The sequence below is a fragment of the Zootoca vivipara genome, chromosome 11, assembly GCF_963506605.1.
Source record: "Zootoca vivipara chromosome 11, rZooViv1.1, whole genome shotgun sequence".
Lineage (NCBI taxonomy): Eukaryota > Metazoa > Chordata > Lepidosauria > Squamata > Lacertidae > Zootoca > Zootoca vivipara.
This window is the reverse complement of record NC_083286.1, coordinates 39554751-39698929: the sequence shown is the minus strand read 5'-3', so window position 1 is coordinate 39698929 and position 144179 is coordinate 39554751. Positions and strand designations below refer to the sequence as shown.

The 144179-nt window shown below is 42.3% G+C and overlaps 1 protein-coding gene across 1 annotated transcript; it reads left to right on the top strand.

The window, feature by feature from the left end:
• Positions 1 to 30515: 30515 nt before the first annotated feature.
• On the top strand, positions 30516 to 126589 carry ZSWIM6 (zinc finger SWIM-type containing 6). The gene is made up of 14 exons (XM_035100374.2): positions 30516 to 31253; positions 75095 to 75451; positions 83284 to 83432; positions 85980 to 86130; positions 104848 to 105027; positions 108177 to 108353; positions 108623 to 108769; positions 111193 to 111339; positions 112010 to 112270; positions 114323 to 114458; positions 118043 to 118200; positions 120530 to 120693; positions 123112 to 123193; positions 125708 to 126589. The coding sequence occupies exons 1-14, from the start codon at positions 30533 to 30535 to the stop codon at positions 126568 to 126570; spliced, it is 3693 nt and encodes a 1230-aa protein (XP_034956265.2). The 5' UTR covers positions 30516 to 30532; the 3' UTR covers positions 126571 to 126589.
• Positions 126590 to 144179: the final 17590 nt, after the last annotated feature.

The following is a 144179-nucleotide window of genomic DNA, read 5'->3' as shown; positions in this document are numbered from 1 at the left end:
GTCCTAACATTGAGAAATCAATTACTCAACACAGAAAGTTCCCACAGCATTTGTTTAGTTTCATGACCTGCACAAGACCATGATGCATCAATAAGAAGCAATCCAGACACACCAGAAAAGAGACAATTTTGCTAAATTCACAGCCATCCATTGGTTTTCAGTGTTTTAGTATCCTAACTGGGCCAAACTCACTCCCCTTTCAATGTATCCACCATTTTTGTCTTGAACTATTATATGGTATTATGAATCACAAAACAAATCTATATTTGCTCGTCTAGATGCTTGTAAATTGTTGCACTTATTTCTTCTTCCTCTTCTTCTTTGGCGATCACTCGTAGCCGAGTAAGTTTGTCTTCCATAAACACAGTTTTAACAATGGGTCTGTAAGTGACTGTGGAGGCCAATTCTGGATCCACACATCCTTCCACAGTGGGGACATTGGTTTCCATGCGGGAGTTGATCACGGTGTGGATTTGTCAATCATGCCTTCCTCTTGCACGTTTCTCCCTTGCGTCCTGAGATCGAGTGTCTTCAAAGCCCATGACACCTTTGGTAAAGGCTGTTCTTCAACTGGAGCGGTCGCAGGCCAGTGTTTCCCAGTTGTCAGTGTTTATACTACATTTTTAAAGATTTGCCTTGAGACAGTCTTTAAACCTCTTTTGTTGACCACCAGCATTACGCTTTCCATTTTAAAGTTCGGAATAGAGTAGTTGCTTTGGAAGACGATCGTCAGCTGTACCGTAAACACATGCATGTGGTCAGTGCCCTACTCCTATCTAGCCTATACACCCGTGTGGTGTTATATCTTTCATTGTTACTTTCCTGGCCTGCTTTTTTGGTGTACTCCAGTTGGGTTTTCTTAAAAGACTATATTTCTAAGCATTTCCTGAGAAGGCTGGGTGTGCCTTCCAATATATGGTTCGGCTAGCCAAAATGTTTGAAGTAACTTTGCTCCCCCATATCCTTTGCTCAGTATTATAGCCCTATAGCCTCTCCTTAATCTGAAAAAGTGTTCGCTGTTTTCCTTTTATGCATTTGGGAGTGCTCATGGTGAAATTTTAGTTTATGGAGACACAAGTTAGTATCTGACTCTCTTGTTTTTTAATTCAGTATTTAACCATATTTTTTAACTGCATCAGTCATGTCTCACACAAAGGCTCTGAACAAAGGCTTTGCCCACTTTAAAGAAGCTCCCATTCCTTGCCTCTTGAGATACTTTACCATTTATTATCTTGTTCAGGATTATTGTGTTGATAGGCATGAGCCTATGTCCATTGCAACAGGGAAAATTTTTATATTCTTAAACATGGTGGGTTCGGTAGGAACCCAAGGATTGATTAATGGGATCAGGGTGGGGGTGGGGGTAAAATACAGGGCTGGATTACTGACAACCCCAGACAGTGTGACCTATTTTGACAGGCTGACTATGTGTTACCTCTCCTATTTCTGTCTTGCTTATTATTGCAATCTCAACCATTTCTCACTCTCATAAAATTGGTTTCCCTATTGCTTCGCATATTAATTTCTTCAGTCAGTCAGTCAGTCTTCATTCATTCAAAGAATCTTCCTGGTTCTTTCATTGCTCTGCTTCATAACCCCAGATTAGTCAACTCTTTGACTCTTATTCTCCATCTCTGTATTAGTTACTAAGTATATCATCCGTATATACAGGTATGTGTAATCATGAATCATTCAACAATTTTATATTTCAGGAATGGCTTGTTCGAGCCACACAAAGTTACTTTTGCTTGGTCTTAAGTTATATCTTTTCCCCTGATAAAGTACAACCAGCACCGTTTGGCTACTGAAAAATCCCCTGATATTTGTATCTATTTATCAGTCCTAAAATTATTTGCAACTGTTTTGATGTTCCAGGCCAGGCAAAACAACCAATGTTCTCTATTAATAACATCCAATATTATGCCTATATTCTGCAATGTACTTTGTGATGACATATGAAAAGTCGATCAAATTGTTTAAAAAGTAAAAGGAGCATGTTGGCTCCTTTAGAAATATCTAAAAATCAATACTATTACTGCCAAAATATTACCAAAAGCATTTGTGTGCTCCTGAAATCTTTGTCAGGCTACATTGTAAACAGATTTGGAAGGGGGGTGTTAAATGCATGGCTGGTGTTGAAGCCATACATTACAGTATGTGTAATGCTTAGAAATCCCTGCAGGTTGCATTCATTTACATTTTTATTTTTATTTAAAGCATTTTTACCTGGCTCTTTAGCCAAAATAGGACTCCTAGAGCAGCTTATATAAGGACACCTAGAGCAACAATCAAAACAACCACTGCCTACAAGTTTTACAATTTAAAATATGCAAGAAAAACAGGGAAAATATAAAGGAATTGGAACACAAAGAAAATCAGGCCCCAGTTCTTAAAGTTACATAGTACCTCTTACAATAACCACGTGGAAAGAAAACCATTTCCTACTTCCCATTACTCCCTCTGCTGGAATAAGTTTCAAAGTTTGTGGCTAGCGTTGTCAGAATTCATCCAATATTTTTCTTAAAATAGTTATAATGACAGAAACAGTTTGGATAAGAGCTGAACTGTTTAATAATTAATCACAGAGTCTTGTTTTTGGATGTGGGCAGAGTCATTGTCATCAGTGCCTTTTAAGAAGAGATTATTGAAGCACTTCACAGGCAGCTGTACTTAATGAGAACTAAAACATGGTTCAGAACAAGTTTCTGGAAAGTTCCACATTCTTTCAAATAATAAAATTCCTCTCCTACCAAAGAGAGAGGCAATTGCTTCCAGAGAAGTATAATGTACAAGTACAGGTGAATTAAAGTGCAACCAAAGCAATCACTGATGCACTGTGCATTGAATAGTGTATCATTTACATTAATCAGACCAATTTTCTCATCACTGTGAAGCAGCCTTCAAGGATGATCGAAGTATTTTGACACTCACTTCCGATAGTGGCAAAATGCCATTAATAACAGAAAGTCTTAGAAATAGTATAGCCAGGCACAGAAGAAAGAGATGAGCAGCAAGAATGTATCTGTCTACTCAGCAGGGTATGATTGCAACTAGAGAGTGCATGTTTGAATTAAGAAGCTAATCAAAAACACACAAAAATCCCTATTTTGAAGCAACTGATTGGCATCCGTCATTCCCACTCCAGCAAAACACCCCAATCTAATTCTAAGCATGCCTACTCCAGAATAGGTTCTGCTGGTTATCAGTGACTTCCCCACCCCCTGCCTCTCCAAGGAGGTACGTTTAGGACTACAGCTTAAAGGATCTTCCGCATCCAGAGATGAATGAACAAAGGAAACACCAGTTAATTTCTTGCAGTATTCAGACTAAATATTCTCATATTTTCTTTCACTGGACTGATTAAGCTTTGAGAATCAGGAAAATGCTTGACAATCAGTTTGCTTTGTTCTCTGGTGACTGATGATTCACATAGGCCACCAGAGGGAGTGGCCTTCAAAGCCTGGAATCTGCAGGGGAAATGAAAATCATGTTCCAGGACACCACTATACTTGACCCTCCATTTTCATAATGGCAACTGCAAAAGAGTACAGAGGGCTCCCCAAATTCCTCATACATTTTGTTTCATCAGTGTCTGTTGAATATAAATACCATTTAAAAGAAACAGACTTCCTCATTTTTGCCTATGTCAAATGTTACAGGTATCATTCTAATCACATAATAAGCTTTTTATTTGTCCATGCTGAATTTTCTGTGTTTCCTACACTGTACTGGGTTAAATCAGGAGAAAAGCATAAGGAAGGAGTTGGACCCCACCCCTAGGACAGCAGAGCCATACTGATCTCCTACATGCTTCTATTTTTGTTGTTGTTAAACTAATGATAGACATCTTGTTACAGGTAGGTAGCCGTGTTGGTCTGGGTCGAAGTAAAATAAAAAAATTCCTTCAGTAGCACCTTAAAGACCAACTAAGTTTTTATTTTGGTATGAGCTTTCGTGTGCATGCACACTTCTTCAGATACAGTGAAACCATCTTGAAAGACATCTTTCAGTGAAAGACATCTTGGTTATTGATCTCTTACTGTGAAGTGCTCCAGAAAGACCGCACAAAACTGGGTGATGGGCAACAAAATGTCAAATGAAGTTTAGTTTAAGTAGTCATAAAATGTAGTTTAAGTAGTCATAAAATGGTGCATGCCATGGCAAAAGAATAATTGCTTATTAGGCAAAAGGTGCAGTCCTGGTGGCACAGAAATTATCTGGGGCCCAGTCATCGGTAGGCCAGTTTGTTGTAGGCTATGAACTTACGGTATATGCTCAGCCACCCCAAAGCTTGGCACAGTCTTTCCTTCCAACAGTAACTGAACATTAAGTGAAGGCAGAGAATTGGCACAGGGATTCATGCAGGTAATGTGAAGAAAAAGGAATAACACAATGATTGGGTTTTGTTGCCCATTAACCAACCTCCTCCTCATTATAAAATCTCTCTCTCTCTCTCTCTCTCTCTGAAGGCACTCAAAACCTAAGGGTATTATATACAAATGACATTGCAAGTCTGTCCAGAGTTTATGTTTCATAGCAACCTCTCGCCACATTTAACAATATGTTTTGTTTTATTTTAAGTATAAGCAGAAACTTATACTGAATACAGTAAATCATTTCAAGCAAAAGCCTAACTGCCATTTAAAATGAAGGACAAAAGCTGGCAATGCTTTGACTGATCTGACTAGAGCATCTCGAGCTCAGAGGCTCTCAAATGAAGAATGGGCCCATTACCATGAGATAACACAGTCTGTCAGGATTTTCTCCCCATAGAGAAGCAAGGTTACGGTATGAAGTGCTGAAGTTTTCATATCTAATTTTTAGAAATTGGGAAAAGGCGGCACTGCTCGTACTTTTTAAAGACATGCATGATTTCTCATTAATTTATGTTGTGGTTCTTTGGATTTTTAAATTAAACCCCAAAATAATTCTAAATTTGGTATGAAGAACAAAGCAAACTTAGCAACTGTATTATTCAAGCCAGTCTAGTTTGCCACAATTAAACCCTCTTTTATATAATCTTAGATGCCAAAATCAACAAAAGAAACAATGTTCTTATTCTCTAAGGGCAACTATAGGCCAAGGTATTTTCAAACCCTCCTTTGAAGGCCCATCCATATAATGATGTGCGTAGAAGTACTGCTAAGAGCTATGCATAGACTCTCCTGGCTGAAAGTAAAATGCTGGGAATTTGCCAAAAATACAGCCATGCTTTAAAGGAAACCATTTTAAAACATCTACTTGGGCTTCTTTATATACAGAAAATCTCCTGGTTTTTCATAACACCTCTGTTTATGAGGTTTGGAAAAAGTACAAAAAGATAATGAAAGCTTTATTTCCATAAATATGTTAACTACTAAGGACTTGTTCTTATTGCTGCATGCCAATTTCAAATAGATTTATTTTAAAATTGAGAATATTTCCTCCTCAAAAAACCCACAAAATAAAATATGCTTTCTCTGGCAGAGGGAAGAAAGATTACTAGTACTAATTGCTCTGTCAATAATTGCAATCATTGGTTTCCTTTCCCTGTTTACCTTTTCTCAATATGCAATATGCTAATTAACACTTATTCTCTTTACAATATTTGTCCTTGGCACCAGATAATAACACTATTTTGTGGGCCTAAAAGCAGCAGACAATCCAAGAGTTGCACTCCAACACTGTTTATGACATTTTAAAAAAGATTCCGCTGTGCAGCCATTTGAGGGAGCAGAATATCCTAAGCCTTCCATAATTCTACTTCTCTTTGGTACATAAAATCTCTTCTCTAGAGTTCATAACTTTTCTCTCTTTCAAGCACACTTGCATATGCACTGATTATTCTTTCATCCCACTATATACAAGAGCTCTCACTTGTCATCCCCACCCAGATGAATCACTCTAGTACAAGGCCTGCAGCATGGGTGGCATCTCAGCATCTTGGCCAAGCCTGGCAAACTGGTACACCTGCTCTGCCTCAAGGCTAAGGCAGCAGTGCTGGACAGATCTTCATCTTCTCCTCCCCTTAAATCAAATCCAGTTGAGAAAATGAACAAATTGCTCTTATTGAGGGAGTTAAGGCAAGAGAAACGTTTACACACACATCTATGAAAGCCTGGCTTGAAGAGCACAATAACTTGATGCTGAAGAGTATTGAGCTGAAGAGTATTGCACTGCCCATTTTTATCTACAATCCTAATGTTCTAATAGGCCAGCATTCACAGAGGACACACATAGGATCTCCCTAACTTGTTGAAGGAAGGGATCTATTTCCTTCATGAGCACATATTACCCCATATATATGAGATAAATGAATAGGGCATGTCAGCTCAGGAGTTAGCCAGTGAGTGTCAGGTAGAGTTTTGAGAAGGCAGTTGGAGTCTGTGTTATGTTTTGAACTTCTGAAGCAACAGAAATACTTTGTACTTGTATGTAAATATCTGACAAAATCAAAAGCCTACAAGCTGTACATATATCAACATCCAGAAGTGTGTTACTGAAGCCTTTCTATTCTGCAACTGTAAACTATTTGGACCTTAAGCTGCCTCTATGTTGTGAATGGAATTGGGGGTCAACTTCCATCTTGTGGGTATATCTCACCTTAGATTCCCAGCATGATGTGCCCCTGAAATAATCGTAATTATTGTTTATTAGATTTTTTTTTAGTCACTTGTTACCCAAAGATCTCCAAATGATTTACAGTGACCTACAGAGACTGACCCATGTTACAGAAATCATCTGTAGTACACCAAACATTCTGTTCCTAATTGAATTTTGTGGATATAACTTTCAAACTCTAGATAGTGTCTAAGATGGATTATTGCAGGCATCCCCAAACTGCGGCCCTCCAGATGTTTTGGCCTACAACTCCCATGATCCCTAGCTAACAGGACCAGTGGTCAGGGAAGATGGGAATTGTAGTCCAAAACATCTGGAGGGCCGAAGTTTGGGGATGCCTGGATTATTGCAATGCATTGTACATGGCTTTAGAATACAGTGGTACCTTAGGTTTACGAACTTAATCCATTCCAGAAGTCCGTTCTTAAACCGAAGTGTGCTTTCCCTAATGAGGCCTCCCGCCACCGGTGCCCTTCCACCATTCAGACTGCGTTCTTAGACCGAGGTAAAGACCGAGGTAAACTGGGACACTACATCTGGTTTTGCGGAGTTCGTAAACTGAATTGTTCGTAATCAGGGCTGTTCTTAAACCGAGGTACCACTGTACAGTTGAAAAACTTCAATTAGTGCATAATGTGACAGCCAGACTGTCAGTGAAACCAGCAAATAGTTAATATATAATGATTCTGGAGCACCTGTACTGTCAGCTAGTTTCAAATAAGTATTGTCCCACATCAGCCTGCCAGGACACTGATTGATCACCTGAGATCCTTCTCTTTGTTGCATCTCCAAAAGAAGCCCAGAGGGTGGCCCAGAGAACGGGCCTTCTCTGAAATAGTACCCCAACCTTTGGAACTTTCTCTCCAGGGAGGCATGCTTGGTGCTACCTTTAAGTACCAGGTAAAAACCTCTTTGTTCTCCTTAGTATGTGGTCAGTTTATATTGTTGTTACAATCCATGCTTCAGTGTGTGGTTTTATATTTCTTGTTGCACCGATATTTTGCACTGTTTAATATGTTTTATAATGTTTACAATGAAGGTATTGTAAATCCCTTTGAGACCTTTTTTTTCGTATAAAGCAATATACAAGTGTTTTAAATCAAATCAAACTGCCCTGCTTTGTTATTTTATTGTTTTACAAATCTGTTGGTTTGCAAAGCCCAAGTAAGAAGAATAATCCTACTAATGCCTGAGAAGGATAATGTTAGAACTGTAGATATTATAATCCTCAAGGCAGAGCAACAGAGTAAATAATTTTATATAAATATTTCTGTTTTAAAATTGTTTCCTTCTATATTGGAGGAAGAGAGGATTGCTAGATGTAGATGCCGACAGTTTATTGAAATTTGACAGAAACTGTAATAATCAGCTTCCATTTCTAGTGCCAGCTCTCTCCACATCCAAATCCCTGGGACCCTCTACTGCCAGATCTTATTTGGGCTTCCAGTGCTCCTCAGGTTGTTTGTTTTCTATCACTTTAATGTGGAGGCCTTGGTACACCTTAAGAGGGCTGAGTGCTTCTCCCACCAAAGCTGACAGCCTTTTGGGATATATCACTCCTGCTTCAGGGCACAGGTAGATTGGCAGAAGATGGAAAAATAAGTGGGTTCAAACACACTAGGGTCATAAGTGATGCACTACTACAGATAATGCAAGATTTTTACAAAGGGAAAGCTGAAACCTAATTGTTTCCCTTTAACCCTCATTTTCAAGCTCTTGGAACATGTAGCCCAAAAGTTATTATCATCAGTTTTAAGGACTAAGCAAACTATTTAATTTTCGTGCTTGAAAATTAGTATGAGGATACAGTATAAAGAACATTGAGACAGCAGGAGTAACCATAACAATCTCTAAGCACCCAAGTGTTTCAGTTTCTGTCTGAGCAAATGCTCATTTGACCATCACAATTCACATTGGCTTCTAAAATTAGAAACTAAGTACCATTGGGCGGTGAGAGAGATGACAGTGGTGTGACTTTACAACATGGGTATGTTATCCTAGCTCAGGCATAGGCAAACTCTGGCCCTCCAGATGTTTGGGACTACAATTCCCATCATCCCTAGCTAACAGAATCAGTGGTCTGATAAAGCATCACCCACCCACACTATCTAATCATCCTATGGTCTTCTTTTTTTTAAGGTCTCAAATACTACCCTCTCAGCATTTGCCTCTTTTCTTGCATTAACGTCAACTGATTAAAGTTGAAGGCAAGGGCCAGGTTACTGCTTTGCGTCTGGTTAAGTTCGCAAAAATATACCATTCGCATGATAATAAATGCTGGAAATGTAAAGATGTGGGAGGAACCTTTTACCATATGTGGTGGACGTGCCCTAAAGTAAAAGATTCTGGGGAAAGATTTCTAATGAATTGAAAAAAGTGTTGAAAAACACATTTATTAAAAAACCAGAAGCCTTTTTACTTGATATAGTAGGGGAAGAAATTCCCCAAAAGGATGTTACTTTCTTTCTGTATGCCACAACAGCAGCAAGAACGTTGATAGCCAAGCAATGGAAGACACAAGAGTTACCAACTGTGGAAATGAAGATGATGGACTTTATGGAAATGGCTGAGCTGACCGGGAGACTGCGTGACCAGGGAGAAAAGTCGGTGGAAGAAGATTGGAAGAAATATAAAATATATTTTAAAAAAATATTGCAATGTTTGATATTTTGGATTACGTTTGGAAGTTCTTATAGGCTGTAGGTGTAGAAGTAGTGGTTAGTAAGTAAAAAAAATATAGAAATGATTCAATTAGATAATGTAAGAAAAGTTGTATAGATAAAATATACAATATGTTAATTATGATTTAGAAATTGCTAAAGATGATATACAGTGTAGCCCAGAAATGGGGGACCTGAGGAAGTCACCCTACAATGTTATGAAAAGAGATTTGAATTTCTTGTATTGTTTTTGTTGTAGTGTTTATTTGTTAGTGTTTATTGTGTTGTGTTATGTTTTTATTTGTTTATGCTGTGTTATTATAAAATGAATAAAAAAAATTTGAAGAAAAAAAAATACAGTACTGCTTTGCGGATGGTCTCCACAGCTACCATCTTCTAGACAGCTGCAAATGTAGCTTGGGCCCCTTTTGAAGGCACATTATCTTCTAACAGACACTGCATCTGAGCCCAACCATAACAAGTTCTAACAGTTGTGACACAACCCACCCTGAGGTTGTGTTCAAGCCCCTAACATATTCCTTTTCCCTTTTTCAAAACAAATAAAAATATGAGACTCCAGCTTGAAGTCTTGTGTCCTTTGTAGATAAAAAGATAAAGCTGTTGGGCCAGTAATGAATGGTCTCGCGTATCCTGAGCGTTGCGGAAAAGGCAAGAAAAACACAGATAAACACAGCATCCTGTGTAACCTGAAAACATGAAACAACTCTAAGCAAAAATTCTAAACAAAGGACAACCTTTTTCTTTTCTTTGTTTCTTTTTTAAAAAAATCATTATAAATGGAGGATTGTACCTCAAGTCATAAAATTTGCAATCTGTGAGCTAAAGTAACAGCAACCAAAATTAAAATTGTAACACAAGGTCCAGAGGACATGTAGCCATGGGCACAAAAGTTTTGAACATCTATCTTGTCAAAACTTAAGATACTTCACGGGGACTTACTAAATAGACTTAAGGAATGTTTCCAATAGTAGATCTTCCCTCAAAAGGTACATGAAATGCTGCAGTACTTGCTGATGAAATTAACTTGTAATGAAAGAACCAACAGATTTACTTATAGCAAGAAAATAATCAAAGTCCTCAAATAACGTTTGGGAAGCCAAATCTTTCATAGGCTAACTCTGAAACCTGCTCCATTTATTATTATACAATCAGGATGCACAATCCAATCTAGTATGCAGAACACTACTACAAACCTTCTTAGAATGTTTAATATGGCAGAGTCCTCCACACTATGAAATGAAGGCACAGCACATCACAATAAATTCCCATCCCCTTTCCATAGCAAACCAGGTCTGGAACAAGGACTCTACGCCTTAGATGTGAAGGCTGTTTATGTATCTGAAATCACTGAAGGCACAATGAGTCACGTCCCACTTGATCTCCTATAGCACCTGAGTCATTATCTCAACTGATGGGAGTGCATAAGAGAACTGAACAGACTACAATAACAAAGAGCTACTGCAATGCTCTGTGTGTTGATCTATCTTTAAAAACATTATGGAAGGTACAATTGACCCAAAAAGCCGTTGCCACAATGCTGGTTACAGCAAGTCAGTTTGTTTTACACCACCAACAACAACAAATTGCCAAGGACTGGATTATGTGAAGACCCCACATGCCAATATGTACCGGTACCTATCCAAGCCCACAGACTGGGTTTCAAGATGCTGCTCTCTGGACTGTCATTAGATAAGATCTGATTGGTGGGTACTAGAAATGGTAGAATTTTCTCTCTTACTGTCCTCAGACATGTGGTTAAGTGCTTTTTGTTTCACAAGCCTTTTTATAAGAATTGTTTTACGATCTCTGTACTGGCTGACTCAGATTTACAGATATACTGGTATTGTCAAACATACAGTACCTTTTAACTGCTTTTACTACTGTCTGGTTTGTCTTTCTGCAAGCTGGAAAAATATATACTGTATATTAAAAGATGAGGTATAAATGAACGAATAAATAAAATAACAGGGCAGCCTTTCTTGTATTCTGTCAATCCCTCAACATCTGCAATTCTTCAGTTGCTATCCTGCAGTTGTAGGGGTACTTTGAATTTCAGTCTGTGGCAGTTTCTTACGGAACCAAGACGGGTCTCTGCAAGGTTGCACTCAGTTGGGACAAGTGTCCTTTACCCTGACCCAAACTGAATATATCTCCCAATGACAAAGCCTTCTTCCATAGTGCTATTTAAGATCACTTTAAGCATGGAGGTCAGACTTGACACCAGGTATACCCCCTGAAGACTCTTTCTCTAGTCATTACCTGCCTCATTTCTGAAGGTAGAAAGACTGAAGCAAGTCTCTGAGGAATATCTTAATACACCAGCAAGTTCATGCGGGAGAGGACCTGATCTGAGTCCCAAACTATTTATGGTTTTAAAAGTTAACATCACTCTGAATTGTGTCCAGAAATAGACCACAAACCAATGCAGATTTTAAGATCCGCATAGGTTCCTTTCATCCAATCAGTAATCCACCTTCAGCTGTTTGTCCTTTCTGTATTTTTTTTAAAAAAAATCTTCAGAGGCAGTCCCATGTATAATACAGTCTGAGCTGGATGTTACCAGAGCATGGAAAACTTGCATGGAAGTCTATGTCCAGATGTCAACGGGAGAACCAGCCTCCGCTGGTGAAAGGTAATTCAAGCTACAGAAATAACTAGGCCTCCAAAGATAATATCAGAGCAAATAGTTATTCTATCCTGCAAACGTGATTAATAGTAGTCATGCAACCCCATCTGTAACAGGCTGATCACCACCACCATGGCAGATGTACCACTGATCAGCAGTGTATGGCTTGAGTGTCAGTTTGCTGACCCTCATCTAGTCCTTTACCAGTTCACAGTACTGATTCACCACTCCAATTTGATTAGAGAGAGAAAGTCTGTGTGCTGCCTATCTAGATAAAATTACAGAGATTCTTTGTAACTGAAGAAGAAAGAATCAATTCAGTTACAATCAATTCTTGCTATATCTGGATATTTCACAATACTGGTATACCTTTAGTTTAGCTGTTTTATCTATAGATTTTAGTGTGTTTGCACAACAGGTAATATTCCATATTCTTAGACTTAAAAGAAAAGAAATATTAAACATAGCATTCCATTCTAGCATGAAAGTGGTAGCTTTAACTTACTTAACTGTAAATCACCTTAAATTTTGCATAAATTGGCCTTATGTTCAGAACTCTTATAGACACATTTTCCTATAACAAAATAGCTTAATATATACAAATTGAAATAATTTAGCTAATTGGTTTAAATCTAGAAGCTTTGATCTAGATAGTTGACAGCCTTACAATAAAGGTCTTCTAAATAATTAAAAGTCAGTTGAGATGATACAAACACCATTCATTTCCTATACTGTGAGCAGAAAAGTACAAAATACATTAATGAATAACAGATTTAAATGTCTACTAGAACAGATTTACTAATTTGAACTGGTAAAGTAATTTAGGATTGAGAGCATGGAACATCTTAAGTTTTAAATAGAACATGAAATCAATTGTGGGAATTGTGCGTGTTTTGGGAAGGACATTGTATATTATGTTTGATATGTGATCCATAATTAGAAGAAATTTGTTGAAAGAGGGATGATACCTGTCAATTATCAGCAAGCCAAAAATTCAGCTTACATACATAATTCATCAACATGTCCTTTGTTGTTAAGGTGACTGGTATAGCTCCCTAACAAAATGCTTTATTCATAAGAAAGTATTTAATTCAAACAAAACCTGTTCTATTATATTGATTTAGAAATAAGTACATCCTTCTAAATTTGTTGGGAGAAAACAGCAAAGCCTACATATTTCTGTGTACACACATATCTGTTGTATAAAGAAGCAAACAAAAGCACTATCAGTGCTACCGTAGATATTCATTACAGTCACTAGCTCAGAATTGTTCTACAGTTTAGTCAACTGTAAAATTTTAATAAGGATGACATCCATTTGTTTCCTTATTTCAGCTACTGCACTGCTCTTAAAATGTTTTATCTTTAGCTTATGTAAATTAAACAACATTGACAAATTAACCAGAGAGACAATACATTCAAAAAACAAAGTCTCAAACACAAACTAAGTGAAAAAAATACAAACTTAATATCAACACTAAAAACAATAGTCAATGGAAGGGGAAATCCTGAGGCCTCCAGGTTTTGTTTTGTTTTTAATTAAGATACATACTGTGGTGGGTGGGGAAAATGAGACTCAAACCAAATGGAGGAAAGTATTAATAGAGGCGTAATGGTGTGCTGGTTATGCCTTTTCCTTACTCTGTCATCAGTGCTTTGCATTTTTGCTCATTGCTCTCTCTCTCTCTCTCCACCCCCTCGATCTAGAGCAGGGGTCCTCACCCTATTGCATACCCTCCAACACAATGTGGGGGGAAACCAGGATGCTATCTTCCAGGACTGCACTCCCATATGAGTCATGTGACCTGCGTGAGCCTGCTGCCCCAGAAAAAGCACTTTTTTCATGAGATCACTTTTTCAGGGGTGAGATCATGTCCTGAAATCATGCGAGAACACAGTGCCCAAAACAGCTACCATGCTCTCATGGAGGAAAATGGGATGCCCTGGTTTTTCTGGGGCAATTGAGGGGTATGCTATGGAATCTTATGAACAAGCAAATCTATGTTAGACTTAGTCTGTTGCAGTCACCCAGTTTCTGTGCCCTCCACTCTCCACTGTCCTTGACTAATAAGATTGTAATACAAGCTTGTTGGATGTGACCAATGGCTCATCTAGTCCAGCATCCTGTCCTCACAATGGCTGACCAGATACTTGTGGGAAGCCTGCAAGTTGGGCATGAGTTCCCAGCAGCTGCTATTCAGATGGTGAAGTCAAAAGAAGATTGAGAGGAAGAGTGTCCCTGCCCTCTTTTGGCATTTTGGCATTAACCCCCAACCAGGCAACTCTCCGTTTGTGCTGGGCTTGTGTTCTGAGTCATGGCATTTCTGTGAAATTGTGTGTAATCAGAACACACACTGAAAAAGCCTGAAAACACCCCATTCCGCCCCTGCCCCTTTTTGTGATGTTTTTGGGTCACTTCCAGGTTCAGCGTGATGTGTGTGTGTGTGCAGTTGCGCACATATCGGACACGCCTAAAATGGTCACTGTCTGTACTCTATAAATGTTGCCCATTCTATGTTGGTCGTTTCCATGAATGGAAAGATCTCTTCCATTCACAGAAGCCTAGTAGGATTCAAGCCAAATGCTGGTGTTTCTTTTTCATAAGATGTTGAATGAAATTCTTTAAAATAATAGCCGTCTTCCAATTGAATAAGAATATTACAGTATCAGCCTTAATTACTGTAATGTTTGTCTTACTTTGCTTCTAATTTAGTTGCCATCTAAATCACCAACCCACATTTGTCTCACACATTAATTCCTTTAGAAATTAAAACAAGTAACTTATTTTAAATGAAAGCAGAGATCCTGTCTTTAGTTCAGTCTGTAGGTTCTCCACCCTTAGTAGACAAAAAACTGAATTTAAACATCAGGATATGGCAGCTAAGTTAAACACAAACTAGCACAGCAAGTTATACAAGACATGCTACTACTGATAAAGGCATCTTTTTTATATATACCGAATATAAAAAACCTACACAAGAAAAGAAAGTGAGACATTGAATATTCAGTATGCTTGATATTTGCAAAGTTTACATGCAAAATATTTGAACAATGAACAGATGTTCACATAACTGGCACATGCCTTCTCCCATGTGCCCAGCAGCCTTAATGCTCTCACAGACGGCACACAAGCTGGGCCTCAGATGCAGATCTCAAAAATATGGGCAGCATGATATGGGTGAAGGTGGTCTTTAAGGCTCCAAACCACTTAGGGTATAAAATGTTTAAACCACTACTTTCAATTATCACACTGGCAACCACGGGCAACTGGTGCAGCAGAAATGTCACATGCTCCAGCTGCCTGACCCTCACCAATACCTGAATGGCCTCAGTTTGCACCAGCTGAAGTTTCCAAACTATTTTCAAAGGCATCCCCACAGAGAAAGCATTTGAGCAGTCCAACCTAGATGTGATTAGGTAGCTGCTAGTTACCCAAGACTGCAGAACTGAAAGGAAGCACTCTTTGGCCTCTGCCACCAAATAATGGCAAGTCCAGTGGTCAATAAAGGAAGCAGCTGATCCAACGCTTGTTTCCCTGTTCCTTCTTGATTACTTTTACCCTTTGTATTGCAGCTATTAGATTGCAAAGTTATTGGCATGAGGTGTATTACCTTTTTAATATAGCATAATATAACAGTTTTAATAGGCAATTTATATGTGTTTAATAATTAGTGCATGAATAACTGATGCAAGGTCCATTTGTTCTGGATAGGGTACCAGTTGCTGCTACAAACTAAGCAGGTAAACAGCACTCCTGGCCACACCACCTTCTGAACTTCCTCAGTTAATGCAGACTCCAGAGCTCCCAGACTACAAACTTGGTCCTCAGGGGAACTGCAGCCCTATCTAAGACTTGTTGCAAACCTGATTTCAGAGCAGCAAGTTTTCCCGCCCCAGTACCTTCTTTTTGTCTGGGTCAACCTCATCCACTCAAAAACCTCCATCAGATATCAGTTGTTGTGTTCAATAGCCTGCCTGAGACAAGTAGATGGAAAAGAGGAGTAGAGCAGATCCTTATATGCAAGTTGATGACTCCTATGCCCAACTCAAACAAATGGCCCATGAGGATACTGTGGTCAGTGGTATAAAAAGCCACTGATGAGTGCAGGAGGACAAAGAGGTTGCACTCCTCTCACTCATCAACCAAGGCTGTTTCCATCCCAAAACCAGACCTGAAACTGGGTTGGAATGGATCCAGTGCTACTTGGAATGGAGCAACCAACACCTTGATCAGAAATGGATTAGAAACTGGGCAGTAGTTGTCTCAAACCAATCTAAATTTGTTTACTTTGAACAACAAAGCTTTACTACTGCTTCCTTCAAGACAGAATGGACTACAAGGAAGGCCCCAGAAAAGCTCGGCTGAATAACACAGAACACACACAATGACAGTGGAGAAATAGTAATTTGAGACAATTTCCCAATACAATCAGCACTGGAGTCCACAACACTACCTCTACTAGCTCAAGCTGGGAGACTGTTGGGTTGATTGTCCACCATGCTGCCCAGCAGACCCCAATCCTGTCTCAGATTGTGAGTGTGTGGTACTAGCTGATTGTCAGACAGGATACCTGGTTAGAAAAGTAAAATCCTGACCAAAGTTAATCTACCTCCCAGTCCCTCAAATTGAGGTTGCTGCTGGAGACTTCCAGCGAGGCTAGATGGCAAGCACCATGGCTGCGCCGAGCTAATACGAACATCCAACAAACTACTGTATACCTCCACAACTAAAACCCCTTGTGGCGACAAATCAAACAAATAACTTATTTTAAATGAAAGCAGAGATCCTGTCTTTAGTTCAGTCTGTAGGTTCTCCATCCTTAGTAGACAAAAAACTGAATATAGTCATTCCCTAATACATGCTTGGGTTGTAATGAAATAGTATAAACAAATGATCCATTTGTTTATTATACAGTTCTAAGCAATCCTTGTGTTCAATCCATGGAAGATTGCCTCTTTAGTTAACAGAAATAAAGTACTACTGAAACTCATAAGGTCCTCACATAGAGTCAACTGTTTGTCAAGATGCACTCATAAACAAGATAGCTTCCTTTATCCAAGTGCTTTTCAAGTTAAAGCCCATTATTCAAAAACTGCATTTACACCATTAAATAACTCTTTTCTCACTGGAATAATTTCTGAAGGCCTTCCCTCAACTTTATGTGGCATTTAAGAATGAATAAGCTATAAATAGACAAACATTTCCAAAACATTTCCTGAGGAACTAAAAACCTAAGTCATTCAGCCTCCTGTAATATTCTACTGTTTAATATGTATGCACTGGATTCAAAATAATGGTGATGCTCTCAGAAGAGTCAAAACTTCAGATTTCTTGCATTTATAACAATTTTAGAACTGATATTGAGAGGGAGCATTAATAAAAGTTACAATGAATTAGAAAATGGCAGGTACATAACAGTGGTATAGTCTGGCACATAACACAAAGGCATGGTTTATGTTATCCATAGATTGTTTAACAAACTACAAACAAATCATGATAAATCACAAATGATCAAACCATGGCTTGTTTCACAGAAATTTGGTTTGTTTTGCAGCTGCCCAGTTTCTACTAGGTTGGCATTCATCTATTTAGGCAGTCAGTGGAGCAGTGTGCCTTTGGGGGTGAGGTCAAGCTGTTGGATGGTTGCAGTGCCTGCTCTGGCTGTAGAGACTGATGCAGGAGAGACATGCTTTGTTACAGCTTGGGCAGATGAAGGCGTCTGGTTGTGCTGCTACAAATGCACCATAGCATTTCTTCTCTCTGCACTCCTTCTAGTGGACATTTATCCTCTGGTCACTGCTAATGCAATTGGCCTGGTGCCGAAAGCCAGCTCCTCATAAAGCACATCCTTGGGGTTCCTGCCATCTGCCATTCTGTAGACATGACCAAGCCAGCATCGATGTCACTGAGACAGGAGTGTGAACATGCTGGCAATGTGGGTTTGGGAGAGCACATCTTTGTTTGGAATTCTGTCCTGTCATGTGATGCCCCAAATCCTTCTGATGCAGCGCATGTAGAAGGTGTTGAGGTATCGCTCCTCACAGTGGTAAATTGCCCACAACTCACTTCCATGATCAACACACAAGTCTGGTAGATTTTCATCTTGGTATTGGACATTAGCATCACATTATTCCATACCCTTTTGGAGAGATGAGTCATTGCTGTAGATGCCTTGTCCAGCTCAACAATGATGGAGAGATTACTGGTTATGGTGGAACCCAGGTGGTCACCAGTGCTGCTGACATGGAGTGCTGGCAATGTCCTGCGATGCAAGATGTTGGTCTTCGTCAGGCTGAAGGTAAGGCCAAACTCCCTGCAGGCTTAGACAAAATGGTTGATGAGTTTCTGTATAGATTCCTTGGAGTGTGCTGTCAAGGCTGCATCATCTGCAAATATTTCTTGAATAGAGATACACAACCCCCTGATATCATGAGGGCCTTGGAAGTGCCTTAGTACTGGCAGTGTCTCGACATTCCAGTTCTCTTCATCTTCAAAAAGGGGGGAAAAGAAGATCCAGATAACTACCAACTGTGCCTGTTCCACCTGTGCACATTGTCAAAATGATCCCTGAATCCTGTAGTTACGTACTGTGAGAAGCTCTATTTTTGTATGGAGTAGGACAGGCATCCCCAAACTGCACCCCTCCAGATGTTTTGGCCTACAACTCCCATGATCCCTAGCTAACAGGACCAGTGGTTGGGGAAGATGGGAATTGTAGTCCAAAACATCCGGAGGGCCGAAGTTTGGGAATGCCTGGAGTAGGAAGTTTGTGGTGCCAAGAGACATAGAAGAATTTGAGCAAGGATGCACTTCGGCACATTTGGAGTTCATGCATACCATTCTCTTTCCTATGTATGTATGTATGTATGTATGTATGTATGTATGGCTGGCTTTTACACCCCACCCTGGACTCTCAGAGTGGCTTACAAAAATGAGTCCCTGCCCTCAAGCTCACAATCTAAAAAAATATTAACACATGAAGAAAAACGAGTAGGAGGGAAAGACAAGCTGAAGCCTGAGTTCTTCACCTTAAAGTTCTCATACCTGTTGAATTGCTGGCATTGCTCTGATTGGGAAGTAAAATATGACTAAGGTGGAAAATATGTGATGGCATTTTAGTGATTTGGTGCAAGAAGGTGGACATGGAACTTTGTATGTGGGTATGTGAAGATGACGGTGGTTTTTGACTTAAGTCAATCGGGTGTTGGTAGTCAGGTAGTCAGTGGCAATGGGAAATGGGGACCTGAGTATTGGTGATGGGGGTGGGAAAGATGGGGTGGGACTGGAAGCTAGTAAGTTTTCTGATCATGTTCAGGATTATGATGCTTTTGACCTTCAATTAAAAAACCCTTAAACCTTTCCTTAAAGAAGTAATAAAACTGCTCCTCCATGTTGTCTCCTTTCTCCAAATTTTTACCTTAAAATAACCATGTTCCCAGCTAGAGTTAAGGTAGAGAGCTCCAGTTTCGAGCACAGTACTGATCTTTAAGGAAACAGTACTTTAACAATGAACCATCCCTGTGCTTTGCTTGTTATTTTATTGCCTGCCTATGTCAAAATGGACCATGGACTGCTCAGACTTCGCCTTTTGCCTGACCCTTTATTGTTCATCCTGCTTGCTTATTTGCTTCCCACTTTGGTGTTGCTGCTGACAAGTCCCCTGATTGTTCAGTTGCCCAGTGAGAATGGGACAGCTGAAGGACTTCCAAGTCCTCTGTATGCTGTACACAATCAGTCCAAAGTGCATTGGGTAGTGGAGTCTCTTCATGCAGCCAGTGCTAGGTGAAGCCAAGTTTTCCCCTTCCTTGGATTGCTGTCCATGCATGGTGCCTTTACAGTGTAAAAAAAAGCAAAAAAAAAAAAAAAGCTGAGAAAGGAACTGTTGGAACTATTTTTTGTGAGCATGTGCAAAGTTATTCTAACAGAATACGCACAAAGTAGGTTCTGTGTTAAAAAGGGTCTCTGAGGCTGAGTCATACTTCAGGTTGTTAGTCATGCCAGAAAATGGAGAACTTGGGAATCAAATTATCCATGAGTTGCTAAGTCTTTTCTTCATTGAGTGAAAGCTTATTGAGGGTGTTTTCCTCCAAGAATTATATTTCTGCATCATACAGAGTTTGAACTTTTAAGCTTGCCAGTTTTACTTATGTGAATGCTCATTTTCATTTATTTATTTTCAACAACTGCTGTTTCTTCTCTATTTTTTACATTCAGATATAAATGGTTCCTATAATGTAATAAGGCAAATTGGAGCATCACTGCATACTGTTCATTTAACTGTGCTGCTTTTCTATTCATTCCACTTCAGATATTAGAAGGGAGTCATTTTAAACTTTCTTCTCCTCTGCAACAGCTGTGAAATGTAGCTGTTGTGAGGGAGGGATTGCAGCAGAGGAGAGGGGCACAGAAAATCAGTAACTAAGCATAGTTCTTATTTAAGCAAAGCCCAAGTGGGCTATTTAGTCTTGGGAGTAGTTTCCTTTTGTGTGGCTCTGTAGTTTGGTGAGCATTTATGGCAGAGAAATAAATCATTAATAAATCATCCTATTTTTCTATATAGCAACAAGCCATAGTTAGAACAAGCCAAGGTAAATAAGCCAACAACAAACCATGGCTTACTATCCTGATTGTGCTCTGTTGGGAACAAAGAATTTGTGGTTAAGTGATGGCTGGGTTTGCATGATCAAACAAACCAGGGTTTAGTGTTACATGTAAAGTAGGCTATTTGAAGAGCCTTCAAACATCCCATTCCATTGGATGAGGAGTCTGTCTACCCAGCTATGTTAGGCTGTGTCTGGGTGGGTTCAGACACTGTAGAGTTTCCAACAGTGCCTACCTAAAATGCACACAGGCAGAAGCCACCAGCAGTGGTGGTCTTGTTATGGGAATGTTAATTTTCCTGTTGCCCTTCAGCAGGCATTTTTAAGGGGTCTCCTTAATGGAACATTTATGTGTTGTTTCATAGAAACTGAAAAGTTATTTCCAAGTCATGGTAGACTATTCTGACAGTACACTATTCTGACTGACTGAAATCAACCTAAAACATCATCATCACCACGTGTGAACAGAAAATTGTTACTTTTCTTACCACTTATGTCTGCAAATATGAATGTACAACCCACGTATTTTAGGCAGGCATACAAGATCAGAATTTCTCAATCTTAGGTGCTCAGCAACATGTAATAAACACGATCATGGATAGCAATCCAGATAATTCTACAGTTCTACTTTACTATTTGTGGAACATACATCTAGACACAGCACTCGAAACATAGCTTTATTATTTGTTTCATTATCATTAAGATCATATTCCACCTTACCTACAGGGAGCTCTAATTTTATTCTCAAAATAAATGTCTTCATTTTATCCTCAAAATAATCCTATGAGGTAGGTTAGGCTGACAGATGTGACTTGCCCAAGGTCACCCAGTGAGCTTCATGGCTGAGTGGGGATTTCAACATGGTCTCCTAAATCCTTATTTGACACTGTAACCACTGTAACCACTTCATGCAAGATGAAAGAAGCCTGCTACTGCTACATTATATGTTTTGACTCCTGCTACATAAAACTGATCCATACAGCCAAGGACTTTATAGCAAAGAAAGCAATGCTCTCAGGACATGGAAAACCTGGATTACATATTGCTCCTCTTTCACCACAGTGATAACTCAAATATTTTGTGAAGAGGCTGGTGTTCCTTACTTACTGATACCAAATATTTATCTGCAGCAATTCTTTTCTTTTCTCAAAGACTTTGGATTTTTGAGTCAGCTGTAAAAAGAAACTCAACAGAGAGGCATTGTTTTGGCTGGCAATTTCAAATGTGCCATGTTTAGTAAATATTGCAGAATCAACACATTGGATAACAATAACATAATTTAGTCAAGGTTTTCAGATTCCCCTGGGAATCAGAAAGGCAGCCTCCAATTCAAGAATAGTACCTCCATTTGCACAACTCTGATATGGCCAAGGATTTCCTCAGCAATATATTACATTTGAATAATGAAGAGGAAAAGGGGATTTCATCCAAAATTAATATTTTTCCTTTAAAAAAAACATCCACTAGGACATATACCAGGGGATTTTACTTGATACTTCTTCATTGCAGATGACAAACAGGTAAATTACCTTTGCAGTTGATCTTACCCACTGGAAGCCTGTGGGCCAATTAGAGGCAACGTTTTTGTGTGTGAACAATGAACAAGCTACTTACACAGCACAACTAAATGTAATTACTTACAGCAAAATAAGGATCAGACTGTCTCATAGAAATAAGCCTACAGAAAACTATTTTGACTTGATTTCTAGCTTGCAAATGATGTCAGGCACCTCTGCTCACATTTTACTGACACACCTGAAGCAGAGACACAGCAAGATAATACAAAGGGTCCATGACAGAGAGTTGGAGATTCATGGTTTGATTCTGAGAGTTTAACACTGTAATCCAAGGTTTGGGAATGCCATGGTTGTGATGATGCCAAGGTTGCAGGTTCGATCCCCATATGCATATTCCTGCATTGCAGGGGGTGGACTAGATGATCCTCAGGGTCCCTTCCAACTATACAATTTGATGATTCTATGATCTACCTACCGGATATTGTTGTACTCCCAATTCCCTTCAGCATGAACTAGCATGGTCTCAGGGGTGAAGGGACTTGTAGACCAGCAACATGTGAAGGTCCACAGGTTCCTCATCTATAATTGTGATTCATTCAAAACTGCCACTCAATATAGAAGTTTACTATAGCAGGTGAAAAAATGATAGCAGTGAGGTTTGAGCCAGAGATAAACAGAGCAGAAGGAACTAGATGTTTCACACACTAAATAAATTATAAGAATGCAGATGCAAGCATATCTAACAATCTAACTGAAGGAAATGGCATGCTTATGACTGCCCAAGCATTCTCAACATCTGTTCCCATATAGCTTTCCATTCTGTAAACTGAATGAAAAAGGCAGAAATATTCTGAATAAAATTTAATTGTATAAAGTACATTTCACTATTTTTACCCAAGTTCAGTAACATGAGGCACCAGAAACAGATTGAAAAACTGCTTCGCTGATTACAATTAAAACTAAGACATACTTAGCTATTATTATCTTTGGGCATAATTGTAAGTAGTTGATTTCTTTTTGCAGTGTAGGCAGATAAATGAACTAGGATAATATTTCTTTGGCCTCTTTCCCAATCCCTTCCTCTTAGCATCACAGCTTTAAAATTCTGGTTTTCAAGCTTTGATCACTGCCTCCCAGCCACCCTGGGTTCTGTGCTACCTGGGGAAGGAAGATCTGGTTACAAGGAAAAGTGCTCCTCTCTCTAACCACCTTTTTCTTTTTAAATAACTTGCTTCCATGAGATAAAGGGGAGATTATTTCTACAAGGCTGCTCTGTCAATCAATCCATAACCCTTGTGTCCATCTGAAGCCTCTAAAGATAGCATAGTTTATGGCTTCTAGGTAAAGGTAAAGGGACCCCTGACCATTAGGTCCAGTCGTGACCGATTCTGGGGTTGGGGTGCTCATATCGCGTTATTGGCCGAGGGAGCCGGCGTACAGCTTCCAGGTCATGTGGCCAGCATGACAAAGCTGCTTCTGGCGAACCAGAGCAGCACACGGAAATGCCGTTTACCTTCCCGCTGTAGTGGTACCTATTTATCTACTTGCACTTTGACGTGCTTTCAAACTGCTAGGTTGGCAGGAGCAGGGACCGAGCAACAGGAGCTCACCCCGTCGCGGGGATTCGAACCGCCAACCTTCTGATCAGCAAGCTCTAGGCTCTGTGGTTTAACCGACAGCGCCACCTGCATCCCTTGGCTTCTAGGTATGGAGGTGCTAAAACAAGAAGAGACCACAACAGGAAACAAGAGCTAAAGTTTACTAAGACAAAAACATGGAGTTTTAAGAATTATATATCATATGTAAAAATTACAGAAAATCAGCAAATTACTTTATGAAACAACCGATCAAAGAAAGGTTAAATGCAATCTTCTGTCTCTATCTGTAACCATTCCCTTAAGAGTGAATCTTATGCTTCTTTGTTGTACTCAGTGTTGATGTCTCCCAATTTCGTTCTTGAACTAATTGCCTCTAGGCTGGATATCTGTAGATATCCAGGGGGCAGGTCACAAGCTCCACCAGCAGGCTACCAGAAGTCTTGCAGCCCCTCCCTCCCTTTTCCCCACCTCTGCTCTTTCACCTTTCTGGCTCAAACTTTTTCATCCTTCATGAAGGGGAACAGATTATGCAGATAACAGCAACAAGATAGCATAGTTTATGGCTTCTAGGTAAAGGTAAAGGGACCCCTAACCATTAGGTCCAGTCGTGACCGACTCTGGGGTTGGGGCGCTCATATCGCGTTTAGCTCATCAAATTGTGATTCAGTTCATGACATTGAGCAGGATGATGACGGCCTCAACTGAATGACTCACAGTACCCAGATCCTTCTCCTCCTTCTCCTTTAGTTCTTGTGGAACCCAAGTATTATTTGTTTTGTGAGGAAACTAGGCTGCTACCACTTTTCAGTGTTTCTAGAAATGGTTGACCTGTTCTCAGATGTATAAGCTTATTCATTTATTTGGGTTATTTACTTGGCAAAGAGTGACATGAAGAATTGGATTCAAACCCTTACCCATGGCTAGAATATACTTCTTATTTTTCTTTTCTTTTAAATTTACTATCATGGACTGGATCTAGGAAAGTATGAGCAAAGTTTTACTTGTGTAGGACCTTTCCTCATCCTTTCCACAGCAGTCCTCTGTGCCCACTGAAAAGGCACTTCTAAGGCTCAATGGATCTGCCAAAGCAGCATGGGATGAAGTAAAGGAAGCAAAAGCTTGAAACAGGAATTAGCAGCCATTAGGACCCCCTCCCATTCATGAGCACAAGTGCCCTCCCCTCACAAAGGAATCTGTGGAGCCAGCTCAGTATTTCCTATGGGAAGTGCAACATTACACTTAAAACTGCTTGCTAAAAATTAACCAGAGCAGATGGTTAATACCAGTATTTTTATAGATCCCTTTAAACATTAAAAGTTTTAATTGCAGTCAATTTGCTCACAATACACTGTGGCATAAAGCTTTTCACCTTGGGGTGCCTGTATTTATTTAGGTTGGACCATATGTTGTGAACTTAAATGTAGGTGCAGTGTAATATAAGTACTATCAATTGCAGAATAAGGTAGGCAAAATACACTATGTTGTTTTGACAGCTCACAGCAGCTCAAGAACAATCTGCTGCATAGGTAACACCTGTCACCCTAAATTTTGCCACAGCAGCCAGATTTTCATTCTGATGACATAAAAGCCTTGTTGCCTCTCTAAAGCTACCAAGATCATGAGCCGTTTATTTTCCAGAAGGAATAATTCTTATACTGGGGTATCACATTCCCCTACTATGCCACACTAGAGACTTCATAGCTAAAAACTTGAGCCTCTCTCACTGGTTAATGTTGCAAAGCTTGTCCACAACATACGGTATGTGCTCTATAGATCCAAGAGGGAAGTAGCAATGTGTTACACACAAATCACACACAAATGAACATTAAAGCACAATGTACTTTTCTTTAATAATTAAAGAACCATTTCAGAAAAAGACAATTTGAGATGCAGAAAACAATACTGGGGCACTTAACTCTCATCCATAATTTTCCCACTCCAAATCTCCCCAGTAGCTCCCCCCCCCAAAGTTTCAAATGCATATTTGCCATAGAAAATGTATGTTTGCCTTGTTAGGTCAAACTTGCATTTGATATCCAGTGGAGGGAAAAGTCATTGAGCTGAATGAGACTAGAGTGGAGGAAAGAGTATTAAGCACCCACTACATTTTCCCTGCTTTTAACTGCCCCTTGCCAAAATGGCATTTTAAATTGGCACTGAAGTTCCAATACATGCATCTGTGCATAATGTATTGTTATCTCTAAACCACTTAGCCTGCTAAGAAAAACATAACAGCTTCACAACAGTCCACCAAAATGACCAACTTTCCTTTTTTTACTAGCCTGCCCCTAACTCCACCCTGCATGCCCCAATTGCAGCATTAGTCTTGAAATGGGGTAAGCATCAATGAGAACTGAGGGATTTAAAAAGGCATTGGTTAATGGGTACTGTATTGACTGCAATCCTAAACACATTTATTTAGAAATAAGCCCCATGAATACATCAAGACACTTCCATGGAATAAGAATGGAATCAGAGTTCAATTTATCTTTTATTTCCCATAAATATTGGCAGCAGGGTTTTGCAGTTGAATGTGGACCTATATGTTTCCTTCTACCACTTAATGTGATCTAGCTTGCTTTCCTCAGTCCCAGAAACTATTTTCAGTATTAGGGCTGAGCCTGAGTAACTATAACCAGCTTCCAATATGTAGGTACAGGAAGCTTGCTAATGTACTACTTAAAAACACCACAGCAGGCTTTGTTCCTGTAGGTAGACATGTTGGTCTGACACAATTGAAATAAAGATTTTTTTTTTAAATGGCCAGTAGCACCTTAGAGACCAACTAAGTACTGGAATTTTTTAAAAATAAATTAATTTATTTTGATAGGCTCTGTTTCCTGTAAGAGATAAATAGCTACGGGTCCTTCAAACAAGGAGTCACTAACCTTTCCAAGGACTTGCCTCAGGGCATTCAGAAAGTGAAAATAAGCCTACAGAAATAAACTAGCACAGATAATCAAGTTGGCTCAGACAATTAGGTACAAAATATTTTAAAAAACTATGCTGATTGTATTACAAAGCAGGAAGCTTCAGGTGAAAGTGAAATTACCAGTTACAGTAATTTCAGCATGTGTAATTGGCAGCTTACTCAGCCTAGGTGCAATGAAAGTCCCTGCCCCAAGATAAGTCATTCTGAAGAAGAGCTGCAAAGAACAAACTTTTAATACGACCTGGGACAATTTATACTGCTACCTGACCACCAGTTATTTCTATGCCTGTTAGAAAACAGATATTGGTGAAGTTATTGTGTTAAGATCTACAAATTTCCATTCCAGTTGAGTTCAAAGCAAGATATAAGATTTAAGCTGTACATGAACTTCAGCCAGATTACTCCCTTAAAATGTGTTTTTCTGAGAATACGTTTAAAGTGACCTCTTCCTCATTCTATCAGAAATACTGAACTGCTAGGTTTGAGTGGAAATATTTAAATTATTAATGTTTCCCAACAGAATAATAGAACAAAATGTTATTTCTGAAATATAGACTCTTCTTTTAAAACAGTTGAAAGAAGTACTTAAATCTAAACCTAACAATTCTTTTTTCATTTTTATTCTTAGAGTAGCCTAATTAAGATTCAGTTTTCTTTCAAAATAATATACAAAAACTCAAGGAGATGTGAATAGTCTCCAAAATGTTCTCTTCATATGCCCCACTTACTACATCTGTTTAAATATTATCTGCCAAAACAAAAACATATATGCTATTCTTGCTTCTGCTTCTGTATGGCAGACTTTTCCTCTAAGCAACAGAAGAAGTTATACTGGTATTTGCAACCTATGCTGCTCTAACAGCATTTGAAGCCATAATTCTCATATTTCCAAGTCAGTTAACCAAACTTTGTATAAATACTTTTTAAAATGCTGACTTACAAAGAAAGGTAATGGTATAGTATACTCTGTGACTAATAGTATACATCAAATAAACGTTAATACTACTACTCATACCTTAAAAATTCCTTTCTATTTCCCTCCTACCATCACAGCCCTCATACTGGCATAGGATCATAGCTGGAAGAAACCTCAGAGGTCATCTAGTCCAATCTCCTGCTCAGTGTAGGATCTGTAATGCAGCATGCAACTACAGCATTCATTACACATTACTCTCCAGCATCTGTTTAAATACCTCCAGTGAAGAGCCCATCACCAGTTATTGTCTGTTCCAGGCGTAGGAATGGAGTATGAGTGTGTGTAGCATCCCACTCTAATAGTGTAAAATATATTTTTCTCATGGAATGCAAGCAGGGCTTTCTGCTTAAAGTTGGCTGAGCTCTTCACATTTTGCAGAGAAGCCACAAGAAGATATGCATGTGCAAATGACATGTCAAACAACATTTACCATATTTATCCTTATAGATGTGACTGGGAAAGCAAGTATGGGACAATTTTATAGCAACTGTGCACTACTGAGGTGTGGGGGAGAAGACAAAACTGTCTCAGGCTCATATAGCATAGCTGAGATTTGGCAGCTTTCTGTAAGAAAACTACTGTGCATCTGACCTAATTGTTCAGCAAATAGAGAAAATCTCACTATTTTGTATCTGCATTGTCTGTTTTGTATCTACTCTGATCTTCCACTGGTGAAAAGTGTTTCAGTGGCTCATACCACTTTCACATAACCACCAGGCCAAGTGTTAAAAGTTGCCAATTCTAATCTATTTACAGCAGTGGTGGCCAAACCTGGCTCTCCAGCTGTTTTGGGACTACAATTCCCATCATCCCTGACCACCGGTCCTGTTAGCTATGGATGATGTGAGTTGAAATCCCCAAACAGCTGGAGGGCCAAGTTTGGCCACCACTGATTTACAGGGTCAGCTTGATAACACATGCAAATACTTATAAGCAACTCAACTCTGTATGGAGATGAAAGTTAAGCATCTTTCCAACATGCTTGATGAAGAGTTCTGGAAGTCAGTCTTGTATTTAAGGCTTAAATCTTAAGCAATACCCTGGTAGCCAGAAGTGGCAAGGAACTGTATCAGACAATTAAGTGGGTTGATGGAATCCTCCAAGCTCTTGCTAAAGCAAAGCCCTTTCCACTTCAGTTTTTGGAGGGGAAAAGTGCTGGTTATGGTCTGTAAAATACATTAATTTTTTTGCTTCTAGGGGGGGCAGCTGCCCCCTCCTGCCTACACCCATGCAAACTATCATTTATTCACAGTACCTTTCTGTCTGAGTTGCAGCAGGTCTCCAAGGCAGCTTACAATAAACAAAAAAAACATACAATAAAAAGGCTATTCTTTATTATTATTATTAAGCAGTGATCAGCATCAAAGAGCTACAAGCCTATTCAAGAGTTGGGGCTCTAGTTATATATATATGACCAGTTAGGTGGAGTCAGGACTACACTGTTCAGGGTGCCACTGTGCCTGACCCTACAAACTCAGCTCCAGTAAATTGAGGGAGAGAAGAAAGAAGGGGGTGTGTGGAAACCTAATTTCAGAATTACAAATAAGCATTGCTTTCCTCCTGCTCATGTTCCCTGGGGTGTTAGCCTTTCTGAAATCCTTATGCCCTCAAAACAGGTGTACGTAGGATTAGAGAAGTCGCCAGAATTTATCAATATGTATGAGTGCCGGGAGCTTCAGCCATACCTGCAATCCTGTTGTCAGAGACCGTTCAATCTAAGCAGACAAAACGTGCCCACCTATTTATTTAATAAAATATATATATACCGCCTGATTGCAGAAAAAAAAACTTCAGAGCGGTTTACAAAAAGAATATACTGTAGGATTATTAAATAAGAGGAATCAAAACATTCAAAAACAAATTTTAAGTTTATTTCACAAAATAAACACGGGGAGGCCGCGCAGCGTGAGGGGTAAAGCTTCTTTCCCAAGTAGGGGCCCTGCAAACTTAATCGATTCGACCGCCCCCCCCCCCCCCCAATTAGTCGACCTACCTCAGGGAGGCACTAAAAAGCGTGAAAATCAAAGCGCCTTGCTGGCACCGACAATTTTATTCAGTATAGGTTTAACCCCTCCTTCCATATCAACCCCCCCCCCAAACACACACTTTTTAAAATTAAAAAGCGCAACGTAAATATGTGTTTCCCACTTCCCAGAGTGAGGCTGTCCGACTAACCCATCGCCGCTGCTTTGCTTTTGGTCTTCTTCCCCTCGGACGAGCAGCGAAGAGAGCATGAGGGTGCCTCAAGGGCGCAGTGTCTGTCTGGCCCGAGGGCAGCGACGCGACCGTTAAGAAGCGGCCGGGCGCGTGAGGCGACCCAACCGTCGCTTGCTTGCTGCTACCGTATTTTCCCAGACGCACGAGCCTAACCGCTTTCGCTCCCCTCCTCCTCCCACCTTTAGCTTTTGTTTATCCCGCCTCCATCTCAATGACTTTTCCTGCTGAGCTCAGAGAAAGGACGACCGGGTGGAGGAGCCGCGCGGCGGCCACACCCCTCACCCGCCTTCCCTTCCTTAAATGGTGCCACAGAGGGGTCCGGCGGGCACCGCCCCCTTTTCCCACCGCAAGCAACGCGCGCAAGGCGGGCTGGCATTGGGTGCCGACGCGTCAGAAGGCCGGCCCCCCTCCTCCATGCGGCGGAGACAAGACCGAGTTTGTGTGCGCGCGCGCCCGATTCCGTCCCTTCCCCGAACTGCCCTCGGCTCTCCCCTCCCCGGCCCTGCCCTCCCACGTTTGAACGACGCCGCCTTCCCGTCACAGCTGACGCGTCGAGCACACGGCCGCCGGGCCCGTTCTATTTATGTTTGTGGCCTCTGGCTTTTGCATAACCCCACCCCTCCCCGCCCCTTTCTCCGAGGGCCGGGCGGATGGGAGCCGCCCACCTTTGCCCATATATGGATCTGAGGGGCGGGGTCTCGCGCTCCGGCAGCCTCTCGCAGCGCTCCTGGTGCCGTTTATAGAGTACAGCCACTTCCGCTGTCTGTTTAGAAGCGGCGCGATCATGGCGGAGCGCGGTCAGCTCCCTCCCCCCGCCAAGCGCCTCTGTTGCAGACCTGGCTACGGCGTCGGGTGCAGGCCGGGCCAGCGAGCCGGCGTCGGCGTCGAAGGCGGCCTGGGCGGCGTCGGCGTCGGGTCGCTCTGCATAGCGGGGCCTTCGTCGGCCGCGGTAGCTGCCGCCTCGTCGGCCGCTGCCGCTTTCCCCCCTGCCCTGGCCGCCGCCTATGCCGCACTGGGGGTGCTGCCGTTGGGCAAGACGCAGAGCCCGGAGTCGCTGCTGGACATCGCGGCGCGGCGGGTGGCGGAGAAGTGGCCGTTCCAGCGGGTAGAGGAGCGCTTCGAGCGCATCCCGGAGCCCGTGCAGCGCCGCATCGTCTACTGGTCCTTCCCCCGCAGCGAGAGAGAGATCTGCATGTACTCCTCCTTCAACACCGGCGCCGCTGCCGAGGACGCCGCCGCCAGTAACGCCGCAGCCGCCGCGCCCGGCGGGGGATCTAACGCCGTCGGGTCCACGGGCACCGCTGGGGGCACCGCCTCGGCCGCGACCGCCGCATCCAACAACAGCGGGGGAGGAGGCGCAGGAGGAGGCGGCGGAGGCGGAGGCGGCAGCACCGCGCCCGGCGGCGGAGGAGCAGCGGACGCCGCTGGCGACGAGAACCGGCTGCCCTTCCGCAGGGGCATTGCTCTGCTCGACGGCGGCTGCGTCGACAACGTCCTGCAAGTCGGTGAGTCACTCGGTCGTTGGGGGGCAGGGTGGGGTGGGACCGACGGGAAGGGCGAGGGCTTGTTTCCTCTCTCTTTTCCACTCCCCTCCTTTCCAGTCACTGGGTTTTGGGTCACGGTCTCTCCTCCTCCCACATTCTCCAAACATGAACCCCCCCATCCACCTGTGCAGTCATGCCATCCTCCCTCCCTCCCCGTCTGATACTCCCAAGCTCTTTCTCCCATCGGACCTGCCTCCCCTAGTTAAAGACACATTTTTCTTTTTCTAGACCTTAAACTTATCCTTCCTGCTCGCCTCTCTAACCTAGCACTCTAACAGTCTAAGTCCATCCCCGCAGCTTCCTTTCCCTGGCACACACGTCGCTAACCTTAGCTAGCCTTTTCTCTTTCTCTCCCTTTAAGTCGTCTACTGTTAAGCTGTCCTGTTTAATCGTTATTCCGCTTTTGCCTCCAGGCAGCCTCCTCACCCCCGCAGGATTTCCTTGGACTCCCCCCCCTCCCCACAAGGAAAAAACATGCCCAGGATTATCCCAGAACATTATAATCCTGCACTAGTAACTCGTCCCCTCCCTCGCTGCCCCCTCCTTCCAGCTTCTGCTGTCTGTGTGATCAAAATACCCTGTAAGAGAGATGCTGCTGTCCGTTTTATTTCTCTTTTCCCTTGTCCCCCCCCCCAACCTCGACCCCGAAGCATCAGGGAGTGTGAAATGGAAGTGAATCAGCAGAGGGAGCCCCCAGGGAAAGGGGGGGGGAAGGGAACAGGAATACCTTCTTATCGCTAAACAAAGACATTTCTAGGACAGTGGCAATTGAGGAGATGCAATCTCCCACTGGCTTTGCACAGACTTCTTGGATGCTCATGTGGACAGTCTGCATGTCCCTGTCCTCCTAGATTTTGTTATTGGTGGCACTGGGGATAGGTCATTGGGTCGTAAAGCTGTCAGATTGCTGATGAAACTGGGACTGAAAGGAGGTCTGTCTGTGATGAAAGGGGGGGGGGAGAGAGCTGGCTGGCTGCCTAGGGGGACTGCTGTGCAGGAAGGCAGAACCATCTTCAAATGCTGCCAAATAGCTTCAGGATATAGCAGGGTTTTTCCGTCTCCTTTTCTTGATGGGAGGAAATGCTGATTTTTCTATGAAATAATCCTCTTTCCCCCTGTTTATACTGATCCTGATTCTCCGTGGTGGAGAGTTTCCATTCATTGCATTTAACTCCTCCCTCCTTTGAATCAAAGGGCACTGGAGGTGGTTCTGCTTCACCATTCCATCCATCTCGAGTGGGAGGGTGGCAAGGGATTACTTCCATCATGAAAGGGGGGTGCTGGGTTTCCATGCCTGGCTTTACCCGTTTCTCCTTTCTGGCTCCAAAGTCTCTGCTTGGAGAAACAGGCAGATGTGTGGTTTATTTCCCTTTTAAAACTTCCTGCTCAGGGTGAGGTTCTCAGTGGAGCTGAATCTTTTCGTTGCGTTTTTAAAGAGGGTGATGTTTTGGCTGCACATCACCAATGCCTTCAGGAAATTCCCCTTGGAGGGAGGACCTGGCACCTCGCTCATTTTCATGTTTGTGTCCTTTTCAGCTTTCTCTCTATGTTGGTGTGTTGCTCAATGAAAAGGGGGAACCAAACAAAAGAGTCTCTTTCATTGCTTTTCACTGCCTGCAAAACAGCAAGGATCTGACAAAGGGGAAGGAGATCTGGAGATTTTAAAGCTGCACAGCTCAGTTTTTCATCTGCTCAGTTTTGCTCAGCTTCCTCTCTCAAGAAATTTAAATTCCAGCTGCGTGGTGTGTGTGTTTTTTTGGGGGGGGGGCGGTGTTTCTTCACCCTTTGCCTGCTGGCTTTTGAACATGGATGGAGTGTCTTTTTTTCTTTTTTAAGTGTGCTGAAACCCGCAAAGCTGAACATCATAGTTCCTCCTCCACAAGACCACCTTTTACTGGTGATGTTTAAAGATGTGGACATGTCTAGCAATTCAAATTTTAATGTAGTCATGCCTGTGGACGAGTGTGTGGTGCCAGTCTCTTTTTCCCTGCAAATGCTTTTGCTTTGGGCACTCCTCTAAGTTCTAATTAACATTCCTCGAGACTTCTGGTTCTGTCTTTTTAGTAGGGGTTTGAGGCGTCTCTCTTTTTCCTGGTGGCACCACCAGAGCTGCGTCTCTTCTGGTTTGGCTGGCATTGCCAAGAGCTTGTTTTTGCCTCTGCTTGACTCCACTTGCAAGGGATGAGGAATGACAGGAGTGCACATAAGGGAGGGTTTTTTTGGCTGGTTACATTTAAGCTAGGAATTCACTGTGAAAATAAAGCCAAGGGGTGATAAATAAAAGATGCAATCTTCTCCAGGAGACAGACACCCAGCGTGGGCTTAGCTTTTGCTTGCTTTCAGCACTTAGAAGAGGCCTCCTTGAGAACTCCTGAAGGGAGGGGGGAAATAACTTGTGCTGCTTCAAAAAGGGGAGGGCCTTTGAGTGATGTTGGCAAAGGTCAATGTGAACGGAGGAAAATATGCATAAATAGAACTTGTGTCCTCTGCTGCTTGTGGAACACTTAAGTAAAAATTAGTAAGTGCTTCACACACTGGACACACACTTGCATTTCTTCCTGACATGATCCTTTTGGAAGCCATCCAGGCTATTAATGTACAGTATGGAAAAATTGCATTTCACAGCAATGTTAAAATGTGACTCTATATGGAGTGTGGTGAGCGATGAGCATAACAGATGATGAAGTTTTCCAAATCTCAAATATTTTCCTACAGCAAATGTTGGGCTCATTAAGATTTGTGTAAAAAGGTTTTTACACAGCGCAGAAACAGCCAGTGAATAAGCTTCTGAGATAGGTAGGACATTGTGAGGTTTCCTCCTCCCATGTTGCACTAGATTTTTATGAATGGATTTGAGATAATTGGCTTTGTGAACTGACTTCATAATGCACTGTTAGCATTTTATGTCGTAGCCTCCTTTGCTTTTGTTGAAAGTTCCTCTGGGGACTGATTGGTTGAAAGGTGGGGTAAGTATATCACTGTGCAATGAGTGGCCTTGCGGATTTCAGCAATCATCTTTTTGTAATCTCCAGACTTCGTGTCTATAGTGTGCATTTTATCCACACATTTCAAATTCAATAAAAGCATTCTGAAATGTTGCAAAATGGTATGGTCTGGGCCAGCTATCTATGAATGCCGACTTGCATCCTATTGATAATGAAGAACTTAGATTTGCTGGCTCTGCTTGTGTAAGCCATTCAACCTCTTCCATGCTATATCTTCTGAAATCTGTGAATGCACCGCGGTGAATATAGGAAACCACCTTAATACCATTTTGGAGCATTGATCCATTTAACTGTATACGATGATGTACATCGTTTCAGACATATGTCTTTACCCAGCTGTGTACCTGCAGATGCTAGGGATTGAACCTGAATGTTTCATATTGCTGACATGTAAGCCCTATTTCAAGTACTGTAGTTGTGTAAGCCTGCATATGTTATTCTAAATGTCTGTACAAAACCTTTTTTGGGGAAAACCTCATGCCAAAACAATTGGTCATGGTGAAATAGTTTTACATGTGTTCGCCACTTGGTCCAGTTTAAGAGGTTAGAATTAGGTATAACACAGAGAACCAATTACATTTGTTGATTATTACATCAGATTTCACACTCTGAACTCATAAATCCCTTCTAAATTCTTTCTCGAACAATAAATTGTTGTCAAACCTACGTCGTCAGAATTTCTCAAAGCTATAAAGACCAGTGCTTTAGACAGTTTGCCACTATATAAAGGAAATACACAAATACTATAACATTCTGCCTCACTTCTTCTTGAATATAGAGCACTGAAAGCCATGTCCATATGGGAATACGCTATTACTTACTATTATTAATACATACTGTACATACATCTTTTGTAACCATGGTTGCATATTGTATTAGCTGAAAGCAGCAACTGGGTATTGTTTTTGTTTTTTAATCTCTTAGCATTAATTTTCAGGAAGAAAAAAACAAATACTCATTTATCAGAAACACGGATTTGGTAAATAAGCATCCTTCAGCGGGAAAAAATTTGGTTAGTTTCTGTAAAAGAATTACAGCAGCAATTTTAAGTGACCTAACATTCATATTGACTTTTAGTGGTCATACATTAAAGTGCAGGTCTAGTATCAGCAGAATTGTGCAGCTTTGCAGCAATTACAATTGTTCATGGGGAGAGGGGTGTGATGTTTCTGCTAGTCATATCGAATAATAGGGAATTTGCCATTCCCTAGTAAAGATCCAGTCCATGTGGAACATCCATCAATTTACAAACGGAACAAATGGTTGTTTTTCCTTTCTGATCTGTTTCCCATGAATATGAATACTTTGAAATGCATTAATGGATGGGTCATCCATCAGGATTTATTTAGAACACCAAGCAGTTATCTGCATTTGTGGACCTTTGAGCAGCTTCACATATGTGTGGGATAGCAGGTCTTAATATTTCTGATGCATGCATGCATGTTTGGTATTTGTATTTTGGAATTTTAACAACAACAACAACAGCAATAATAGCAATAATTAATAAAATTGTATTTTCAGTGTTTAAGCTCTGCTATCAGTAATTCTTTTCAGACTGTCACTACAATTGCATTGTGTCTTGCATTTCTATCTTTGTTATTTCAGTTCATGACTATTTACCTTTGCTCCTCAGCATTTATTTATTTCTGTGCTGGATTTCTTGCTTCTACAGGACTGTAGGCTATGTCATGTCAGCCCCAGCTGTAGCTCTGCTATTGGAGCTATGCCACAATTGCATCATGGTTTACTGGAGACCTGCATGTTTCTGAAACTGTCAGAATGAAGTGTGGCTAGAGCTTACAGCAGGGCAGGTTCTGCGGGAGCATTTCCCAGGCACCTTTCCACTCCCTCCCTGAGCCTTGCCTTTCTCCATGTGTCTCCTGCCTGTGCTCTAAATACCAGTCCCCCTACTTTAAAGCTGAGAAAACAACTCAATTTGTTTTTATAAGGGATTGGCATAATTATTCTTTCTGCCTGTGTTCTGATCTCAGGGGTGAGGAATAATTCCACTTCCAATAAGACCTTATATAATCCCCCCCATTTTTTTTGTTATGTTGTCATCATAGTAAATTACTTGACATGCTTTAGGTTTTATAAGCAAACGCTTCCACTCTGCACATGTTCCTGAAGTTTATGCTTATAATTTCTAAACCAGTCTGAGTTCGAGTCAGTGAAACCGAGGGTCAGTTTTCACATAAGCCTATGAACTGAGAACTGCATGTTCTGGTTGGCATTAACAGTTCTGCTTGCTACAGTCATATGGAGGGTAGGGTTCTGCAGTGCCACTGCTTGCCTTCTCACACCGAGGTGATGGGGCAGTGAGTCTATTGCTTCTCTGTTGTTGCCTGGAGATGCAAGCAGTGCTGTAGCAGTGCTACGAGGGCTGAAACAGAGCTCTCTGACTCTTCCAGCTGTCAGTCTAACAGAAGGCTCATTTACACCTGGGGCTAGTTCTCAAGGTTCCTGTGTGAACCCGCCCTAAATTTTCTTAAATCCCAACACCTAGTCTTAACTGGCTTGTTAATCAGGTTGCTGATTAAGTTTTGTAGCATGTAACTGTTCCTGAACTCTGACCCAGTTGTGGCATTGGCAGATGCTGCTGATAATTCCTATCTGTTGAATGTCCATAAAGGAACTATTGAAACTAAGATGGCTATATGGTGGGCTGGTAAAGGTAAAAGTAAAGGGGGTCCTGACCATCAGGTCCAGTCGTGTCCGACTCTGGGGTTGCGGCGCTCATCTCGCTCTATAGGCCGAGGGAGCCAGTGTTTGTCCGCAGACAGCTTCCGGGTCATGTGGCCAGCATGACAAAGCTGCTTCTGGCGAACCAGAGCAGCGCACGGAAACGCCGTTTACCTTCCCACCGGAGCGGTCCCTATTTATCTACTTGCACTTTGATGTGCTTTCGAACTGCTAGGTTGGCAGGAGCTGGGACCAAGCAACGGGAGCTCACCCCGTTGCAGGGATTTGAACCGCCGACCTTCTGATCAGCAGCCCTAGACTCTGTGGTTTAACCGGTGGGCTGGTACTAGGAGTCAAAAGGTAGTTGAAACAAGAACGAATTAACTTTGCATAAAAGTGAGGTAATAACAATGTTCCATGCAATTTCAGCTGTCTGCCTGGTGACTGTGTACCTGGTGCATATTTTTGGCACTAAGTAGCACCTGCATAAAAACCCCACCCTGAACATCGATGAAATCAGCAGACTGCTGATGATGGGTAACCCACTTTACATTGCACAACTTAAAATGCTTCTAGGGGGTGGGCTGGTTAGAATTTCACCTGCCAGTTAATCCAGTTTTCATGCCAAGAACAACTTGGGTGTTGGAGCGATGCAACACTTGTGTTGTGCTGGCACATAGCCGAGGGAAGTGGGTGTACTTACCCCTCTAATTTTCTGGATCTGATCTGGAAGGGGGAAACTTGGCAACTTGAGATGCATATCAAATGGATAGGAATGCTAACCCAATCCATCTTTAGCATAGTACCTGATTTAGAATGCCCATGCGTGACAATAGTTTTTGATTAAATGCAATCAGCATGCAAATATCAAAGTTCCCTCCTCTTATTGTTGTTACTGCTACAGTTGTTTATATCCTGCCTTTCAGGTTAGAAATCTATTGTGATCAATGCCCACTAAAAATGTTTTCAATTGGTAGTCTCAATATGCAACAAGTCTTCAGGATCTATCCCACAGTGGAGCTGGGTAGTAGGTGCCCCTGTGGCAGGAGGAATCAGTGTGGCTCTGAATGTCTTCTTCGCCTGCCTCCTTTGCTTTCCTGGGATCTTTCCCGTAAGACAGCTGCTGGTGGTTGGTCCTGTGGGTGAAAGGCAGTCCAGATGGAGCAGGCTGTGTTGACTTCTAAGAACTGTAGATACCTTTGACACTAGGGAGTGGCAAAGGTATCTACAGTTCCACACCAGGCATCAGATGTTACAGCTGCTACCCTGAAACTCTGGGCCTTGTAGGAAAATAGGGCCAGCCTGGGAATGAATGCCAAATTGAGCAAATGATTAGTCTCTCACAGGGCAGGGCTTTCTCACCCAGGTTTTGCTGGTGGTGGCAGAAGCAAGAGTCCTTCTCTGTCCAACCAGTTTCAAAAAAAGATATTGGCATTCTACAATCTTCTCTCTGTGAAATCTAATGTTTTGCAACCACACTTATTGTCGACTATTCCTGCAAAGCTGATTTGATGGGCATGTGGGCAGGCAGTTTGATATCACACATTGCTCCTCCTTTTTTTGGCACTTAATCTTGAATATATCAAGGATCAGACCTTTAACCCTTGGTGAGGATTTGCTTTTGTATGGAAATAATTTCCCTTACCTCCCCTTGCTCTTGTGAAATGGGTCCCTGTAGTGTGTAATTGGTTTATAAAAGCTTGTTTACTAAGACTGTACTTCTTGCCTCCTGGTGTTAGGGCTGCCAGCTAAACTGATGCTTTCCCCTAAAAGCAAGATGAATTCACTTTTGAAGAAGCCACAAGTGCAGTATGAATGAACATTAGTTATTTAAATCTATAAAGTATATTAGAGAACCTTGGAATGATACGCATCACCACACCTGGAAAAGGACGGCTTAAGGCTTTTTGTGGTTTTTTTTTTTTTTTTTTTTTTAGAGTATTGCTTTCTTGTTGGAAGCAAGCTCATTTGACAGCTTTGAAATTGCTGGAAGTTGTGTATGGGCAATGGCTGAGAAGGTCTGACATTAATTGGAAAGATGCTGTAGAACCTGTCAGTAAGTTTAAATTCTTGCTACTGGAGTTAGCAATGATTGGATACATTGGAAGTTCATTTACTGAATTAATGTGTTGAAGAGCCAGGTGATCTACCTCTTGTCTTGCTTTAACAGCCTGTCTGTTTTTATAAGTCATCTTCTGTTAATTGGTGTCAGATTAATAACGGATTTTATGGAAGACATGGTGGGGGTGGGGGAAATAGCACACAGACGCAGAGCCACACACATCCTGTTGTACATTCCCTTTTCCTTTGGCCACAATCTCCTTTTGTTTCAGTGATCCTAGAGATGGATAATGTCAGGTTTGCTTGGATCCATGTTAGAACAGCTGGGTTTTAGACGCTATCTAGTTTCTTGCACTTAAATGCAATGCTTGCTGGTGTGCCATAAGGGTAGATTATTGCCATTTTTTGTAGTGTCATGCCCAGTAGGGTTATTAGAGTCTTAAATACTTAACTGCTACATATAATCCATGGTTCAGTTTATACCACCCAAATGATGCTGGGTTACGAGACGTTGGACTGGTTATACAGTACAACATGTAGCTTGTCTTGCTATTTGTTAAAACATGTTCCAACCACAGCATCTTCCCCTGGGATGGAGATTTGATCAGTGGCATTTACTCCCTTTCCTATGGATTGGTGGCTTTGGGGCCTCAGGGGCTCTGGCAGAATAGGTCCTTATAGGTTAACTAACCTTTAATTAGTTAAAAAAAGAACACAGCTTCTGTTAGTCCCTTAACCCAACTTCATGCTGAGCTAAACTGTTCCTCTTTTCTTATTCTGTAGTGTTTTTTACTGTAAGTATACTGTATTTGGGGTGTTGCTTGCATTGGCTTCAATCTCTGCGGGCCTTTCCTTTACTATTTAGGCCAGAGAACTTGTTAACAGCAGTAGCCCTTTCCTTGATCTAAGATAATTGCTTGAAACCCCCCCCCCTTTAATGTAGCCTTTGTTTTGAAAGATGGTTATCTGTCCTTGAGGGCAATTTTCTGACGGACTACAAATTGATGTGGCTTTCTCGGAAGGCCCTGACAATATCAGGTTCAGCAGGGATCTAAGAAGTCCATGCTGGAGCTGGAGATGCAAACAGTATCTATTCCAATGTCACTCAAGAGTTTCAAATGCTCAGTCATAGCTTTTCCACTGCTTGCACTTTAGGGAAGGCAGCAATGGTGTCAGTGTGCTACATTATAAACGTACTAGGCAACATATCTGTATTGTCTATAAATATTTCTTCCTGGGAAACACCCCTGCCGCCCGGAAATGCCACTGACGCTGCAGTATGGCTTAGGTAAATGATTACTTATATAAAATGTAGCCATGTAAGTGTTTCACCATTTGTTGTCAGCAGAAGCCCTTCCCCCAAGAGGCAAGGTCTTGTTCCTGGCCAAGTCTCTGGAATGAAGCGGGAGTTCAAAGGGAAACCTCTTGCTCCTCTCTCCAGCTCTTAAGCTTGGAGTGCAGGCTTTAGAAAACAACAGAAGTGGAGCCTGGGCAGATGTCCATCCTCCTTTTGCCCTGCTGGATGCTTGCAGGATCAAGGCAGGCCCCACTTGCTCTCTGTAGCTCGGAGCTCAAAATGGGAAGCGGGGAATTCTTACGGGCTCTGCAGTTGTGCTCAGCATGTACACCATCCAGCCAATTTTTGTGCACCGGGCTAGTAAAATACCCCATCACTTTTTTCATAAGCAGATGGCCAGGGAAAGGTCAAGAAAATGTCAGTATGTTGGCACAAACCATATAATGTTGTTTGTTGACATTCCTTTAACAGAGGACAGCTTTCTTGCAGGGTTTTTTTTTTAATAACTGGACTAGAAAAATCCCTCAAATACCATTAACATTAGTTTTCGGTTGTAAGACATTTTTCTGGGACAGTTTATAATATTTTCAAAACATTTTTACTTTAAAAAGATGTTTTTACTTTCAATTGCAAACAATAAAAACTCATAGTTTACTACATTGACTGTGACTGGTCAGGTCCCCCCCCCTTTCACAACCTAAATAAAACACTATTTTTTATCATCAAAAGAAATAAAAACTATGTGGCATGGGGTTCATATTTAACTTACAGTATTTTCAGTTAATTCACTTGATAAAGTGTTGCAGAAGGAGTTTTGCGATCTTTCGTATTTAGTATTTGGTGACTTCTTGGTTTATGCTTTTGCAAATGTTAGAGATTTGGGTACACCAGCAAATTTCTGCTTGTACTATGAATTCTTAACTATTTGGATGTTGCACTGAGGTTAAGCACTATGTGATTGCTTTCCCCCCTTCTGTTGGCAGTAGGTAGTGCCCTGATTTGGTTAGAGTGGTTGAGGAGTGTGGCAAAATTATCTTGGTATGCTCTGATGTTGGAAATGCCTGAAAGAAGTGTCCAAGCTCAAACTATCCAAAGTTGAATGATTCATTCTTCTGGAATTGATTTCTAAATAGGATATTATAACAATTTAACCCTTAAAATTACACATGACACAATCCAATCAAATTGGGCGCTTTAAAGTCCCATTCCTCTCAATGTAAGGGTCAAGCACATGCTTAAATCTTCCCATGTATTATTAGCAAGAGTTAAATACTTAACTTTGGCTGGACGGTGCCCAGAGAGAACACTGTCCATATGGTGTGTGGGTGTATAACTGTACTCAGATCTGCCATGTGGATGTTCCTGTCACTTGTTTTTAACTATTGCAGTAGGTGGGTTTTAACCATGAAACAACACCTTTCTGAATTGGTATCAGTACATTGTTAATGGTTTTATGCTGCTGGTTCACGGTGACTAGAAGAATGCAGATGGAAAAGGCTGTGCAAAAAATGCAAGTAACTAGACTTTCAGCAATTGACATCTTTGCTGTGCTGGTGTTGTTTATCTGGAAGCAAACAAACCTACCAATCCCACAACAGCTTCTTCTTGTGTCTTAGGCTGAAAACTCTCCATTATTCAGTTTCTTGTAGAAAAATTGTTCTAACCTATTGCCTATGAAATGTTGTTTTTGTTTTTAAGCTTCAGTTTTACCAAGAAAAATGGTTACCTTCTGCCAACAAACCAAAGATGCTGTGAAATGATTTACCCTTAATTAATGCATAGCTAGGCAATGCGCTGTAAATCCTGAAAGAGACACTGGTCCAGTTTGCATGTACCACTAAGCCAAACCATATCTGCAAGCGAGAGAATGCATTGGTTGCAAGAATAAAGATTATGGTTGCTGCCCTCCTCTCTGTGTCCTGCTGCATTACATCCAAACCCAGGTTCATAGAATCCTAGAACTGTAGAGTTGGAAGGTGCCACCAGGGTCATCTGGTCCAACCCTTCAATGCAGGAATCTTTTCCCCAACATGGGACCCAAACCCACGACCCTGAGATTAAAAGTCTCAAGGTCTACTGACTGAGCATGTTAATTTGCTTTTGGCCACTTGTGACCTAGTGAAGATGCCTGGGCGCCAGGATGGCACCTGACATCACTTTCTGGAAGTGCATGCCTAGAGATAATTGGCTCTGGACTGTATTCCCACGTTAATGCCCTGTCCTGTAGAATTCTATCAGTTGTATTTTATCTCCACAAGCAGAATGAATTTCTGGAAGCAAAATGCATTTTCTGTGTAGCCTGAGGAGGAGCAGTCACCATTAAGAAAAAGAGGCCAGAATACGCCAATATATATGTGGACTTTCCCTGGATCAAGTGGCTTTTTTTTCTGAACTAGCCAGATGTTTAACTGAGAATCAGTCACAGTCCACCATTTGAAAAATAAGAATTTAGACTGTCTTGCCCCCAAATGGCAACTCAACATTCTGTTTTGGTCTAAGGAGCCATTTATATGTATCTGAATTTCTAACACAGACCCAAAGGGTTGTAGGATTGGGCCAGGCTCTTTGCAACTTAACACACATTGCTCATATGGCAAGGCCTGGCTGACAGGAGGTAATGTTCATAATGCAAGTTCACAAACACAGACTTAAGAGCCCTCAGTGTTCTCACAAAGCTAGTAGCATACTCCCGATGTCTGTACTTTGTTGCTTTCTGAATGCTCAAGCTCCCCCCCACCTCCCAAATCTGTCTCAGACTCCCGTTTGGAATTTTTGCTGGCTGCTGCGCTGTGGATAATTTCAGGTCTGACTCATTTTATTGAACACTTTAAATTGTTGCTCTTCCCCCCCATGATAACAGTGGAGTTTCTTGAACAAAATGTGTTTCTCACTTGAGTCAGCATGAAAGGATTTTCTATTAAACCAGTCAGCTGTTTACTTGAGAGCAGCTGACAAAATTTCCTCGTTTTAGGCTCAAAGGGTAAAATGAGCTGGTCCTTTAGGCAGGTTTGGATAAATTCCAGGCTTCTAGAAACTTGAGCCTAGTGTCTGGGGGCTGGAAACATTTTTCTTTCCTCTTCTTTTCTCCCCCTTTGCTTTCTCTGTAGACCAAAGGTCTGTTCTGTAAAGAGAACTGGTGGTCTGCTGAATAATTATAGCAGAGTAATGCTGGGAAATAGATAGCTATTTCAGTATAGTGATGCTAAAGTGTTAAGAACGGCACAAATGAACTTTAACTTAGAGCTGGCTGACTAAAGAGGCTGGCAGGTCCGTTTCAGTTACAACGGTGGTAATTAATGTATTCATGACTGGCTGAACAAGGGACTCTTACAGCTTAGATATGGGATAACCAATGTATTGCCCTCTGGAAACCAGTGTTAGAAACTCAGAGATATAAACTAGGTGCCAGGTGGCACCTTAAACCTAGGTTACAGTTGCCGCAATGGAATGTTTATTTATCAGGGGTTTGGACTAGATGACACTAATGGTTTTTAACTGGGAAGTAGTTAGATATGTCACGCTTTAACCAGCCGAGTTATCAGTGGTCTGTGTTGCACTCATTCATTTAGTGAGTAGGATTTGTTCCACTTAAATATATTGTTGGATTAGTATTTCAGGTTTTGACTGTTGCTGTTTGATTTTATCCAGAAATCTCCATGTAGTGGCAGTTGGACCCTCACCAGCAGCAAAATGCACCTGGCATTGGGAATTTCAACACTGCTAGAAACTGTTTGGCTTCAACTCCCATCTGCCTCAGCTGGCGTGGCAAGTGGTTAAGGGTGATGGGGAGTGTAGTCCAGCAATGTCTGCAAGGCACCATGTTGGGTGCTTCAATGTGCTGTTACTTCTTTGTAGACGTTGTACAAATTCCATATACCTCTAAACCATTTGAGGTCCTGTGTGACAGTCTCTTCCTCATTCTCTGCAGGCTGTGACACTGACATTTTGGGTTTTTTTGGTCTCACACTGCCAGCAGCAGCAAAATGGCCAAGCCATCTTGCCTCATTCATTCCCCTTCTGGTACTTTTGCACCCGAGATTAAATAGTGGCCAGTTGCTTAACACCATCAGTTCCTCATAACCCTGCTGTTCACCCCTTACCTTCCCCAACACACAACACATGGTGGCTGCTTGGGTGTGTGTGTGGGGGGGGAGACCACCTTTGCTATTAGATATTTTGTGGTGGAACTGAGAAGAAGGAAGGTGGGCAGATGGATTGTGTTGAAATGTCACCAAGTAGAAAGCAGCACTTACTATGCTGAACTGAAACACCGAAGCATTTCTTGTGGGTTCACCTCAGCACTTTGCTCAAGCTGGTTCTCACACTCTCGAATACTGTCTCCTTGCAATTGGGGCATGAGCACTTGTCTTTTGAAGTGAACATGAAGTCCATAGAATACCAAATATTGCCTGCTAACATTTTGAATCCAATATGTGCTGCCTTTCAGTGTTAGCATTTCTTAGTGCATATTACACAGCAGAGGTGTTTGTGGATATCTTGGAGCTGAGTTATTTGCACTGCTCTTGCATACGATTATATAATTTCTGTTCTTCTATACCCACAGCATTAGACAATAAGAGCTTTTTTTGTTCCACTAATTTTTTGTGGTTCGTTTATGGCCCACGACCTTCAGTAAGTGATCTTGGTATGCAATATTTTCTTTCTACCATTCTATCTTGTGAATGATGTCTCCAAAACCCACAGTGGTGGCAGAGTTCAGTTTACAGGATTCCAGCTCATCAGTAATGAGTGGTGAGTTTTGATGTCCTACTTGACAAACAAATGCCTTATTTTCTTCTCTTGGATCACATCTATCAAATTCTGTTACTATTTTCTTTAGGAGAGTTAATATTGGTAAATGGTCTCCTTAGTAGGAAATGAGGCATTGGAAGCAATGATCTTTATGTTGTAGAAAAGGAGAACCCAAACATAATAATGAAATGTCTAGTTTCAAATCCTCTGTAATTTGTTCCTGCTTGTCAAATACTTATGCTGTTAACAGTAATATCAAATTTTAAAGGAATGTACTATTTAAGGTAGGTTGTTTTAAATAAGATAGGCAATACTCTTGACAGCTTAATTCTCTGAATAAGGCTAAAGCTCAGAAGAATGCAGAACAACATGATGGGAACATTGTAAGCATCCAAAACAAGTACAAACTTTTTTGTTTGAAATAACAAATAGCAGTGATGAAACTCTACTGTAACTGAATACATTAGTCAAGCTTGGCAAAGCCAGAGTTTCTTCTGGAGGAGTTATAAAAGACTTTCTAGACAACTTACCATTTATATTTTGCACTACGTTGTTGAGAGTAGGAACCAAGACTTCAATCATATTGGATGTTACGCTTTTTAAAGGTTTGGTATTTACAAGCAGAACATCAATGATGTTGGCTATAGCACACTTTGAGCTGATAGAAATAGTTAAGTATGGAATACTGATTCCAGCTCAGAACATACTGTGTGGAATCAACAATAAAACTTGATCAAAGGTTGTATCTTATAGATGAGGCAAAAAGATTATTGACTCTGGCATTGCTCTGCCATCCAGGCAACCAAAATAATGATTTCAAATGTTATGCATATACTTATGTTAAAGTTCAAATTGTTCTACTTCTCCCATATAGAATGACTGCAAAACTTCCTAGCTTAGCTTTAAGCTTAATGTTTAGAGTTGGTCATCAGGCTGACCTGATGATGACCCAGTGTGGTTGGAGCTGGAATATATGAAAGATTCGTGAAAGCCCTTGGTTGAGGATTCCTACTTAAATTGCTGTCCTTGTTGAAAAATCCTGTAATAGATAAACAGCCATGGCTCTCTCCCACAGCACCCCCCAGAAAACAAGCACTGAAACTGGTCAGGCATTTTGTTTTTTAAAAAAAGATGCCATCCCTTTTTAGGGAATAGTTAGCTGTTCAGCAAATTGCCATAGCTGCTATCCTCTGTGGCCTCAAGGCATTCCAAAAGGAGATAGTCTCCCCTTCCCTGTCATATGATGTGCTGAAAAGGTATTTAGAATCCCCCAAGATGCTCCATGATCCTTAAATGTGTAAGCTCCAGCCTAGTGAAGGACAATTGTTTAAATTTATTGACTTTAGTACTGTACCCGTTCCAGAAAAAAATATATTATTGCTCTCTATAGCGTAAGCCAGTTGTGCAGTGTACAGATTCTAAAGTGTAGGAGCTGGGAAACTTTCTGAAATTACAAGGGAATTTTTATTTTTATTTAAAACAGAGTGTGTTTGTCTGTGCACGGGAGCTGCTGGCTTTTAAAACTCACAAAGCAAAGTTTGACCTGCAGGCACCAAGTCAGACTTGCCAATTGGAAAGCATGAATTTTTCAAGGACGGGAACAGAGATCAGTTGTAGAAGGGAAAATGCACCTGAAGCAACTGCATTGAATCAAATGGCAAGACTAAAGTTTCAGATTCCTAGGTGGCAGCTGGGATTTTTCTGTGTGTAAGCCGACTAATAAACCTGTCCTTGTTGATGTTGTCGGCTGATTTGCTTGCCGTTCTATTTAAATATGTGTATAGGTGATGGCTGGCATGGGATTAGTATGCGAAGATTTTATTGTGTTAGGTTTAAATGTTAGAAAACCAGGCAAGATAGTACACTCTGCTTAGTGTGTGTGTGTGTAAAAGAATGCCTTTGATGCTGTATGGTGGAAAGACAGGATATAAATATTGGTAATCGGCAAAGTTCCTTTGTGAACACTGAGTAGCCGGTAAATATTTGAGCTTTCAAGGGTAGGAAGGAATCTTACTGCCCCAAAGAAGAGCAGTACTTCTTTAGGATCAGCATCTTGTGCAAAGTGACTTAGCTTCCCTATGCATTTGGAGCATAATCCATCAGGAAGCTTCCCCACAAATGCCTTAACAAGAACACAGTTGCTGCTTCTATTAATTTTAATGGGCTGGGCATAGATTTTCCTGGTGGGTTGTACTTCATGGGGGAAACTCTATCCTGCTTCTTCTGCCTTTAATAGCACCCAAAACCTGCTTCCACAATAGGAAAACTTGAACAGCAAGAAATGCAATATTTCCTATGGGAAGTAGAACTTCTGCTTTTCACAAGTATAGGTTGATGCTCAACAATTTAATTTCCCGGATAGGAGTTCTGTTAATCATGGCTTAGAACTAAACCCTTGCTTAAATGTATGTAAGCAGATACGTTCGGAAAGGTGTAGCTTCTAATTTCACGTGTGAGAAATAAAACTCTGGAATCTTGTACCAGATAGCTTGTTTAAACATTTTTTAAAAACGCAATTCTTCATTAGACTTGTAGTTCTGCAGGATGGGTGTCGCCTAAAATTTTAGGGAGTCCTAAAATTAGTTGGTGCGACTTTTACTTGGGGAGAATGGAATGATGGCTCGCATTGGTGCTGTTACAGAGGACGGGGCATAGTCAGGAGTCCAGAGATCTTGTTCGCAGAGAGCTTGTTACATTAGCTGAGCTGATAAGGTCTGACCAAGTATGAACTGCAACTATTCAGCCTAGTTTAGATTGCTGTATCAGGCAAGTTTAAGAGCCAAGCTTTGTTGTACTAGTAAACTTTAAGGTCATAAGATCAACTCAATCCTGAAGAGTAGACGATCACACTGCTTTGCTCAGAATGCTAAACATTGATTTATTAAACTATGGCTTACTATTATGGGTGAAGCCTGCCCAGTGGCTCAACTATTTTGTTTATTGCCAGCAGGAATTGTTTACTGAAATCATGGTTTGTTGTTGGCTTCCAAACCTTGGTTTTCATTATGACTTTGTGTTATATATGAACCCACTGCCCTTCTGCAGTGGTGGTTTATTTGACCACCCCAATCTGAAACAAAAGCATTAGGAAAGCAAAACAATCAGTTGAAGCTATGGTTTGCTGGATCATCTGTGGGACAATTTGTAGCTAATCAGGAGCTGCCATTACTTTGCATTGGATCTCTGACCTGGAAAGTCATTTCACAAGCAAAATAAACAGGTGTGCTGATTAAATTTCTTCACATTTTTGTTGATAAGCATCACTAAATTTGTGTCTAGATACATGTAGAGCACTTTAGTTCCCTTAGAAATTAAAAAGTAAATGAAGAAATGTGCTTAGAAGGCTGTGGTGAGGCCACTGAAGGATGCAGACAAGCAGGAAACTTTGAAGTTGGTTTCATAAGTTATGGTATTATTATTTTTCCTATAAGCTGTTTGGCATCTACGTAGCACTTAATAAGGTAGCTTTCTATCCCTAATATTGCTTAAGCATACCCTTTAGCAATTCTGTTGCATTTCCTTAATGCATTTGGTTCATTTAATGGCAGTGTTTGTCTTTTATGTAAGGTTGCAAATGAAGTCTTACTGGGAGTTTCTGATTGCACCACATGAAAAGTATTGTATTGCTCTTTCACAGACTTAGCCTACCTGGTGCCTTTCAGATCTCTTGGCCAGACATAGGTCAGAAAGAAGGAAAGTTGGGACACAGAACACACCGTATATACTGCAAGTGGCACAACTCATTGGGGCATAAGACCTTCAATTTACCTGAGCTAATGGTTTTTAACTGGGAAGTAGTTAGATATGTCACGCTTTAACCAGCCGAGTTATCAGTGGTCTGTGTTGCACTCATTCATTTAGTGCAGGCATCCCCAAACTGCGGCCCTCCAGATGTTTTGGCCTACAACTCCCATGATCCCTAGCCAACAGGACCAGTGGTCGGGGAAGATGGGAATTGTAGTCCAAAACATCTGGAGGGCCGAAGCTTGGGGATCCCTGATTTAGTGGGATGAGTAGGATTTGTTCCACTTAAATATATTGTTGGATTAGTATTTCAGGTTTTGTCTGTTGCTGTTTGATTTTATTGTTGTTGATTGATTTATTCTTTTACAGAGGAAGTTGTTTTGAGGCACTTGAGTGCAAAAACATGTCTGATAAATACTATCAGTAATGATAATTGCTGCTGTTTTCAAGTTCCTGGATCAGGTCTATAGCCCATATAGTGTGTGGCTACATTCGGATGTAAAGCTGTGCAATAACTATAGTTGGGCAAACTAGGTTGCCTGTGCATGTTGAGCACCACTCCCTTGCTCTTCCTTCCCCCCACTGGGGAAATTCACCAAGCAAATTGTGATCAGGAAGACACAATTTCTTCTTGGCTTCCTGATTGCGCTTTGTTTGGGCAAAGCAAATGCTGTCTTGGATGCAACAAAGGTTGGTTTTCCCACTGGGAAGGGAGGAGCAATGGAGGAATGTTCAGGTTAACACTAGCAACCTAATTTGCCAGGGCAGAGTTGCATCTGCACATGGTCGCGGTCCGTCCGTCCCCCCCCCCCCAAAAGATCACGGTCACTGTCCCAAATGCATCACAAAACAGTAGTTTGTGTACGTGTATAGTGCTTAGAACAAACTGAGGCTGTTCTATACAGCTAAGAATAGGGCAAACAGGTATGTATTCTCCAACCCCAACCCCCAACCCATTTTCTGACATTATGCCACCAGCTACAAAGATGAATTTCTTCTATTCTTTTTTCCCCAACCCAGTTACAATATTATTAATCTTTGTGACATGATGAATTGGGAGAAACTGCTCCCCCCTATACATGCACCAGCAGTCTGTTTCCATATTTATGCTGTGCTACATAAACAGCTCATACACAGTCGTATAGAACTGACTGGCTGAGATAAATCCCAGCTTAATCTTAAAACCTATATGACCTAACTTAAGCTTACTGTGGATTTCTGCATTTAAGTTCTAAGTATTAGTGATTAAGCAAAGGCAAGTCGTTCAGTATCTGGCAGATTTCTCTGTCCCAGTCTAACACTCCGGATGGTTGTAAATAAAATGGGTAATCTCATGTCTGGACAGGAAAGTTTGGATAGAAATGTGAATAAGTAAAATATTTTCTTGAGGCCTGTCCAATTGAATAAAGGTAAAGGGACCCCTGACCATTAGGTCCAGTCGTGACCGACTCTGGGGTTGCGCGCTCATCTCGCATTATTGGCCGAGGGAGCCGGCGTATAGCTTCCAGGTCATGTAGCCAGCATGACAAAGCCGCTCCTGGCAAACCAGAGCAGCACATGGAAACGCCGTTTACCTTCCCGCTGTAGCGGTTCCTATTTATCTGCTTGCATTTTGACGTGCTTTCGAACTGCTAGGTTGGCAGGAGCTGGGACCAAGCAACGGGAGCTCACCCCGTTGCAGGGATTCGAACCGCCGACCTTCTGATCAGCAAGCCCTAGGCTCAGTGGTTTAACCACAGCGCCACCTGGGTCCCTGTCCAATTGAATAAATGCCTTCAAATGCTTTTATATGAAAATATAAAATCTTCGCATCCTAAAACTATTTTGAAAATCTCCAGAAGACTTGATGTTTCTCCCCCCCCCACTCCAAAACAAATATATCTAGGAATCAGGTTAGGTAAAATATTTTACCTTGTATAACCTTTATAGGCTACACCTGGGGAGTCATATAGCTTATAACCTTTATAGGCTACACCTGGAAGGCAGTCATATCAAATAGCAATCTAATGGTGTCTTATTGATTTTTTTTTTTTAGGTGTATACCTGACAGTACGGGTTGGTTTTTGATTGCAAAGTAGAATTATTCTGTATGCAAATAGGATCAAATAGGATCTTTCAGGCAAACCACATTGTTTTCAGAATGAGTCTTTGTGTTCCCTCCTTTCTGCCCTTCCCCCCATGCACTTTGCAGCAAGGAATTTGTTGATTGGTCTGCAGGTCAAGGTTGTTTGGGGCGTTTGCTTGCATTTGTGCTGCAGAAGGCATTTTTTTTTTTGCTTCAAGTACTACCTGTGGAAAGCTTTTGATTTTAAAATATTTCTATTCTGCCTTTCCAAGGCTCAAGGCAACTGACAAATCCAGAAACAATTCACAGTGAAAAATCAGCTTTGGCGCGGGGGGGGGGGGGATTAATATATAGCAGATTTCTAACATGCCATTGGCTCACAAAGTGCTGCATGGCTTGGATTCGGACAAGGATGTTGAGATTTGAAAATATTTAGATATGTTCATTGGGAGAATGCACTTGATTAGCTAACTTTTTTTTTTGTACAACAGAATGGCAAGGACTCTAAATATTTGGAAGTCATTCATCCAAGTAGCTGGCCCAGATTCAAGTAACCTAGCATGATAGGAGGAAGCCAGTGCAAGAGCTCTCAGTAGCACAATGGGTCTTTCCACCCTTTCCCCATGTGCTCCCCCAAAATCCACACTGCAGGGTCAGGACGACTCTTAGGAGGGAAGAGAGGCAGGATCATTCCATCTGGCCCGCAGAAATGCTTCTGCTGATGAAGAGCAAGATGTTGAATTCTTTCTATAATTATGCAAATGGTTAGTTAAATAGCAAAGTCAGTCAAGTAATCTATAATCCTGTAGTGTAGAAGGTTTATTTTGCTTACTGGAAAGTGCTTGAAGAATTGAATTCTTGTAGTATTTGCGGGGAAATGGGTCTGTTTAATGCTAGACTATTCAGAGCCATTTATCTGAATGTGTTTTCCCAACAGATAGCATAACCATAACATACATCTATTATTCCCCAAGATTCAGTATATTCAACACATAATATGTACCAGGCAGAGTTACAGTCCCCATAGCAAGCATAACTTTCAGATCTTGACTTGTGTTCTCCGATTTAAACAGAATTAGGGCAGTACTTTCACATTTAAGACGGAGTGGGAAATAGGAATAGTTTCCCAGCAAATCTGCTTACTCCAACACAGCAAATTCAAGTGTCATATTTAGACCTATTGGTGGTGGTGGTGGTGGAGGAGGAGGGGATAGAGGACTATTTTTATACTTTGCTTCTGCGGTCAATATTTGTGATAAACCTTGTGTGAATTAAGACTGTTACCTTTCCAACCACATACATATAGAACTGTCCATGTAATGAGTTGACAAAATATTGAGGCCCCCTCCCCGATTCTTGGCCATTATGCATCACTTGTGCTGCTGAGATGGATCACGGCAAAAACAAAAACAATATCGCAATCACAACAAATCACAAACTAGTGGTGTTAAATTGAGCTCTTTCTCTGTTTAAAATGACGCTGAGATGGAAAACTGAATTAAACCGGGCAAGCAGCAGCAAGGTCGACTGGCACTTAAATGCTGAGAAGGGACCATGCGAATGGGTAGTGGGAGAAAGTTCTGGCGATGAGGTGCTACAGCTCCAGTGCCCATTGAATGTATGTGATTAAGAGGAATCCTGGATGTGAAATGGGGTGGTGGTGGATTCCCTCAGCCCCCAAACAAGTTATATTGCCGCCTCAATTTCCTATACCCCAAAAGGCTTGAGCTGGCTTCCAGCCAGGGGAGGGGCAAACACTACCTCTCTCCCCTTACAGCGAGGTCAGCAGAGTCTGGTTTCCTTTCCCTTTCCCTTACTTTTAAAACTGTAGCAGGAAAGCACGTAACATGTACATTTGGGGGCTTGTTGAGAAGTACATGGTCACTGCCCCGAGAAGGTTAATTCATTAGCAACAGGGAGTAAAAGTATAAAGGAAGAATAAAATCTGGTGGTGGTGATAATAACAACAGCACTGTTTGAATGTCATTTTTTAAAGTTTGGAGTACATTCAAACAACTGAGCAAGGGAAATCATTATCAGCCCCCATAATCCACATTAGCAGTGGGCCAACATGCATGCAGCTACCATTGGCCCTTTATGATGTCCAGGAAGAGGCCATTTCCCATAGGGAATAGTTTCTAATCTAAATTGGCTGAGTCACACATTTACCAGCAAACTGCCTAGGAAGGTGAGCATTCGTCATCTCACTTGGGATGGAAAGGAGACGTGAAGAGGAGCTGGAAATTTAATGGATATTCCACTTCCTTGAAAGACAGTTACGGAAGTTTTCCTGTCCATATTAATATTTAAACTTGATTGTTAGTCACCTGGACTGCCCCATCTTAGATGACTAACAATTTTAATAAAAAGATGACATCCTTTATTAAGTTTATTTAACAAAATTTATGTACTGCTTGATTGTACTTGTTTGGACTGTGAGACTGCCCCTCCGCCCCTTGCCAGTTGTCTCCATTGCAGTATGAAATTAGTTTCACTGTTTTCTGGAATGTGGTGCGAACGATTGAATGTGACTGTCTGAAAGCTCTTCACCGAACAGCCTTGCCTTAATGTAAAGTTATTTTCTTGACAGTGTTGCTTTATAATTATTTCCTTGGTTTTGCAGGCGCTTTGCAGTAAATGATTTCATATTTAAGCTCACATATTCAATGTTGCTGTTGTTTTAAGTTGTACCACACAGAAGTGCTTTAACTTTGGCAGGATTATGCCCTGGGAGCCTTCAATAGCACACTCTCTCTTCAAAGGAGCAAAGAGTTAAGCATGTGCTTTAATCTTCCCTTTTCCAAATCCCCAGGGGAGCACCCCCTCTATTGTTCTCTCCTGTGAATAAAGCCCTTGACATTTTATTTAGGTTAGGTGAGGAGAGGGTTAAAGGTGGAATGGCTGAGGCATTATGCAAGCTGTTAAGCAAAAAGGAAGTGCATTACAAAATGCTGAGCTCAGTAGTCTGGCTTCCAGCCAAACCTTGCTTTCTTCACTACAGCTGAGGGCTTTCTAAGCTTCCCACCAGTGGGTTTATCTGAACTGTTTAGGAATGCTGCCTCAGCCGCCAGCTGACGTCAGCACAGGCAGTTCAGCTGAGGGCCAGGCCAGACTGACAGTGTGGATGGGAGGGGCCCTGTGTAGGCTGGCTGGCTGGCGCTCTCTCTCTGTGTGTAAATATATGTGTGTGTGTGTGTGGTGTGTGCGCACGCACCCCCCCCCTCCACACACACATAGAGCATGGCAGGAAGAGTGAGGCTGCAGTTTCCTCTGCTGTAGCTGAACTCGGAACGTTGACGTCTTGCTTTCTTTATGACTTTTCTATGGAAACTTCATATTAATCTAGCGCTCCCAGCCTTCTCCTCCCTCCGAAACACGGTTTATTGGCTTGCTTGCCTTGATCTATCTGCGCGCTGGCTTATTTTTCTTGACATATCTCTGGAAAATGAGGCCATTAGAGCATTGATTTCAAGTGCGGCTCTTCAGGGGCTCTGCGAGGGTGGAGAAAGCAGGGGGCGAAGATGAGATTCCTTCACAACTAGGCGCTGTGGTGACAAGAAGGTTATTGCAGAGGTGTTTGTGCGTGTGCAGGGCAGATAGGAACTGTTTGTTCTGCTTGAGTTTTGGGGTATTCGCCTTTTTCGTTGGAACGTACTATGCCAATTTTGTATTCTCTCCCACCCACAACGTGGCTCTTGCAAATGTTAAAGACAGACAGCAGCCTACGCTAGGGCTTTGGCTGAGCTTTTTGCTAAAGCAGCCTTCCAAAAGTGTCTCTTTATAAAATGTATTTTGGCCATAGAAACAGAAACCTCCTTGCTATCGAGAGTTAATCTCCTTTGTCGCTTCTAATTTGATTAGTAGAATGTTATGTAGCTGAAATCTATGGTACAAATGAGACGTTTATATAGAAGCTACTTCAAAATCGGAATCCGTTTCACTGCTGAAACAAAGTTTGCTTTGCTTGCCGATTTTCAAACATGAATAGTTAATCAAGCTCCTTTCATCTTCATGACCCAGATTTGTGTGCATGCTCCATTGCACAACTTTTGAGAAGGAAAGGACAGCTGATGGGAAAATAAGGATGTGCAAGTACACTCTATGTCCATACGGTGGTAACATGAATTGCAGAGGTTGGCTATAAAAGGTATGGTTTAATCATTCAGCAGTCGCATTCATAGGTTTAGAGGAATTTTGTGAGACTTCAGTGGCTTCTGCAGTCTAAAAGGTAGCCCGGCTGCTCCGCGTGTTTCACTGCAGCATTAAAAAAATGGGAACATCAGCTGCATTTAGAATGAAAAGCCCTGTGCCTGGCCAGCACAACTCATGACCTGCCGAGCCAAATGTTGTCCACCAGTTGTTTTGTATTCCCAGTTACGTGCAACCAGCAGACTGGAAGTTGGCAAACTGGAAATCGTTGTGAGGACTGTGAAGCAGGCAAACCCATATGGTAGATATTTTGTATATGAAAGTACCTGGGAACTACATTGCCAGGAAACAGAAATCTATTCTGTAGGCAGGAGGGGAAGTCAGGGAGGAAAGATTCCAGTCCCTGAATTCTTGTATAAATTGTCCTGGGAATACCAACTGGCCGTCAAAATTCTAGATGTACATTTTGGAAATTAAAAGTCTTTCCCGGTCTGCATCTGTGTTGGACTTGCCTTCAAGATGTTTTTCAGATGCCATTTTAGTTGTCTTTAATATGTCACTTGTTTGCTGCCCTGGGCTTCTTTGGGAGGAAGTGGGGATATAAATTTAATTAATAGTAAAATTCCTGCTCATGAGAAGCAGTGTCCTTTTTTTTTTGATCCATGTAAATGTTTAAATACATAAATGTGTAAAGCAGTTGGGAAAGAAGTTGAAGGTACTTGGTTCTCAACTTTATACCTCATCAGAGAGACTGTCCCAAGGAATCCACTTCCCTTTTTATTATGTGGTTCTTCCAAAAATGACGTTTCATAAAAGAGGAACTATCCTACTCTGGTGAAGTTCATTCCAATAAGCTGCTCAGCAGAACAAAAAGAAGTTGGACAACCAAAACCTCTTCGAGAATTAAAGCTTAGAATATAACTTTACTCAATTAAATAAGGAGCCAACTTACAGTAATGTCCACAAATCTGGAAAGCTTTAAAAATAGGACCACCTTTTCTAAGGCCTTTAACTAAATGGACTTGTTTTATGAAACACAATTTTAATTTTGCCTATAGCAGTGGTCTTGACTGCTCTCCCATTTCCTGTGTCTCTCTAGCAGTATTGGGTCTTTCTGGAATGCATATTGCTCCAGCTGCTAACAAGATGACAGACTTCAAATTCTTTTCCTGGTTTTTTAAAGGGCCTTGTATGTCTAGGGAAGTTGCTTCGTGTGGTATCAAGTATCTTGCCTACCACACAAAGTTTCTTTGTCATAGCAAGTGAAGCTCAATGATCTTTCAGGCTGTTGAGGAAACAGGTGCCTCTTTTTTCTTTAAGCAGGGGAAAACACATTGCCCCAAGGGGGAAAAAAAACCTTGTGCAGGAATCCTGAAGAACAGAACATCTCTGTTAGGCCCATTAAAGTGTGCGGATAAGAAAAGAATACTGATCTTAACAAATGTTCATGTGTTGGTAAAGGAGAGGAGCACAGCTGTCTTCAGAAACTCAAGCTAGCAGAACATTTTGTGCCAGACTTGGTAATATTGAGGTCTTTCTGCTAATATAGGGGAGCACGAACCCTTTTGCATAGTCAATTTGCCCAAGGCAAGCTTCTGAAAGTAAGGCAAGATGATATTGTTCGCCCTGTACTGTCAGCACTATTTAGCCTGTGGGGAAAAGAAATGAAGGTGTAGAACTCATACGATAGGTACAAGGAGGAGGGAACACTGTTTCCTATGTTGTGCTGATACTTGGAAACCTGCCTTCAGGCTCAATCAAGGTGCTTATTAGAAGCAGTTTAACACTCATTGCTCCCTGGAGAAACCATGCATTTTTCAGGAGATCCACCTCTTGCCTTGAGAACCACTATATTAGAGCTAGAGCTGGAGAAAGTGTCTGGGTGGAAATTGTAAGAGAGAGAAAGAAAGAGAAGGTCAAGGCGATACACAGAAATAAACAATTAAACCTTAAGGCCATATTACCAAAGCAATAAATGAGCCAAGAGGCATGGGAATGATGGGTTCTTGCCAACACAGGAAATAGATGGAAACACGCTGAAATGTTTGATATAACCACACGCCTTGGTAGCCTGATGTAATGCTTTCATTTCTCTAAGAGGGTCAGATGGCAAACCTCGTGGAACCAGTTTTGTAGACATTAAGGATCCAGAGATACCCAGTATTAGATTTCTGTGTATGCTGTAGCTCATAAAGTAATGAGATCTTCCTGTGCAACCACTGCATGCTGTTCCCAGTACAAAGTTAAGACTAGAGAATCCTCTTAAGCTCTTGTTGTGGGGAATAATGAGCCATCTTAGAGAAAGACGGCCACATCTCATCATCTCTACCACACACGAGGGTTAAGAGTTTCCCCCCTATATCCCCACCAGCATGTAAGTGAGACCAGAGCACAGATGTGGCAGTAGAGTCAGAGTGGCTAAGGTACCTTTTGTCTTACCAATTTCAAGAACGATCCCCACACTGCAGCCAGGACAGATTTGAGAAGAAGGTGTTATTTCAAATTAGTGACCCTTGGTAAACAGGGGCAGATTTGGACCCCCAGAAGAAGTTTTCAAACCGCAAAGCATCCCTGTCATCAGAGATACCAGCATGTTATAAATAGAAGAAGTTAGCCTTATGGTTTCAGGTGTCCATTAACACATAGCCACTTGAAATTAGTCTAAGCTTGTGTGGCTCGCGGAGTGACATGAGGGTTGGTTGCAATGTAGTGAATTTGATGTAACTGAAGCCAGGAAGATCTAGTCCTTTGAAGCTGTTCTGACAGTGGAGTAATAGTGATGGGGTGGCCTTTGACATAGTGTTTTCTAAATCATCCGTGTATTTCAGGATTATTTTTTTTGGGGGGGGGAATCCACTCATAATCCAGAACAAGGGATGATTAAGAAAAGAGGAAATGGTGGGAGTTTCCTCCAAAAGCCTTCCACAATTGTTGTGCATACACAAACACAATGTGAAGCCAAACATTCTGGCCTAAGCTGGGATATACACAACCGGTGTGACCCCACGAGCAGCCCCTTTCCTTCCACTTCACTTTCCCCTTTGCCGCAGCAGCGGCAAATCAAGCCAGAATTTAGCACTTCACCACAGTCCCCCACTACATGGGAACTGAGAAGATGTGGTTAATGGTTTCAAGATAAGCCATGCTATTAAGCTCACTGTAAATCATGGCTTCGTATCTTGTCTTGTTCTTATTTAATAATTCAAATATTTTGAAGTCTTTTTTCCAGATTGTAGGCTTCCCTGGTTTCTAAGCCTAAACCGTAGTTTCTGGGTTCATATGTAACACACACACACACACACACACACACACACACACACACACAAAGGGGGCGGGTGAGGGTTCGTGCCACTTGTGTACACTATCGCCTAATATTTCTCTCGTTTGTGCTAGGGTACAGGGACAGTAAAAAAAAAGAACACTAGAATTGTTGTTGTTGTTTAGTCGTTTAGTCGTGTCCGACTCTTCGTGACCCCATGGACCATAGCACGCCAGGCACTCCTGTCTTGCACTGCCTCCCGCAGTTTGGTCAAACTCATGTTCGTAGCTTCGAGAACACTGTCCAACCATCTCGTCCTCTGTCGTCCCCTTCTCCTAGTGCCCTCCATCTTTCCCAACATCAGGGTCTTTTCCAAGGATTCTTCTCTTCTCATGAGGTGGCCAAAGTATTGGAGCCTCAGCTTCACGATCTGTCCTTCCAGGGAGCACTCAGGGCTGATTTCCTTAAGAATGGATAGGTTTGATCTTCTAGCAGTCCATGGGACTCTCAAGAGTCTCCTCCAGCACCATAATTCAAAAGCATCAATTCTTCGACGATCAGCCTTCTTTATGGTCCAGCTCTCACTTCCATACATCACTACTGGGAAAACCATAGCTTTAACTATACGGACCTTTGTCGGCAAAGTGATGTCTCTGCTTTTTAAGATGCTGTCTAGGTTTGTCATTGCTTTTCTCCCAAGAAGCAGGCGTCTTTTAATTTCGTGACTGCTGTCACCATCTGCAGTGATCAAGGAGCCCAAGAAAGTAAAATCTCTCACTGCCTCCATTTCTTCCCCTTCTATTTGCCAGGAGGTGATGGGACCAGTGGCCATGATCTTGGTTTTTTTGATGTTGAGCTTCAGACCATATTTTGCGCTCTCCTCTTTCACCCTCATTAAAAGGTTCTTTAATTCCTCCTCGCTTTCTGCCATCAAGGTTGTGTCATCTGCATATCTGAGGTTGTTGATATTTCTTCCGGCAATCTTAATTCCGGCTTGGGATTCATCTAGTCCAGCCTTTCGCATGATGAATTCTGCATATAAGTTAAATAAGCAGGGAGACAATATACAACCTTGTCGTACTCCTTTCCCAATTTTGAACCAATCAGTTGTTCCATATCCAGTTCTAACTGTAGCTTCTTGTCCCACATAGAGATTTCTCAGGAGACAGATGAGGTGATCAGGCACTCCCATTTCTTTAAGAACTTGCCATAGTTTGCTGTGGTCGACACAGTCGAAGGCTTTTGCATAGTCAATGAAGCAGAAGTAGACGTTTTTCTGGAACTCTCTAGCTTTCTCCATAATCCAGCGCATGTTTGCTATTTGGTCTCTGGTTCCTCTGCCCTTTCGAAATCCAGCTTGCACTTCTGGGAGTTCTCGGTCCACATACTGCCTAAGCCTGCCTTGTAGAATTTTAAGCATAACCTTGCTAGCGTGTGAAATGAGCGCAATTGTGCGGTAGTTGGAGCATTCTTTGGCACTGCCCTTCTTTGGAATTGGGATGTAGACTGATCTTCTCCAATCCTCTGGCCATTGCTGAGTTTTCCAAACTTGCTGGCATATTGGGTGTAGCACCTTAACAGCATCATCTTTTAAAATTTTAAATAGTTCAGCTGGAATATCATCACTTCCACTGGCCTTGTTATTAGCAGTGCTTTCTAAGGCCCATTTGACTTCACTCTCCAAGATGTCTGGCTCAAGGTCAGCAACCACACTACCTGGGGTGTACGAGACCTCCATATCTTTCTGGTATAATTCCTCTGTGTATTCCTGCCACCTCTTCTTGATGTCTTCTGCTTCTGTTAGGTCCTTACCACTTTTGTCCTTGATTATGGTAATCTTTGTACGAAATGTTCCTTTCATATCTCCAATTTTCTTGAACAGATCTCTGGTTTTCCCCATTCTATTGTTTTCCTCTATTTCTTTGCATTGCTCATTTAAGAAGACCCTCTTGTCTCTCCTTGCTGTTTTTTGGAAATCTGCATTCAGTTTCCTGTATCTTTCCCTATCTCCCTTGCATTTTGCTTGCCTCCTCTCCTCCGCTATTTGTAAGGCCTCGTTGGATAGCCATTTTGCTTTCTTGCATTTCCTTTTCCTTGGGATGGTTTTCGTTGCTGCCTCCTGTATAATGTTACGAGCCTCCATCCATAGTTCTTCAGGCACTCTGTCCACCAAATCTAAATCCTTAAACCTGTTCCTCACTTCCACTGTGTATTCATAAGGGATTTGATTCAGATTGTATCTTACTGGCCCAGTGCTTTTTCCTACTTTCTTCACTTTAAGCTGGAATTTTGCTATAAGAAGCTGATGATCTGAGTTACAGTCAGCTCCAGGTCTTGTTTTTGCTGACTGTATAGAGCTTCTCCATCTTTGGCTGCAGAGAATATAATCAATCTGATTTCGATGCTGCCCATTTGGTGATATCCATGTGTAGAGTCGTCTCTTGTGTTGTTGGAAGAGAGTGTTTGTGATGACCAGCTTGTTCTCTTGACAGAACTCTATTAGCCTTTGCCCTGCTTCATTTTGAACTCCAAGGCCAAACTTGCCAGTTGTTCCTTTTATCTCTTGATTCCCTACTTTAGCATTCCAATCCCCTGTAATGAGAAGAACATCCTTCTTTGGTGTCATTTCTAGAAGTTGTTGTAGGTCTTCATAGAATTGGTCAATTTCACTTTCTTCAGCACCGGTAGTTGGTGCATAAACTTGGATTACTGTGATGTTAAAAGGTCTGCCTTGGATTCGTATCGAGATCATTCTGTCATTTTTGAGATTGCATCCCATTACAGCTTTTGCCACTCTTTTGTTGACTATGAGGGCCACTCCATTTCTGCTACAGGATTCTTGCCCACAGTAGTAGATATGATAGTCACCCGAACTGAATTCGCCCATTCCCTTCCATTTTAGTTCACTGATGCCCAGGATGTCGATATTTATTCTTGTCATCTCATTTTTGACCACATCCAGCTTACCTCCACTCATGGTTCTTACATTCCAGGTTCCTATGCAATATTTTTCTTTACAGCATCGGACTTTCCTTTCGCTTCCAGGCATATCCGCAACTGAGCATCCTTTCGGCTTTGGCCCAGCCGCTTCATCAGCTCTGAATCTACTTGTACTTGTCCTCCGCTCTTCCTCAGTAGCATGTTGGACGCCTTCCGACCTGAGGGGCTCATCTTCCAGCGTCATAACTTTTATATGCCTGTTGTCTTTGTCCATGGAGTTTTCTTGGCAGGGATACTGGAGTGGCTTGCCAGTTCCTTCTCCAGGTGGATCACGTTTAGTCAAAACTCTCCACTATGACCTGTCCAACTTGGGTGGCCCTGCATGGCATAGCTCATAGCTTCTCCGAGTTATTCAAGCCCCTTCGCCACGACAAGGCATTGATCCATGAAGGGGTTCAATGGATCATGAAGGGGTTCAATGAACACTAGAATATGCTCCTGCTATTTTTGCCTTCCCCAAACCTCAGTCTGTGCTTGCCAGAGGACTTGTGGGTGGGGGAAGAAGTGGCTAAGAAAAGAGAGTAGCAGTTTTCATGCTAAATCTCATGCTAAATATTGTAGTTGAACCCCCTTTGGCAAGTATAGAGGACTCTTGGGAGAGGGAGTTCTCTCTTGCTTGTGGTGAGGTTTGAACAAGCAAGAAATTTCAAGAGAGAGTGCAGATGGAAATCCGAGCATCTGAGCATCTTTTTCACAAAGGGCACATAACTTGAAGACTCTGAGCAGGGACATTCAGGCTTCGAAAAAGTGACAAGAATGGTTTAAACTAAAAGGTGTCCTAATATAATTCCACCTTCCCATTCTCTGGCTGGTTTATGCAGGACAGTTTTGCTATGTTTCTGTAATTTGCCCTTCCTAGTAAACTTCATAAAGTGTATGTCCTTTATTGAAATATGGAGTAACGTAATAGGATCTGGAAGAAAAACATCAATTTGGGTAGAGCTGTCTTGATCATCGGTGTTCTGCCAAGCACTGTTTGGTTATAATATCTTCATTTTGTTTGAAACCTTATAATCTGTTAGCAGAGCCATAGCTACGGTGGTGGTGGTGGTAGCCAGGATTTTTTTCCTGGATGAAGCCTCCAGAGGGGCACCATTGAGGCTCCCAGCTTGTGTGTATGCAAATGTGCATGGGTGGGTGTGCCAAACGGGGTCTTTGACCCGGGTGAAATAAAGCCTGGCACCCCTGCCTGTTAGTCTCTGGCTTAGTCATGTTGCCAGACAAGCTTCTGCATAATGACAAGCCGGCACCTTGCCAGGCCAGTGGTTTCACATTGGCAGATTGCCATGGTGGACCCTTAAAGCACCTTTATTCTTAAAACATTGAAACCCACATGGTGCTTTCTGTCCAAGGGTCTTAGCTGAGTAGATGGTGTTGAAAAGCAAATTTTCCACAAGGAGAATTTGTCAGCTTTCATCTCCTTGTATTGTGGCAGGAAGTGAAAGAGCAATCTGCTTTGAAATACCTCTGAGGGTAAATGGAAATCCATGCAGATAGGGCAATACCATATTGATGATCCTTAGTGTTACTGGGAAATATGGTAACAATATCACATCCTTGACTGACAATACATCTCAGCAGGAAATAGACTGCACCTTTGATGTAAAAGAGCCACACCAATAAATTAGAGGTGACTTATGGAGGAGCTTGCAGTTGTTACCTGATCCCCATTTGAGCAACCTTTGCTATAAAACAACCCTGTCTCCCACGTTTTCTTCCCAGTGGTTTTGCAAGCGAGACGTAGCTATTTCTGATGAGTACACAGAAGAACAAATCTTGGTAACAGGTTCCGTTTGGATTAATTTATGCACCAGATTAATTTATGCTGTGTCTTTCCCGGTAGCAAGTGGAGATGGGTATACTGAAGGCACCATTTTCTTTCCTAACAAATGCAAATACTTGTTGGTTTTGGAAATCGAAAGAAATGTACTGAATTGCAAATGCCTGTGCAGGGTGTTCTTTGCCTGCACAGAGAGTTCTGTACACATTACGAATTAAGCCAGAAGCTTCGCAAATGAGAATTGGTCCATGTTCATTGTCTATATCGCTGTGGAATGCTCATCCTCGAGCTTTTTTTTTTTTTAAGAGGAATTGTAAACTTGGGTGTTGCCACACTAGTTTGTTGCAAAAGGCGCTATGTGTGTCCGGCAGGTATCAAGCAGATAGCTTTGTTCATTACCCATCCCACTAGGGAGCTGATTGCTGTATGTTTGGTGTCAAGTACGGTACTTGAATTGGGGAGGGGACATTTAACTTGGATGGAAAGTTTAAATAAGTGATTATGGGGAAAATCCTGTAGTAGAAAAAGTTGGTATTTTAAAGGTAATGTTAAGTTTGCCAGCTCTGAATTTGAGATACCTTACCTTACTAGTGTCCGGGACGCAGGTGGCGCTGTGGGTTAGACCACAGAGCCTAGGGCTTGCCGATTGGAAGGTCAGCAGTTCGAATCCCCGTGACGGGGTGAGCTCCCATTGCTCGGTCCCTGCTCCTGCCCACCTAGCAGTTCGAAAGCACACCAAAAGTGCAAGTAGATACATAGGTACCGCTTTGGCGGGAAGGTAAACGGCATTTCCGTGCGCTGCTCTGGTTCGCCAGAAGCATCTTAGTCATGCTGGCCACATGACCCAGAAGCTCCCTCAGCCAATAAAGTGAGATGAGCGCCGCAACCCCCAGAGTCAGTCACGACTGGACCTAATAGTCAGGGGTCCCTTTACCTTTACCTTTTACTACCGGTAGTATAATTAGAATCCCTTTACCTAAAACCCCTAGTCTTCAGCTGGCAAGTTTTGACCCTGAATCAAGTCACATCCTGATCTAAAATTGGTTGTGTCAGTGGTTGCCATCCTTGTTTATGTTTTTAAGAAAAGATCGGGAGTCAGAGCAGACATAGGAGAATGGAAATCTGCTGTGTAAATTGAGTGGGTTCTGTTGTGGGTTGGGTGGAGCCCGAGTCTGTGATAGTTGGCTTTAGAAGACTTGCAGAAATTCTGAAGGTTGGTAGGGGCAGTATCGAGTAGCTCTTCAACTAAATTGCTTAAAAGTTTAGGGTTTGTAGGGATTCCACACAGAATCTGGTGTGGTACTAACTTTAAAGGGTCAGGAAACTTTATTAATGTTGTGTATGAACTATTGAAGAGTTCTCCAGTGGTGATGAAACAGTGATTTTCCTTCTACACTGTTCCATGATGTTGACATCACTTCAGCCAACTGGCTTAAAACCTGTTTAAAAATGAGGTTTAATTAAGATATAGTTGGCTTCTGCTGACATGGACATAAAATCAATGCTTAGTTTGCTTGAGGAAAGACTATTTTCCTTTTGGTTCTTGGCTACGTCAGATTAAAAAAAAAAAGATTAGGAATTCAGAAAGCAGAACCAAATAGCCATTTTTAAAATTCATGTCCTCCAAATGTTAATTTGATGCTTTGAGGCATAAATGACCTTTCTAGCCAGCTCAAACTTGTCAAACAAAGCAGCGATAGAAACAAGCTGCTGTTTGTTCTAATACAACAGCCTGCTTCTCTGAGAGAATTTCAAGGCAATGTTGCCTCCCCCTTCTCAACAACATTAAATGAAACTTTGGCTGGTGCAGTGCTTGGAGTTTGGGAAAAGAAATGTTGACTGTATATGCATCATTGGTTGGATGGTGATGAAATCTGGACAAACTGAACAAATTGAGCCATGGAGTCCAACTTTAGAAGTACTAAAGGCTTGAATAGTGCACCAATCCATGTCCACCCAAGCTGGCGTTTTTATGTGCAGCTATCTTTTAAATGGATAACAAAACAAGCCTTTTCAAAACTGTGTTTAAGGCAGGGCAAAATGATTTATTTTCAGGACTTGAGTTACACCAACAACTCACTTTGTTTATGGCCATTGTGTCCAAGAAGTAAGCTTTGCCACAGAACGCTCAGGGTGCTGTTACTGACACACAGGGGCAAGTGATAAGTGAGTTTCTCCTGATAAAAGAATTTGCAGGATCCGTTTTGCCAGGTTGGTGGTAAAGTAAGGTACCGTATATGTCTGAGGTCTACGTAGAACCTGAACAACTTCCTTTCTTTTATCATAGCAGAAGCATCTCTTAAAAGCATGTGTTGATGTGATGCCTCAAGGCAATATTGATTCCCCCCCCTTCCCTGTAAAACACTTAAAGGATAGCAACATCTTCAAGAACACAGCCAAGTACCAAAGCCCAGTAGCAAAATACTTATACGTGACCAAAGAATTGATAGGGAAGCAAGAAGGGATTGCATGGGGTAGGAAATGTGTTTGTTCTTGTTAACACGAGCATCTGATTAATGCTAAGCATCAAAATAGAGTTATGAATTTTAGGTGCCTCAAGAGAAATGTTTTTTTTTAAAAATCTTTTATTTCTGGTGGTGGTGTATTGTACAGAACCTAAAGGGCTATGCTGGAAGGACCATACCAACGCAATAGTAGGAGGGCCATACAAACTAGTAGAGCAATTACTTTGCCTGAAGATGGTCTTTGACTCAATCTTAGGCATCTTCAGGTAGGCTTCAAATGACTTTCTTCTGAAATGCTGGGAAACTGCTGTCGGTGAGTGCAGACAGTCCTGAGCTAAGTGGACCGATGGTCTGATTTGATATAAGGTAGCTTCTTTCTCTAATATTGCTTAGTCTTTTTTCAGTACTGTATATGGAATGATTACTCAAATAGAATGTGCACTTGGCTTCACAGTCAGACAGGAGAACGCAGGGTTAAAACTGGCTAGGATTTATTTATGTTTTCACTAAGTTGACCTGGAGATAATGGTGGCGGTATCCCATGCTATGCGCAGAAATAATAAAAATAAAATAAAATCCTGTTCCTTGGAGGGTAAATGTTGAAGAGCAGGCTGGAACAGAACACTTTTTCTTAATACAAGTGTACTGTGTTCATAAATCTTTGGGGGTTTGGAGAGGAGGGAGGAGAGCATTCAGTCACATAACTATCAACAATCTGAGCTGATACAGTCCAGGAATAGTTTTACCATTTGACATACTGTCTGTGTAGCCAGCCTCTTAGTTCCTGGAAGGAGGGCTGGAACAAGCCAGGATGCTTGGTTGCCCATGCATTTAAAACTGACGTTTTATTTTTAACACAACTTTCTAGCCTTGTTTGAATCATTTTGCGTCAAGGCACTTCCACATTAAAGGCTTGCACTTACGGGCAGTGTGGATGAAAAAGTGATGTTGGATGTGACCCTATAGAATGGGCTTTAGATAATATAAGCAAGTGTTATTCAAAATAATAGCATATTTCTTTGGTGTAATTTCCTCTGTATGCCAGCTAGCATATGGAGATCAGTGTGCCATTTCAAAGAATGTATAGATCAGCTGCTGTATGACCTCTTGGTTTCTTTTAACTGCAAGGTTGTTTTTTTGAAAAATAAAAAAATGAAGGAACAATAAGGATCACACAAGATGAAGCTAATTTTTTCATGTACAGTTTTCTAGAATTCACCATGAAATTGCTTCAGCTTCTGTATCTGACAAAGCTGTATGTCTCCAAACCTGTTTTTCTGATTTCATGTAGAACTGGTATAGTTGCTTTATCTTTGACAGGGAGTTCAAATACAAGCTTCTGTAAGGACTCAATTACCCACAATTATAAATTCAAGCACACACAATTTTATTTATTGCATCTAGTGCACCTTTCTAGAATTGAAGCAATTCTATCAATTGCATATGTTTTAGATATCTGCATAAATAGTAATCATCTACATTAGTTAGAGGAAAAGAGTAAAACTATTTTAATAGTTTCTAAGAACCCAATATTCAAGTTGACTAAATTGAACCTTATTAAAATTGTCAAAGATATCACAGGGGATTGACTATGATTGCAGTCAAAATTGAAAAAGCTCTTTAGCAATGCTATTTTTAATACTTATTTTGCTTACTCTTAAGGCACATGGTTCACTACGAATGGTAATAGATTCCCTTTTATCTTATTTTGATCCAGTACCAGGTAAACATGTTAGGAAGCTTGGGAATAAAAAGAATTTAGGAGCGAGGTCCAATTGTGGCAGCCCACTGACACAACAGCCAATCTGCTTGCAGGAGTCCCAAATCCAGTGGATGGACTGGGCCAGTGGAAGTGTGTGCAGTGTTAACCTGTTGTATACTTCTGCTTGCACTTTCACTTGCACAATGAAAATCACCTGTGCAAGCACGCCAGCTCTCCTACTTCTTGCACTAAACATTATGTTTGACCTATCCCTTGATAATTAGTTTTCATTAAAACTGTGTAGATGTTGTATGCCTTGATACAACAATAGTCAAAGACTCCAATAGTATTTGCAAAATCACAAACATGGAATTTTAGAGCTAGGAGGGAGGGACTCATAGGGTCATCTACTCTAACTTCCTGCAGTGCAGGAACTGCAACGTATTTTGTTGGATCTGGAGTTGGGATTCCGTATACGGACAACAGTAATCCACCAGAAGCTTCTGTTGGAGGAATAGGAGAGACTTATTTTTAGCGATTCCCTCCCCCATCACCCCCTGTAGTCCTCTGCAGCAACTTTTTGAGGGGTGTGGGGCCCCTGGCAAAATCAGTGAAAATCGCCTTCCCTTTTCTCATGTACGGTAAGTGTAATTCTGCTGAGCACAAGTGTAACATTTTATGGTCCCCCTCCCAATTCAGTATAAACTGAAAACTCTTCAGACTAGGAGTGTTAGCCATTTAAAATGTTGGGTATAGCTGCTGCAGAAAAGTCAGTGTAGCTGCTGCTTTGGTAAACAGCTCTGTAACTAGATGCAGTAATGTTTGACATTAAATGATCTGGGCTTAGAATTATCCAATTGGAATACATTGTGCTTTATGGCTTTGAGCACCTTAAATTTAGTACACAGTACATGCGTTCAAATTATCACTGTAATAGCTTGAAAGAACAAATACACCATTGTACAGAATGCAAATAATGCTTATTAAGCTTGCAGTTGATTCTTTCTGATAGATGAACCAAATTGCTGTCGGGCTGTATTTACTTGCACACAAACAGATGTGATTTTGTTCAAAATCAAGATAATTACTCCAGGCGTAGTTGTGTGTGTGTGTGTGTGTGTGTGTGTGTGCGTGCACATGTATAGAGTAAGCAACTGTTAGGGCTGTATTTTTAATCATTCTGGCTTAATTAACAGACTTGCATGTTGCTCTTTTGAAGGAGGCAGGCAGCCTTACTAGTTTCACCAGCATAAAGCACTGGTACAACTGGTGAACTAGTTATTCCAGTTTGTGGTCTGGGAATTGTAGCTATCGTTTAATAACACCTGAACATGCCTTATCTGGAAATTCCTTGCCAGCTCTTTGCCTACTCAAAACAGTTGTGGTATATAGCTGAGGGCTGAATTGGTCATCACATGCCCTCCCCATCTCCAGAAAAAGGGGCATTGGGAGAGGTTGATGAAGTAGAGAACTGGGCGGGTATCTGTGCTTCAGGCTTTCCGAGCTGTAAAGATGTGTTTGTAATAGACTGAGCACATTTTCCCCTGCCAGTTCTACACATCACTCTTTCCCCACTCCATCAGCTGCTTTGCATGGGGTGATTTACCAATCATTTCTGGGGTTTAATCCTGCTTCAGTTTCCTACCAACATGATGCAGGCAGGAAAGAAACCAATAATACAAAAATGTGTTCTCTAGGTTTTAGACTCTCTCTCTCTCTCTCTCTTTCTCTCTATATATCAGTAAAAGCATTGGTGCTTTCATTCACTTGGTGGTTACAGAGTTCTTTTGCCTTGCAGTTGGGCAATTGGTTTGTTACATCGCCTTAAGCTTTTGTACTGGGTTTTTCATATGGTCCTTGTGTAACAGTTCTGTGTTTGTCGTGCATTTGAAATGAGCAATGGCTGGCTCTATAAGGTGCTTTTAAAAAAAAAAATGCAAAAGATACTACGGGTAATACAGTGGTACCTTGGTTTGCGAACAGCCTAGTTTACGACCATTTTGGATTCCGACCAATTCAAACCCGGAAGTGCGTGTCCTGGTTTGCGAACTTTTTTTGGATTATGACCCGTGTTTTTTTATTTTTTATTACGAACAATTTTTTTGGTTTACGAACAATTTTTTTTTGGATTACAACCCTTTTTTTGTGGCCCCATTGGCGGAAGCACGCCTTGGGTTACGACCTGCTTTGGTTTACGAACGGACCTCCGGAACAAATTATGGTCTCAAACCAAGGTACCACTGTATTAGTGTATAAGCAATTGTGAGCCAAACCTTTAAAGGACACTAGTTATTCACTTTGGGGACATAACAGGTATGTTACAAACAATGCTATGAAATGGAGGCCTCAAAGGGAATAATTTTGAGCAATGTTACTTAGGAGTTCATGATATCCGAACAAGCAGGCAATGAACAGCATATAATCTACACGTTGTGCGGCAGCTTTAAATATACATATTAGGAAAGAAGCAGATGCTTTCGTTGTGAAATTGACATGTAAAATAGCAGTCTTCCTCAGCAGGGTGCAGCTCTATCTGTGACTCCTTCACATGTAATGAATAGCTAATTTATGCTGTATAGTCCACAAGAGACTGGAGGGAGATGAGGCCGTTGGGTGAGTGTTCTGGCAACAAAAGTCAGCAGGATGTGCTGGGATGTGCTTTAATGGAAGCAAATCCAATGATACTTTTGGGTGGGTGTGTAAGGGAGAGTTAATTTATAAAGAGGGTTGCTCATCTGTTACTTTGTGTTAAATTCCATTTATTGCTACAAATGGACAGGCAGACATTTGTTCATGTTGCAATAGGAGGAACTAGCAGGCATTGGTTTCTGAATAATTGGGAAGGGGGGCTGAGGAGATCTGCTGAGGAATTTGCACTGGAGAATAGACCAGTTTTCTCTCTCCTCATATAGTGACAACTGCAGGCTGCTGTCCAATCACTATCACATAAATGCCCATCTGTTGAGGAGACCTCAAATTTCCAAGAAGTATATGAGCAGAGATACATTAAACCTCTCCCCTCTTTCTGTGAAAATAGTTTGTGAATAACTAGATACCTGATCCGCTAACCATGGTTAAAACCTAAATTATGTAATAATAGCATGAAATTTGTAGACTCAAATATAAGCATTTCAACACACTCCCCTTCTTAGAGGGTAAAGTAGTTTTTACAGCATCTGTTGTGATTTTGCAACCAAATGGTGATTTTGGAAGAAGAAAACAGAGGAAGTGTTTTGAGGCTCTTGTTTCTTATCAGAAAAGACAGCTTTCTACTACATAAACAGGAAAGACAAGATAAAGTATTGTAATAACCTAAACCTACAAATCTTTGTTGGACTGTGGCCTCATTCTCACTGAGGTGGCAAACCTATGTCTGGGCTATATGATGCAAGGCTGCAGGTAGGAGCTCACATGACAAAATGCTCCTTATGAAATTCGTTACATGAATATAGTTCTTCAGAAGTCACAAGTGTTGCCTTCACTTTGTGTCTGTAGGCTTTGATTGGAGTAAAGTAAAGCTCAAGGTGCTGTAGGGAGAGTGATATTATTTTGGAACAAACATTAATTCCTCTGCATGGAGACAAATCTTTAGAATTGCTTTACCGTAGCTGAAAAGTATTGAACAGGAAGTAATATTTGGCTCTTCTTGGGAGAATAGAAACAAAAGGTGTAAGTTTTAAAAGTGAAATGAAGGGTTAAAAGAATGGGTTATTTTAGGTTTGTTTTAACATGTGATTGACGTAGTGAGGTGGCTGAACATTTCTCTCTACATCATACTCTGTCTGTCTTTTTGCCTCTAAACTGATACTATGGGTGGTTTATGTGTGGAGCTGAGAACTCTGTGACTTGGTTTGGCAAGTTCCTGCCAGTAAAGTTTTTAGTTTTACCTATTGGAAACAACACACCCCTCTGAGGAGCTCAGTGGGTGTAGTGCTGTGGCAAGACAGAGAACATTTGAATTAGTGTGATGTCCTCATTTATAGAATCATAGAATTGTAGAGGTGGAAGGGACCCTGAGGATCATCTAGTCCAACACCCTGCAACGCAGGAATCTCAGTTAAAGCATCATGGAATTGCACTGAGCTGTGTATATTTGTGTCTTGAGATCTACAGATCCTTATGGGGAAGGGCTGTAGCTCAGTGGTAGAGCATCTGCTTTGCATGCAGAAGGTCCCTTGTTGAATCCTCTGCATCTCCTGGTGGGACTGAGTATTTTCCCCATCAGGCAGTGTAGACAATACTGAGCTGGAACAACCAATGTTCTGACCAACGTTTAGTCATCCAGTACAGGTTTAATGTTGAAGGGAGATGAGCCAGATTCTTGCTGTGCATACTACAGTGGTACCTCGGGTTACAAACACTTCAGGTTACAGACTCCATTAACCTGGAAGTAGTACCTCGGGTTAAGAACTTTACCTCAGGATGAGAACAGAAATCGCGTGCTGGCAGCGCAGTGGCAGCGTGAGGCCCCATTAGCTAAAGTGGTACCTCAGGTTAAGAATGGTTTCAGGTTAAGAATGGACCTCTGGAACGAATTAAGTTTGTAACCAGAGGTACCACTACTGGCTTTTTAGCTGATGGCTAAGCTTGTGGGATATAGCAGCTACTTGACATGAAAATTGATCAGGTGGAAGTTGAGAATAACAGATGAGTGCAGGGTACTAGCAAAACGTTATGGAGTTCTGTCAAAAACATTATCACTTGGTTTTGTATCCTGAACTTGGTTAAAGATGCAACTGGTGATAACGAGAACAGAAAGTTCTGTCTCAAACAAATCTTACTTTAACCTCGGACTTTATCACTTGTTTCCTCTGTGACTGATGTCTAGCCGTTACCATGCTTGGTCCTAGTTTGTCGGCCCTTGTGCCCCTTCAGAGAGAGCCTAGTTTAGGGTTGCCTGACCACAATGTTAGGCACTTGACTGGGTGCCTTGGTATTTCCAGGCAGCTGGAATTTTGAGGTTGGTGTTGTGTGACTGTCCCAGGACCTCATCTCCGAAGTGTTTGCTGCTGCGGTTTTCTGTGGCCTTTTATTGCTGTCTTGACTGGAAACTATACGAAGTTACAGTAAAAAGTAAAATTATACCGAAGAAAGAAGGATAACATCCAGAAGAGAGAAAAACCACCATATGAAAATTGCCAACAGCATGTATAGCAAGTCTCAAGTTGGCTAAATGTGTTTGTGTTCCTTTTTCTCTTGCGTAATCATTTCAGTACTAGAGCTGCTTCGTAGTTGCTACAAGCCATACTCGAATCAAGAGAGGCCACAGGTGTTCTTTGGGTTTGTATGAACCCTGTACCGTACCTGTGTTTCAGTACTGTATAGAGCAATGCAATATCCTCACAGTTAGAGAGGAGGAGCTGTGGGATGCTTCCACTGGTAGAAAAGAAACACTATCACCACTGATTTCTCCTTGCCCATCCTCTTCCCTCCCTGAAAATCTCCGGACGGGAGGGCTGTGCATGCTTCAGGGGAAAGGGTTAATCTGCACAAATCACCTCCACCTGAAAGAGTCTCTGCTGGATCAAAGACCCTTCTGTGAACAGAAGGAGCCCCTCCTTTTGTGGAGGGAAACTCAGCATCATAGAATCATAGAATTGTAGAGTTGGAAGGGACCACGGGGGTCATCTAGTCCAAATGCCTGCAATGCAGGAATCTTTTGCCCAACTTGGGGCTTGAATCCACAACCCTGAGATTAAGAGTCTCATGTTCTACCAAGCCACTGAGTTGATATCAAAACTTTGCATTACTGTACTGTATATGCTTTTTTTAAAAAAATAGTGAGTACATTCCAATGGGGTGGGGTGGGGGACCTGATTCCCTAAACATCATTGCTGGGTAAGGCTTCTGTTTCCCCCCCTGTGAAGACAGCCTCTCACTGACTTTTCATACCATTGACCATGGTATCCTCCTGGACCAACTCTGAGGAGTAAGAATTGGGGGCACTGTCTTACAGTGGTTCTGATCCTCCCTTCAGGGCCGAGTCCAGAGGCCAGTAGCATTGGAGGGTGTTTTTGCTCCCCTGGTGGCTACATTATGGGGCGCTATATTTAATATCTCTATGAAGCCACTGGGTGTTTTGGGGCAATGTGCCATCAGTATGCTGATGACACTCAGTTTTACTTTTTCCATAACATCTTTTTAGTGATACTGTTTTCTCTTATTTGTAAATCAATTGGAGGGTTTTTTATATACTTTCAAGCAGTATATACATTTTATGAATAAATAAAATTAACTGAATGTCTTTTATGGTCAGGAAGAGATTACTAGTTGAAAATTATGTGGGAAATGGATTGGATTCCTATGGGCAGGTAGAAGAACCAGTGTCACACCAAAAGGAATTCATGAATCATAGCTCAGTGCTTTATTTCTCTTCCCTTTCCATTTTGGTCTTGCCTTTCACTTCATTAACATTCATTTGCTTAACAAGACACACCCGGAGTTACTCACATCAATCTTTAGTTTCACAGTGCTTTGGACATGCAAAATTGATACCCTTTATTTAATCTTTGATACCACTTATCTAATCATTGGTACAAGAGTCGTGTTGGTACTATGACTGGTTTTATTTGAAATAGCTTTTAATACATAACTACAGGCCAGGACAAATCTACAGTCGACCTTTGTGTACAGAGGACATTTCTAAAGTGGATTAAATGTGCAGTAAAAGTGCACTGTAGATCGTTTCCTGGGTTGTATTACTTTGCATTGCAGGCAAGGTATCACATATTTAAATGCTTTCCCCACAACTAAGTCTATATGATAAATTTAGCACAGCACAGAAGGGTAGGATACCCTTTCCTACCTCGCATGCAAGTTTTCTGAGTGCAAGGGATCCTCTTCTGCATGGGGGATGCAGCTTTCCTCAGTGACATATACTGTACACGCTCACAAAAGTGCTTTGCCATGGTTATGATGGTATACCTTGGCTGCTTCTTCTTCTTCTTCTTCTTCTTCTTCTTCTTCTTCTTCTTCTTCTTCTTCTTCTTCTTCTTCTTCTTCTTCTTCTTCTTCCTCCTCCTCCTCCTCCTCCTCCTCCTCTTCTCCAAAGTCTGTGCTGAAGTTGAAGTAGGCATATGTGGTACTTGAAGGCCTATGTTAAAGTTCGTGTAGGCCTATTAGGAGTAAATGTTATAGCAAAAGGATGTTCTGCTAGCTGCACCCTCCTATTTTGGCTGCATACACATTTACACGAGGGAAAATATGTATATGCATAATATGCATTCTTAAGAGCACTGCATAACTAAGATTAAGTGTTTGTGGTATTTCTAGGTCTGAACACATGGGTAAACTCACCAGTGATCTAGAAATGGTTGTTTCTTCTTGTGAAGGTGTATTCTCAATATCAGGCTGTGAAACAAATACAGATGAACAGTATAGAATTAACTCTACTGAGTAACCCCTACAGAACCACTGAATATTGTTTTGACATTCATGTGAACTCTTTCTTCTTAAACCGGTTGAGTTCTGCCAGATTCCACTGATGGAAGGTTCTAACTAGTGTTTGCTGTCTGTGGAGCTGGAAAATGTACTGCCATGAGAGTTCTAAAGTAATGGAGGCTTAGCGCACTGGCCTGTTCAGTCTGTTTCCTGTTTTTTTCTGTAGTCATTTTCTACCACAATGACCACTTTGTGTGTGCAAAGCTATTTATATGCACACTGTTCCTTTGGGTGACTTTTAGTGGCTGCTGCCGACGACCACAGTTGCTGTCTAAGACTGTCTCTATTTAAAACTTCATTCTACTTGTTGGTGAACTACAGTTACTTTTCTCACTTAAAATGGCAATCATAGACACTTGACTGAATTGTCCTTTTTTATTCTTTTCTTCTTCAATGAACAGGTTTCCACCTGAGTGGCACAGTGACGGAGCCTGCAATGCAATCGGAGCCAGAAACTGTTTGCAATGTAGCTATCAGCTTTGATCGTTGCAAGATTACCTCAGTGACCTGTAGCTGTGGAAACAAAGACATATTTTACTGTGCCCACGTCGTGGCACTTTCTTTGTACCGGATTCGCAAGCCAGATCAGGTCAAACTGCATCTTCCCATTTCAGAGACTCTCTTTCAAATGAACAGAGACCAACTACAAAAGTTTGTACAGTATTTGATCACAGTGCACCATACAGAAGTTTTGCCAACTGCTCAGAAATTAGCAGATGAAATCCTTTCTCAGAATTCAGAGATCAATCAAGTTCATGGTGAGTTAGCTTCCTGTACAGCGTACAGGCTTACTGATATTCTTCTGTCTGTGGTGATGTACTGGACTTTCTTACATGCAGTCACCTGCGAGTAGAGTTACAGCAATAAAGGACACATTTCACCTTGGACTACTTTAGGCAATGCAGTGAAAGACTGACTGAAAACAGCTAGTAAGGAACGTTACACATACTTTTTGGAAGGATGATCATAATAGGCCCAGCTAATACTGGGAGAGAATATAATACGTTCAATTGCTTGAGGTCCAAGCAGATATGGAACAGGACAAAACAAAGGGTGGAGAACAATGCTTGACCCAACCATGTTCCAAAGGTTGCAGATGATTGCGACTTCATATGGTTTTATAGGCATCCTATGATACGTTTTTGAGCAACTATAGTGTAAAAAAAAAAACCTAACAGTGGCAGTTAGCCACATAAATAACACAGGAAGGATAGAAGGTTTTATTTATTTTATTTGTATACCAGATTTTAGGGACCCAGGTGGCGCTGTGGTTAAACCACTGAGCCTAGGGCTTGCTGATCAGAAGGTCGGCGGTTCGAATCCCTGTGACGGGGTGAGCTCCCGTTGCTTCGTCCCAGCTCCTGCCAACCTAGCAGTTCGAAAGCACATCAAAATGCAAGTAGATACATAGGAACCGCTACAGCAGGAAGGTAAATGGCGTTTCCATGTGCTGCTCTGGTTTGCCAGAAGCGGCTTTGTCATGCTGGCCACATGACCTGGAAGCTGTACGTCGGCTCCCTCTGCCAATAATGCGAGATGAGCGCGCAACCCCAGAGTCGGTCACGACTGGACCCAATGGTCAGGGGTCCCTTTACCTTTACCTTTATACCAGATTTTAGGCATGGTATAGCATGGAACAAATACACACACAAAAAAACCCTCCTCAATCAAGACAGCAAATGAAACTTTAAAGCAGATGAAAAGTTGCAGAATTAAATCGGTGAAATCTGTTAAAATGCCTGAGTAAAGAAACAGAGTGTTCAGTAGCTAAATGTTAGACTGCTGGACTCGTTGAACTATTTTCAGGGATACCAGGGTCCACAACATCACACACGCGAGGCTGAGAAAACACAGGGGTTTAGCCTAAATCTGCGTCTTCACCTTAGGAATGTCTTATCAATAAGCAACATAACAAAGAAATAAGTTCACAGTGATGACTGTGTAAACACAGCCTTAGAAGTTTTCTTGTACCAGGACTGTCCAAAAAAAAAAGGACCTTTTGATTCACTCTGTTTTACTTGGAGCTAGAGCTAATATACCTAGAAGAAAATATGGCTCAGCAATGGATAGCACAGGGTTGTTCAGCACCAGTATCTCCCATTGTTCCCTATAAATTAGCAGCTCATGGGTCAAGGAGTATGCAATGCATAGGGTAGCGTAGGGATTTGAACATGAGCCTTGTGTATCACTTGCTTTTTACACCCAAAAAGTTGGTGGTTGGTGGTGTGCGATGGATGGGTACTTGAATGACAACACCTGTTTAGGGTACCAGGATGGATGAGACAGCTGTTTTGGCATATTTTTAAGGGTTATGTTAAAGTAGGGTTTATATGGTGGAGAATTGTCATCCGTGGGAAGGAAGGATCCTTTGGGGCGCAGTAGCCGTGGTGCTAAAGGAATTTGGAGTGGCAATATATGGAAAGGAGTCCTGTTGGGGTTGAAAAGTGAGGCGTATTTCGTAGAAGCTAACTGGATGCTATTTGCCAAGGCAAGGAATTTATTTTTAAAATGTTTATGTTGCTCCAGGCATCTGTGAGGTGGGGAAGTTGGCTTTTCAACCATCTTGAGTTCTGACTCCTCTCACCCAGCAACCCATCCCCCACCCATTTAAGCATCTCCCATTTTAATTATTCTGTATATATGAATATGTCCTATAAAGGGTGTGTAGAAAATGGTGTTGTTTACATGGTACACATGAATAGCCTGCCCCATGGAGCAATGAGCTGCTACCATAGAAAGGCAGTTTCAAGTGGTGTCCCACCGCCATACGCTCCTGAGATGGCTTTCAGTCTCTTAATGTTTACAGAGAGGTTCTGAAGATTTTACGGAAGAAACAAGTTTTGAATGTGTTCTAGAGCTGTGTCTAGATATGTTGAACCTCTTCTATCTCCATATGTGTCATTCTTTTAGTTTTTATAACTAAGCTTGACAAAAGCTAGTCAGTACTGAAGTAAAAAAGTATGAGGAAAAGTCTGTTTCAGCCTTTAATACAGTAAGCTGTACTGTCTTGATTGTGATCCCATCCCTCTTATGAAAGCTACATAATGGTTGACTTGTGGCTGTAGATTTTCTTAGTGAACTTTGTCCCCCAAAAGGTATACAGAACTTGTTCGGTTGCAGCTGTTGGAATTATTTGAACATCAGTCATGAATGTCAGTCATGCAGCTGATAAGATGGCTACACTGACCAGAGCTGTTCCGATACTGTGCATTAGCTCCTTTGCAGAAAAGGATTGAAACAATGCAGTCCTACCTGTGAACCTGGATTTTACAGCACAGCTTGGCCACATTCAAATTGGTAGCTCAGGCAAATAATTCTCTGGTTGTGGCATTTTAAAAATGAAAACAACACTGGTCAAACTAGCCCTGGGAAGACTTCTTTTTAATTAGGGTTTTTTCTTACAATTTATCTTTAGAATGCCACCAGGATGCTTTCAACTGTCTTAATTGTTCTATCATAAACTTTGTCCTGGGACATTTATAGAATACTGACTAGACAAACTCAGCACATCTTTATTTTCTTGCTGAAAAGGTTGTGTGGTATTTGCAGCTCTGATTACCCAATTCTTTCCCTCCCTTGCCCTACTCTGGTAGTTATCAGAAAGGTACAACTCCATAAGGGATAAGCTTGCTTTGATACCATGCCCATTCGGTTATGCAGTCACCAGCTGCTCATGTTCATGATACCGGTATCAACCATGTTAATGTTAGGTGCTGGAAATGTCCACAGGGTCACACCACCACAGTTTTGGATCCCTCAGCCTCAAAGTAAGCAGGGCAGCCTTTCCCAACCTGTCTTGAATGGAGCTGATGGAACTGTACTACAAAACATCTGGAGGGCATGAGATTGTGGAGGTCTGAGCTGGTGCTAAGGAGTTAACAGTTTCAGGCACCAACTTGAGTTCAGAATGAGACATTCCGGATGGCCTTGGCCTGAGAGAATGTGTGTTGTTCAAGATACTTCATAGGTAAGTTGAAGTAGTTGAAATAGTCTTTGAAACTGTGGAATATGGTCTTGAAAAAAATGACTAGCTAGCAAAAGGTAGGCAAAAATAATAAGAAAAAAATTGTTGTTGTTATTTTAATGGCTGAATCTCATATACATGTTATGGGGCATTCTAATTTGACTAGGTGAATCACCACAACTTCACTGGAAGGCATTTTAGAGCCAGTGTATTACAGCACCCAAGACTAAATTTTATAAAACTGGTTTTGATTCATTGCTACACTTTGATTAGCTATCATTTCTGTACACTACCTTGTGAAGGCAATGTACATTGAAAGTTGGGTTTAAAAATAATAATAAAAACAAATTAAATACTGTACATGAAATGCATTGTGAATTAGGAAGTTAAATCTCATTAACTCACTAGTTTGGCTTTAGGCAAGTCACCCCAGTAAGCTTGAAAACCAACTCCTCAACACAGTGTTCAGCTTTATAAAAACATACACAGGACATATTGAAGACACGAGTCTAGAAGCTAGAAGATCAGCAAGGGTGTGGAGGAATAATTGGTGTTTTCCATAATATGTCACATATTATGACTGACTGTCTCCAGGGCAGAAGTCATGGGTGTGTGCTTGGTGCACTGAGCTGTTAGCTCTTGGGGAATATTTGTTTGTTCCTTTGAGGCTAAGATGGCAAAGCTGAGAAAATAAGAGAAGTATGTAGATGAAACCTTTAAGGATGTTGACAGCATCTCAACTATCTCTGGCTTCCTGGAGGCATCTGGGCTGGCCATGGTTTGACTCAGAATGCTAGCTTAGCTGGATCCTTGATGTAAAATAGTAGAAATTGTATCATATTTCCCCCTTAACCCCCCCCCCCATCTATAATATGGTTCAAATCACTTCACATGTGTTATTTCTCTGAACACTTAGTGTTTGTTTGTTTACCTAGAACAAGTTTTGTGAATGAGCCTTCAGCCTGGTGTTTTCAATACAGGATAGAGTACTGTGATAGATTTGGGAGGAACCTCTGAGGCCATCTTGCAACATACTTGTGAACATACAATGTTTTTTTCTAGAAAAACCAGTTTCCAGTACAAAGATTTCTAAACAAACCAATGGCATCTTTATATATTGCCTATCTTCCACACACTGGTTCCATACACTTGCAAGTTACTGCAGCATAATCTCAGACAACATTCTGAAGATGCATGATGCGGTTCCCTGCCCAAAGCCAAGCGGTTCTTGGTTCCTGGCCAGGTGAGTGTGTTCTATGGGAGATGTATGGAAGCCACATGGGCCAATATGAGCCCCTTGGAAGGTGGTATAGGAAACCATCACAACAATTTAATATCTTTGGTATTGTGCCAACATGATGGTTGCCATATCTAGTCCTATAGTTCTAAGAATTTAATGACAACTGTGCAAGAGCACAGCTTGCTGTCATGTACATATTTTTCTGTTGTTTATCCACGCTTGTACTGGAGCAATTACTTGTTTTCAACTGTTTGCAAAGTAGTATCAGTCTCTGGTGTTATAGTGCCTTGTTACCATGGCTTTCCTTAAAGAAATGTTTTTGGACAACTTTCAATTTACATCAAGTATATACTGATGGCATGCATTGAAAATGTCTTAAAATGCCACACAAGGGGAGAGAATTTTTAAACAAGTTTGTTTATGCCTTTAGATGTGCTTGTTTGATTCTGAAGGCAGTTACAGTGGTACCTCTACTTACGAATAACTCTCCTTACGAATGTTTCTACTTACAAATGGAGCTCCGTCCGCCATCTTGGATGCGGTTTAGATAGGATTTTTTCTACTTACAAATTTTTAGATAGGGTTGTTTCGACTTACGAATTTTTTCTCCCAATGCATTCCTATGGGATTCGACTTACAATTTTTTCCGACTTACAAATGTGCGTTCGGAACGCATTAAATTCGTAAGTAGAGGTACCACTGTAATTGGGAACACTTTATATAAAGCCTTAAGCAGGAATTGTTACCGTGTTTGAAATGGGTGCTGACTACATTGTTTGGAGAAAGCCTAGTTTCATTTTCATATATGAAGAGGGTCAAGAACTGTCTTGAAGTCTCAAGTGTTTGGTCCTCATAGTGTTTCTGGTGACATCTGGCCTTTGAAGCTCTTCAGTGAGTTTCGAAGTGAGTGCAACAGTTGTCTGCCAAATTAAGACAAATATGTTGTGCAAATGGTTGGAACACTGTGCTTAAAATATCCAGGTTATTGTTTTATTTTTAAAAAGATGGTACTAGTAGCTTACACTTGAATGTGGCTTTTGTCCTGCGATGTAGAGAGTGTTGTTTGGACTAAGGTCAGAGGGATCCAGGTTCAAATCCCCACTTGGCCATAACACTCATTGGGTGGCCTTGGGCCATTCTCAGCCTCTTGTAGGTTGGTTGTGAGGATACATGAGGAAGAACAACGCATAGTGTTTTGATTACAGTATTATAGATTTACACTAAAAAAGACAATAAAACATAAGCGTAAAATCAAAAACAGAATAAAATTAGCAGCGGGATAAATCCAGGTTTAAAACCAGGAAAGAACAAGAACAGTACAAAAGGTTGAAAAAATTGAGATTGAAAAGGGGGAAGGTCCTTAGGGAAAGGGGGACTATAAATATGGCTACATAAAATGTTGGTGAGAGGTGTATCCATATAAATGGTGTGTCCAATGTCAGATCAATACTATGAAAGGCTCTTTGTACAAAAGTGTGCTTAATGAGGGTGATTACTGGCTGTGAAAAGACCCTTTAACTTGCAAATCTATTTTAACTAAGAAAAGAGACTATGCATGTTTTCTTTGGCTTTTTCAGTGTTTGTCAGTATCCCAGCTGTTAATCCACATCAAGCATAACAAACATAAGGTGAAACAAAATAAAAAAAATCCTTGCAGTAGCACCTTAGAGACCAAGTTTGTCATTGGTATGAGCTTTCATGTGCATGCACACTTCTTCAGATACACTGAAACAGAAGTCACCAGACCCTTATATACAGTGAGAGGGTGGAGAGGGGTATTACTCAGAAGGGTGGTTGGAATGGGTGATTTGCTGATAGGTGTGGTAAACCTGTTGAGGACTGTTAACGACTGCAATTGGTCATACATGAAAAAGCAAGGGGAGAGATGGCTAAAAATATCTTTATCATGTACAGTGGTGCCTCGCTTAACGAATGCCCTGCTTAACGAAATTTCCGCTTAACGAAAGGTTTTTTCGAGCGGAGGTTGCATCGCTTAACAAATGGTTTTTCCCCTGGCCGCTACTCGCTAGACGAATTTTGTCCCTTATTTTCCCCAGCACAGAGCGCAACTTCGGAGGCCTCTGAAGTTGCGTTCCGTGTCGGGGGAGGCGGGCGAGAGGCGGCGGTGGGAGAAGGTCTTCCCCCGCCCCCGCCTCTGGCCCCGCACCCCCAGCATGGAGCGCAACTTCGGAGACCTCCGAAGTTGCGCTCCATGTCGGGGGAGGCAGGCAAGGCGGTGTCTGGGAGAAGAGTGTTTCTCCCCCCGCCGCCTTGCACACAGCCGCATCGGACAGGGCTTCGGAGACCTTCTCCGAAGCCCCTTTGCATGCCGCTGCCAGTCCCCCAAAGCCTATAGGAATGCATTGATTAAGTTTCAATGCATTCCTATGAGAAACTGGGACTCGCTAGACGAAAAATTCGTTACACAAATTGACCCGTGGAACGAATTAATTTCATCTAGCGAGGCACCACTGTATGAGATAAGAATCCAATGTCTCTATTCAGACCAGGTCTCTCCATGGTTTTAAGTTTGGTAATAAGTTGCAATTCAGCAACTTCTCTTTCCAGTCTATTTCTGAAATTCTTTTGTAATAAGACAGCTACTTTGAGATCTTGTATTTAATGTCCTGGGAGATTGAAGTGTTCTCCTACTGGTTTCTATCAGGCAATCACCCATTCCCACCACCCTTCTGAGTAATACCCCTCTCCACCCTCTCACTGTATATAAAGGTCTGGTGACTTCTGTTTCAGTGTATCTGAAGAAGTGTGCATGCACACGAAAGCTCACACCAACGACAAACTTAGTTGGTCTCTAAGGTGCTACTGGAAGGATTTTTTTATTTTGTTTCGACCACGTCAGACCAACACAGCTACCTACCTGTAACTAAACATAAGGTGGTGATCTTATACAGAGTCATACCACTGGCTCTCTAAGATCTCGAGCATAGATCTTTCTTAGACTTGAAAGACTTTTAAGCTGAGATTCTGGAGGTTGAACCTGCAAAGCATGTACTCAAGCAGTGACCCTGTGCAGTTGTTCTATATCAGGCTGTTGCACGTGTTCACCTTTTTAAAACATTGGCTCTGTGTTCTGAGGTTGCAGGCAGTCAGGCAGGCTGATTTTCGTTTTCTTTTAAACACACCTCCCCAGTCACTTGGTGTGTTAAAAGTCACTATGCCTGCCTACAGTGGCCTGATTGTATAGAGCCAGTAGCTAGAATTCAGCACACATGACTGCAACCACAACAGAGATTATAATAAGGAACCATTCATAACTTCACCATATTTTGAGTGGGAACAGCTTGATCCCCATGCACCAATAATACCACTCCCCCCCTTCTCTCTGTGTGTATCTATCTTATATAATTTTTCTATTGTGGTTGTAGGTGCTCCTGATCCAACAGCTGGTGCTAGCATAGATGATGAAAACTGCTGGCATCTGGATGAAGAGCAAGTCCAGGAACAGGTTAAACTCTTCCTCTCCCAGGGTGGATATCATGGATCAGGGAAGCAGCTCAATTTGCTTTTTGCAAAGGTAGGTAGGAAGGAATATTTGTGGCTGTCATGAATGCTCCATCCACACACCGCCTGTTTTCAAGTAGGCCCTGAATTGGCTTGCTTCTTCCTTAAAGATGTCCCTGTTTGCTTATTGGAACACTGTTTGGTATTACTACTAAGTGGTCTCCTGTGGAGGAGTGCAAGTCAATGTGACTTAAAATCAGTTGTTTTTCCGGCTGCCAGTGGTTTTGGTGTCAGTATATGTAAATCCCCCAACTGCTTATTGGGGAATGCAAGGGCTTTCAAAAATAAACCCAACTCTCTTTGTTGCTAGGAAAATGTGGCTGTGATGTGTTTTTAAGGACTCAAAGAAAGACCTGCAGTGTACCCCACAAATATATTTTTTAGAAGCTTGCAACTTTGAAGCCTGACTCATGACTTTCCACATGTTTTGAGCTTGCCCTGAAGAATTAGTACATTCAAGTGAGAACTTTTAGTATGAAAGCAGAATAATTTACGAGACTGTTTTTTGTTTTGTTTTTTTGTTCTGGGTGTTTGAGGTAGTTGGTGTTGAAAACGATAGTCCAGGCCAGCCCATGCTAGCTCTGACTCTCCAGGTAATGGGAAGGTTTTGAGCTGGGCTAAGTAAGATGGGAGTTCCCCCCCCCCCCAGGTCACTGTGTTGCCAACAGCTCTCTTGCTTAAGTATGACAGCTGCAGGGATGAGTCTTTAGTGGCCATCTTAACAGACATTTGCATGCTGTTCCATGCTTTTATTGACAGGTTTATACAGGAACATCATATTTTTTTCTGCACTAAGGTTTAGAAATGTGGCACAAGAAGAAACTAATGGTAGAAAATTGGAACACTTGTCATCTGCTTGAAAGGCTGGCATAGTTGACTCAGTCCAGACTGGGATGTTGAAGTCAGGAGTCAAGAGCCAAGTAGGAACCTGAAATTAAAGTCAATTCTTTGCATGGAACTGGGGCAGAGGCAGTTAAAGTTGCAGGTTGCTGGTGTTAGAATAATGTAATGTCAAGACAAGGCAGAGTGGAGGCAGCAGACCTGTCCCAGATCAGTGTGTGCCTTGCAGCTGAAACGGCACCAGTCATACTGACTGAACAGACTGACAGAAACTTGCAAAGACATCTATTTCTCCTTCAACCCAGTACAGTATTTGAAATGGATGTTAAAATATACAGAACCCAAAGGACAAATGTGGGAGGAGAGGGTAGGGAGTATAATTTTGGGCTTTAAAAACAAAACAAAACAAAACAAAACAAAACAAAACACACAAGTGTGTTCTTTTCCCAGTATGTCATAAGGAAATTTGGGACACTGATGCACTTAAGCTGTAAGAGGACAAGATGTGCCAATTATGTGTCTCAAAGAATGATTCTTCCAATGCATGGTACCTTTGAAATGGTATGAAAAAGCACAGATTTCCTTTGAATATTATGAGGATTAATTTCCTGTAATTTTTCATATTAAAATATGTATTGCGGTCCAAACCAGGAATGGTTGAGGGAATTGGATATGTTTAGCCTGGAAAAGAGGAGACTGAGAGGAGAGATGATAGTCATCTTCAACTATCTAAAGGGCTGTCACATGAGGTTGGCTGGCCATCTGTTATTGATGCTTCAATTGAGATTCCTTCATTGTAGCGGGTTGGATTAGATGACTCTTGGGATCCCTTCCAACTCTGCAATTCTATTATTCTATGTACATTTGCTCATACATTACTATCTGGGTAGCATAATTGCACAAAGAAAAATTAATTGGTATGTGAATATCAGCATTAATGTTCATACTTTAATGTGAGTTTTTTGGTATTCTACACATTCATCAGTGCAGCTTATTATTACCATCTATCTACTCCCATGTGAATTAATTCCGTATTTGATGTGATGGTGGCGGCTCATAATATTGTATTCCTCCCACATTTGGCATATTTTGTTCATTTCCGGTAATGTTAGGTATGCTGCTATCATGTTAAAAACAAATTCATTTGCCTGTCATTGGCCTTCTTTTTGTATAATTTGAGAGTCAAAACTTTGAATCTAGAGCAGGCATCCCCAATCTGCGGCCCTCCAGATGTTTTGGCCTACAACTCCCATGATCCCTAGCTAAGAGGACCAGTGGTCAGGGATGATGGGAATTGTAGTCCAAAACATCTGGAGGGTCAAAGTTTGGGGATGCCTGATCTAGAGGATGATCACATTGAAAACCCCATAAGAGAACACAGTTCCCCATATTTCAGTGTGAGATATAAGAAAGTGGCTCCTTGATATTTTCAACACTCGAAGTTGCCTTTTATATTTGGCTTCTTTCCAGTGCATTGCATAATTCTAAGGTGGATTACAACTTTCCCTCTGAGTTAGTACAAACCAACAGTATCTGCTGTTCCAAAACTAAACTCATACTTCCAGTGACCTTTATCACCATTAGTTCTCCATTTTACTGTTTGTGATTTGCTTCCCAATTTCTTTTTTCTTCCTTTTTTCATTTTCAGAGGGTAGCATGTTTTGTTTTGGGCACCTAACCTATGATTTTGTTTCTGTCGCTTTGATATTTTCTATCCTAGGTTCGAGAGATGTTAAAGATGAGAGATTCGAACGGTGCTCGGATGTTGACACTGATAACGGAACAGTTCATGGCTGACCCTCGCCTGTCACTCTGGAGGCAACAGGGAACTGCAATGACAGACAAGTATAGGCAGCTCTGGGATGAACTAGGTAAAAGCAACTCTCTAGCAGATTTTGAAGTGAAGGAAACACTGCATGTTAAGAGCTGGTGGCTCTTGTTAAAGGAGCCTGGAATAATTGCCAACCTTTGGGAAATATGGCAGCCTGGGCACTGTTTTCATGGGCAAAAGTGGTGCATTTTTGCTAAACCCAAGGACATTCAGCCAAAAATAGCTACTACATGACATGTTTAATAGTAAGAGCTGGAATATAAACACTTCCTAGGTAATAAGTAATCCATTGTATTAACAAAAGCTAGGTTGGCGGGCTATTAATAGTAAATGTTTACCTTTGTGCTTAGGTCTGCCTATCTCTCAATTCTGAAATGTCTATGAAAGGACATACTGCTTCAGTGATCAGTTTTCGTTTGGTGCGGGAAATTGTGTGGCCCTCTGTTTAAGCTTGACAGATGGTATAGTCTACACCCGGGTCCCTGAGTTCACAGTTTAGTCAAGCGGGTATGTTTACATGGGCTGTTTAATATAATGTGGCTCATTTTTGTGCCATGCTTAGGTTTGAGGGGTAGTAGGAAGGCAGGGGGGATGAAAACGCCGTTAAGTGATCTGGGTGGCGGTGGTTCATTTTCCAAATTAGACCACTTGCTCAGCACCTTAATCAAACTCTCTCTGGCCTTGTGTATTTAAGAGCTGCTGAGTTTGCACAAACGATCTTTGGAATGAAGAGTATAGTAGTACTTGATGGCTTCAGCTGGTAATAGCAGCTGAACTTCATATTGAAGTTTGTCCCAGGACAAGTATGATCGTCTGCTTGAAAATCAAAAGAATGCAAAGCTGGGAATCTGCCTGTATTTATTTATTTATTTAAAAAAAGAAGGGCCAATATGCTGTGAGTATCTTAATCTACCTTAATGGAAACTGGAACTAAAATAACTGCCACGGTTGTAATTCACACCTAGTGTTATTTTGGTGCGTCATGTATTTTGGAGGAGGGGTGCCATATTTTTTACATTGCTCGGTATGAAATAAATATAACACTGAAAGGTCCAGAGGTGCAAATTGCAAGCTGCAGCTATTTCAGTTTATCTTCCGCGTAGACAAGCAATCAGTAAGGGAATCCTTGCGACGCATTCCATCAGCATTCTTCTGGACGAATGCTGGGCGAACTATATTTAATAATGACCCTGTGCATGTTACAGGGATCTGGCTGCCTGAGAAGGGAGAGTTGTTTAGACCTGGTAGCTGACAGCTGGATATTCTCAGTTGTGGGGTAGTTACCGGTAGTGGAGGGAGAGGGTTGCTGTTGCTGTGGTCTGTAAGGGTCCAATCTCCTTTCTGCAATCCATTTTGCATGTTCACACTTGAAGCTGAAAATGTGGTATTGAGGACTCACAGACTGGGACTCTTTGGGGGCTTCAAGCATCACTGTGGGGTCTCCTTTGCAAGCCTTGCCCAGGATTTCATAGCCAACCATGACTGTGTCCCCTGTGTGGATGTTGTGTTCTGTAATAGACAAGATAAGGAGAATCCATGTGTGAGGAAGCCTCTAATGCCTTTGTTTAGAACAGATTACTTACCTTGCTAAGGTTAGAGCATATATCCCTGTAACCTCCTCAGTGTTAGTGGACTTTCAAAGGCAAATTGATCTGGATGGTTTTATGCTAGCCCCAGGAGATAATTCAGCAAACTCTGCAAACTGTTCTTTTGAAGCTCTTTGAATAGTGGACTCAGGGAGTTTACATAGTGGCTCTTCTTTCCGGAGCCCACACATGTACAGGGAAATGAGGGCAAAGAGTCATCTCTTAGAGTACAAATGTGCAAACTGCTTTGAGGGTTTGTTTGTTTGGTTTTACAATCAAGCAGTGTGTAAATCTTATGAAATAAAATCAGTAAGTACTGGATAAATGGCCAGTCTCGACTGAACATGGATTGGAGCCAGTTTGAAGGCTTGGGCTATGACAGTGATATTTCTCTGCCCTCACTGAGAGCACGTTCCAAAAATGTCTGCTGGAGATTGCACGGATACAGAGTGGTGAAGGCATTGCTCCAGTATAATGTGCGTTTTTATGGGGCTTTAGAACCTTCAGTGGTGGGCTGGGAACAGTTTTGCAGAGTGCTTTGTAGATCAAATAACTCAAATCATTCGTTCTTGCATTCCACTTTAGTAGCAGGAGTTGGAGCAGAAATGTCCAGATTTATTGGATGAATTTCAGTTGTTGACGCCTCATGATGTGGATCAAGTGTTTGGAGCTGTTGACATTACGGCTTGCTCATTTGACCCATGCCCATCCTGCCTAATGTAAGTTTGGCAGGAAGAGGGTATTGGATTCTGTGTTGGTTAATATGAGCCCTTCACTACTGCTTTGAAGGAGGCGGCAGCGCAATCTATCAAAGAAATGTCTTCTCGCAAACTTATTTTTGGTGAATATGGCTATAAGCAGGCATATTTGGATGAAACTGATAAATCTAAATCCATTTCAAACCTAGTTTCCGGATAGAAATGACTCTGATCGCCCTGAACAGACCACACTTGTAGAATAGTAGGGAATCCTGTTGGATTCTCTTGGTGGTTTCCAGTGCCGTCAACCACGCTGCCCTTCTGGACTGCTTGTGTAGGTTAGGAGTAGAGTATACCATTCTGCAGTGGCTCCACTTCTGCCAAGTAGGACTGTTTCAGTTTGTGCTGGGAGCACTGCTCCAGTTGTGTTGTGGACTTCCATCTTACCTCTAGTGTTAGTTAATAACTACATGAGGTCACTTGGGGTGTGGAGCTCTGTCCAGTAGCAGACGATAGCCAGCTATATTTCTCCTTCCTTCTGTGTGGGAGAATTGCCTGTGGCTGGTAAAGGCCTGGATATGAGTACGGCAAAGCTCAGTTGGACAATCTGTATATTAATTTAATATAATCATGCCCAAAATCATCTCTCATATCTGTAAATGCAATCCTCAAAATAGTTGTCCAGATACACACCCCTCAATATAGTTGTTCCATTATTGTGTGGTTTACATTCTCATCTGAAAACAAAGGTTGTGCCAGGGTCAGTTGAAGTGTCTGCCCTAGTGATAAAGGTTGACCAGGTGGTCAGTGCATTTCTTCTTTTCCCAAAGCTTCTTCCCTTGGGGGTTCCCCAGCTGGTTCCTCCCACCATTCCTCTGCATCCAACCAGTCCATGACTTCTATCAGGGTGGCCACTGGGGCTTGGGGGATGTCAGGATCCAGCCCACTGGCCAGCTCCAGTTTTCCCACAGCAGTCCTTGACACTCAGCTGAGTAACGCATACTTAATCAAAGCCTAAGCAACCACAGTGTTAATAATTTAGTATAGGGCTAGTCCTCCCATAAAATTGCCTGCCACCCCTGAATTTGAAACTGTCAATTCAAACCCATGCAGTAAGTGCATGCAGGAGGGGGAAGCCTGTTTCAGTTACTAAGGTGGCGGAGTGCACTGATCCCACATACCTCAAGGGCTGAAGTGAACCCCCAGCTGGAAATCCCACTAAACGTTGCTAATAGCAACCCAGAGATAAGGAGAAGAGCAAGTGGCAAATGAAGTATCCATCCAATGTTAACTAATTCTTTGTTGGCCCAGTTTGGAAGCAAGTCAGATTTGGAAAAGCTTTTTTTTAAAAAAAAATATTATTATTTGGTTTTTCAGATTAAGAATTTAGTCATATGTCAAACATACAACATAAAAAACAAGATTCCAAGGAATCTCTTGGACTTCTCCCCTTCCCCTGGTTAATAATTTCCTCTTGCATCTTTTATGATAATCCCAATTTCTTACATCTCCATTGTGTCCAAAGTTCGCCATTAAGCTACAATCAGATTTGGAAAAGCTTTTGGCCTCAAAAGCACAAACTTTCCTTAAATTCAGTGGGAAGTTTGCAGAAGTTTGTTTGTTTGTTTTGCTGATTATATAGATAGATAGATAGATAGATAGATAGATAGATAGAGAGAGAGAGAGAGAGAGAGAGAGAGCATCAATTATATTTTAGTTATCCTGTTTGTGAGCCATTGCAATGGAAAGGCTCATCTGAGAAGGTTTACTTATCCGCTCTTGCACAAGGACATGTGCATTCCATTAAAAGTTACTCTTCCAGGCTGTACCTCAGTTCAATTTAGCTGCCACCAGTTCCTAGATGTTAGACTATCTGGCTTCAAAGTGACAGCTGCCCTCAGAAGAGTTCCTGAGGAGGGCTTCTCCTTGGAAAAGATCTGATTACTCTGGGCACTTCTAAAGCCTTCCCACCCTTCTCCCTGAACCCACTACATATATCACCCTCCAGCTTTTTAAAACAAAGGTTTTCGTTGTGATGAGTACAGATTGCTAAAACTGTCAATGCTCTTTGTTGTCTTCCAGACAGCAAAAAGGAAAGTTTACATCTATATCCAGGCTCATTTCACAGGCCAGACCTAGTGTCTTAACTACATATTTGAGAAGTGCATCTTCAACTGACAGATGGAAATAAATTCCTCTCAATCCCACAGATTCGGCTAATTCCCCCCCCCAAAAAAAAATCCGGAGAAAGCCACCTTTTAATGAGGATGCTTTTTAGAAAGAGGGGTTTCCTTTCTAGAACTTTTCTGGAAGGCTGAGCTAACCTAAGATGCTAATTGAGATCCAGCCAACACTAGCTAGAATCCCAAATTCAGGTGGGAAGCAGACAGTACTTCCTTTGAATACTACACTTCACTTAGTATGCTAATAGTGACTACAAAGGACTTCCCCAGTTAGGATCCTTTCTTAGGCCCCAAAGGTCTAGCTGACAGGATGGCCCATTAAGATAAGGGAAAGTCTCCTTGTTTTGCAAGAGATGTTCATTTACATTTGAAAGATGCATCAAGCAAGTGAAAACTAACCAAGGGGAAGTGGTGGTGATTATTTTGAAATCCACATTTTCTAGAATTGACACCACACATTTACACAATAATAGACTGTGTTATGGGTCAGCTTTCCCTTACAAAGCAAACATTTGACCGCATCTGTAATTACAAATACAGTAAGTTCACACCTAAGATTCAACTAGGATTGATTCAGAGTTTTAACAGTAGGTTTACTAACTGTTTGCAGGATTTTGCCTGGTGTATGTAGTCACTGTGCCAACTAAATATTTTTAAGACCACCCTGTGACTGAACATGGTTTTGGAAAGCAGTTTATATAACTATCCTTATACTGGAGCAAGCAGACGGAAGCTCATATTTGCCAACCTGTCAGTTGGCAAGAAGCCAAAATATCAAGAAGTGATAACTCTTTTTATACTTGGTCTATTCTGAATCACTCTTTCCCCAAAAGTGGGGGAATTAGGGGTGGTGTGCATGGTTCTTATTTTCTAGTGCCTGTTCCAGACTGTTAGCTGGTCAATCTATCCCCTTCCCGGGGAGGGTGGGGGGAGTATGGGACCTTATCCTCTTTCAGTGCATCTCTGGAGCTTGAAATTTGCAACAACTCTAATAGTCATTTGTCAGAAAATTAGGACCGAGCAGTTTTTGGGCTGACCAAATGAAAAACATTTTGTTTACTTGGGGGTTGGGAGAGATTTGACTTTGCACCCCTGCGTACGGATCACATTGCTGCAAGGCTGTGCTTTGGAATTAAATGCTGAGGACTGTCAGATGCTAGGCACAGAGAAGAGGCTGAGTTTTGTCAGCAAATGGGATCTGCAAGTTAATTGGTGTTTTCTGCAGGCTCCTGGCTGTGATATGAAATTGGAAGCCCTTTAGCCACATGGAAAATACAGGGCCTGAATACAAATGTCACAAGTTGCCATTGAGATCTGCTGAGAGACAAAAGCGCTCCCCACTTGAACGCTGCACTATTACCGATCATTTAAATATTGGGTTGGTTTTTTTACATTTTTAAACTAAAAGCCCCATTTGCCATTTAATGGCAATTTAAATGTCCTCTTAGCAAAAGCTAAGTGACAAATTAAATGAAAAAAGGTGTCCAGATTTTTTTTAAAAAATGTTGTAACGCAAAACAATCTTTTATTGCTTCTCATGTGCCACGAATAAATCATTATACTTGTCAACCCTAAACCAAGCCATAATTGGCGGAGCTACTGTTATCAAAGTGGGGCTGCTCTTGTGACAGCTTAATAAAGCTGAAACTGTTAAATTAAATCTCTGATGCTTTATCTGATGAGAGCAGTCAAGCAGAAGAATCTGTAAGAGGAATATCTATGCTTGGTGGAGTGATGGAGCCCGACAACTTGTCAACACTTAGATTACAGGATCAGATATTTACGGTATGTGTGTGTGTGATCTCTGATTTTCATTATCTCTCCTAGCCTTCCTCTTATTTTAAGAGTGAGGAAACATCACACAAGTATTGTATTTCAAAACAAACATTTTATTATTCTCCCCCTCCTCTTGGACATGTGTATCAACAAGAAAAGCTGTAAAAAAATAAAAGTATGGATCCAGAATCAAATGGCTGTTGTAATGAATGACTGAGAGATGTTCAGAGCATGCCTATGCTTATCTGAGGCAGAAATGGATTATAAACTGGTATGTGAAAGATTCTTAGCTTTCGTTTGCCAATATTCGACTTGGTTGAGTTTTGGCCTTTTACGCTACAAAATAACCACAGTTTCCCCAAGTTTCACAAGTAGTTTATTTTATTTTTACTGCTCAGCAGTGCTCTCAAATCAGTGTTCCATCAGATTGGCATTCTCCTTGCAGCAATTGCTCATTGATTTCCCCCGTTAAATATAGGAGACATTGCTGATATCCTGTGGGAGTTGCTGCCTCAGTTCTTCAGTTCTCTTGGAGTTCCTGCAGAAAGAAACACTTTCCTAAAATGTTTCTGTATATGCTGGAAGCTGCCCAGAGTGACTAGGGCAGCCGAGTCAGATCGGCGGGGTACAAATAATAAAATTATTGTTTATTATTATTATTATTATTTTATTATTATTATATTGGTAAAAGTTAATATTGTTAGATGTATTTTGTCAAGCCTCGTGCAGTCACCCCTCTCATTTCACATGGGAGCTGTAATGGTGTTGTTGCGGCTACAGACGCCCAAGTCCGTGCTTGTCTTTAATGGTTTATTGTGCAAAGTATTTACAGTGCATAAATAACAGAAAACATGACCTCCTAGTCACTCGCAGAATCCGGGAGTGGACGTTTCCTGTTGCATGACCAGCATAAGAGCTTGGGCACCCCAAAACGCCTCCTCCCGACCTTACGTTTAGTGGCGCGCCTTAATTCAGGCGCCGGAAGGGGCTGCCTGTTCCCCTCCACCTCTTGGTCAAGGCGGCGCAAGGGCTCTCCCACAGCACTGAGCCTTGCCTCCTCCATCCCGCTAACTTCCTCATTCCTCCCACCTGACCCACTGCTGCTGCTTTCACTGGGCGAAGTGCTGGCCAGCAGGATGGGTGGGGTGGAGTTCCCTGTAGGAAGGTCCCCTGACAGAAGCAGTCCAAAAGCTTTCACTTCTAAACTAGTGACCACAGTTTGCATCCAAACTTGGAATTATGGTATATTGTGATCCTGGTTTTACTCCCCATGGTTATGCTCAGATTCAAAACTGTGGTGTGTTCTGATGAAGAACTGCCATTCAAAAGCAAAGGCCTTCAGTCTGTTCCTCTCACACATGAGGGAGCAGGAGAGGGGATGAGTGCACAAGCCTAAGGCTGGCCACATTACATTCACATGAGGGGAAACGGGGGGGGGGGTGTTCCAGTAAAGTCTGAAGCAAGCCAACACCTGCTTCAGAGGAAGACACAAATATTACTGAAAACCTTGGAGCAACTTGTCAGTACCCATGTCTGCCTTGGGAAGGTAACATGTTGCAATTGATTAAACCTAAATGAGTGGTGGGAACATTGTTGTACGTACTTGCACACATAGCATGTGAAATAGGCCTCCAGCACATGTGTCTTGTCTAGCAAGACTTAAGCTGATTCCTTACCAGGTGGTATTTTGTTATATGCAGGTTCATATTTTAAGCATGCTGTATAGCTTGGTATTCCAAACCAGAGCACATCGTAAGTGGTGGTGTTAGCGGTACTAAATGCATATTATGAAAACTTAAAGATGAGGTTAAAAGAGTTCAAAGGACTGAGAGCATCAAACTGTACCGCACAATCAAACTTTCGGAGCACCTCTCATATATATTTGTGTACTTAAATGGCATTTAATTGCTCTTCCAAAATAGTCCCCATTTAATCTTGGCAAGTGGGAGAAATTATTCAGAATGATTTTCTTTTTTTAACCTAACCCTCTCATATTGGCAAGAAAATAAGGAGAAAATTTCCCAAAACCACAGGGTCAGGGCAGGGCAGGTTGTGCTGTTAATGAGCCCCACTCCCTTTAACAATCTTTATCTATACCGTTTTCTTGCAGATTTATGGGAGAAGTAGGAATAATCTGAACCTTAAAACCATAAAACTTCTAAAATAAACGCCCTAAGGCATCTTAAAGCCCTTAAAAACCCTTCAAAGCAGAAAGTAAAAACAAAAGCTTTACCAAGCATAGAACAAGGCTACCGTTCACGTCGCCATCTTTTTCGATCTCTTTTTAACCTAACCAGTTTACTGTACAAGGCTTGGAAATAAACACACAGCACTTTTCTCTGGTTATACTGATGCAAAGCAATAGAAACTGAAACTTCATAGCATCTACTTACTCTGCACCATAAACACCTGAAGACTTTCCACACCTAATTTAAATGCTTTAGGAAGTTGTTACAGGGGGGTTGTGTGTGCAATATGTATTTTGGCTCTTTTCATTAAAGTATTTAGGGTACATGTGTTGTGACTGCACCATGGATTTAGATACATGTGGCTGCACCACATTTAGAATTCGCACGCTACCTAAAAATGTGTAGAGGTCTTCGAAGGAACCTTGCTGAAGCTAGGTAGGTCTGGTCAGGACCTAGAGTGGAAACATACTGGAAATTCTTTTCTACCCCTTTAAGTTCCTTAGCTCAGCCAGAGTCCTTCCTTGCTCCACATTTCCATTTCAGAGGGGTGTTTCGCTGGTTGTCACCGGTGATACCAACAGCAGTAGCTTCCACCTTCCTTCAGTTTGGACAGGTACTCCACAAAATGAGAGCTCTCCTGCCAGTGGGCCCAGGTGGAGATGCACCTCTGTCTCCTTAGCACCACAAACTGGGGATTTGGATTGCTGTGCGTGAGTTTGCTGTAGCCTTCACCTAGCACTAGTAATTTTAGGAGTGTGACCTTCTGGGCAGGACTTAGATGGCAATAATATTGACTTGATTTGGAAAACAGCTTCACCTGGAGCATCACATCCCTAGGTTTGCCACATCAGTTGCCAAGTGATCAGAGCAGTTCTATAAGTATACCCTGCACTAGAAATATAAGTGTGGCATGTTGCGTTTGGTGGATGTGAGCATGGAGACAGGAATTTGTATTCAGTCCATGTTATATAGAGATGTGGGGTTATTGGCAGAGCTGTGCCTAAAATACTCTAACTGGCCCCCTTTCTCTGTTGACATCGAAACCAACCTTGAGATGTACCGTAAATCCTTCTTTGAATAGAAGCAAAGCTTTAAGGAAGTCTCTGTGCTGTGTTCCTTTGTTACACCCACCCTACACCACCATGTACAGAATGTAGCTTGCAGAAGGGCCATAATTCCCCCTTGCCATCAGTGCTGCAGGTAATCTATTGCATTAATCAGCCAGCTAGTGTGAAATGCATGGGGAGTGATTATACTATCATGCACAATACAATCAGCATGAAGCACTTGTCAAGACCAATACATCAAAGTTTAATTCAGTAATAGAATGAATTAGAGCAAAATGAAGTATCCTGTACTCCAAGAACCAAAGCAACCATTGCAGGTTCTTCACTGAGTTCTCTGTCAGAAAACCAGATTCCACTGAGGGTGCGTGTTTATGAATAAAAATAGCCACCACCTCAATAGCGCATGTTCAAATTCACAAGATTTACCATGGAAAGTGAAGCGGAGACATGCTGACTGTGTATTCTTTGTTCATGATGGCACTGGTTTAATTAGATTGTTCTCTAGTGGGGCCTGTAACTTCTGGTAGACATTGGATTGAATGGACAGAGCTTATTTTGATAGCAATTGGGGGCACTTGCATGGTGATTCAAAAGCCTTCCTCATCTTCTAGTGAAACTGTGATAACTGTGATAACAGCATGCATCTTGTTTGTTTGGTAATACTTTCTCAGTCTGAAATATATAAATCTGATCCGTTTCAACTGCAACACTGCCAGTATCCTAGCCATTAAGAAACCAGTGTCACAAACTTGCTTACTTCTTCATTCACCCCACTCCATCCCAGTTCTTTGTCAGAGCAATGGTGTGGTATTACCATTTGGGTGCAGTGAAGACATGATTCTCCTAACCAGTTTGAAATCAAGGGTTGACACTGTCTTGTAAGCCTTTGTTATAGTTAATCCTGGTGAGTTTCATTGAAGACATAACACTGTCAAGAGAGGAAAGTTAGTATTGCATAGTGAAATATTAGCATAAAACCTATTTGCATATCCCAGAAATATGTAGGCTCACGTGTTTTCATTGGATATACTTATCATCAAAAGCTTCTGATGTGTGGCAGTGTATTGTTTAATGCACAACACAAGTATTGCATATATGGACTCTTGATTCTTGTACAGTGGTACCTCGGTTTATGAACACAATTGGTTCCGGAAGTCTGTTCATAAACTGAAGTGTTCATAAACTGAAGCGAACTTTCCCATTGAAAGTAATGGAAAGTGGATTAATCCGTTCCAGACGGGTCCACAGAGTACTCAACCTGAAGCGTACTTAACCCGAAGTATGAGTGTAATTGGTTCCGGAAGTCTGTTCATAAACTGAAGCATTCATAAACTGAAGCGAACTTTCCCATTGAAAGTAATGGAAAGTGAATTAATCCGTTCCAGACGGGTCCACAGAGTACTCAACCTGAAGCGTACTTAACCCGAAGTATGAGTGTAATTGGTTCCGGAAGTCTGTTCATAAACTGAAGCATTCATAAACTGAAGCGAACTTTCCCATTGAAAGTAATGGAAAGTGAATTAATCCATTCCAGATGGGTCCGCGGCGTTCATAAACTGAAAATTCGTAAACCGAAAATTCGTAAACCGAGGTGTTCATAAACCGAGGTTCCACTGTACTTATTTTATAAGGGAAGTCTGGTATCTGGGATGTTCTGTACCCTACAGATCCTTAAGCAGTGAATAATTGGTTAATCTTCCAAGTGCTTCAACACTTTGTTTTTGCCCCGTGTTATATGTGAGAAAGTGAAGCTTCTGTGTGGGCCCTCCCTATTTAGTTCAGAGAAGATAACCTCTCTAACCCTATTGTTGGCTTCCCCAGGAAAAGATGGAACATGTGGGAAGGTGAAGTGAGACCATACCATTGGCCATTTGACATCCTGAGCACAGAGAGACACCTGCAAAGGGGTGCATGCTTGCCTACAACTCCACACATGTAGGCATTTCATGCAATTGGGACCGCAGACTGCATGGGTTCTCCACTTATGTAAGCCAGTCACATATGCAAAGAGGGCAGGCAACAAAGAAGCAGCAGCAGCGAACTATGTGCGTTTGGAGAGAATTGCTGCTGAAAATATGTCCCCAATGAAGGATTTGTTCCAAAACATGTTGGGCCAGAAACAAATATCACTTCAAGCACCTGGTATTTTTTCCACTTCTTTGCCTGCTGTTAATGCTTTTTTTACAGTTTTATGGTTGGTTTTCTGCTCCTGCTTTCAGATTTTTTTCCCCTATGGGAGGAAGCAGAGCCAGCATTATACCTGCTGCCCCTTCCAGTGTCTTGCCTCCGTGTGAAGAAAGTCTGAATAGGGCTTATAACCATACCTGCCAAGTCCTGGCCTGCAGAATCTGGGACCGGCAGCCGTGTGACACCGGAAGTTACGTAGACGCAACTTCCGGTGTCGCTTTGCCCATCTATGGGCACAAAAAATGGCCCGCGGAGGCAACAGAAGTCGCATCTACGCATGTCCGGAAGTGCGTAGACACAACTTCCGGTGTCGCTTTGCCCATCTATGGGCACAAAAAAATGCCCCGCACCGGCAATGGAAGTTGCACCTACGCATGCCCGGAAGTGCGTAGACGCAACTTCCGGGGTCGCTTTGCCCATCTATGGGCACCGAAAATGGCCGCCGTCAACACCGGGAGTTGCGTCTACGCACTTCCAAACATGCATAGACGTGACTTCCGGCGCCAACCATTTTCGGTGCCCATAGATGGGCAAAGCAGAAAAAAAAAGGCTGCTGGCAGGAGCAGAATAAGGGAGAATAACGGGAGATGAACTGATACACGGGACCGCCGGGAAACGGTACGAAAAAATGGGGGTTTCCTGGGGAAAACGGGGTACTTGGCAGCTATGCTTATAACCGGTAGTTAAACAAGATCTAAGTTTATGGGTCTGGTAATCTGGTTGGCTGAACTCTTGTTGCAAATAGCTGAGAGTATATTTCAGGCCTCCACAAATGTGAAGCCTAACACAGCCACTTACAGTGACCTTCAAGGTGCTTGACAGCCACTCTCCCTTATGTTTTCATTGTTCCAGGCAGGCAGCAAATCCTGGACTTATTGAGTCTCTGTTGAGCCACCATGCAGCTGATGGGCTGGATTTGGCATGGTGGATCACAAGATGCACAGGCCTAGTAGATTTTCATTCTGTATCTGGAAGTTTTTAATGTTTGACCTTTTATTATGTTTTCATATGTGCTGGAAGCCACCCAGAGTGGCTGGGGAAACTGAGCCTGATGGGCGGGATATAAATAAGAAAATTATTATTAATCTTGAGAAGATTTGCACTCCCTCTCACAGGTGCTCCTGTGGGTCTGGTTCAGTATAAGGCAGCTTCCTGTATTCCTCCCAAAACAAACTTTTCTGCTTCAAGAAAAACTAAAGTCTGACTTGACTGAATTATGCAATCTAAATGATCATACTATCAAGAAACTCCTGTGGAGTATGTGTGAGTAATTTAAGCACTGCCGCTCAGACCATTGGAAACTTTATTTAGCTTCCTGTTGGGATTCTGAGATTTCACCAGCCATTGTCCACTAGGGTTGTCAGACATACTTTTGCAACCATAAGAGCTAGGCATTTAAAAATAAACAGCAAGCCGATTTTTCCACCCAATGTTTTCTGTGCTTTTTCTACTTTTGTGTTGAAATCACAGGATGCACGTTGACTAGCTCATGTTCCATGCTGCACAGCAATAACGCTTCTCCCTGCCCAACGATTTATAAACCAACCTTCTTGGTACTTGCGGATTGGAGTAGCTGTGCCAGTGTTAGAAACTGAGGTATGAAAGCTAGAAGCTGAATGGCGCCTTAAACCTAGGTTATGGGTGCAACAACGTGTGTGTCTAGGCACACTTTTCTAATAACAAGAGTACAAAGTTGAAAATGAATTAACTACAGCTGAAATATTAGGTACATTTTTCACATGGTCTAGTCCTTCCCCTGCCCACCCCCCCCCTAAAATTCTTAAGAGGGTCTCTTCTCCAGTCTTCAGAGAGTAGCTGGAAGTAGGGAGGCAGAAAAAACTCCTCCTTTCCTTCCACTCTGTAGTTTTAATCTGAAATCTTAGGTGTAGTACTGCGCCCAGAGCTCAGAAACTGCTCACACTAATGAAATTCCCTGTCGCAAAATGTGCATAGAATAATGGAGGTTTCAAACACTGAGCTGTGCCAAGGTTATATCATTACTGCCCAGTGATTTAACCATGCTGTGCTCTCCTTAATGCCCCTTTGCTACCTTTTTCAAAATACATCTGTTATAGCAGGAGGTTTTTTTTAAACTACTTAATTTTATATGGTATTTTATCTGCTGTCTGGCATTGGTTTGTTTGTTATTAAGCATGTGTTTTCGTCTTGGACTCTTGATATGAATGCCATTTTGATTCTACATAGTTGATGTCCTTGGCTGCCCTTGGATGGAAAGACAGGGCATCCATTTACAAAAATGTCATTTCACTCTCACACTCTCTCCCCCCTTTTTTAACAATTGAAGTTTCACCAGATTTGTAGGAAGCAAGTATTAATCTCAAATGAGCAATTGTCTGTGTGCTTCCTTAGTGCCTTATGAGGCTGCTGCATGCTGAGAAGAATTTAGTAGCGCCTACCGTTAGTATAACGTAGCACTTTAATAATGCCACCTTGTATTTATTAGGTTAAATACTGATATAAGAAGAAACTTCAGTCTCTCATCTCGTTCTTCTTTTTACCTGATGGATGATAAAACACTGCCTGAAAGGTCTTTGTAATGTCTGTGTTGGAACTAGAGGTCTGATACGGCGGAGCCACCTCTTATTCAGGTCAAGAGGGTGATTGTGGAACTAGAACTGACAATACCTCACTAAGATGTGACAGTTTTAATACTCTTTCCCTTGTGTGAAATTAATACCAAATTGCAGTCGCAGCATGATGCGTCTTCCAATTATCTTCAGGGAAATATGAAATTTACATATTGGTTTATGTGTGTTCGCCTCTCTGCTGGGGAAATTTCATAGTAGGTTGAGTTGCATTGCTGGTAAGGGGCAAAATCTAGACATCCACCTTCAAAGACCTTGTATCTCCAAATTCATACCTGGTACAAGATTCTGGTCTTCTGATTTTACTGTAACGGGTCTGGCAGTTTTGAAATTGAGAACAGCTTTGAAAAGGGGGGGGGAATTTGGAGGAACACGCTCAACTAATACGTTGGTACCTTATGTTACCTAAAGTTGATGTTTTTCCTTCAAATTTGTGGTTGTATGTGAGTGGAGAGGGCGAGGTTTTGTGTAACAAACTGTTCACCAAGTTGCATGTTTTGTGGTTCATGTTTATATAGAAAATAATAAACTTTTTTAAAAAAAACAAACCAAAGGAGCAGTTGGAGACTGGACTAAGATCCTGTCAAATTCCCAGCAAAATCAGAAATTAGTCAATTGGAGGGGGGGGGGAGAAGGGGAGAGACACCCTCACTGGAAATGACTGCGGCATTGGGGCTGAGTGCCAATTATCATTAGTACATGGAAGCTATGAGCTGTTTGTGCTTTCTCCCCACTATTGCAATGCTGTTATCAGGTGCCCACCAGCTCCCAAGGACTGAATGATTTTTAAATTGGTAGAATGCACTATTATAGCCAGATTTCAAAAGAACTACTTCAAACTTAATATGTCTCTTTGGACTGGCTACTGTGAACAAAGTAGGTTTCGATGTTTCTGAATTCCTCTGTGTAGTTTATACAGATGAAACTCGGAAAATTAGAATATCGTCGAAAAGTGCATTTATTTCAGTAATGCAACTTAATGTTTTTTTATTTTTATTTTTACAGATGCTTTCTTTTGGGTATTCCACACTAATAAAACAAATAGTTTCAATAATACAAAAATAAACATCACTATTACATTTCATTAATTACATTCCATTTATAATTTACCCGCCTAACGACAAATAATTACAATTACAACAAATAAAGTCTTGACATATCTTGCTTTCCATGTCATGCATCTATCTCATATATTGGTTTCACCTTTTAAGTTGAATTTCTGAAATAAATGCACTTTTTACAAATATTCTAATTTTCCGAGTTTCACCTGTATGTTAATCCCATGCTTTACTTCTGGGTAGTTCCTGATTTGGCATCCTAGTGAGTCTGGCAAGGCCTCTTAGAATCATGGAGGGTGTTTAAAAATGATTTAATACACCATGTCTTGGACAAATGGTGCTCAGAGGTTCAAGTCTACTAAGAAGCAGGGAATCTCCCTGCTTGGTAAAAATCTAAGCCAGGCGCAGACAAACTCCGGCCCTCCAGATGTTTGGGACCACAGTTCCCACCATCCATGACCACTGGTCCTGTTAGCTAGGGATGATGGGAATTGTAGTCCCAAACATCTAGAGGGCCAGGATTTGCCTATGCTTGATCTAAGCTTAACACATGTTGTGGGAAGCACAAGGTGTACATTTTGTAACCTAAAGCATATAAAGAAGGATGTTACAAGCTGCTAGCATCCCTTCACAATGTTGAGAATATACTGTACAACCTCCCTTTGGACCTGAATTGCTTTTGAGGATCAGCATAATATAGCAACCTTTGTTGCAGACACACATTTGCATTCTTCGTTAGTCACATTTGGCTGCTGCATCTCCCTCTCTGAAAGGCTGTCATTCATTTTTAGCAAATTCTGCAGGTCTTCGAAGTGTGTAAAAACTCTTCCTTGATGAACAAATGAAGTGTTGCTAAATAGTACTTGTAGATGTCTTCACTCTGCTTGTCAGGAGTCTGCAACAGCAATAAGACAGCTGATTTTAAAAGCAGTACCTTTATATTTTAAAATGTTCTGGCAGTTCGTGATTTATTCATGCCTCTCCTGGCATGCAGTGTGAGGGACGTAGCTTCTTCATTGGTTCAGAGTTAAATGTCAGCAGAAAATTAGATCTGTAAATTCTTACGAAGGAGAGTTTCTCGTGCTTAATTGCAGGAATAATTACGAAGCCTTTTTCTATTCTTGGAAAGAAAGGGCAACCGCGACTGCTAAAAGTAAAAATGGAATTGGGAATCCTCCTCTCATGTCATAAAGAAGAGTAGCCCAGCTTGTGGTGCTAAAGCAGAATAAAGATAAGGATGGAAAAGATTGATTCCACAACAAAATGTTAGTGTGCAGTGCTTCGGTTCCCCTTCTGCTCTCCTGTCCCTGCTAGTATGCTTAGTCCTCTTGGAGGTCTGATGGGTTTCCCCCTTCATTTGGGGCCTTTTTTTACTTTTGGCACAGGAAAATAGAAACCGTGTTACTCAGTGTTTTCCCAGGTACATTGCAGTCTGGGATTTCATCCTTGTCTACAGGCAATTCTTAGTGTGAACCATCAAATGACCTACCCAAACAATGAGATGACTTATTCAGTACAGTGGTGCCTCGCTAGATGAAATTAATTCGTTCCATGGGTCTTTTCTTATAGCGAAAAATTCGTCTAGCGAATCCCATAGGAATGCATTGAATTTTTTTTTGCCCATAGGAACGCATTAATTGAATTTCAATGCATTCCTATGGGAAACCGCGATTCGCTAGACAAATTTTTCGTAAAACGCATTCGTCTAGCGAGGCAAGCTCCGCTCAAAAAATCCTTTCGTTAAGCGGAAATTTCGTTAAGCAGGGCATTCGTTAAGCGAGGCACCACTGTATATATATATATATAGAGAGAGAGAGAGAGAGAGAGCCTGTTTCCTCCCTCCTCCCTTTCAAACCATGTGATTCCATTGCCCCTCCCAAGTGGTTGAAAGCTGTTCCCCACTCAAGATGTGTTGGGGAATTTGCTGAATCCAAGGGCAGGTCTTCAGTGTCCTTGTCGGTGTCAACCTGCCCACTCAGTTTCCAGCCATCCCTGTGCTGAACATCATTTCAGGGGGGAATTTTTTGCTTGAATGCGAGTAGAACGCCTTTTCTGATTGGAGATGCTGGTTCATCATGACCTCCAGTCATGCTGAGGAGGGTTCTACTCACATTAAAGGGGACATAAGTAGAAATCCCTGTTCCGATGCTGAACGTAAGGAAGGGGATTGAGCAGGTGGGGCAAGGCTTGCAGGTGTACTCCCTCCCCACCCCCACCCCCCAACAAATTCAGCTTCATATGTTCAGGCAAACACCTGAACGCTTTGTCTCACAACCTCCTGGGTCACTGAGTTATTATGGCAGTTCCCTCAGTTCAAGAAGTGAAGTTACAGGGAACCAAGAAGAGGGCCTTCTCGGTAGTGGTGCCCACCCCATGGAATGCCCTCCATTCAGATGTCAAGGAGATAAAGAAATATGCAACTTTTAGAAGACACCTGAAGGCAGCCCAGTATAGGGAAAATCTTTCATGTTTGATGTTTTATTATGCTTTTATATTTGTTGGAAGCTGCCCAGAGTGTCTGGGGCAACCCAGTCAGATGGGTGGGGTAGAAATAACATCATCATCATCATCACCATCACCATCATCTGTTTATTTATCTATTTATTTATTATATTTATGAGGCTGGTTTCAAGGTTTATCTCCCTTAGGGTTACCTCATGTCTGCTAATAACTTCTTTCTGGGTGGCGTAGTTTTGGCTATGCAAGTGCGGGCAGCAGAGGGTTTGGATTTGCATTAGCATATAGATTAAATTGTTTCAGCGAGTCTACCCAGGAACTCAGTTTTAGCATGTACTTTTATTTTGAATAATTGTTTGAAAATTGCAGATTTTATTTGTACATTTAAAATATTGGGTTAACTTGTTTTTATTTATTTTTTAACCTGTGTGTGTGTGTGTGTGTGTGTGTGTGTGTGTGTGTGTAAGTAAGTAAGTAAGTAAGTAAGTAAATTAAATTTTTAGATTGTTCTTGATGAATTACTTAGAGGTCTTCTGTTGAGTAAGCAGTGTTTAATTTTTGTTAATGAATATAAATGAACAGGTTTAAGTTGATATTTGTGTAGGTTGGAAACTTAGTATTGTCATGCTTCCCGAATATATACATTTTAAATTTTATGCGGGAAGTTGACTTGCTTTTCATCAAGTCTCTAGAGAGAGATTGCTGTTTTTTGTGTCCCCCCCCCCAAAAAAATTACGTTTCAATGTGAGTTTGTTAGTTTTCTTACAATTATTTCTGTCATGTTGCCTTTAAGCGACTGGAACAGCACCGTGCATGTGCTTGTGACATTGAAGCAGCAGATTGGCTAATGTGATTTTGCAGCATAACTTTGGCATCCATATAAAGCTTGCTGTGCTTTCCATAAAATTTAAGGTAACTAGCCCCACTGCATTTTCTGTGTCACTTAATAGGTGCTCTTTGGATGTGCATAGTCTTAAATCCTCATTGCAAGGTGGAACAAAAGGCCAGTTGGCTGAAACAGCTGAAGAAATGGAACAGTGTTGATGTTTGTCCCTGGGAAGATGGGAACCATGGAAATGACCTGCCCAGTCTAACCAATGCTTTGCCTCAGGGTGCAAATGCAATCCAAGGTGAGCCCTGACTTAATTTACTCTCTGAGACACATGAAATGCAATTTAGACTCTCTGCCTGGACCATCATGCTTGTTTGTCTAGCAGCAACCTTAGTCCATCGTTCATGGCTGAGGATTGTGGTGCCACTGCTGGTGGGAAAAACAAGTCTACAAGCTCCATGTAGACTTGCTGGGCAACTTACGGGCTGCATGTTTATTTTTATTTTGATAAAGTTTTATTAACAGTTTTCACATTGCAATAAAAGACAAACTAATCACACAAAAATAATAAAAAGAAAAGGAATAAAAGAACAGAGAAAAGACAGAAGAGATAAGAACAGAATCCTCTCTCACAGATATATTTTTTAACTTTTTGTCACATACAGAAAAGGGTATATCCTCCCAGTAACAGGAGGATCAGCTCCCAGGTAGCTGACCCTACTGCCCTCATTTGTCTCCACTAGGGTGGGTGACATCTCCCAGGGAGAGGTGAATCATTGAAATCTTCCTAATGGAATATTAATTCAGCCAGCCAATCTCCCAGTGAAAGGTTTGTGGCATCTTTCACCTCCCAGAAAAGAGGGCATATTCTAGCCTTCTCAAGCTGCGCTGTAGCTGCTGTCAAAAAGGTCCTTGAAGGTGAGAGGGATCTAGGAGCAAAGCACAGCTTTTTCCTAGATAATGTGAAGGGCTTAGATATCCTAAATTTGAATATTTCCTTTGCATCACTCCACCCCCATCGTTCTGCCCAGACACTGAGGTCCAGTACCAAGGGCCTTCTGGAGGTTCCCTCGTTGCGAGAAGCCAAGTTGTAGGGAACCGGGCAGGGGGCCTTCTCGGTGGTGGCGCCCGCCCTGTGGAACGCCCTCCCATCAGATGTCAAAGAGAGAAACAGCTACCAGATTTTTAGAAGACATCTGAAGGCAGCCCTGTTTAGGGAGGCTTTTAATGTTTAATAGATTATTTTATTTCATTTTTCTGTTGGAAGCCGCCCAGATGGGCGGGGTATAAATAATAAATTATTATTATTATTACATTTGTAGACTCACAATGCTGACATGTTGCAGGAAAGGGCAGCGCTCAAACACACACACCTCTCCAAACCACCCCAAAACTTAACTGTCCAACTCCCCAAATGCAACCATCTCACCAACTGGAACACTCCAGCTCTGGAAGTCTCCGAAACATCAAAAGCGCTGAAATAGCTGATCTGGAGAGGAGGCAAAAGGAGGATGCCCCATGGCCGTGCCATAGTTTAAACAGCAAGTGGCCACGCCCCCGGCTGTGCTAAGACATGGCTGGGAGTCCCAATGACACAAGCAGCATCCCTCCACCCTCCCAGGGTCACGGGGAGGTCCTGGGTGCCCTTCCGCAACACCACCCCCCCGGGGAAGGGGAAGCGGACTTGGGTCCTGTCGTAGGTTCCAATCCAAATCTCTTTTGTTTCTTCTGTATGGACCTATACTCTTTAAGTGCAAGTTCTCATTTCAATGTCTTCTACTAGAGCCATGTGTTGACACATAACTTGTTGACTGCTTGCATCTGTTGCTCTCCATTACCACATGCGAGAGCATCTTCCTAGTTTTGTGAGTGCTTCTGGGAGAGATTTGCTCTGCCGCAATCTTTGCTGCTGGCATGATTTATTTTTATTTAGAATAAATTAGCTTCCCGTTCAGCATGAACACAATGCTTGGAGATGCATTGGGTAGGAGCTGCATGCACTTGTGGTGGGGTTGTAGTAGCACAGCAGTGTGTGTCTCCTGGCAACCCAATACCTCCAAGGGCCACATTACGTGAGAGCATTCAGTGCTCTTCCTATAACAAGAAGTAACTTGCTATAACATGTTTCTTCTCAGGTCTTTCATACAGAGTTCCATCTACCTTGCTGACTCTACCTCCCATGTGACAACCCCCCCCCCCCAAGCAGGCATTACACAAGGATGTCTTTTCTAAAACATTGGCAGGGGCCGCAGCATGTTACACAACTGTATGGAACTCTGTTTCTGATCAGCTGATCCCATGTGGAATTACAGTTGATACCATTGTTTGCTTTTTGCTAATCTCTGTGTGTGTTTGTATGGAGATTAAATGCATTAATAAAATGGCACACATGCACACACCCTTTTTTCTGTGCCTGTGTCTCATCAGAATTGTTGTAGAACCCTGCATATGTTCCATACACACAACCAGTGTAATATTTTTTTCTAAGTGAACATATATATGTAAAAGTATGAGAGCAATTTTTATTATATTGGTTGCAATGCGCGCGCGCACACACACACACACACACACACACACACACACTATGCAGCCAAGGTTTCAAGTGTCTCCTCTTCTGCTTCGAAGCATAGGTAAAGGTAAAGGTACCCCTGACCATTAGGTCCAGTCGTGACCGACTCTGGGGTTGCGCGCTCATCTCGCATTATTGGCCGAGGGAGCCGGTGTATAGCTTCCAGGTCATGTGGCCAGCATGACAAAGCCGCTTCTGGCAAACCAGAGCAGCACATGGAAACGCCGTTTACCTTCCCGCTGTAGTGGTTCCTATTTATCTACTTGCATTTTGACATGCTTTCGAACTGCTAGGTGGGCAGGAGCTGGGACCGAGCAACGGGACCTCACCCCCGTCACAGGGATTCGAACCGTTGACCTTCTGATCAGCAAGCCCTAGGCTCAGTGGTTTAACCCACAGTGCCACCTGGGTCTCTGCTTCGAAGCATAGTGCAGGTTTTTCTCCATTTTTATGGCTCAAAGTGGTTCTGTTGAATCCACTGTTTAATTTTGCAACATACAATAGAAAGCAGTGTATCTAAGCCCCATTTCTGTCAATTCAGAGTTGTATTTCCATGGTGTACATACTGTATTGACAAACCACCCAGGAATTTCCTAGGCATTTCTGTAATTGTTTCTGCCACGTGCCCAAACGTTCAATATACTTAAAACAGTGTTAGGACAGGATGAGTTTGGGCCACCTCCGGTGCGTATTAACTTTAATAGAATCCCGTGTGCTTGTTTTGAAAAAGAAATAGATTGTGGTAGGGTAAACCTGAAACTCTGCCTGTTAGGAAGCATGTATGGATTGTATTGGAGGAGGAGAGAGTGGGGTGTGAGTTGGGTGTTACCCATATGGAGGCATGAAACTGATTCTGTTTGAACTCGTGGGCCTGACAGATTCATCAAACAGGTCTCACCGGACGGTGTTCACTCGAGCCATTGAGGCGTGCGATCTCCATTGGCAGGACAGCCACTTGCAGCACATTATCAGAAGTGACCTGTACACCAACTACTGTTACCATGATGATGCTGAAAACTCACTCTTTGACTCTCACGGGTGGCCCCTCTGGCATGGTAAGTGGCTCAACCGGAAAGACGTTTCCATGAGTTGACGCTTTGTTCCGTTTCCATGGCCCTGTTTTTGGGGACGGGGAGAGGGATGAAAGGTCTGGCAATAGCCACAGAGCTTCCCTCCAAACAGTCTTTTGTTCCCTTCCCCTTTTAAAGTTTTCTTAGATTCTTCAACAACAACAAAAACCCTTCTGAATGCTTCCCCAGGGTGGGGGTTGCTGCAGACGCGGATGCGCTCTTTAATAATGCTTTCCCCCTTTCTCTCTGTTCAGAACATGTGCCTACAGCCTGTGCGAGGGTGGATGCACTAAGATCTCATGGCTACCCAAGAGAAGCGCTGCGGCTAGCAATAGCTATTGTCAATACACTAAGGAGGCAGCAGCAGAAACAGCAGGAAATGTTCCGGTTCCAGAAGAAAGGTAAATGTGGGCAAGACGATGGCAAAAGGTTGCAGCCTGGGGAGAGGAAGGCTGGAATGGGGCCAAGTGCAAGGAATTGCTGCTTGGAGGTAAAAGACTGTGGCTGTTCAGTGGTTGACTGTAGCTGGCGATGGGAGGTGGTTCATTGCCAAGGGCTCCATAGGGCTATGGCAGTGTTTGCACCTCTCTGTAAAAGAGCCATAATGCTGGCTTAGAGCTTTTAGGTTCTTCCTACTCCCACCGACACCCCATCTTTTGAATACCTAAATTCAAAGCAAGGAATGCTGTAGACATATATTTGTAAAGCAAGCAACCAAGATGGTCTCTAAAGCGGCAGAATAATTTGGACCGTACTGTTTTCTACTCCTAACCTTGGACTCTGATGATGAATGTGGGGTGGCTGATTTGTAAATGTGTGAAAAAGATGTGTTCATTTAACTAGTGCATTGTTGGATGGGTCTAGTCATTATTCATAGAAGTAAGGGTTGCTGTCAAACAGCAAACTATTGCTTGGTTGCTGGATCCAGGAATTAGAAGGGGGTTCAGGCATACAGCACCCTCCCCCCAGTTCCTAACACTATGAAGGCCCAGGAAATAATGAAAAGTGGGGGGGGGGTTGTTTCTCTGAAGTTGCCTTTTGTTTTTTTCCTGAAACATTGAAATTACCTTGAACTCCTGACACGGACAGTAGCATTTGGCATGTGTCCAAGTAACCTTTCAGTCAATTTCACTTACAAAAGTTAGTGTTTGATTTGCCCCAAAGTGCAAAGGAAGTGCACATGGGTGGGGAAAGTGTACATACAATTGCAGTCCGGAATTTATTCTTTTGGGGTAGTGAGGTCATTGGAAAGGAATTTGGGTGTGTATCTTAACTGCTTATACATCTGTAGTTCAGTAACTTGTTCTTTGTAGTAAATTGTGTTTACCTGGTAGTAGTTGGAGAACATAATAAAGTACTGTATACACAAATAGGGTTTTGCACAAGGATTACACAGGAGCTGCCTGCACTGGACAGCTTATTCTAGACACCCTACTCTTGCTTCCACTCATCTCTCTGAGGCCAAATACAGGCGCTGTAGTTGATCACCCATCCTTATTGGAAAATGGGAGGTGCAGGTTCTTCAGAAGCTGCATGGTGTTAGAATGGACAAAAGGAGTGTACGAAAGCCTCTCTGATGGAAAGGGCACCTGAAGGATCTCCTGCATCCTGACGAAGCATGTGCCTTTCAGCTCTACAGAGAACAGCAATAATTATTATTATTATTATTATTATTATTATTATTATTTATACCCCGCCCATCTGGCTGGATTTCCCCAGCCACTCTGAGCGGCTTCCAACAGAATATTAAAATACAATAATCTATTAAACATGAAAAGCTTCCCTAAATAGGGCTGCCTTCAGATGTTTTCTAAAAGTCTGGTAGTTGTTTTTCTCTTTGACATCTGGTGGGAGGGCGTTCCACACGGCGGGTGCCACTACCGAGAAGGCCCTCTGTCTGGTTCCCTGTAACTTGGCTTCTCGCAGTGAGGGAACCACCAGAAGGCCCTCGGCGCTGGACCTTAGTGTCCGGGCTGAACGATGGGGGTGGAGATGCTCCTTCAGGTATACTGGACCAAGGCCGTTTAGGGCTTTAGAGGTCAACACCAACACTAGTTTTGGGCTTCTTCTTTGCCCAGCATCTCTACTTGGCAGTAAGCCCTCTACTAACCAGCCCGTGGGCCTCAGCATAGGTGCCCCTATGGACCCTGGACCCTGTCGACAGGGGATCTGTTACCTTTTACATTTTGCAAATAAGGCAAATCTAGCTGACTTGAAAGGTAGATCTTTTAAGAGTTGTCATGCGACACATGCCTGGGTTGTTGTTTTTCCCAGTTCCACAGGATTAGTTTAGTCAAAATAGTGCTCCTTGTTTTTCTCAGCAAGGAAACTAAAATAGATATCTCTTCTGTGCATACCACAAGTGTGCTTCCTGTTTATAAATCCTTCAGCAGTGACTCTAAAGAGAGTTTGGATAGCTTATAATCAAGGAGTCTTGCATAGACTGTAGGGTAGGCAGTGGTGATCTATGGCTTGCTATGATAGGTAGTGAGAAATTACGTTGTTCTAATTGATGCATAGTAGAACTGGTATTCTGTGTTAAGCAAAGCTGTGTTCGGTCAGTATTATTCTGCAGTTGGCATTGATGCATCTCCCTGAATGAAAAACTGCCCTGGGCCTTCTGTATAATGTGCTCTGTTATAAGATACAGTATTTGGGTTCAAAATCCAGTTTATTTGTGGTCACTGATGCTGCATATGCTGTTGCTAGCTACAGTTTCCATGTCTGAAAAATCAGAATGATGAGGGGGGAAATGCAAGCTCTTTTGCCTACTAAAAGCACTGTATGATCACTAAGGCTGCATGCATTTATTTTTCTAATGTAGAACTTCTCCACAAAGGCGTTACCTCTATAACAAACCTGGAAGGCTGGGTTGGGCACCCATTGGACCCAATTGGCACCCTTTTCAGCAGCCTTATGGAGGCCTGCAGGGTTGATGATGAGAGCTTCCATGTGTTCTCAGACTTCACAGGTAAAATTTGATCATGGGTCAACTTGACGTATTTTTAAGCATGCTGTGGTTTTAACTTTGCTTTAGACCTATTATTTGCAACCATGCTTGCAAAACACCATAACTTAAACATTTGCTGAACAGGGGTGTTGACAGTGCTTAAGAGGGAGGGATGTAGTTTGCAGGTGTGCAGACAAAATAGTAATCTTGCCCTACTGTCGGAATATATGAAGCTGCCTTCTACCAAGGCAGACCATTGGTCTATCTAGCCTACTGTTTGCCCTGACTGGCATCAGCTCCAAGGGCAAAGGTCTTTTCCAGCAGCTACATCCTGATCCTTTAAAATAGGAGATGCCAGAGCTTGAACTTTGGACATTCTGCCTGCAAAGCAAGTGCCTTATTACTGCTAGTAATATTGGCATTGGCATTATTTACAATGCTTTTGCTTAGTGCTTTCAAGTGTACCTGACATGTGTGCACAACCCTATGAGGTGGTCAGTGCTGTCGGCCATATTGTAGATAGGGGGTACTCAGGCTAAGAGAGTGGCATGCCCAGGGCTACCTTGTGAGGGTGGCTGTCTTTGTGAAAATTTGCGGGAGGCTTGCAAACGATGCAGGAGGACAGGCACAAATAAGGCATGTAACCGCAAGTAAACTATGGAGTGACTTGATGTTTTTTTCCCCCCTCCAGAGAATATGGGCCAGTACAAATCTTTGGAGTACTATCACCTGCCTGCCCACAAATTCTTAGAAGAAGGAGAATCTTATTTGACGCTGGCTGTGGAAGTGGCATTGATAGGACTGGGGCAGCAGCGAATAATGCCTGATGGCTTGTATGCACAAGAGAAAGTTTGTCGGAATGAGGAACAGTTAATTTCCAAGCTGCAGGAAATCGAACTGGATGACACGCTGGTGAAGATTTTCCAAAAGCAAGCAGTCTTCCTATTAGAAGGTAGTTGACTATTGATGCTAACCACTTCTTTCAGCAGTTTCTAATAAAAAGACCAGGTACTCCTCTGGGAGCTGGCTTATCTGGTAATTATCAGGTTCTTAGGAATCTAATGGTTGCTTATAGATCTTCCATCACACACCCAACGCCACCCCCATACTATACTTAAACATCGCATTGATGTGGAATTGGAAGGGTCTTGTCTATGTATTATCTGAATTAAAAGTATCCCCCCCCCTCCCAGTTAGTTTAGGCTAGCATGTAAGGAAACTGAAGTTCATAATGACACTACCATTTTCTAGCGAAACATTGTAAATGTGTGAAATTACACTTGCCCTGGACACTCATTCCACTGGCCCACTTTAGATTGCTTATGAGGAATTTCATACTGTGAGCTTGGTGGGGATGGAAAGTAGCTTTGCATGTAAAAGTATGGTTTTTGTCCTACGTCAGAAATCACACTCTGATACTTGTGCCTGAAACTTTGCAACAGAGAAGATTTCTTGCAGTGTCACACTGTAAATCATTAAAACACAAGGGAAAGAAATACAGTACAGTGATGTGTTTTCTTCGTCCTTTAGAGAAAGTGTATTGCTTACAAGACATGCACACGATAATCCAAAACATTGCTTAGATAAAGCAAGAGAAGAGGGCTGGTCTTATGCTGGATTGGCAGAGGCTACCTGCCAATCATGATGCCCAGAACATCTTTCTTAGCAGTGCAGTTCAGCCAAGGCCCATGCTCGGGACAAGCAAACTTCCTATTTGGAGGTTGCAATCTTAATGTAATTAACAGCTAAAGAATGTAAGAAGAAGAAGAAACTGGCACTATGGGCACTTTGTGGGTGGGTGGGTCTGTTTAAAAGTAGTGATAAGTAGTGAAAGTTGTAGATGCCATTGTTTTGGCCCTTCTGGAAAAATGAGAGAAAACCTTATGGGTTTTCTGTTGGCGTCAAAATGATGTTATATATTAGCATTAGGTAATCTTTAAAGAACAAGTGTGTGCCTTTTTAAAAGCATTTCCCCCCCAGCATTACTTTGGAGCCTTTTGTCAGTTTTTGTTGTTTTTGTTGGGGGAGTTTCCTTAAAGGATGGATTCATCTAATTTCAGCTTGATTTGAGCGGGTGCTTCCAATTCTCCACACTTCAGTGTTTTCATAGAATGTAGTTCTTAAGCTGACAACCTCCGCTTCCCTTTTTAAGTATAGGAAGCTGCCTTCTTCTGAATCAGGCAGTAGTGTCCAGCTAAGTTCACTGACTTGGCAGCTGCTCTCCAAGGTTCCCCAGAGTTTCTCAGATTAAACCTGGGACCTTTTCCATGCAGAGTTTGTGCTTTGCCATTGAACTATGGCTGCCTCCCTCCTTTTAGCAAGAGGTGCAGCCACTTGCCCCAGTGCTACAGCCCCCATACCTTAGTAGCAAATAACTTAGGGCCTGAGGAAAGGTCAGAAACCTTTTGCGATGTTATGCGCACCTGCCCACCACATGCAAGTGTGTGAGCACATGCGCACACTCCTGTCCACTCCCTGCTTAGACAATAAGCTCACCTATGTCGCATTTGACTACATCCAAGGGTAGTGAGGGTGGTGATTCAGATACCTTGGCTTGACGTGCATGGTAGAAATGCTTCTTAGTCAGTGAACTCCCTGCATTTTTGCCACTTTAAACTGCATGAGCAATTTTCATAACAAGTCAGCTTAACATTTTAAAAAAACATGGAAGAGCTTCTATACCAATGAATGAAAAGCAAACAAATGAAGTATTCTGGGCTCTTTGAATCCAAGAAGGAAAGCTATAGCCTAGCCAGGCCACCTTATTTGCTTCAATAAGATATATTTATCACCACCATTTTCTTTTAGTACTGCACATTTCTTAGAGGACCCCTCACCAGAGAGCTTATTTCTCTTCACTGTGAGTGCTTTTTTTTGGCAAGGATTATTACAATATTTCTAGATAACTTTTAGCACTTTCGATTTTATGTACAATCAAACTACAGCACTATTTATAAGACTTTCTGTTTTTTTTTCTCCCTTTCCCACATCCCTTCCCTCATAGCTGGACCCTATAGCGGTCTAGGTGAAATCATCCATCGAGAGAGTGTTCCAATGCACACATTTGCCAAGTATCTTTTCACCTCTCTCCTACCTCATGATGCTGAACTAGCATACAAAACTGCACTGAGAGCAATGCGGTACGTGTCTTTAAACCTCATTTAGAAAAGAAGCAAAAACCCGGTCAACGGTATGAGCTCCCTTCATCCATAAAGTCATGAGGGAAGGCCTTGCTCCACACACCTGTTCTTTTCGGGGGTAAAAAGGATGGTGACAAGGAGCAATACCTTTTCTGTAGTGGCGCCCTGTGTTGTGGAACGCCCATCTCTAAAGGGGCTCACCAGGTAAGCTCCTTTGACTTTTAAGAAGGCTGGCAAACAACTTCCTCCTTTAAGGAGAGCGATCCTGATAGAGGATGTACACAATGTGTTTGATTTATCTCTGTGTTTGTAGTACGTTGTTGAAGCCTATACTTTCAATGCAAGTGTTTCTGCACTTGTCTTAGATATAGTTTTTGAGTAACCCTGGAGACCTGTTTGGCTATAGGATGGGAAATCTAATGAGTGAGTGAATGAATGAGAACCGCCAGACTGATTTTAGGAACAGGTGGGTTTGAACACAGGTTAGCACGTTGCATAGCATGAGTTAATTTGAAAATGTTCTCTAACTTCTATGATTCCAGGTTTTAGTAGTTTTTTAACCTTCTGATACAAGCAGTTCAGTTGCTTTAATCCGCTGCTCCAAAAATGAAATTCCCAGCAGTTAAAATTCAGGAGAGAACCCTGATTTTCATCTTTCTTAAAAAAGATATCTACTGTGCTTGACACCAAAAATCCTCAGTCCTGGGCTTTGTGATGTTGTAATAAATAGCACTGGGGCGAATTGCCATGGTAGATCTTCACTTTTTCAAGTATGAGCAGCGGTCTTGCAAACACAGACTGACTTGGGAAACAATGGCAAAGTTTCCTCCTTGCAGCTCTCTGCATTCTGTGGAAACCTCTCTGAAGTGCTCAGTTGCGTTTATCATTGTTGGTAGTAAATCCCAGGGCTGTAATCTGTTTAGTCTGTCCTTCAGGGCTGCTTAATGGGCAACCCTTCCTGTTCTCTCAGAGCTGGTGAGGGTGGGGCAAGGAGAGGATAATGTTCATGTTAAGTCTACGCTGCTGCATGGTCAGTCCAGTTCTTTTGTCTGTTTCATTACCAGCCGTCCTTGGGCACTCCTGGATAGAAAATTGGAATTAAATGAGGTGTGTCACAGCATTAAAATAGCTGATAGTCTCCTTTTTGCTTTCAGTTCTAGGGCGTTAGGTCTGCCCCAAGGGAGTGTTGAACTTACTCCTTGGGGTGGCTGTGAGTTCATATATCTCAAAGGAAGCCCTTTGGGAACACAACTGTGACACACACCAAGAGCAGGGTAGAATTGGGACCCATCTGGTCTACCAAAGAGAGACTCTTCTGTTTGACCCATGAAATTTTCTATTAGAGCTAAGGCATCTTGAGACAGTAACACAGTCTGTAATATGAACAAAGTATGCTACAACTCTGGAATATGTCCATTGCATGGTTGGGGCAGAGTACAGTCGTATCTTGGTTCCCAAATGCCTTGCGACTCGAATGTTTTGGCTCCCGAACACCGCAAACCCGGAAGTGAGTGTTTGCAAACGTTCTTTGGAAGCCGAACATCCAGTGGGGCTTCTGCGGCTTCCGATTAAGTGCAGGAAGCTCCTGCAGCCAATTAGAAGCTGCGCCTTGGTTGTCAAATGTTTTTGGAAGTCAAATGGACTTCTGGAACGGGTTCTGTTTGACAACCAAGGTACGACTGTACTCTGCATTTCAAGAATCTTAATTTTTTCAAAAACTGAAAATTAAATATCATATGAATTGGATTCTGCACCAAGAGAAGCAAGCACTATGAAAACATATACACATGGTGCAAATAAATCAAGACTTGCATAATTTCTCTTTCATTTTGTATTATATGTTTTGTAGTTTTAAAAACTATTACACATAAATTTTTCTGCTTATGATTGTTATCAAGAGAGAGGAATAGCACTAGACGCTTTGTAAACTAGGCTGCATTGGAGGCAAAGCTGTGCACATAACGGCGTCCTCTGCTCAAGGGAGGGCTGCTTTGCACCTCAGGCTATAAAGTTATGCAATAAAAGGTGGAAGAAATCTAAAGACAGCCGCCTTCTTGTGCAAAATCTGGTGGAGCTTCTTGCACAAGTAGAAGCAGGAAAATGGCTGTAGAATCCGTGGAACCACGTAAAACTATGAGTGATGCCAACATCTGTAGAAGCCAGAGGGCACCATTTAACTGTGAAGCAGTAGTAGTGATACTAATTCTTCAGAGGGCCATTCCCACTGATGATCCCACAGACACATGCTCACACAGAATTCTGCTTTTTGACATTCCATTTCCCACTGTCCTTCAGTACTTCTGCTCTGAATCATCATGGTAGGGAGTTCATGCAAAGAACAAAAACAAAAAAAAAGCCAGCTATTTTCATTCAAGTAAATTACAGTGCAGACCCTTCTAATAATAGGTCTGTAGTAGGAAGAGAAATAACTTATCAGCTTAGGGCAACTATTTCTGTTAAAACTATTGTAACCTTTCCCAACCACTATGTGTAGGTTTGCTTCATATTCACTTCTTTGCATTATGTTAGGCAGGGGGTTTTTCTTTGCAAGAGAAACTGTTGTCACCAGAATGGCTTCTAAAATGATGTTCACTAGTTTGCAGATAGTTAAATGGCTGTCTGCTAAATTGGAAGACACCAAACCATGACCAGAATGTCCTATTTTTCCCACTAAAAAAATGGAAGGTGAGGAAAGTCATATCAGGAGAAAAAAAATGTCCTGTCCCCCCACCATTTTTGAAACTTAGTTTTGAATCACAGATGCTAAAAATCCAAACCATGGAGAATTTCTTATTTAAGTTCGTTTTCTTAATTAGGAGAAACGGGCTCCTCCCTGCCTTCAAAGGCTGAGTTTGCATCACACCATAATCCATAGCTAGGGTTTGTTCTTGTTTGAGTGAAACAAACTATGATCCCTGGGATTGTGGCTTGTTGCTTTCACTAGGGAAGGAGCAAAGCAGGAACAATTTCTGCATTCACAGTAAACCATTAACTATGGTTAGTGCAGGCATCCCCAAACTGCGGCCCTCCAGTTGTTTTGGCCTACAACTCCCATGATCCCTAGCTAATAGGACCAGTGGTCAGGGATGAGGGGAATTGTAGTCCAAAACATCTGGAGGGCTGAAGTTTGGTGATGCCTGGTTTAGTGGGACAAGCAAGGCCATTTTGTTGAGACATAACACCAAACCACAGTTTGTCCTTATGATAACAAGCTTTGAGCTCACATGTTCTCCTTCGCACGCAAGAGGAGGGGATCAAAAGCTTTTGCCTTTGAACTACCCACAGATCTGTGTGATAGCTGAACTGAAGGGAACTGGCTTTGTTTCAACTTTACAAACAACAGTTGCCACAAGGAACTGCACTACCTTCAAAGACAGGAGCTTTCAACCTCCTCCTGCTGTGTATGTGCATGTGTATGGAGGAGGAGAGGCACAGCGTATGAGCCTGAAGCTCGATGCAGGCTTAATCTTGTAATGAGAAACTAACCAGACCTTTGTCTACATATTGCAGCATTTCTGTAGAAGGCACAACTTTTCTCATGACTATAATTTAATTATCCACGTATGTGTGTTTCCTGTTTACAGATTACTAGTATTGGAATCCACAGCTCCATCAGGAGATATGTCTCGTCCACATCACATTGCATCAGTCGTTCCAAATCGGTACCCCCGTTGGTTCACTCTAAGTCACATTGAATCTCAGCAGTGTGAGTTGGCATCAACTATGCTAACTGCAGCCAAAGGTACAGTGCTGGCAATTAAGCAGATATCTATTTTTAGTTGACTATATACATGAGTTTATATTGGTCTTGTTCACCAATGTGGTGCTAATGGGTATATATAATGTCTGCATAGGCCTTTCCTGCTGCTCCCAGGGTTTCTTCTCTCTGCTCAAATTAGACTCGAAAGGAGCATTCTGTGGCAGACTATAAAACAAGTTGTGTTGTACCTCGGTTTAAGTACGCTTCGGTTTGAGTACTTTCAGTTTAAGTACTCCACGGACCCGTCTGGAACGGATTAATCCACTTTCCATTACTTTCAATGGGAAAGTTCACTTCAGGTTAAGTACGCTTCAGGTTAAGTACAGACTTCCGGAAGGTACTTAACTTCCGGAACTCGGTACTTAAACTGAGGTATCGCTGTACTTGGTTGCAGTGTGTCTGTGGTGCCCACAATGGTTTTTCCAAAAAGCTGGACAACCCCTTATTACATGAATGAGCTCCCCTTTCCCTTTTCGTCCTCCAGTGAGTTGGAAGCGGGGAGATTGGAAGAATATACAGTCATACCTCAGTTTAAGTACACTTCAGTTTGAGTACTTTCAGTTTAAATACTCCATGGACCCGTCTGGAGCGGATTCATCCACTTTCCATTACTTTCAATGGGAAAGTTCGCTTCAGGTTAAGTACAGACTTCTGGAACCAATTGTGTACTTAAACCAAGGTACCACTGTACTTGATTGCAGTGTGTCTGTCGTGCCCACAATGGTTTTTCCAAAAAGTTGGACAGCCCCTTATTACATGAATGAGCTCTCCTTTCCCTTCTCGTCCTCCAGTGAGTTGGAAGCAGGGAGATTGGAAGCGTCCACTTCCCTGTTTAACGAACCCACGGTGGATCATTGTATCCAAACTCTGACAAAGTGTGGTTAATCTTAAGCAAGCTTTAGAGAAACAAGCTAGTCTCAAAACCATGATTTATGAAATTGATGTGTTTCCTTTCATATAGTTAAGACTAACCAAGTAACGACAGTTTAGGGTTCAAATGTAACACTCAACAGCAGTTAATTGTGTATGGAAGCAAAAGCTTTTGATCTCTTGGCTCTGCTGAAGCAGAAGAGTGAGGAAGAGGAAGTGTAGCACATATATCCACATTGAGCCAGGCTAAGTAGCCAAAGCAGTACTAAATAAAATGTACACAAGCACATCACTTGCTGTCCATGTGGCATGTCCAGCTCACATGTGTGGCAGATTTATTTTGGTACATAGATGAATTCATATAGAAATGGAAAACATGGATCTAGAATGTTGGGTTTAGTATCGTCTCTAAGGAAGTCTTTGAAATATTTATTTCCATTGTTTGTAGATAATAGATCAGTAAAAATATGCAGTATTTGAAACAAATAAAATATAATAAACAATGACAGCAACAGGACCGCAGTAAAAAGCAGAGATGGCTTAACCAAGTCCTCTCTAAGCCTCAGTAAACAAGTGTGTTCTGTGATGTAGCTGTCTGTGCTTCTAAGGGAAGAGAGATCCACACCAGGGATATAACTGCTGAGAAGGCACTGCCCCACATCCCTACACAGTGAGCAACATTTGCTGGTGGGATTTAAAAAAGGGCCCCCTCTGCTGTCTCAAAATGTAGGAAGACCGCTGTGGATAGAAACTTTGCATCAACGTACCTAGGTCCCAAGTCATCCAGGGCTTTGCATATTAACATCACACCTTTAAACTGAGCCCAATAACGTGTAAGCAGCTAATGTCGATCCTGCAAGTTCGGTGTTATATTGCTGCACATCTAAGTACCAACCAATGCTCTAGTAGCAGCACTCTCTGCACATAGCTGCAAATTCCAGAACATTTTCAAATATAACCCTACACAGAACACGTGGACGAGCAGTTGCCAGAGACTGCAAAACTGTGTGGTCAGACCATGCCGGTGAATTCGATGGAGCTGCAAATTGACACACCTTGTCACAGAAACCATGTGGGCCTCCAGTGACACAGATGAAACGAAGAGCAGCTCCAAACTGTGCACCTGCTTCTTCAGGGGGAGTGCAGCTTGACCTAAAGCAGGCCAGATGGAAGTTTCTTGGACATGAGTAGTGTCTACCAACCGCAGCTCCATTTCCTAAGGATTTAGCTCCAGTTTGTAGGCTCTCATCTAGTCCATTGCCCACCTCCAGGCACCGGTTCAGCACCATCACAACTTGCATCTGCTTCAGATGGTATGGAGATAACCACATCAGATGCATATTGATGACACTGTCTGGCCTCTGCGATGGCACATTGCAATATTCCTGTCGCTGCTTGTGTTCATGCATATATATATATATATTTTTGGCTGACCTTGCAGGTGATGTCCGAAGGCTTGAAACAGTGTTAGAATCTATCCAGAAAAACATTCACTCCTCATCGCACATCTTCAAGCTTGCCCAGGATGCATTTAAAATAGCAACGCTTATGGACAGCCTGCCAGATATCACTCTTTTGAAAGTCTCTCTGGAGCTGGGTCTTCAGGTATTTTTTCTTCTTCTTAATGCTGTTTCAATGCTTTAGTAAGATACTATAAAACCTTGGATCACTTTTGAACATGTATTCTTGGCACAACCAGTTTATAACGAACTTTTCCTACTCATCCATAGTCAGTAAGCTCTTCTTGTTCTACCGCTATACCAGATGGCATGGCAAAGGGAATTAAATGGAAAAATCTTTATTACTTCTTCACTTAGCTGGCTAAAAAAAAAAAAAAGTGTCCTGCTGTTACAAGTTGTATGACGTATCAGTAGATTTACCTTGTGTTCTTGGTATTAAAGAAACACACAGGCTGACACACACAACATGTATAAATTGTGTGGCTGCTTTTGAAATGTGCTCCGATCCTGTCCTAGAACTGGAAATCTGAAACCCTCAACCCTCAGAAGTATGGACACTAAGGCTGGTTTTCAGCATCATGGTGTGTCGCCAGCCACACATTGCAGTTTAGCAATATAGCACAATGTGGGGGAAATCTGCATTGTCCCCAGCCGGCGAGATGATACGTGGAGCTGCCGCAGCTCTCATTGTGGGAGTTGAGGCACTTCCACCCCGGCACTTCACGGGCTATGGCCAATACAGCTGGCCCCAGCCTGCTGCTCAGACGGGGCAAAAAGGCTCCTACACCCAGTTGAGTGAGCCCCGAGGCCCCCTGACCAGGCTCTGCTGGGGGTGGGAAAGCTGCCCCCAGTGGAGCCAGCCCTGATTCCCCTGCGCTGGAGCTGTAAGGACTTGGGGCTCCTTGACGAAGCTCCAACTACCTTCGCTGGTGTGGGGGGGGGTGAGCAACCTTGCCCGCTTGCCCCCCACTTCCCGAAGATGGACCAAGCAGCAGTAGCCAAGCACGCAGAACCTGTCAGGCTCCATGAATTTGACTGCCTTCACCTTCGCCCGTGCAGGTGCGCTGTCTCTTTCCTCTGGTGGGGCCTCGTTCACCCCAGGAAGGAGGACACAGCCCACCGTCCCGGACGAAATCCAAAAGGCGCAGGGTGCAAAGCCCACCCTATCCACGCTTTGCGGAGAGGGGCCCCCCAGCAGCATCAAAGAGCCCCTACACTGCCTGGCTGCCTTCCACTGGGAGGGTGGGCTTCACATACCCTCCCAGAGAAGGCAGCCAGGTGAGAAGTGGAAGCTTCATGCTCCCCAGCTGAGCAGACCCAATCCCACTCCTGCTCACATGCAAGCAGGAGCGGGGCTCTCTCAGATGGGGAGAGGAGCACTTTAACAGAGCCCCCATCCCGCCGCTGGCTCTGTAAAACTGCTTGGCTGAGGCAAGGACAGCTGCGTGCTCCCCAGCCAAGCAGTTTAAAGAAGCAGAGGAAGGAATAAGCTCTAGCGGCACCTCACCGATTCAGCTTGATTCTTCCTCTGCTGAGGCAGAGTGCAATGGCGGTTTCACCAGTAGTATATAGCTGGTGAAGCTGCCGCCGCTTGAGTTCCACTGCCTCCAGCTCCCGGCTACTTTATTTCTCCCTCAGCGCGCTGGGCGATGGAGGCAGAGGGATTTGAGCGGTGACGGTTTCACCAGCGATATGCCACTGAGTGACGCTGTCATCGCAGTCTGCCCCCACATACAGGTCCTGGGAGATATATCATCCAGGCCTAATGGACACCTTGCCTTTGTTACATCAGTGCTCTAATGCAGTGATTCTTGAATTGTAGTCTACACTGTGTGGCACACATAAAATAGACCAAAATCCTGACTACAGTGGTACCTCGACTTACGAAGGCGATCCGTTCCGTGGCGCTCTTCGTAAGTCGAAGTCTTCGGTTGTCGAAGCGCCCATTTTGCACATGCGCAAAGCGGGATTTTGTGCTTCTGCACAGGTGCAGAACGCGCGCAGGGCAAAAAGACTTCCGGGTTTGTTGACTTCGGCAGTCGAAACCTTCGGATGTCGAGGTACCACTGTAACTCTTCCAAAGAAATGGTGGCAAAATACCACTTAATGCTCAGCTCATGGTGCAGCTGCACTGAATGCATAGAGTGAGGGAGTATATGAAATATTACGGTACTACGGTAGGTAGTAGGTAGGTTTTGCTCAGTTTGTGTGGATGCTACTATCTCACCTGACAATCCAGGTAACAATTTTGTTAGAGTACGTAGTCCAGCTGCATTGGAACACAGAAAGTATTCAGTTCTTTGGAAGCCTTCCACGCAGTAACCTGGGGAAGTCAGGAAGCCTGTAGCCAAGAGAAGCTGCTTTCTGGATGTAACGGTTTCCTCTCTCAAACACTTAAGATGTGTAAGAAATGCTTCTCTTTCTTGCGGCGGAGCTGATGGAGAGTCCCCTTTTGACTAATTCCTAAGCAATGCATATTCTCATTTTTCTCGCATTGTGACAACTCTATGCTACAGTTTTAGTCTTGAGTCTTCCTAAAATGCTCATCTTTTTTTGTGAACAGGTGATGCGCATGACTTTGTCAACCTTGAATTGGAGGAGGCGGGAGATGGTGAGGTGGTTGGTAACATGTGCAACAGAAGTAGGTAAGTGGTGCCATTGGTCTCTGATGAATTCTGATTTAACTAGCACTGTGAAATGGTGTAATCAGTCAATCAAGCATTTTATTTGTATGCTGCCTTTCCAAAGTTAAAACCATGCTCAAAGTGGCTTACAACATGCAAAAAATCAAACTCACATAATTACAAACATAACAAAACAATATAGAAAACATTAAGAAATGCACAACCAAATTGAAATCATAAGATACAAAAAATATCAATAACAACAACCACAACCATGACGATACCCCAACCCAGGAACCTGTTCAGCAGCCTCACCTTTTGTAGCTGGAGTCAGTCCGGGCCCCGCCCTCCCAGACCAGATGGCACAAGGCATGCATGGGAGGGAGCAGGTCTTCCAGAACTCACAGCCAAGATGGTCTCTATATGCTGCTCTTCCAAGAAGAACCTGGGTAAAGGTAAAGGGACCCCTGACCATTAGGTCCAGTCGTGACCGACTCTGGGGTTGCGGCGCTCATCTCACGTTATTGGCCGAGGGAGCTGGCATACAGCTTCCAGGTCATGTGGCCAGCATGTATTTTGTTTCTTTTTTAAATTTACCTGTCTCTGTGCAGTAATGCCACACTGACATGAACTGAGAGTACAAAACTTAAACTGTCCTCAGCAAGAGAGCCTGAGCTCTATGCAGAAGATCCCAAACAGACAGAGGAATGCAGCCACCTGAAGGAAGTAGCTTAACCTTACTTGCTATGTCCCCAAATAAAAGACTGGGAACCTCCTTTGCAGGAATTTATATAAGGATAGAAGCTGAAAAGTGTCCCCTTTTATGAATTGCGCCAAGGAGGCAGGAGAAAGGCACTCCCCTCATAATCTCCCAAATTTGGAGCAAATTATGAAATGCCAGTAGTGTTCCAATGGTTGTGCATTCACAAGAAGAGTAAACTTCTCTACAAAGTTATTCAAATTAAATAACTTTTTAGAGAGCTGCATGTTCTCTTAAATGCCACATCGATCATGCATGCCTCTCTTTTTCTCCTTTCAGTGTGTCTTCTAAAATCATTAACTGATTTGTCCAAACCTTTGGCTGTATTCCTAGTTTTATCTGTTACTCACGGCTGCTTTGCGGTTTGCAGCTTTCAAATTTGGCCACCAACAGAATTGTGCAGGAGTGTAGAGTGCCATTACTTTCTGAGAAACTGGAAAGGAAAATCCAATCTGTATTTTATGGTTTTATGAAGATGGGTGCTGTTCCCCAAGCAGATTTTCTACATCACTGCAACACTTAGTGGTCAGGATTGCATTTTCCCTGTATTTGTTGAGTTTATTATTCTTTTCTCTCCTATCAAGTGATGCTATCAGCAAATTTGCATCCTCTCTTTCTCTTTTTTAATAGCATGTTTGTCTTGGCCAAGTTAATTGAAACCTAGATTGAGTTCTAGATATTAGAGGGCAAGTGTGTTTTGCTCAGTTAACTATTGGCAAGCAAATTGCATTTTTATCCCGCTGTACATTAGCATATTTATGTATAGCTTCCATAAGGAAGCTGTAATGTCAAGCAAAGATCACCTCTGAGACTCTAGGAAGTTTGTAAATGAGGGACATGTTTGTTTATGTAAATGAAGACCAGGCGTTGAGTGGATGGCCTCTGTGCCTAGCATTGGGTAAGGAGGGGATATGTGTATGCATGCATTATAGCACAACAGGGCCCAACTGAGCAAAATAAGGACCTCTGGGTGTGGTTAAATGAGTGCACAGATGTGTGCAAATTACTTTGAGTAATAATGAGGCACTCAAGCTGCCTATAAGCTTCAATTTATGAAGCCCATCAGTCATTGTTCGCCCTCGCAAGAGCAACAAAAGGGTACTAAAGAAACCTGCACATTTCAGATTGGAAGGCTGGTAGTGGCTCTAGATGAAGATGTTGCCTTTAAGGACAGAGACTTCTTTTTTTCCTGCTGGGGTTATATCCAGTTCAGTTTTGACTTCTTTCTTTTTTCATGGAAGAGGGTGTTCTTTAGGAGGGAAATACATTGAGCACTGGGACATTTGGGGAATGGGCCACACACACTCAAGCTTGTGGGGGGGTGCAGTTTGTTCACACAAACGGCACAGCAATGCGTTGTATTGGTATGCTAATCTTTATTTGAGAATCCCAATGATATGGCTCCATCTAGTTTTCATCGCTTCCAAAGATAGGGGCCAAGGGGTCTTCAGAACCCCAAAGGTGATCAATTATGCAGAGTGGGGCATACCTGCCCCCCCCATTTTTTATTCAAGTTGGCACCCTTGTTTCCAAACGAGGTGTGCGGACTACAGTAATAATAACCAAAGTTTCTCATTGGAAGAACAGACCCAATCTATCACAGCCTTTCTATTAGGAATGCTCACAGTCCTGATCTCAACACACGGACATTGGTGGGGTCTTCTACGGAGTGTTACAGACAAGGACCCCCCCCCCAGGTTACAGGTTCATTCTTTCTAGATACATATTAGGGTCCGCCATATTTGGTGACAAACGTTTTCTTCTGTGCCTCACAGGTGTTTATGCGCTGGATAGCATCATGCAAAGCTGGTTTACACTTTTCACTCCGACCGAAGCGACTAGCATTGTTGCAACCACGGTGATGTCCAACAGCACTATAGTCCGCCTGCATCTAGACTGCCACCAGCAAGAGAAGCTTGCCAGCAGTGCTCGGACGCTTGCTCTTCAGTGTGCCATGAAGGATCCTCAGAACTGCGCCCTCTCTGCACTGACCTTGTGCGAGAAGGATCACATAGCTTTTGAGACGGCTTACCAAATTGTCCTCGACGCTGCTGCCACCGGCATGAGCTACACGCAGCTCTTCACTATAGCACGGTACATGGAGCATCGCGGCTACCCTATGCGGGCCTACAAGCTGGCCACGTTGGCCATGACGCATCTCAACCTGAGTTACAATCAGGACACGCACCCTGCCATTAACGACGTTTTGTGGGCCTGCGCACTTAGCCACTCCCTCGGGAAGAACGAGCTGGCGGCGATAATACCTCTGGTGGTCAAAAGTGTCAAATGTGCAACGGTACTGTCGGACATCTTGCGTCGCTGTACTTTGACCACTCCCGGAATGGTGGCACTCCACGGAAGGAGGAACTCAGGCAAGCTGATGTCATTGGACAAAGCCCCGCTAAGGCAACTCCTGGATGCCACCATCGGAGCGTACATTAACACCACGCATTCCCGGCTCACGCACATCAGTCCCCGGCATTACAGCGAGTTCATAGAGTTCCTGAGCAAGGCCCGAGAGACCTTCTTAATGGCTCACGACGGACACATTCAGTTTACACAGTTCATTGACAACCTGAAACAAATTTACAAAGGCAAAAAGAAACTGATGATGTTGGTTCGTGAACGGTTTGGTTGACAATAAAAATGTGTGTGAATGGGGGGTGGGTGGGATGGGGTTGTGGGGGGAGCATTGGGAGGGTGGTATGTTTTTACTTGAGCCTGCCTTTGTATCCTTTTTAACTTAAAACAGAGCCACACCGGTATTATATGTGTATAGTTATATACTGAGTTTGCAAAACTAAATTGTCACGTGAAAGTTTGTGTGTCGTTTTTCCCCCCTCTCTCTCTTCCCCTTTCCTTTTCTGTTTTCGTATGAGAGATTGAGAGGCTTAAAAAAAAATTAAAAGTTTGGTTTACACTGAGTATATGTTGTCAAGTGGCAAAAGCCCACAGAGCTCTCCTGTTCTTTCTGTATATGTTCACAGCCTCAAAACAAAAACAAAAAAAGAGAAATATATTGCAATGGCTTTAAAAAAAAATACAAAACCAAACAAACACCTCCATCCTGTGATAAGTACCTCGAATGGCTCCAGCTTTACTCCTTTGTAACTCATCCTGACATTTCAGCTTATTTAAATGAACCAACCAACCCAACCACACAAATAACTAAATAGTTTCAAAGGCTGACCCACGTGGCTTTGCAGTGCTTGTTCATCCAGAAGCATGGCACACGATGCTTGTGCATGTGGAAACTTAGCGACTGTCAACATACATTCTCAGGGATTTGTCTGGAAAATAAAATTAAAAAGAATGAGAGCATTTATTGTACTGTATATATATATATATATATATTATACTCTATGTCGGAATATTGAGAATAAAATATAACATTAACTAATTTATAAAGAAAAAAGAAAAAAAAAACCTATAATGCAAAATACTTGAAGCTGCAGTAGCGTGGTTTTTAAACAAACAAGGAAACGTATTGGAAAAGACTAAAGTGCGCCCAGCTTCAGGGCTGGCTCAGGTGATGAACTGAATATGCTGGGCATCTATGCAGAGCCACCTTTTTGGATTGAATTGTTGGATGGAAATTGGGGAGAATTTTATACATATATATATATTTATACAGGCGAGTGTATGCATATATACATATGTATGTATCCACACTTGTGTGCTTGTAACAGGTACTCTAGTCAAGAGGGGACAACACAGCCGGAGCAGCAAGCCTTAGCATTAAGAATACATACAGTATGCCAGATTTGGGGTTTGTGCCTCCTAGCCTAGAAAACTTAAATATCCCTTTTTCACGCAGAGGATGGCTACAGATAACGTCGCCCCTACATTGCCGCTACTTGTAAACTTATCAAGGTGTGCACGAAACCTATGTGATGTCCTGGCTACGTGTAGCACCTGGCCATTTGGTAAGGTGACATTTTTTTAAAAAAAACAACCCGCTGGTCTTGATCCAAGCACAACAGGGAAAAAAGAGTTGTGCCGTAAAAATTGCCTTGCCACGCGGCCGGACGCTGCAAGTGGCCAGTTCCCCATGTGGTTCATACCCACTGTGGTTGGTTCACAAGTGGCAACTGTGAGGTAGAAGTTTGCCTGTGGCTTCCTACAATGTTTTCCAAAACAATTGACATAATACATTACACCTTTGCAGTGAGCTAATAATAAGCTAACCTTTGTGCACAAATAACATATATATTATATATATATAAATATATTCTGCATAGGTATTTGACTTTGTGCAGGACAGAAAGTTGTGTAGGTATGACTGTTCTACTTTTCAGTTCGTTTGTTTTTTCAAAAAATATTTTTTATTTCTTCTAGAATTACTTCAAAAGAAAGCAGCCTTCTATCTTGCCTTGTCTTAATGCTTTAAAATAACCAAACTGGAGATCTAACTACCAAACTGTTCATTATATTATTATTACTGTTATTACCAACTTTGGTTACAGTATAGTGTCTTTTACTTTTAGCTGATGGTTCTGTACCCTTGTGCTTTTTAAAGCATTTTTTAAAAACATTTTGGTGCAAAAGTTGTCCCGTGTCTCTTGTTCCCTTTGTTAGAGAACATGCTAGAAGTATGTTTGTAGATTTTGTTTGTTTGTTTAGAGGGGGGGGACTTGTTTCATGCTCTTCATTTTATTTATTATACTAGGGGGGAAAGGTTGTATTTCATCACCCCATGTAAACATGCTCATGAAGTTGAAAGTAATTAAGATTTGATACACTGATATCAATTTATTTATGTAACTAAATCACTGTTTTATAAACTTGTTAATGATCAACAATTTTTTTGTTTTGATTAAAATTAGTTTTTTGAAAGTTGATTTTGGACTCCTTTTTGATATCTGTTGCTTAAGAGGGAAGTAAAAACACCCATTGGTGCTGAAAGTTGCTTATGACTGGGATGAAGCCTTCCTTGGTTACTGGGAAACAACCCAAGTTCCTCTCAATTTTGCACCGAGTTTAAATACTAATGGCTGCTCCTGGACCAAGAGAGATGCTAACAATATTAGAAGTGCTCAGTTCATGGTGGGCATGTGTAGAAACCCAGCGTGGAGACAAAAGCTCTCTCAAATGTCATCTCCATGTGAGACCTGCTCATCCATTAACTCAGCAGCAGCCCCTACTTCCAAGGTGTTGGCTTTTGGCGTGTTCAGCCTAGACACTGAGCTCCAGCTCTGAGGGCCTTCTGGCAGTTCCCTCACTGCGAGAAATGAGGTTACAGGGAACCAGGCAGAGGGCCTTCTTGGTAGTGGCGCCAGCCCTGTGGAACGCCCTCCCATCAGATGTCAAGGAAATAAACAACTATCTGATGTTTAGAAGACATCTAAAGGCAGCCCTGTTTAGGGAAGTTTTTAATGCTTGATGTTTTGGCATTATTATTAATAATAAACTGTTGGGAGCCGCCCAGAGTGGCTGGGGAAACCCAGCCACATGGGCGGGGTAACAAATAAATGATTATTTTTACAAATAAGGCCTCTGCATTAATGCAACCTAGTTACGTTCCCTGCGTGCTTCTGAAGGTGAAGACTGCAGTGTAAACCAGCCCAGACAAGCTGTTCCAGGTGACAAGTTGTTTATGTTTGGGGTTTTACTGCTTCCCTTGTGAAAACCACACGGCAAGCTCAAGATTCATATTCTAGAAAGTCAGATGAGGGATTCCTACTTCCACCAGTCCCAGCCAGCAGGGCTACTAAGACCACAGTTGTAGTCCTGCAACAACTGGAAGGCTAGGGGTTCCTCATCCCTGCTATGCAAGTGCTTTTACTCCCTGCTTTATGCATATGTTTTCATGCTAAACTGCAGAATTAATAAAGGTAAGCATGGCAGAGGAATGCTAACGAAGCAATTCTAGGCAGCGAGGTCTACTGCATCAAGGGGCTTTCTTCCTATTAAGTGTGCTGTGGATTGCACTAAACCAGAGAGGTTTTTGAACAATGGAATGTCTCCTCTTAAAGCGCTAGAAGCTTAAAGTAAGTGTGACAATGCACAAGCCTCACTCATATTTTGATGACATCTTAAGGAAACATGTGAAACAATTGCCTTTCCTCAATAGGCTCTGTCTATACAGTGCATGTATGCGCATCTGCCTGTCTTTTCTGTTTGCATGCATGAGACGGAATGGGCTTCATTTACACAGGAGAGAATACTTCAGCCCATTCCGAACCTCAGTCATCATGTGGAATTTAATTTTCCCAAGGTTTTGCAGGCACAAAATCCTACCAGGGCTTGCCTACCACAGCTGTCAATAGGAATCTTCTCATAGCTCAAAGGACACAAAAGATTCAGCAGAGTTTATTGATGTGGGATAGCTCAGCTGGTAGAGCATGAGACTCTTAATTTCAGGATTGTGGGTTCAAGCCCCACGTTGGGCAAAAGCTTATTGCATTGCAAGGGGTTGGACTAGATGACGTGTTGCCTTCCAATTCTATGATCTGAATACCTTTGTCCATGGCGAGGAAGGAGCGGATCATTGTAATAAAAATCCATAGATTTCTTTCTTGCCAGCCAATGTTTTGAGCAGGTTGCAATGCCAAACGTCTCCCACTGATCTCCTGATGACAAAGCGTCTTGATTGGAGGAAAGCAGATTGGAGGAAAGCATGTCTCGTCTTTAGAAGCTGGGACAGGGGAGTGCTTCAATAGCCCAGGAGATTTCTCTGCTTGGTATTTCAACAGCTGCAGCAAGAAAAAAGGAACTCTGCTAGACAGGAACTTGTTTTTGTGGAATGGCTGCCAGAGCCCTTCTGTTCCACACTGATGCTCTGTCATCCCCACCCTTGTTGATACTACAACATTTTATACTCTGCATCACCAAAGAGACTGTGATCCATAAATATATCTGACTTCATGCAGCTGTAATGCCACCACAGGCTGCCTTGTGTTCAGAAATGTATAACATGGCCCCCGGTCCAAAGTATTGGCACTTTGTCACCAGCCCCAGGAAGGCTCTTCCTCCTGGCTCCAATTAAACTGGTAAATGAGACTTTGCAGCTTTGCTCATCATCTGACGAAACATTTTCATGTCAAGCATAATGTCCCACCTTTTCCTCCTTGCCAGCATCCTGTTGTCTGGCTTAGGCTGTGTATGCACCATCCATTTAAAGCGTGTTTCTTCCTTTTCCAAAATAGAATCCAGGGAACTGTAGTTTGTTAAAGGTGCTGGGAATTTTAGCTCTGTCAGAAGTCAGGTCTCAGGATTCAGGGCAGGAGGCTGTTGAAATGTGCTATAGATGGGTGGTTTGTGTGCAGCCTTTAGTTACATAAACGCTGGTTCCCTTCCGACTCTACAATTCTATGATCTATGGCAGCCTTCTCCAACCTGGACCTTCTAGAAACTGTTGTACAATTCCCATCAGTCCAAGCCAGCATGGTTAGGGGTAACAGGGGTCATTTGATAGCATTTGGAGGGCACCAAATTGGAGAAGGCTGATCTATACAGTGGAACCTCGGTTTATGAACACCTCGGTTTACGAACACTGCGTTCCCATCTGGAACGGATTAATTCACTTTCCATTACTTTCAATGGGAAAGTTCGCTTCAGTTTATGAACGCTTCAGTTTATGAACAGACTTCCGGAACCAATTGTGTTCATAAACCGAGGTACCACTGTAGTTTGAAGTTTGCCAATACAGAAGATGTGCTGAAAACTTCCAACTACTTCCTCATAGCATTAGATACTGCGGTAACCCTTCCTGTACTTCTAAGGCCAGCTATTCTGGCTCTGAAGGCACATGAGACTTCTGCCTTGCTGAAGTAAAGCCAGGGAAAACACATGTATGCAATGTAAGTCCTACTCATAGTAGACCCAAGACTGACTTGGGTTCATGAGTTTCAGTGGGCGTAATCTGAGTATAATTTAGTTGGATGCAGGCTATATGCAACACCTTGGTTTCCATGTTGGAAAAAGGTGAGATACAGCTATAAGAAAAGGAATGCCCTTCATACAATCGTTACTTGGGGCTACTGTTTTCTGACAAAGGATTCTTACCCCTTTTGTAGAAGCAAAATTCTCATGAGTCTTTGGGAGAGAGGCCACAATATGTAAACCAGCCTTCGCCAGCTGGGTGTCCTCAAGCTGTTTTGAACTACAACTCACAGCATCCTCAGGCATTTCCTTGACTATATTCAGAGGGGGCACCTCTGTTTTCTAGAGTCAGCCAGATGTAGTTTGAAAAGTTGTTTTGTGATGGGTGGTCTTTAATACCAATTCTATTTTTGAACTCCCCTCCCCTCCTCCCCTCATTCTCCACTTTCCTACATAGGAAAGGAGAAATATTTGCAAGTGTGCAGATACAAGGTTGATATTTATTATTTCCCCCCAGGCAGAATTATGTTTGCAAATAGTATATATAATAATTCCATCAGGTTTCCTCTGATCCTTTCCCTTTGATCGCTGCCTGCTTGCTTGTTTTCTCTCTGTGTTAGGATTGTGTATTCTGAGCATTATGGGTTGTTGTTGTTGTTTTGTGTGCCATCACCAGTTCTTTGTAAGATTGCAAAAGTGAGAAGTTTCCTGATCTGGGGAGCTTAAATGTACATTTTGGCAAAAGGAAGGTGATGACGAAGGGAAGGAAGAAGGGAGAGAAGAGGAACGAGAGAGACAAGGGTAACAAAATAAATCTTCACTCAGGCTGTCAATAGCCTTTACGACTATGCTGGACTTCCATGGCTGGAGGCAGTAATGTTTGTGGAAACCACAAGTAGGGAGAACGCTTGGGTCCCCCCTGTCAGTTTCCCACATGCATCTGGCTGGCCACAGGTTGACCATGTTCTCCAATTTGTATAATGCAGTTTTGTGTCAAGCATACTCAAAAGGTTGGATTTTTGCGTATGTGCGCCTGAGCTGCACAGTCCACTCACATGCCTTCCCACCACAGTTAGCTGATCTGATAGAGTTAAGATGCTGTCAGACATCCCTGAATTCCATCAGCTTCTTCTGCCCTCTCCCATTGCATATTTGAATTATATTAAACCACGCTCCTGCATTAGAGCGACCGTTTGTGCATCTCCTGCCTGAGCCAGGGAACGCTGATTTTGTTGCCATCGGCTAAGAATTTGGATTTCTTAACTTGTCAGCACATTTGCTCTTCTGTCAGCTACCTCCACCCTGTGAGAACGCTTATTAGTTACTGGTAGTGGCACAGCAATAGTTGCTCAACATCCGTTACACTTTGCAAGCAGCCATCGTAAAAAGGGAAGTTTGGGAAGCTGATCAGGCTGTGTCATCGAGGATTGCAGATTTGGGTAGGTTTTTCAGCACATGCTTGGTAACTGTAGGGCACTCAATAAGAGAAATCAACAGGAACTTTGTTGCTGGTAAGCAACAATTATGCTTATCAGCATATTTCTTCAGGGGTGCAGAAATCTACTGAATGTGATATTGGGCACAGAAGCCATCTCCTTGAGAATCTCAAGGGGGAAGGGGTACTTAAAAAAAAACAACCTCAACCATTTCTAGTCCTATTTATTCTCAGGGAAAGTGTATGGCTAATACCTGATGAAATCTCATAAACCTGAGAACGACTGAGTATAATTGACAATGGGACTTCAGTGCTGCTTGTATCACTTTGTTACACTAATGACTGAAAAATCAGAATATATTACTGTAGGCAAAGTAAGAAAAATATTAAAATTCACTTGATTTGCAGAATTTATACAGAGTGCAGGTTTTGGATAGCTTTTGCAAAGAATTTCCTCTTCCTCCCTCCCTCCCTCACATACAGCCCAGCTTATAATACTGTATTTCAGACATTTGGACATTCTCGGATAGAGATGTCTCTGTTTCCACTCAAAGTTACCTTTATATCCCACTGTCCGGTGGTTCTTGGAAAATTACAGGCATAATTTAAAATATTGAATTATTTAAAACAAACAAATAAGCAGCATAATCCACTGAGCAGCAAGAACAATTACAGGCATCAATTTATAATTACTGTACAGGCGCTAAAAGCCTACCTACATAAATGAGCCTTGCCTTTCTTTCTAAGGGGCAAACGAGACATTATCCCCAATTGTTAATTTGTTTTTTAATAAAAAGGAGCCTGGGGGGGGGAGGCCTGCTGATGGCGCAAGATAATAGTGTTTAACCCTTCCCAAGCCAACCATTTCTCCACTCAAAATGTCCCCCAGGTCATTTCCCCCCTATACAGGTGAGAGGGAAAGCAACTTGGGAATGGGATACTGACTGGTGAAATGACCAATAGGAAAAATGTTAAATCCCACCTCTCCTATGTCACTTCTCCACTCAAAACTGCTGCCTCACCAAGCCCAAAGAGTGCTCACAAATGATTCCTCATCACCCTGGGGGAAAAGTGACATGTGGGGTGCCACAGGGTTCTGTCTTGGGCCTGTTGCTGTTCAATGTCTTTATAAATGACTTGGACGAAGGAATTGAGGGGATGCTCACCAGATTCACAGGAGCCACCAAAATGGGAGAGGTAGCTAATGTCGCAGAAGACAGATGACCTTAAGAGAGAATTGGGCCCAAACCAACAAAATGAATTTGAATAGGGACAAATGTTATGTGAGGTTCTACACTTAGGCAGAAAGAACCAGCTGCACAAATACAGGATGGAGAACACCTGGCTTGCCAGTAATACATGTAAAAAGGATCAAGGGTTCTTAGTAGACCACAAGCTTAACATGAGTCAACAGTGTGATGCAGCAGCAAAAATAGATAATGCTATTCTAGGCTGCATCTTTTCAGTAGGAGAGAGCCCCCATCAAAGTTTAAAACAGTCACAAAGTTAAGCAGCAGTACAGCATGGGAATGTAGGTTGTGAGACCCCTTTTCACATCCTGTTTAGTCTGCTTATAGTGTTCCCCCCCCATGAACACTGTTAAGTAACTTTAAAATGTTTCCTTACAAAATCCAAAGGTCTGATTTATGCATTGTTCCACGCAACAGGTAGAATATTTTGGGTACAAAATACAGAAAGTTAGCTTCAAGCTGGAGCAAGCTCAGACATGTCCTTCCCAGTTGATTACCTGGAGCAAAGAAAAAGTGAGGAATGGAAGAGAAGTCACTTCACTTCCTCCCTCACTGGAGGTGAGGGGGTGTGACCTAACTGAGTCTAGGAACACACTCTGTGGTCTTAACCCCTTCATGCAATAACCAGTACTCACACATAATTATGTTTGAGGGCTATTTCCCACTTAATGCAGAAGGGGCCACAGAGTGGTAAAGCTGTTCTCCTTGCGCTCTCTCTGTTTTGTGGAATTTTCACCTTGCTTTTCTATATAACAATCAAAGCTGCTTACAAAGGCAATCTGCTCTTGCAGAACACATTGAAAGAATCCCAAGCTTTGGTTGTATGAATTGTTTGGCTGTCAAACAGAAACCTCATGTAGGAAACAGAAACCTTTTAAAGGTGTTTGCAATATTTGTGCTTTTAGTGTTTAGTTCTATTCTATAGCAATGCGACTGATATCTAGTCAGAGGGAGATGAAATATTTATGTTGCAGCCATGCATTCTAATAAATGTCTAAAACCAACAACATGTAAAGCATTTTCTGGAATTTAGAGAAGCACACTTGCTTTTCATTTCCTCCCCGCCCCCGCCCCCAGACGTTGCTTTACATATTGTGTTTTGCATAACAACTATAGAACATAGAATATGAAAAGCAACTTCTGGGGGGGAAAGGAAATAAACAGGAAGGTCACTGTCTAAATTTCAGCAAAGGGGGGGGGGCGGAGGCGTGTTGGCTGTTTCTCTAAATTGCGTTTTCTCATTCCAGTAAAAGTGTCATATTGCCAGGACAATTTGCTTACATGGTGGTGTCACTGAAGGCGCACAAAGCTGATTCAAAGTCATGGCAATGCTTCCTGGACAGGCGCTTCTCTCACTCTAGGTGGTTAACCTGTAACCTTCTATGCCAACTATATATATATATATATATATATATATATATATATATATATATATAGGTATAGGTAAAGGGGCCCCTGGCCATCAGGTCCAGTCGTGTCCGACTCTGGGGTTGCGGCGCTCATCTCGCTCTATAGGCCAAGGGAGCTGGCGTTTGTCCGCAGACAGCTTCCGGGTCATGTGGCCAGCATGACTAAGCTACTTCTGGAGGAACCAGAGCAGCACACAGAAACGCCGTTTACCTTCCCGCTGTAGCGGTCCCTATTTATCTACTTGCACTTTGACGTGCTTTCGAACTGCTAGGTGGGCAGGAGCTGGGACCGAACAACAGGAGCTCACCCCGTCGCAGGGATTCGAACCGCTGACCTTCTGATCAGCAAGCCCTAGACTCTGTGGTTTAACCCACAGCGCCACCTGGGTCCCATCCATATATATATGAGATTTGTCTCTTCTTTCAGGTTGTAAAGTCTTTTCTACAGATCAGTTACATTTGATATGAGACATTAGTGTTGCATACAGTAAGGTCGGGAAAGAAGAGAGGGGAGACAGGGGTGCCAAGTATGGGGGGCTCACTGCCTGAGCACTCACAAAATTTTTGTCGTGGTTGCTCAGCACCCACACCGCAGGGCCCTCTTGGAACTTCTGAGGTCTCGCAAGGCCTCAGACAGCATCTCAAAGATGCCCCGGAGATGCTTTCTGAGGCCTTCCGAGACCTTGGAACCTGACTTCCGGTGCCACCAGAAGTCGGGTTCTGAGGTCTTGGAAGGCCTCGGAAAGCATCTGAGGCCTTGCGAGACCTCAGACATGCTTTCCAAGGCCAGGGGCCGTGCATGATGTCATGACATCATGATGTCACACATGCTGGGCACCCATAACCTGGGGCCCAAATTGGCTCCCCTGTGGGGAGAGGAGGGGTGGTATGGTGAAACATATTCTTTTATATAGTCTACGTGTGGGGTTTTGTGTCAGTGTCAACTGGATAAGGTTCACTTTCGATTTGCTTATTACATTTCCTTGGTAGTGAGAAGGAATGGGGCGGCGGAGCTCAGGGTGGGGTTGGTTGTCTATACTGTAGTTGGCTGCAGTGAAGTTTGTTTGCTTCTATACCAACTTTTGAATGCCTTTCCCCTAATGGAGCCATTTTGGTACACCTTATTTGGTTAGGGGGACTGCATCATTTGGAGAACTGGAAATCTTGAAGGATAACTGTTTTTGCATGTTGTTTCAAAAAGTGTGAATTAGGTAGGTTTGCATTAAAGGCAAACTGAACAAATTCCCTGCCCTTCTCTATCTCAACCTAAAAATAAGTCACATTGCACCATTTTTATTCCCAAAGGAGTCAGCTTTTATGCACCCGATATGAATATCTGTGCAACATTGATATCTGCAGTATGGTGTGCCCTTTCGATCTGGAGGGTGTTCACAAGGGAAGGGCCCCATTTTTGGTGGTAACGCCAACCCAGTCATAGTTCCTGTGCCAAATGAAACTCATAAAAGATGATCCCATACCCTCCAACATTTCTCCGATGAAAATAGGGACATCCTATTCAATAATAACAACAATAAAAACAATGTTATTCATTTATATCTCATCCATCTGACTGGGTTGCTCCAGCCACTCTGGGCAGCTTCCAACATATATAAAACATGATAAAACATTAATTTTTTTTTAAAAAAACCCTTCCCTGTACAGGGCTGCCTTCAGATGTCTTCTAAAGGTTGTATAGTTACATATCTCCACAGTTTGGGCGGTTGCATAACTCCCTACCCTCCAACATTTCTCTGACGAAAATAGGGGCACCCTAAGGAAAAGCAGGACATTCTTGGATTAAATAAAAAACCAGGATGGCTTCTGTAAATCTGGGCATGTCCCAGGAAAATAGGGAGACTTGGCCCACAAACAACCCATACCTCAGGGAGAATGCAACACTATCCAGAAAAACAACTTCCTTGATTTCCAGATCCATTTGCCCACTGGACCTCCATCTTGTTGTCAGGATTTAGCTTCAATTTATTGGTTGTCCCCCCCCCTCCTTCCTCCCACTGCATCCAGGCATTGGGCCAAGGGGACCTGAACAGCCTCCCCATCTCAGATGCAAAAGAGGAATATTGCTGAATGTCATCAACATATTTCCTACACCAAGCTCCAAATCCATGGCTAGGAAACTTCCAGGGTGGAATGGTACTTTGACTCACATCTGCCCTTGGTATTTGATATTCTGGGAGCCTCTTTGGCTCAGGGACGGGGAAGAAATGCTAGAAATAAATTAATGGACTAGCAGCATCCATATTTGAAAGCCTTTCAAGTCAGCTGAAGATGTTATGAATTGAACCTGGGAGTTTACACATCAGAGAGAGAGAGAGAGAGAGAGAGAGAGAGAGAGAGAGAGAACATATCTACTGATTCTTCATTTTGAAAGGTTTGTCTGTCATGAAGACAAAAACATCACATTGTTCTTTTGTCTCGTTTCAGAAACACTTTTCTTTTTAATGACTTGAATCTGTGCATGTTGGCACAATATCTTTTGCCACTCAAATTAGCAAACACTGAAAGACGGAGGCCTATAATGTAAAGGACGACACATCTTTCAATTATGCTGATGTGAACAAGGCGCTACAATAACGAATCTCACCGAGGCTTTAAAAAGATCTATGTGCTGTTTTGGTAAAAAGATATCGGCTGGTGCCTCTAGTGAAGTGTGTCACTTCACTTCGTCATGCCATTCTAGTCTTCAGTGGCCTATAAGTGTCTCCCTATTAGTATTAACACTGCTGAAAGTGCCCATATATAAGCAGAGTAATGGTTGAAGAGAGAAAATAGCATGTGATGCTTCTCATTTCCTAGAGGAGTACAAGGTTCAATGAGTAAGCCTTTGTGCAGGGTCAGTTTCAATGGAAGCAAAGAGTGGTGGTGTCCGAGTGTCATAACTATTTATGAACTCACAAGTAGGGAAGGGTGAAGCAGTTTATTTCTGGTGTGTCTCATTTCCACACGTGCTTACCCATATGTCTATCCTGTCCTGCTTCTGCTTCAATCTGCAATTAAAAAATAAAATAAAAGCCAACAGAAGATTGGCATTTAAATATGTACAGTATTTTTAAATGTGCATTATCTCAAAACATGCATTTCTGAGCCAAGAACTGTGCTCGAACATTTGGGAAATGACAGGTAACAAAGTTCTAATCTGCATATTATTCTAGGAGGTACAAGTTCTGGTCAGCTTCTCCTGAAATTTGCAAAGATTGAGTTTTCCCAGTGTTCCTACTATTTGAACAGGAGGGAGCAGGATGACACATAATGTCTTGCACCCCAGGCACTTCGCTGCTAGCCAGCTGCGAAAACTCAGATCTCAGTCCCATTTGCTGTCTACATTTGAATTGTCAAAATGTTTCTTTCCAGACTCCCCTGCAACAGAGTAGGGTATGTGTAACCACCATCCATAAAATAAGAATAAAAAAATGATGCTCATTTAAGTGCACATTCTCTTGGCCATCCATACACACTAAAGAAGCCTCTTTAGTTCTTGGGTGAATGAAAGCCTAGAAAAAAAGATAGTGTTTGTTGGAGATTCATTCCCTGTGTCTGCTGTCATGGGATTGTTGTCTATCACATGATGGTGTATGTTTTTCATTCCACAGAGTGGGAAGTGACGAAGACAGGATGTTTGTGTTACTGTGTTCCATGAAGTGGGACTATTGTCCTTTGTCCTTTGTCTTTGCTGCCTGATGCTAGAGAGAGAGGGAGCCATGTTACAGTGTTCCATGTTTGTTTATATGTAAATAAAAGTAGATTAGCCAAAATGCTGAGTTGCTGAGTTCTGTTACGCAACTGTGCAAACTCTGCGGATCCGTAAGTGTGCTGATGTTTCTTGGCATCAGTCACTGTGATGTTCGGGCTGAAGAAAGATTTTGAAGCTCCCGAACGATCGACCAGGAGGGAGAGTACATGCCAGTCGGGCATGCGTGTCTGCCAGGGTACTACTCGAGAGTAGGAGATCCTAACAGTGTTATCATTCAATACAAGTTCTCCCACTGTCCCTCATTTTGACGGCCAGCCATAGTTAGTGCAAGAGAGAAGGATCGCACATGTCAAAGAGATTTTCTACATTCTGCAAATGCTTTCTACAATGCTAAAGGTTTCTGCATGGTGAAACGTTATTAAAAAATGGAGTTGCTAAGCTTTTCAGGCCCAAAGGCTGACACATTCGTCCTCTGTCAACACCTGGTGTTTGTGTGTGTGTGTGTATGCTAGTGGTGGGTGTGGCCAAAAGTCCACCCCACATTCACTAGTGAACATTTTTGCATGCATACCTACAAGGCACACACTCCACTCTCATACAGATCTGTTTGAGGAAGAGGGATTTTATTTTGCTCCCTGCTCATCAAATGAGCAACATGGATTAATAGGGAATTGCAAATTTGCATCCAGGGGCGGAGGGATGGGGGCACGGTGGGGGTGGACCCACCCAGGTGTCTTCGGTGAAGGGGGTGACATTTGGCAGTCGTGGGAGGCACACCGAATGTCTGCCATCGGCGGCTTGCTCTGCCCCCGGCTGCAGGGCATGTGTGCCGCTCCATGCACTGCCTGTGCCCCACCCCCCTTGGGAGTGTGCCCATCCTGGGCAGCATGGGCATATGCTCCACCGCTGTTTGCCCTGCCCATCCCAGAATGCTGTGTCTATTTAATGTAATGTATTTATATATTTTTTTGCCACTAAACTAGGTTGGTTCTTGGAAGAAAAAACTGAAACCTTGTTCTCAAGGTCCTATAGACTGAAAGCAAACCAAGTTGTGTATTTTTCATATTCCACTGCCCTTGACGAGGAGGGATAGCTGGTGAACCAAGGAATCAATTTCAATCAAAATGGTATAGTGGCAGAGGGCGGCTAGGGGAGACTCAGATTCATATCCCAGTTCAGTCATGGAGTTTAATGGGGAACTTGGAGCTGGTCACTAACCCTGCTTACCGCACAGGATTATTGTGAGGAGAAAATTGGGGGACAATATATGCTGCCTTGAGCTCCTTGGAAGAAAGATGGGGAATGAATGAGATCCCATGGCTACAATCCAGGATAGGAAAGGTCATTGGCATTAAGATCATTTGAGCTCTGGCTGGGGTCAGGTACTAGGGTCAGATACTTCTGTTTTGATGTCATGGCATCTGGTGTGGTAAGAACTTGGGAGGGTTTGTATTTAAAAGGAAATAGCCTTAGCTCATGTTGTGAAAGTTTCTGGGGCTCCACACCCAAGATGCTTAATGACGCCGATGAACGGTTAATGGCACTTTAGGGAGAGCAGTCTGACAGGGCTGTTGCTAAGCCCAGTTCCACAGTAAACATACAGTAGTGTGCTGCTAAATTATAGAACCTAAGACATCTGAAGATGGAGCAGAGTAACAACAATATTTCTCAAGCACCTGAAAGTAAGGTGCTGTACTCCATACAGCCTTTGTTTACCATAATCCCACCTAACCAGGTTTACAAAGTAAATAAACAGGTATCTAAGGGAAAAGGAAGGAGAAGCGGTAAGGAAAGATATATCGAAACTAAGGGTGGAATTCAAGGTAGTGCTAAGGAGATTGTTCCATCAGCATCTGACGAAAACTGATGTGAAGACTAATCAGCAGTAAGCATAAGAGAGGGTGCGCTATCACAAATAAGCCAACATGTCAGGAAATATTGCCCCGAAAATAAATCAGGACGCAGCCTTTGATTACTCTGGTCTGGTGGTGGTGGGGGAATCCCTGTGGCCTCCCAGCCCCATTCCCAGAGGCTCTTGCTGAAGGTGCATTGCCTCTGCAGATGGGATGCAATCTTTCCAGCCCAAACTCTGCCTTCGAGAATCTTGCCTCGAAGCAGCTATAGGTATAATGATGCCCCCAGGTGAGTTATTGAGAAATGGGAATATAGTTGGAAATCAACTGGCTAATTCATTAAAAGGGGTTAGATTTTTTTGGATAAATTATTCATTGCGAACAATTCTACACTCCGATTCCCTCAGCAGTTTTTGGCAATGTTGTCTTCCGTTCCTAGGTTCAAATTAAGCACTGCGAACTAATGTTGAGCCTTGGAGTTGTAAAGTGTTCTTGAGTGAGACAGTTGCCATTGAGACAGGCTGATCCAATGATCCAAGTTCCCTGTTGCAGGGCCAGCCCAAGACATTGTGTTGCCTGAGGTAAAGGACAAGGTAATACTCCCCTCTCCCCTTTCATTCCAGACCCCACTGGCAACTGAATCTTATTCACAATCTTCCAGGCACAAACAGTATTGAAAATGGGATCACATATAAACACCCCAATACCATCATGAGCACAAATCACATTGTATGCACAATTAAAACAACATCTGGAGGGGTTCTTAAATTATTGCCCATGCTATTGGTTGAGCCACAAATTTCTCTTTCCTACATTTTGTTAGTGATATTGCCTTGACTGCCATTTGATGTTCAGTTACAGTATATATTACTGTTGTTGTTTGTAGTTCATGTGTTTCCTGCTCCCTAATGATTAACTCTATCATACATTATTGAGTTCCCTTGTTCCCTTGCATTAGAATTGCATTTCAGAGAAAGCAGGGGTATATTTGGTTGCATTTTTTTTTTTTTTTTTTGGTCATAGATGGGTAAATGTTGCCTTTTCCTGCAAGGTTGAGCTATTAACACTTGGTTTCTCATCTATGCAAACACTTCCCCAACTGACTTAGATCTTATTATTAACTTGTCTCAAAGTGTCATGTGAAATTAATAAGCACACAGAGAGTTGGTGCCTTATTCTTGGGAGAAGTGAAGATCATGAACTTAAAATATGTGGCAAAGAGGCCAAACGGTATATTCGTCAATACTGAAGGGTTGGTAGCAATTTCAGGACACACAGCTGCTGCACCAAGAATACAGTAGTAGTTGTTTGTAAAGTGTCATGTGCATCTTTTGTGCAATACATAAAATGAGGGGGGGGGAAATCCCCGTTTTGGTTTACAATCTAACAAGAAAAGGATGGGAAATGGAACAAAGGAGTAATTAAAATGAGCAAAATAGTGTTATGTTTTGGGCAGTGTCATTCTCTACCTATCAGAGGATCTACATATCTTAAATTACCTTGATAAGTACTGTAGTTACTCACCATAACAGCTACCAGATTAGCCGTATAAATTATTATCAACATCACAGTGGTACCTCTGGATATGAATGGGATCCGTTCCGGAGCCCCGTACGCATCCAGAGCAGTACTTACCCTGAAGTGCCGAATCTGTGCATGCTCCCTGCGCAATTCGGCGCTTCTGTGCATGCCGTGACGTCATTCGGCGTGTCTACGCATGCACGAATCGCCGAACCCAGAAGTAACCCGTTCCATTACTTCTGGGTTCGGCGCGTACGTATCCTGTGTCATACGCAACCTGAAGTGTAACTAGAGGTATGACTGTATTACCATGTACTTCCTCCCAGGTACTCGGGGTGACATGTGTGGTATTCCCCCTTTTACCCTTAAAACAACTCTGAGGGAGGTTGAGAGATTGTGCATGTCCAAAAGTCAGCCAATGAGCTTTGTGGCTCAGAGTATAATTGAACCCAGGATTCTCCTAGGCAAACCTGAAACTTTCATCCACAGTACAACTCTAGCTTCAGTTTGATCTGTTTGCACATTAGAGCTTACCCTTTGACTAATCCTCATATTATTATTGCACTTTGACCAATTATTCAGAAATTGGGAGCAACCAAGGGAATATTTTCACTGACTCAGCTAATACCCAACAATGACTCATCAGAATCATTAAAGATCTCCAGGCTGGATTGAACAGCACGTCCCACTGCAACCCCACCCTCTGCTGTCTGGTAGTAGCTACAATGTACAACCAAAGTGGCCCGGAACAGATTATTGCACACAACTCTTCAGACTTCATGTGCTTATTCCACTGAGTAGCCACACAGTGGTCGGCAGGCACTGTTCCATGCATACATATAAGGAAGGCCTTGCAACCACAATTGCACATTAACCAAGTCTGCACACAACACTAAGCCAAGCTATACCTTAGCACAGTGTTTTTCAACCTTTTTTGGGCAAAGGCACACTTGTTTCATGAAAAAAATCAGGAGGCACACCACCATTAGAAAATGTTAAAAAAATTAACTCTGTGCCTATATTGACTATATATAAAGTAATTCTCCCACGGCACACCAGGCAACATCTCGCGGCACACTAGTGTGCCGCGGAACAGTGGTTGAAAAACACTGCCTTAGCACACATGCATGGGCTCCAGTAAGACGACATTGTGGCCACAAAGCTCCTCTTTCAGTCCCAATTTATTGTACTATTTTGTTCAACCTGGTGTCGGGGGTCTCAAGAAATATAGGCGTTTAATCTTGTC

Coding starts and splice junctions, on each gene's coding strand:
- ZSWIM6 (XM_035100374.2), top strand. CDS start 30,533: ATGGCGGAGCGCGGTCAGCTCCCTCCCCCCGCCAAGCGCCTCTGTTGC. Junction 111,340..112,009: donor TGTGTTCTCAGACTTCACAG/GTAAAATTTGAT, acceptor TCCCCCCTCCAG/AGAATATGGGCCAGTACAAA. Junction 118,201..120,529: donor TATGCTAACTGCAGCCAAAG/GTACAGTGCTGG, acceptor CTGACCTTGCAG/GTGATGTCCGAAGGCTTGAA.